General features: G+C 36.3%; 1 protein-coding gene across 3 annotated transcripts; it reads left to right on the forward strand.

Moving 5' to 3' along the window:
• Positions 1-4,595: 4,595 nt before the first annotated feature.
• VPS13A (vacuolar protein sorting 13 homolog A) lies at positions 4,596-117,186 on the forward strand. Of its 3 annotated transcripts, XM_055698571.1 has the most exons (72): positions 4,596-4,780; positions 11,372-11,415; positions 11,932-11,974; positions 12,960-13,055; positions 13,340-13,441; positions 14,115-14,224; positions 14,573-14,632; positions 15,803-15,862; positions 16,092-16,172; positions 17,125-17,182; positions 19,423-19,550; positions 19,767-19,873; positions 20,543-20,714; positions 21,081-21,143; positions 24,553-24,688; positions 25,371-25,465; positions 26,209-26,351; positions 27,695-27,896; positions 27,986-28,100; positions 30,834-30,970; positions 37,418-37,550; positions 38,320-38,437; positions 43,213-43,351; positions 47,338-47,422; positions 49,132-49,304; positions 50,806-50,962; positions 51,342-51,421; positions 51,678-51,737; positions 51,815-51,971; positions 55,768-55,884; positions 55,967-56,070; positions 56,498-56,665; positions 57,301-57,608; positions 58,306-58,453; positions 59,471-59,621; positions 60,463-60,587; positions 61,459-61,628; positions 62,233-62,453; positions 63,634-63,866; positions 65,726-65,818; positions 66,299-66,655; positions 67,524-67,625; positions 68,965-69,123; positions 69,242-69,503; positions 70,404-70,564; positions 71,726-71,829; positions 73,119-73,416; positions 74,591-74,986; positions 75,842-75,946; positions 76,044-76,190; positions 80,198-80,326; positions 81,010-81,143; positions 82,908-83,037; positions 83,390-83,625; positions 85,707-85,860; positions 86,703-86,849; positions 87,409-87,490; positions 88,834-88,903; positions 89,392-89,497; positions 92,611-92,724; positions 94,658-94,803; positions 94,925-95,006; positions 96,030-96,143; positions 96,612-96,687; positions 96,783-96,946; positions 97,295-97,340; positions 97,599-97,722; positions 98,715-98,829; positions 109,510-109,595; positions 110,207-110,330; positions 111,858-111,932; positions 114,288-117,186. In XM_055698571.1, the coding sequence occupies exons 1-72, from the start codon at positions 4,681-4,683 to the stop codon at positions 114,336-114,338; spliced, it is 9,588 nt and encodes a 3,195-aa protein (XP_055554546.1). In that variant the 5' UTR covers positions 4,596-4,680; the 3' UTR covers positions 114,339-117,186. The 3 variants fall into 3 exon arrangements, with proteins under 3 accessions (XP_055554546.1, XP_055554548.1, XP_055554547.1); XM_055698573.1 differs by lacking the exons at positions 109,510-109,595; positions 110,207-110,330; positions 111,858-111,932; positions 114,288-117,186 and adding an exon at positions 101,859-103,396; XM_055698572.1 differs by lacking the exons at positions 109,510-109,595; positions 110,207-110,330; positions 111,858-111,932; positions 114,288-117,186 and adding an exon at positions 100,975-101,559.
• Positions 117,187-120,271: the final 3,085 nt, after the last annotated feature.

Genomic DNA, 120,271 nt, shown 5'->3' on the forward strand with positions numbered 1-120,271 from the left:
ATGTACATGCCCTATGGTGCTTTCTCCTCCTGCATTATCTCTCAATTTCATCCAGTATAATAAAGTACTGCAAAAAGAGAATACAATGCAGCTTGAAAAATCAGGCCTGCTGAGGCTAGCGACTGAACATAATTCAGGTAATGCAAATGTTAGGATGCATGTCATTGTAGTTGAGGACATTTATGATGAGTCATTTAAAGTAATTAAATGTTAATTGTGGTGTAGTCATGTCCCTAGTCCCAGGGAAATTCCAAGAGCAGTGAAGCGCAGTTATTAAAACCAGCAAAATTCTTGATTTTAATGAGGATTTTTTTTCATGGGATGATGAAAAGGAGCTAAAGTTTTGTTATTTAAAATTAAAGTTCTTAATAACTACCATAAAAATTGACACAGTCTCATGCAAAATAGTTGTGTCCTAGGAATTAAATGAGTCTCAGTGGTTTAACTAATGCATCTAGTACAGCTTCTTTGTCACAGTGACATTACAAGACAAGGATTGCAAGTTAGCTGCAATAGGGTAATATGGTCAGAGATAATAATGCTTAAGGAACTTAAGGACTTCTGATGTTACATTTAAAAATAACATTTGAAATAGGAATAATTACATTCATGTATTATTAGTTCAAATATTGTAGTCATAAATCTGATTTAGAAACATACTTTCATGTTGTATGCAACATAACAACATATATCCACCTGTCAAATGTCTGATAGTACAGGAAATGGCTGTAGGTGAAGCAGAAAGCACAAGGTACTTGGATTTCTAAGTATAGGAGATCTGCCAGTGCAAACAAATATTGTTCCTACTCTTGCAGCTGAGATGCCTATCCACCTAAAATCCTCTGCACAGGTATTCTCCTACTTGTATGCGCTTACAGTAAAACAGAGACAAAGCATGGATGTAATATACTTGGGGTTAATTAGCATCCTTGGTGTCACAGATGAAGTCATTAATTTCTCTGGTTTTGCCATACAGCATTTCTTAAATTAAGGCAGGAACTTTCTACTTTGTGTTCTATTTCTATTAACCATTCACATACTGGGCCAGACTTCTCTAGTTACTTAGTCACCAAAAAATACATATTTGATCCTTCTGTTGTGAGCAACTGATAATTCCTGCCAGCAGACATCAGCAAAAGAGAGCATTTCACAACTAGCAAGGTAAAAGCCACAGCTTACACTACTGGGATCTGCTGAATAAAACTTGGAAGATCAGACTCTTGGTGAAAGTGTTCAGAAGCCATAATTTCTTTGATGATGACAGGAAGAATATAATTACTCTGTAGTTTTTTCCTGGCACTGCAAGAACTGGCTCTAAAATTAAGCTAAAATGTTTTATTGATAAGCAGACCTTGGAGATTTTATTGCATACCATGATCAGATGGAAAATTCAGGAGTGATTTTGCCTCTGATTTTCTAACAGTTTATGCAGTTTAGGTGCAGTACGATGGACTTACTAAGATTACTACAGGTTTCAGCAGTTACTACACTGCTGTGTGTATAATTGTAGTACTTTGGGTCTTACACATATTTCACCTTGTCCTGAGGAAAAGATTGTGAAATAGAGAAAACATCATTTCACCATGATTCAGCTGATTCTGAAGGAGACTCAAAACTATGTGGCTCTGAAAGATTTAGAAATAAGGCATGCTGTAATGTGTGATTATACTGAAGTTATGAATGCATTCTAAAATAGTTCATAAATTATGACATCCCCACCAAATGACAGAATTCTGGTTTACGAGACACACTAAACGAGGTTCATAGTCCATCCCATTTTATTCACTGCCCTTTATGCTTCTTTGAGCCACAGCCATTTTGAAAGCACCATCTATGACATGAAAGAAACAAGGATAGGAATTTTCCTATTTATCAACATGAAAATACATGCAATCATGCCAGTATGCCTAAAGTTATATGACTTCATTAGACTAGACCTTGGAAATCAGAAGTTTCTGAGGAGAATAAAAACAAGCAGAAATATCTTTTATGCTTTTTTCTATGAGCAAATTTACTTCCCTGAACTCCAATATGTAACTGAGAAGGCTGCCTGTGACTGTCCTGTAGCAGAGGACAGTCCCTGTATGTAGGACAAGGCCTCAAGGACAAGAGTCCAAGTACTGGTAGCCTGATGAATAGAGACATGTTAGACTTGTAGGGCACAAGCCCTGGGAGCAAAGGAACAAGCTAACAGCAGACCCCTGAGCCGTCACAGTTGAGGAGGCAACCAGACGGACAGAGAAACAAGTAGCCAGATAAGGGAATGGATGGCGCCAATATGTAATTAAGAAAGCCACGTAGAAAGAAACTCGCTAACCTTGGAATAAAAATTATTGCTAGGTCAAGATAAACTAGTAAGTACCTATTGTTCTAACAGTGTGCCTTAAATATTAACCAATCAGTGTTTTTTACGCTTAAGATTTAACCAATCAGTGTGTAATATGTAGAAGGTAGAAACATATATAATTGTAAGAAAATCACTAATAGATGGACACTTGCTTGCATCAAGCTGCGTCCCGTCTCTTCATTCGCCGCACCTGTACCCTGAAGATGACCTGCCACCCTCACAGACCTATGAGATGTTGAGTCACTTCAGTAGAAATCTGAGCAGTGTTCACACAGAGGCCAGCAGTAAGCTGACCCGGAATCTTCCTTTGGTGCAGAGAAGACTGTGGCATCCCAAGCTCAGCTTGAAGATCCGCTATGTGCAGGGAGCCCAGAAACCCAGCTGCTAACACTCAGTCAGATGTTAAAGAGTTTTGTTATGGTATACCTTAAAAAAGGTATCAGGACCCTTGATTATAAACTTGGGAAAAGCACAGAGATCACGAGTGGATTTCAATGGGAACTGCAGGAACACACAGATTACTACTAGTTCAAGTGCCAAAATCGACATCAGGGTGGCTGTGACTGTGTCAAGTACGTAGATTGAGTTCTCAAATTTCATGGAAATCCCAGGGAGAAATTTTGGTTCATGTGACTGGACAGATGCTCTGCAGATACTCCATTGTTTGGTGTACCCTGTTCCTTGCTTCTCAGCTACTGCTCCAGCTGGGCTTGAAGTCACACTGCACCTGCTTGTGCTAGTGAGCTGTGTGATAAGAAGAGGGATGAAGGAAAAAGAAGGACTGAACCCCATGCCTGCAGATGTTATGTAAGTCACAAGCAGAAATCATGTCCTTATCCGTGGTCACCTACACTAAGCCTAGCAGTCCATCAACAGTAAGTAGTTCTCAGGTGGAGAGCTTCAAGCCTAGCTAACTGCTGTAGAAGATTCACCTATATTTTGTGCAGTACAAAGATGGAAGAGGACATTTTTTTTTTTTTTTGTGGCAAAATGAAAGTTGTATCCTTCTAATCAATACCTATGCTACTTAACATAGGACACTTCTGTTCTCCTGACTTATAAATGCCTTCTGCAGAATACTTGAATATGAATAAGAAGCTTTACCTATAGCCTAAGCAGCTGCAGACTTACAAAAGAAAGTTAATTTGGAAAACTGATGGGTAGAAGAGAATCCTGAGAATGCCTGCTGACAAGGCCTGACTTTGGAAGAGTAAGCAGACAGAAGTAAATGTAAATGGATTTAACAGCTAGCTTTTCCACAACTAAATAGGAAAATGCCCTTTCTTGAACACCCTGTCACAGAGGTGCCGCAAGTACTGCTGAGGGGCCAGCTGTGCTCTGCGGTGGGTCTGTTGGGGCTGGCTGGACTGGCCGTGCCCAGCACAGGGCACCCCGTGTCTCCTCTTGCAGGGGCAGCCCCTCTCTGCCCCTGAACTCACCACACAAACCCAACACTGCAAGCTGCAAAAACCTCAGGGGTTTGCCTACCCATGAAGTATTTTAACTTAATTTCAAACCTAATTGCTGCAGTTCCAGTAGCAAGCTGGATGATAATTATATTCTTCCTGCCATCATCAAAGAAATGCATTTCAGCTGTTTGGCAAAGCAAGCACCCTGTGAGCGCAGGAGGCCTCGGCACTGCCAGTCACTCAGGGCAAATGTGACCCAGATCTTTCAGCTTGATTCAGCAGCTCCTCGAGCCAGAAAACATGACAGCATGAACGCCAAGCTCTTTGGAGAAGTATCTTAAGTTCAACTTGGCTTAGTCACTAAGCTAATAATACCAGTTCTGCCACTTTCAAATAGCTGAGAGGTGTAGTAATTTCTACACTCGCCGAGCCTGGTGAAAACACTTATTCAAAACATCGTTATGTCTACTACGCTTAAAACTCCTCGGACAAGATAACCGCTATCTTAAAAACAAACAAAAGTCCTCTGCCCGTCTGAAAACCTCGTGTTCGCCTCGGAATTCGTACGAGACGGCCCCGGCAACAGTGGGAGGCACGCAAAGAGCCCGCGCCCCTCCCGCCCCGCGTGCGCAGCCGCACCAGGCAGCCACACGGCGCCTGCGCGCAGGGACGCGGCCCATGGCGCATGCGCACAGCGCGGCGTTGGGGGCGCCGCGTTTGGACAGCCGGCGGGAGGAGGGCGGGGCGGAGGCGGCGGGGTGGCCGGGGCCCGCCCCCTCGGGCCGCGCCGCGGGGCGGGGCGCCGCAGCGTGCGTGTGGGGGGCGGGGCGGGGCCGCGGCCAGGCAGGGTCGGAAGACGGAGCCGGGGGCGCGGCGGCGCTGTTACAGCCGCTGTCCCCGCTGCCGGGGCGGCGACGGGGCAGGATGGTGTTTGAGTCGCTGGTCGTGGACGTCCTGAACCGTTTTCTCGGTGACTACGTGGTGAACCTGGACAGCTCCCAGCTGAAGCTGGGCATCTGGGGAGGTACGGGGCTGCCGCGCCGCGGGGGGCCGCGCCGCCCGGCCCAGCCGGTCTGCCTGCCCGCCCGCACGCCGCCCTCAGCACCCCGCGGCGCTTCCCGCCCTGCCGGGCCCGGGGCCGCCCTGCGGCCCGCGCGAAGGGGGCGGCCGGGGCGCTGTCCCTCCGGCCCGGGTCGGGCCGCGCCCGCCGCCGCGCTGGGCTGCCTGCCCGCAGCTCTGCCGCCGCTCCGCCTGCTGGGCAGCCCGGCAGCTTAAAAATAGTCGTGAGGGCGGGAGGGCTGGGGAGGCGGCGTCCGCGGGGGGCGTGGAGCAGCCGGCTGCGGCAGCGGGGGCGGCGGGGCGGGAGGCGTCCGCGGGGCCGGGAGGAGCCGCAAAGCGAGGGACAGATAAAACCCGGCCAGAGTGCTTCAGGTGCGCGAATGCCTGGTGGGGCTTTACGTTTTCTTCTGGAGCTGATGATGCTGTCTTGCCCTGGCTGGGGGCGCCCCTCGGCTGGGCGCTTGCGGGTGTCGGGACCCGCGCGGTCCGTTTGCGGAGGGCTGGGCGGGCCGCGCCGGCGCCTGGCCCGAGGCGGGCGGGCTGGAACCCTACCCCGAAATCGGGAGCGGGGTCTCGATAGCGTTGAAGTTGCCGGCAGTGTGCGGAGGAAGTTAGCAGCCTCCCTGCAAACAGCAGTGACATGCCGTTTCTTTTTCGTAGCCTGGAATAACTTGTCATTTTTAAAGTTAAAGGACGAGGAATAGAAACGGTCTTAGGCGTTTGCAAAGGCTGTGACCAACTGTGCTAGGCGGGGTAGGTAATGGTCAGTGTCAGTTCTGAAGTGTGCTGTGTGAACGTGCCCTGTTGAGATCTCTTTAGTAACGTATGCACAAGAAGGTGGTGACGAAGGTCTCTTTCCGGTATGTCTGGGCAAAGCGAGGCAGCAGCAGAAGAGTAAGACACGTGCAATTAACAGATAGGTGTGCAGTGACAACTCCTGGTTCAGTTTTGCGTATGCATTCCGGATTTCTGCAGCATCAGCAAAAGAAAAAAAGAGATGCAGGGTTTTCTGATGTGTGCATTCGTGTGTCTGCAAGTGTGGTGCAGTCTCGAGGTATTCCCTACCTATAATTCCATTCTTGGGTACTCACATTTATGAATCAGATTTTGGAAGCTTCTCCTGGAGTTTTTTGTTTTGCATCTTGGACGTTTTTCTTTCGTGATTCTGTTTTCTGAAATGGCGTCCTTATTTGATTCATCTCTGCAGTAGTTTTCCTTCAGTTAGACAAGGCGTTTGTAGGATCCTTGCAAAGTTCACTCTCTTGTGTGAAGCCCTAACACTGCAACAGCACGTGTAAGTGCTGAAGAGAAAGAGTAGTCCTTGATCTGTAGAAGGCTCAATATAGCATATTTATTACAGATTTTATGTGTGCAGCTTATGTGAAAAGATTGATTTTAGCGTGTCTGTCAGCAGAAGTATGTCAAACTAATTGTTTGTTTTGTGTCCTTAACAAGTTCTTCAGTTATCATAGTTTCTTCTTTCTGTTCAGGGAAGCCAAGGAAAATATTTAAAGTAAAATAGGGAAAATTCTGTAAATGTTTTGGCCAATGTTTATACATTACAGAAAGGTAAAAACTTGTTTTTTCCAGCTCTGTAGATTGCTGAGGGTTACTCTTGGCAGCTTACGCTTCTGTGAGGCAAAACTCTTACCAGGTTAGGTGCACATTAGAGCTCTCACTTTTAAAAAAAAAAACCTGAATTTTTTTTTACTTCTGAATGACTGAGTACTCAAGTGAGTTGGTTTTTTTTTTTGATGCTGTATGGAACAAGTTATGACCTGATCGTTTATAGCTAGCCTATTTAAATTAAGACTGGTAACCTATTAGTAGATTGTGGATATATGTGTAAAAACTTTGTGTAGTTTCAGCTTCTGTAAATTTGGGAGCTTTGTTAATGACTTTTAATGAACATGGCTAACATTCTCATTATGCAAAACCGAAATGAGAATTCAGCATGCCATTGAAGGTCTCCAGATTCAATCTGTAGTAAAGTTTTGATGATTTGGCTCCAAACAACATACATGAACACAGTAGTAACTGCAAAAATGTGTTAAAATGTTGTTGCCCTGCCTGCCGCTTAAGAAAATCCACAGATTGAAGGGTAAAAATGCAGATTGTCTCAACACTAAAGAAAAATGCGATGGCTGAAAAACATACTCATGGCTGAAAGCTGCAAGAACTGAATGACCTGAAATACAAAAGGCAGTGCATAAAGGAGAATGTAGGACAATCTGTACACGTGAGAAAGGTAATTTGAACATGTAAGACTACTATTGAAATGGCCAGGGCTTAGGAAAGAATGTAACTGGGAAGGAAATTTTATTCCTTTAAAACTCTGTAGTGTAAAGCAGAACAGAAAGCTACTGTGTTAGGCAGCCATCAAGGAAAGAGATTGGATGGCTAATGCTAGGAAGAATGGTGTTTTAAATCTCTTCCTGTTCCGGTCTTCACTTTAAAAGATATTTCCAATGAGCTGCGTTAACAAATATGTAAGTACTAGGCTTAGATAAACAGGTAAGAGAAGTATTTAGGTAAGTTAGATGTCTTTGAGTGCTGTAGACCTAACAAAGTTGTATTTCAGTACCTGAAGAAATGCCTGAAGCAATGTGAGGTGTTGACAGTTGTTTCTGAGAAGTGCCACTGAGATTTCCAAACAGTATGAGAGACTGAACAGTTTGACCAGAGTCCATGTGGCAACTATTTTCTTTTGAGTGGGTCTAAATAACTTTTAATTCATTGTCTTGGTCAGACCCTCAGTACAGCCCTTTAAAATACTTAATTCTCTGTTGACTCTGCACATTTACTTGTTAGACAGTCTCAAGCATAACTTATTTAACACAAATTAATTGGCTAGCTGGTGTCTCTTACTGGGGCAGCTACATTTGTAGAGATGATACAGGCAGGTAATTGACAAAAGTTTCTCAGCACACAAGCACTTTTAACTTTTTTTTCCATCTAACCTATTTTATAATAGAAGATGACTACTTTTGCATGCCTTGCCTTGTTTAGGTATAGCAGATGCAGCAGCACCCCCACCCCCCCACCCCCCCCCCTTAACATATTAGTAATTTGAATTGACTGAGGGGTGAAGTTTCTGCTGCCTGTCATGACCTATTTCACAATAGATGTCAATAGAAGAGGTATTTGGCAGCATCGGATCCTCAGAGACTTACAGTTTGCCTCTAGAAAACATGCTTAAACAGGAGTAATTAACAGCACAAACACAAGTGGGAAATGACTGGCAAAAGCAGCAGTTTCTATAAAAGTGATCAAAGGTGGTCACAAGCTGGCAGTGCTGTTGCTAAAAACCATAAATTCTGTTAAAATATGTAAGGAGGAGTATTGGATACTGGTCAGATACCAGCTGAGATATTTTCATTCATCTCAGCTGCCTTCCCGGTGCCCACCTCCCTTCCCTCCATACTTATTTACAGAGATGTGATTAATACACAGGTTAAATCTGCAGGATTTTTATGTGGTTTAATTTTCTTCCCCCTCTTTAGCTTCTGTTGACATCCTTAACACAATTTCATTTAGGCCTCTTTGGTGAAATGACTTACTGAGTGTTTTCTTATTTTCTAGCTCTCTTCTTGCAAGCTTTCTTGGTAGTAGATACTGGTTCATGCATTCAAATTCATGAAGTGATTTTGAGTATCTAAACCTAAAACTATAAACCTTTCTAGAATTTTGACAAATGTTTGATTTTGATGAATCATTTACGATGTCCAGAGATCTATAAAACTAAGAATTTGCTTTGTAATATAGCTGAAATAAAACCTAGACTGTGCTATAAGTATTTATAAATGTTCTGGCTTTTATTGTTGTTTTTTGGCTGTTAGCCTGCAAGTTTCAACGTAGATATTTATACAACTCCAGTTACTTGTATATACTATATATAATCATGGTTGCTTAGTTGGGCAATTCTTAACCCATCAGATGGGGTTTTGTCTGGATGCATTGCTGTTGTCAAAACAAAACATCCAATTGCCTGCAGCAGTGGGGGAAAACAACAACCCCAAAACCCCAACAGAACCAAACAACCAATTTTTGATGTATTTTGAAATTCTTGCAATTAAAAGCCATCGGCAGTGCTCCAAGATGGTACAATTCAGTAGCTGTTATGATCTGTAACAGGCCTTTTGTTCCCTGATTTTTCTGCTTCTGTTTGTAAGGTCTTCCCCCACCCCAGTAGAACAGTCAGGATACAGTGCAATTGCACTTGGAGTGCAAGCGAAGCAGCTGAGTGTGATAGAGACTAAATGTTGGCAATGAAAGAGAATGTTGACATGGTCAGCTACTGCATTTCGAATCTTGAGTGTTAAAATTGGTTGCCAGCTGAGGTGTGGTAACTTTGAACATTCCTGCAAGTAAACAGAACTATTTGCGATCTCTCTCTTGCAGTCTCTCTCAAGTGTAGGAAGAAGAAAGGCTGCATAAATATATAAAACATAAGGGCTTAACATTCACTATGGTCAGACTCTCAGTCAAGGTTTTCGTAAGTAAACTGGTATTTTAGTGAATGTGTTCCAGTAATTTTATGCTAAAATTGAGATAATTGAAGTTTTACTGATTTCTAGCTCTTCTAATGATTTTCACTGAAACCTTTAAACTTACTAATTGTAAAATCATAAGTATAGGAAAAATGTTAAAGAATTTTTTACCCCACTTCCCAATATTTCATGTAGAATTGTCAAAGCCTGCTTGTTTGAAACAGTATCAATCCTGTGTTCATTCTCTGCCACTATGATGTGCTCAGATAAAACGAGCTGTAGGCCTCTATTACAAAATACTGTTTGAAAGTGCTTGAGATAATAATCCTTGCTTACTTCGCAGTACTTTTTCAGAAGCATTACGCTTGCCAAATTATTGCAGTTTAAGTTACTGTGCCTAACCTGAAATGTGGCATGAGCCAAAACCTTGATAAATGAGAGGTAATGTCAATAATGGAAGTAAAGAAACTAAACTCAACTTGAGCTGTTCCATGTGTCATGTAGTCTTAGAGTTTGCCTATGAACGTTTTTACCATTAGTGGTGTCTTGGAGAAGCAAAAGCTTTTTTTTTGTGTGTGTCACATAATGGAGCTTTTTCTAATGAGTGTTAAAATGGTCTGTGCAGGGTCAGCTTTATCAGGGAAAAAAATTAGAGTAGAATCGAACCCAATGATATATAAAAAAATATCACCTGGTTATTACCTACGAAGACTATGTAGACTAGTTGTAGTTACAGACCACTTCTGGGAATGCTTTCTTTGAACCTTTTTTTTTTTTATTTTCCTTTTCTAATGCTCCTGTCAATATGTGTATATTATAAAGCTTAGAATCAGAACGACCAGCTCTCAAAAGGCATCCTTCTGCATGTACTATTTCTCTGGAGAGTCTGGTGGCACATGTCAGATGTGTAGACTTTTACTGGAAACCGATAATAGATCATTATAATGCATAAATTAAATCTTTAAAGACTGTAAGTATTTTGCAAGTACAAGATGGATGGATTAGTTTACCTGATCACTTCTTCCACAGTGGTTCAATAACTTGAGCCAACTGTTTTAATGAATACATTTTTGAGATCAGGGTTCTGTTTCCCAAAATCAGCAGTACTTTGAACAGTAGTCTAATGCCATTAGCACTATCTAGTTGCAAGAATATTTCTTGCAGTTGAAGCTTCTGTCTCCCCATATGTTTGGCCATTTCTAACTTGTGTCCCCAAAAGGAAGACATTACTGGGTCAATCAAATCTTCATTTGCAGTCTCAAGTTGTATTCTTTTCCAGGCCTGTAATCTCCTTCTGGTTTCCTGAATCTCATTTATGTCCCTAATCAGCTATATCAAGTGTCTGTTCTATGTGCATGTATTAACACTACAAGTAATTCAGAGGTAACTGTTGCAGGTGTTCCATCCTTCTAGAATTTGCAGAAGACATTGCTTCAGACGATGTGCATGTTTTTAAGTTATGAGTTTCCTGGCCCCTTCCAGTGTTCCTTTGTGTCTGATGCAAGTGTCTGATGGCAAGTGTGCTGTAAAAATGGATCTTGCAATTCAAATTTTCTGTGTTTACAGGGTACTGAATTTATTGTTTTAAGACATTTTAAAATTAGATTTACTGAAATCTTCCTGTGAACTTCTATAAGCCTATAAATATAACTTGCAAATCTTAAGATCTTTTGAAGGCTAAAAATTCACTCAAAATTTAATGTTGCTGGATTTCCAACAAGCACAGGAAGCAGATGGTTGAGGAAAAAGAAGCAAACTTCTAATTTCAGAGTGGCTCCTTACAAAACGTGACAGTAATTTCCAACACTTTGAGGAATCTTAGGTTCTTTTCCATGGACACGCAAGCTCCATGAGAAAAATCTAAGATATAATTTTGTAGCATGAATGAACAATGTGCTCTTAATCATATTTCATGGATATTTGGGGTGTAGGTTTTGGGTATCTTTCACAGCAGAGAGTTGAAGAACCACAGGTCAGGGACCACTTACTCAGACTTCAGGATGTTTAGTGTGCATCACAATTACTTTGCTCATTGTAGTTTTACTTACTGACTACTTTGCTTTTAGGAGCTGTAGCACTGAAGAATCTTGAAATAAAAGAAAATGCACTGGTAAGTTACTGAAAATAAAAATAAAATGCTAGCAGAAATGATTCTTGAATGATGTTTTGGGTTGTACGTGATTTTTTTGGTTCTTATTTTAAAATACACTATCATTTAAATGAAAATTTGCTGGTTTTTTCTCTGAACTTGTGTGCTAGTCTAATTAATTTGCGATTAAATTTAAAGGTGAATTTGTATGCTGGTCTTATTTAGTGTTTTCTCCTCAAAACCAAAACTCAGCATTACTGAAAGAATATGTTTAGGTCAAAAGCAATACTGAAAGACCTTTGTTTTTTCTATAGCTCATGAAGCTAGAAACTTGCTCTTGGGAATGTATTTAGCCTAGCATGGCTTAACAGTCTAAATCAGTAACCAGATGCTTGCTTATTCCATTATATTGAACGGGTTTTTTTCAGTGGTTGAAAGCTAGATTTGTTGTTAAGGTTATCATTATCTTTTTCCTATATGGGAATATTTCACGAGTTGCTAAAATGAGCTTAAATCTTCTAAAATACTTTCTTTCAGAGTCAGCTGGATGTGCCATTCAAAGTTAAAGCAGGACATATTGGTAAGTTACATTTTATCAGACACCTGTGCAGGAGTTAAACATACTGCTTTTCCTTGCAGGTGGCTCTAGGCATCCTGAGCAAGTAATCTTCCTAGTTTCCTTGATTTGCATACTTTGTACAGTCTGAAGTTTGTCTCCTAAAAAAAACCTGTTTGAAGCTCCTTTTCTTGAGTTCAGATGGTAAAGTTAAAATATACTAGAGCATTGTCTAATCACTTCAATGTGAGTGAGAAGAGAACCTAACACAACAAAGATGAGCACATGAGCAGGACTGGATCTCATCCCCTGTCTTAGCAAGACTCCATGTTATTTTGCCTTCCACTTCCCTTCCTATCCTGCTTCCCTGTTTTTGTTACTATGAAAAGTTTTTTCATTGCAAGTTGATTGTCTTTTAAGTTAGTGGATTCTTAAAGCAAAGTCTAAAGCCATTATGTTTTGCTTAGATCTACCCTGAAAGTATATATATTTTTCCTGTGAATGACTTAATAGTTTATTAAGACTGGCGCTTCTGTGAAGAATGAGATACACTGTAATCTCAGGATCCTCATGTTCACAAGACATACACACTACTTTTAAGACTGTCTTCCATAGAAGAAGAAAAGTGTGTATTTCAAAAATTCTGGTTTTGTGGGTATTTAGCTGACTGATCACATGTGAGCAGCCCATGCTTTTCTTGTTTATGAGGGTGCTGTAGTGGATTTACAAGGAGGGAGAGGTTGATATTAGGAAGAAGGCATATAATTCAAGGGGGTAAGGAGAAGCCCTGTAGACTTAATAGTTCTGCTTGCCTCATGTTCATTTATGTGCTGTGTGAAACAAACAACCCAAAGAACATGTGCCTCAGATGCACTATTTTTTCTGTTCATTGTAACAATTGTTGAGAGATTTTGTGGTTGATGTTGATTGTATTTCTGATGTTTGGGGTTTTTTTCTCCCAGTCAGCTATTTAACTGTATACCTCAACCTTTTTCTTTTGTGTTTGTAGGTCAACTTAACCTACAGATTCCATGGCAAAACCTTTATACTCAACCTGTTGAGGCAGTTCTTGATGGAGTTTATTTGCTTATTGTGCCCACAGCCAGTAAGTTAATGTGGAGAAAAAAGTGAATATAGACTGGTGGTATTTCAGAAGTACCCAGAATGGGTTGATACTGGTTTTGGGAGCTTTATTTTTAGTAAATACTCCTAGCATGTACATAGTTAGATGATTGGAATGGGGTGTCTTTCAGCAGTTTACATTTAGTCACCTAATTTTTTTCTGTTCCATAACTATTAACAAAATGTGAAAATTACTGCTTTTGAAACAGCATCTTCCAAAAATGTGTAAGGTTTTTTGTATCATACCTTTTTATATTGTTTATTTAGGCATAAAATATGATTCTGAAAAAGAAGCCAGGCAGCTCTTGGAAGCAAGACAAAGGGAATTGCAAAGAATAGAGGAAGCAAAGCAGAAAATAGCTGACCAAGGTAGGAGTCAGAAAAGCTAATGAAAGTGATGTTACTTATTTTAATCAAGAAAGATGTTGCAATTGTCACTTTAAGTGTTTTAGATTCCTGTTTTCCTCTTGATACTTAAACCTAATAGTTACAGATTTAGCATCAATATTGCAGAGCAGGCATCCTGAAAATAAGAAGGTTCAAGCACTGACATGATCTGATATAAACAAGGCTTTTGAAATATTGCTTGTTTGGGTCATGCGTTGGGGGATGTTGTTTCCTCTTCTTTCATAAGAAGCAATTTAACTTTGTTTCCAGTAGCAAACAATTTTTATGGTTAGACTTTTTAAAAGATCCTGTTTAATATGTTCTTTGATACATGTTAAGTCTTAACATGTTAAATTCAACTTCTGGTACTTTCAAGAAATATGTATTGGCTACCGTGAGTATCAGTAGGTGCAAGTCATACTTCTGAACATCTTGATCCTTAATGAAGCAGTCAATAAAGTTGAAGTCACCTAGTCTAAGTATAGAAATGTTATAGATTATACTGAAAGGACATGTTTTTATAAGACTAGAGTACAATGTAATAGAAAGTTTAAATATCTATAGTACAATCTTCATTATGTTACTGTTTTCTCAAGTATAGTTTTAAAAATACTTCAATGCAAACAAAATATTAAATTATTTTCCTTTAACTTAGATAAAGTAAAAGAAGAGAAACAAGACACTTTTGTAGAAAAACTAGTCACTCAGGTCATCAAAAATCTTCAGGTGAAAATTTCCAACATCCATATTCGCTATGAAGATGATGTAAGTACTTCTGTATATCTCAGCATAACAGATAGTGCACTGTAACATGAAATTAGGAACCTGTCTGATTTCTTTTCTCCTAGTTGCTTTCCATGTCAAGAGATTACTAGTAAAGTTTTGGAAGTTTCATAGTCTTAAAAAAAAGTAAAATAAAAAAAAATAGTAATGAAAATGGGTAAAAATCTTGTATCAAAGCATGAAGATGTTTATAAGCATATGATTGGGTACAAAGAAGATACAGTTGTCAGATCTTTGCTATATATAAATATAATGTTGGCTCTTTACTTTGGAATCTAAATTTAGAGCGTAAGATAATCATTTTTTGACATTTCCCCCCTACTCTATCAGATCACAAATCGGAATAACCCCTTGTCATTTGGGATTTCTCTTCAGAATCTAAGTTTGCAGGTAATTTTATTTTTCATTTAAAAAGCAAGTTGATGTATATTGATAGGTTAAGTTATCTTTTTGTGTATTACTGTGCTGTCTGGTAACATGCTGTTTAGTGAGTGTACCTGTAAGTATGAGCAATGCACAATGGTAACTACTTGGTTTATCAAATCCAGCATAAATATTGTGGTGGCATGCCATTGAAGATAAAGTGCTACCATTAAAACAGACCTTCGGAGGAAATTTTTGTTCTTCTGCCTGTTGCACTTCATGGTTGACAGATACTAGGCTATGCTGGATTTGGGCTGTTCAGAATCTATGAATATTTTATGGAAACTGCCATGAGCCCTAAGAAAGGAAGTTTGCACTTGACACTGGGGAGGCAGGAGGAGGACAGGGAAGAGGATGACATCTTGTTTAAAACTAGAGCTCACTTCTTTGATCTGCATGCTCCACTTTAAAGTGCTGATAGTATCATCATAGACTGTATACATCTTTTTTTTTCCTGGAAGAATACCTAGTAGTAGCAATATGCAGATTCTGCTAATTTGCTCTGATTCAGTAGTTTTGTAACTGGTAATTTTATAGACATTTTATAGAAAATATGTATAAGTAAATGTTACTTTTTTCAATGAAATAGCTGTCGTATGAATACTTGTTCCTAGCACACTGAACTGAAAGGTTTTTGCTAGCCCATTCCCCTGAACAATTTTGCTTAGTGAACAGAGGCTTTGGTATTTTTACTGATGCGCTCTTGAAATGGTTATTAGCATTGAAAAAGGTATAATAGCATATGCTGTTTCTGTTGGGCTCAAACTAAAATGCTACTTCCAGAATTATGAAAGAATTCTAGTCTTTTGTTTATCTCTTTCCAAAAAGCCTGCCTAGAAATAATACTGGTGTAAAGGAAAACAGTTTGCAATAGTGAAAACAGAATTTTAAAGAATCTTCTGCTTCTTGTGTGCAGCCTGCCAGTCACTGCGCATGCATGTGTTATTGTTGGGGGGAAGTAGCCTTACTGATTTTCTATGTCATGGCTTAATCATATTAAATCAGAAGGTGGCATCCCAGTATTTTCAGTGGGGTCAATTATGATGCTATTCCTCTCTTTTCCTGTTTTGTTTCAATGATGATAAAATGTTGGTGTATTATAGATACTGGAATGATTTTCTTTATTTCTCATTTCAGACCTCAGATAAGAATTGGAATCCATGTTTACATGATGAAACTGCCAAGTTGTTCTACAAGGTACAGTATACACGATATGCTAAAGAAAGAATTGTTAATAAATTAAGCTGAATTAGAGTTCCTGCCACAAAGTGGGGTCAAGAAAACGTGTAACCATATAGGCTTTAAAATAAAAGGATGTGTAGTCCAAAAAGAACATTCTGAATATTATTCACCCAGACTTTGTGAAATCCAAGTTATTAATCTAAAAGCTGTAGATATAAATATATATGTTCTGTTGCATTTTCAGCTTGTACGACTGGATAACCTTTTTGCTTACTGGAATGTGAAATCAGAGATGTTCTACCATCGTGGTTGTGATGAGTCGTTGGTAAGTTGTAGAAGAATGGCTGCAGAAGCATGGCCTTAGAATCTCTGAAGATCTGCACGGTCCAGGCCTGGTATTAGAATAGGCCTGTAATCAGAATTGCACTGAAGTTGCTGTGCTGAAGATAACAAGAAAGGTAGCCTTGAGCTATTCGTGAATCCTGAGACCAAGTAATTATGTCGTGCCAACAGGCCGTGGCTGTAACAAGCTACAGCTGCTGGGAAAGCAGGTGCAGGGCCAAGAAGGATAGGGACCTGTATGGGAATATAGGGAGTAACAAACTACAAGGCTGAAGCACAGCAACACAACTAGCTACATGGATAGAATGCTTACTTTAGTCATGATAATTAGGGGTGTGAGAACCGCGCGCATTTAGAGACTACTAACCAATTATATTTCTGCTTTACGAATATGCATGTGTATCGGTTCTATATAAGTAGTGTTAGAAACTAATAAAGTTGAGCAAGATGCATAACTCGTATTGAGTGTCTTCTTGACTCTGGCGAACCCTTCTTCCAACAGTAAGTAAAGCATGAGATAATGTACCTAGTATTCCAGTTAATAGATTGAAGCGTAGAGCATGCTTCACATTCAGTTCTGCTTCCATTTATGTCACTGTCCTGGAGAAATGTCTTGTTACTAACAGCTTTTTTAGGAAAAAAATAGTAAATGTTAAGATTTGTATGGGATGAAAGTAAAATACTTATTTGATAAACTTTAAAGTCCTTTACCAGTTACAAAATTACACACAATATAAAGTCATCTTACTATTCAGTGATTTTTATTAGCTAAAAATAGAAGCCTTATTCTGTTTAAAACATAGATGAATATTTTTAATTTTATTGTATGTCAGAGGGATTATCTGAAACCTGTACTAAAATGCTAACTTTTTAAATATTAGAATTTTAGAATGAAATTTAAATGTGACTTATGTTTAACTCCATTGTGTATATAGGTTAACTTAAAACACGGAGTTGCCAGCCACAATGTGATTCCAGAAGGTTATGATTTTGGTAAGTGGTATTGTATTTGGATTTGTAATATGCATGTATACTTCTAAATTTTAATGCTTCTCAGAGGCTGCTGCTTTGGCTGTTATTCAAAAATCTTAACGAGTGCAGTTTAGTTCTTCTGTAGCAATAACTTCTCTCTCTTGACAGTGAATACTGTACCATATCTGTAGCCTTAAAAAGACTTTGATTAAAAAAAGTCTTGAGTCATGTATCATTCTAATGGAATGTCATACGTAAATCTTCATTGTTCACATCAATTGATATAGTTCCTTATTTTAAGAAGTTTAGCAATAGTATGTGCATCCTGTAAGTTTTGTGAATCGGACTGATTTGAGTAATAGCTTGATGTTTTTGATGTCAGCTGCCTTGTGTGAAGTGTATCTTTTTTCATTAGAGGTGGAAACAGTAATCACACAATTTGAAAACACCATTTTGATATTTTTTTTTTTTAGCATTGCCATATTGCAGGTTTTATTGCTCTGGGTGGTACTTTAGTTTGAAAGTTATATTGGCTCTACTCAGACATGGCGATGGTTTACTTTTCATTGTACAGAAGATACATGAGTTTTATTTCTCATGTGCATTTACTTGGTTGTTTAGTAAATGTTTATAAGGCAGAATGGCCTTTGAAGTGGCTTGTTTTCTAGGAAGCAAGTCCTCAGCTCACTATAGCCAGGTTTACAAAGGGCATTGTTAATTTTATGGATTTTTCTTGCTGCCTTTGCTTGGAAGAGGAAGCTTTTTGTGTCTCTGACTGCCAGAGGACTATTTGATAATTTTTTCTGCTTTCTTATCTTTTTCAGTTGCTAGCTTTAAACTTACTTTCTTGTAAGAGTCAAACATCGTCAGTTGTCTAAGTCTTTACATAGAAGTTAAAAATACTTGTATGCAAAATTGCAGGATTCTGGATTTATACTCTTAAAAAGCAGTACCTTCAGAGATGCAGTGTTTGAAGAATTAAATCATGCTGATATTCTGTGGTAAATGAAAATTTTGGCTTTTTTAGAGCAACTCTTTTTAGATTGAGACATTGATAGAAAGGTAGTAAGCACAAAGTCTGCTTCTGTCATTTGGTCTAAATGCAAACATAATACTTACACATAGGAAGGACAAAAAATGAAATTTAGGAAACTAAATACAGGGAGAAGATGAATAGAAATGCTGCCACATAAAATGTGTAGATAAAAGTAAAATAAGGTTCAGAAGAAATACAGGGCTTAAAATGAAATGAAGGTAAATTGATGTAAGCATGGTTTCATCTTGCAAAAATACCCGTTTCCCCTTTATATGAACCTTTTGGTGAATTTAGAATATTTGGTATGTAGATAGTCTATCAGTATGGCTGTTGAAATCAAAGGAATTTTATATGATAAAATACAATATACACAAATTCTTATTGTTGGATCAACTGCTGAAACAGAAGGAAAAACATGGCATTGAATGCCTGGTATTGCCAAGTTGTGGAACTATTAAAACATTTCTGCTCTGAATATTTTTCTTGTGATGTGCTTTGCTTTATGTAGGATCCATATTATTTTTTCCATGCTTACTTGGGCTTGGATTTAGAAATGTGGAATGTTTGGTTTTCTCCACTGTTGTGAGTATAATTCATCAAACAGTGTAAAACGTCAGTAACATTAAACAAAAAAATTCTTATGGAATAAGAATTATAGTGAAATAAGCGCTATGTTTGAAACTGACTTGTCCTAGCCAAAAAAAAAAAATAATCCTAAAGCAGATAGATTTAAATTAGATATAAGGAAGAAATCCTTTACTGTGAGGGTGGTGGGGCACTGGCACAGGTTGCCCAGAGAAGTTGGATGCCCCATCCGTGGAAGTGCTCAAGGCCAGGTTGGATGGGGATTTGAACAACCTGGTCTAATGGAAGGTGTCCCTGCTTGTGGCAGGGTGGCTGGAACTAGATGATCTTTAAGGTCCCTTCCAACCCAAACGATTCTGTGATTCTTTAAAACACCTGCCATGTAATACTGCATACAGAAAAATTTGTGAAAAGGTTCCAGAAATATTTGTTCCACAAATGCTGCCAGGATAAAACTGGAAATGGAGTAGAGATTAGATTATATTTTAAGCTATGTTGATGAAGTCTTTGTGTTTTGAATTCTAACATTTTAAAATGAACCATCTGGATAACAAGAGCTGATAAAATAAAATATTATGTATAATTTATGACAGTCTTAAATTATTTAATTGCACTTCTTGTATAATTTCCTGTTTTTTAGTATTCCGCCCAATTTCAGCTAGAGCCAAACTCCTTATGAATCCTCGATCTGATGTGGACTTTTCATCACCGAAAATGGACTTAGATGTAAATTTACAGGATATAACTGTTGAATTCAATAAGCCACAGGTATAAACTTTTTTTATAAAGTTATATGTAATGTGGTAAAAGAGTTAGTTTGCAAGAATAATAAGAAAAGCAGACTGAAATTTTATAATAAACTTACAGGATCAATTAACTTCTTCATTTTGTTTTTCTTTATAAATTTCTTTTTGAAGAGGAGCTTGATTCACATTGTTATTGGACAATAATGCTCGGTTTGATTTATTTTTTTTTTTTTTTTAGTACTTCAGTGTTATGGAGCTTCTTGAGTCTATTGATATGATGACTCGAAATCTGCCATATAGGAAGTACAGACCTGATGTTCCATTGCATAACAATGCAAAGACATGGTAGGCCACCTCAGACTTGGAAAATAATTTGTTAGTTATTAATTTGAAATAATTACTGAAGGATTGTTTCTTACTTAAGGAGGTTAGAACTAACTTTCTTCTGAAACAGTCTTTTTTTATTTTTTTCCCTTAATCTAGGAGTTTTTAATTTTTTAAGCTTAAAACCCCCCATTAGTAGGGACCTCAAACCAGAGGTGAGGACATAATATTTGAAAGCCTGCATTTTGCTGTCTTGAAGACCATTATCAGAAACTTGTCTGATACTATTTTAATATGCTAACTCTGTTTTAGTGAAGGCTACCCCATTATATTAGATACTATTACAGGAACATAGCTATTATAAAAAAATGGGCAAACCTTTTCAATACAGATAGCAGATTTGATTTCTTATGAATGTGTTTTATTATTCACACATATGTATCCATATATTTGTGGGCACTTTCTGTACAAAATTACTTTCTAGTTTTAAGTAGTAGCAACATGTCAACCTTGTATGCAAAAAAATTAAAATCCTTATGTTCCTCTACTGATCAGAAGTGTAATATTAGACAAGGAATCTAATTTTTTCACAACCTGAAGTTGTATTTAGTGGGAGTCTGCATAGCTGTAGTTGTCTTTTCAATATACCAAATGAGATGTAAGCTATACTTAATTTGTCTTTGTTTTTAGGTGGAAGTATGTTATTTATGGCATTCTTGAGGTAAATGTTCAACCTAAGCTCCGAGTGTGGTCATGGGAACATATTCGGTACCATAGGAAACAAGTGAAGAACTATAAAGAGATGTATAAAACAAAGATAACATCAAAAAAACCTAATGAAGAAATCTTAAAGTTGTTGGAGGTTAGCCATTTTCTGTTTGAAGGCTTAAATATTGTTCATTTTGATATTTGCTTAAAAAATGTTTACATGTTCCTAAGTCAGTACTGAGGTTAAAATAATTGATAATGGCCAGACTTGCAACTTCATTAGTATCTTTCTCTGTGAGTATTATTAACAAAGAGACTAGATAATTTTTTTTAATTAGTAACTGCAGTGAAGAACTTACTGGTGTGCTTTTTCTTTTCCACGTTTATTTTAAGTTTTCAGCTTGAGCAAATTAACTTGGGTTGCAATGAAAGAGTTGTTTACTGTGATTCCCTGTAAAACTGAGCTGTGAAATCTAATCAAAAGAAATTGTCAAAAAATAATTTCTCATCTCCTTTCTAGGAATTTGAAAAGGCCTTGGATATTTTTAACATCACTCTAGCAAGGCAACAAGCAGAAGTTGAGGTAAAATTTCATCATTTAAGTGACTTGAACTGTAACATGAGGTTGTGGAGATTTTAGGCAGATGCATTTGAATTATAGTGATTGAATTGTGCATCACACAGTCTTTCTGTTTTCCTGGTATTTCATGTTTGTTCTTATAAGGCATTGTTAGTTTCAGCCTTTAATTAAGCAAATATTAAATAGCTTCATATACTGCTTCTTCAGAATAACTGATCTGGGATAAATTTCTTTCCACTTTGGGTGAGAAAGATCTATTGTGGAAAATATGATCAAAGGATAATGGGGTAATCAAGTTGGAAGCAATTATACCCAAAGCTTCAAGCCTCCTCCCTGCCCCCCAGCAGCCTAGACTATTTTTTCCTTTCTTTCCTGATACCCTGTTATGTAGGTTGAACACCTGTATATGTAGTATGCTGACCTGTTACTATTCACAAGTGTCATTTGGAATACAGCAAAAGCAGAGTAAATATAAGTAGATGATCACAATTAGGCAAGGTAATGTAGCAGTTCCACTTAATTTGTTAACCTTGTTTTTCCTAGGTTAGTGTACTGCTTAGTTTTCAGTGCAGTGTCTGACCATCAGTCCAGGAGACTGAAGTGAAATCTGTATAGATTTTCTGAAATCTGGGGTCTTTCTCCATTAATAATCAATGTGACTAAAAGTAAGCAGAATGAGAAGCTAAGAATCTGAAATACTGTATTGATAATTAACGAACATTAATAATTTTTTATGGCAGTGCTTGAATTTTTTTTTTTTTTTGTGTGGAGTATATTAAGTATGGTACTAATGCAGTCACTGCAGTGACAGATAGGGTGCTTTGAAACCAAAATTCTGAACAGGAATCCATAAATGGGATTTTTCCCTCTAGTTATCTGTATGTGCGCTCACATTTGGATGCTTGTATGATCATTATTCAGACCTCTACATAACCAGAAGACATATTCATGTCCTTCCCTCTCAGTTGTTTGGCTAGGTTGGAGTGCTTTTCATGAGAGTTTTTTTTGTTTTGTTTTGTTTTAGTTCTCATTTAATTTTGGCATGTTTTTGTCTTGTAGCATATAGTTTCTTCTGGGTTTATCTTCTTCCTCCTCCTCCTTTTTGCAAAGTGACAAAGATCCCAGGGAATTTCCTGATTTCCTGTCTAGTCTTACTCTTCTTTTCTCCAGTGTGATCATGCTGCTTACAAAAGTTTATGTCATACTGCATTCCTGACCACTTTCTGGTCCTGAGTTTTAAGATAAATTTCTGTAGTGCTTAGAATTAGGTTGCAAGCAAATGAATTTTAATTTGTTTGGGCTTTAAGCCTTGTATTTGAAGTATTAGAAAAGCATCTTGGAAGATCACCTAGCTAACTCTGAATTTATTTCCAAGTATTGAAAATCAGGTCGCTATGATGCTAAACTGTGTTGTACCTCCATCTATCTGTCACAACTTATCTGTCTTATTGTTATCAGGTCATATCTCTGAAATTGGTCTCAAAGGACTTCTAAGAGGCAAAATCTGCTGCTAGCTTAGTGTCTTGACAGTTACGCTTAAGTCTCCTAGGAATTTAAAGTAGCACCCTTTAGATGTGGGCTGAGTAAAACCAGATAAAGGATCCTACTGTTTGTTAAGGTGTTTTGTTTTTTTAAAAAATACCTTAGAGTTGCATTTCAGGGGCTTGCTTTTCTTTAGATAGACTTTGAAATCAAGCGCCCCAGCACTCAACATTTGTGAAAACAGTACAATCTGATTTTCTGGGAACTTTGTAGCAAGAACTTTATATTCAAAACCTCAGGCCACTTTTTCATCTTTATCACTAGTGCCCTAAGTACCAAATACAAGCCTCAGTGAACCATGCATCAAGTCTCTGTATCAGACAGCTTGAGAAATTTTGTGCTCTCCTTCTAGAGAAGACTTCATAGATGATTAACTGAAACTGGAGTACAGGATGATGCTCTTGATTCTCACTTCTAGTCAAAGCAGTTTACCTTGCTGAGTAATCTTTCCACAGACTATGACTGTATTCAGTATTAAACTATTGTAAATGAAGGACAGGAGAAGCTCAGCAGGATTTCTTCAGGAAATTTCTTTAGTACCCATACTGCATAAATGTTTTCTTCATCCGTGCAGAAGTGCAGATCACCTCCCTTCTGTCTGTAGCCTTTCTTACCTTGGATTCTGGTGCCAGCTGCTGCCTAAGATGTTGAGAATCACAGCTTTAAGCATCACTTTTTTATCTCCATGGCAGTTGTCCTTCAACAACTCCTTGGTGTCCTAGAAACCTCTGATTTCAGAGGTTTAACAGACTTTTTTTCTAAGGCTCTGTCCATTCTTGCCTTGGACCATTTTCTCTCTAACACATACTTGATGACTTGGTGTCCTTTGTAAGAGGACTTTGGAAGCCTTTGTTCAAACTTTTTGAGGCCTTGTGTCGGTTAGCTTACATTTGCATAATTTCTCCTGGGTGAATTCATAGTATCAGTTCAGAAGCCTTTGTTTTTGTCCTGCCTTTCATTGGCCTGTAGGTGGATAGAAAGTTCTGATTTATAGGCAGCTGTTTTCCCCAGTTGTGTTGCAGAGAGGTCTTGGGTTTTTTGAATGCTGAGAAGGAAGCCCAGTCTCACTTACTTTGGGTATCAAATTCACTGCAGCATCTCTAAATTCAGGACTTATCTGCATTTCTATCTTTTTTCAGATCACAGTAGTCACAAAGAGAAATAATTAGCACTCCTCTGTCTCTCAGATCACGTGATGTTTGTTTGCCGTTCCTTATGCCAGACTTTCAGTGGTCAAGTCTGGATGTACCTTGCATTTTCTGTGGTTATGCAGTACTGGAATCATCACTGGCATCAGGCAGGACATCCCCTAGTCATTGAAATAATGAATGTGGGAAAAGGAAGGGCTTTTGTACAGTTCTAGCTTATATGTATTAGATCCAGGAGTAGCTTTCTATATTCCTTAGTGTGAATACTCTATTAAAGAGCAATGATTTTTGTATTATTGCTTTGGACATCTATTTTGAAATGAAAAATACAGGGATCACTTAAAATTTGGCCTGTGCTGGCTATTTAATTGCTTACATGTGTATGTTTAATGATTCTTTAGAAGTGCATTGTTGTAATGCAGAGTACTATGTAATATTATGGATTTTTTTTTTTTTTGTGATAAGAGCTATAGAGAAAATCTGCTATGTAAGAAACATTGATTTAAAATCAGCTACCTTTTACTTGGCCCTTTTGTTCATAAAGGTGGTTGGGATTTGGTCTTACGCACTGTGTACTTGAAAAAATTATTAGAAGAAAAACTAAAAAATACCATATTGCCTTTTCAGTGGTTGACTAGTGTTTTGGGTTTGCATTTTTTCTTAAGAAAATGAAGAAAGATGCATGAAGAAAATGACTTCTTGGAGTATTTTTTAAATTTCAGGCAACTAAGGCTGGATTAAAAATCTACAGACCAGGTGTAAAACAAGATGATGAAAATTCTGGCGGCTGGTTCAGTTGGATATGGAGTTGGTCAGGTGAAAAAAAGGATGAACAAAAACAGGAAGTAAAGGGTTCAAGTATGTTCTTTTATTGGTATTTTTTCTATTATTAAGAATGACTTACTAGAAAAATAGGTCCCTATCAATGGAACTTGGGACTTGTTCAATATTTGGGCTATCAAATTATTGACGTTTACATTTTCTCTTAGGCTTTTTTCCCTGAATAAGTTGTTTGTTGCATGTTACAGAGGTACCTTACAATTCCTTCTGTAGGTCTTTCTGAACTGTCTTTAATTTGTGCCTTCTCCTGCCACAGTTCCTGTGTTTATGTACATAGTGTACTGTGTGTAGGGATTTGAAGAAAGTGCTGGAAAACAATAGCAGTTAATGGAATGTAAACAATTTTACTTCCATTCCCTTTATAATTTGTCTCTTTCATGCAGTGTATTAGAGTTTGATTCACTGAAGTACAGGCACCTAATAAAGGCTGTGGAACATGGAAAGTAACTCAAAAGACTGCTTCTATTGTTAGCAAGCTAGGAAATACAGTACATCAGAATAAAAGTATAACTGCTTTTTAAGGCATGCTTTAGGAGACTCGGGACTTTGCTTTAAACCTCAGGGTTTTTGCTTTTAGGAGTTCAGGACAATGTTGCCAGTATCTACTGTATGTTATAGAGCTACCAAGCACTGGAAAGCATATAACAGGTGTTTACATTTTTGATACCTATATTGAGTTTAACTTCTTTCAATGTGACAGGTCTTGAGGAGCTAATGACACGTGAAGAGAAGGCTAAACTTTATGCAGCAATTGGATATAGTGAAACAGCTGTGGATCCAACCCTTCCAAAATCAGTAAGTTGTAACTGACTACGATAATGAACAATCGGTAGCTTTATCTACTAATAAAAACATAAAGATGATAGGAAATGGTTTTTAAAATTGCTTGAAGCTCTGTCTTTGTACTTGAATACTATTCTGATGCTTTGTAATTAAGTTCCTGCATGCTGGCTTTGTGAAAAACAGCATCCTTAGATGTAGTTTCAGGAGCATGGTTATAAAACGTTGGATATTCTGAAAAAGTTCAGAATGAAATTTTGCTCTCAAGGTACAATAAAATCATGTAAGTAGTGTATTGTTGTTTAAGTTACAAAATGCTTCATATATTCTCATACAAAGTTGTAGCTTTTTTAAGAAAGTTCACAAAGTGATTTACTGGAAGTGATAGATGAGGTAGGGTAGGTAAGGAAAGGGGTGATTGAAGGACTGTAATGGGGAAGAACAGCTTTTCTGAACCCTCAGAAATAGCCTGGTACATCAACTTTACGTGAGATAGGATGCATGGTGCAGTGAACTGTCTTGCAACAATACATCAGAGGGCCTTTATCTCAAAATGTGGTGTGGAGACATCAGACGTACGTTTGTAAGCATTACTCTAACCCTGCCTTTCCATATAACTATTTGGGAATGACTTTTACAGCAGCTATGGGTATAAGCTACTTAGCACTGAAAAAACAATATCAAACTGCTATGTGTGGTTTTCATCTCTTTGTATTAACATATTTTATAATACACTGTTGTTTTTCCTGCATATCTAGTATGAAGCCATGAAGTTCTCTGTGAAGTTGTTAAGCATGTCTATATCAATAAGAGAAAACAAGCAAACTCCTGAGCTGGTAGAATTTGCATTAAGTGGCTTGAGTACAGTATTTACTCAACGACCAGGTGCCCAGGCAATAAGGTGAACTTTCTCTATCAAACTGTTCTTTGCTCCTTAAAATGTTGATGATGTTTAATAGTCCCTTTAAGGCTCTGTCATGATTTTGACTTCTGTTCTTTACTGTCATTTTTTGTGCAGTTTGGAAGCATAATCATTCTGCAGCTGATTGACAAAGTCAATGGATACTGTTTCCATTATAAAATTCCATCTTCAGAATTTTTTGTGCCAATACCTATTTTCTCCTTTTTTGTTGTTTCAGTTTATCATTATGTACAAGCAATCCAGTTTCTAACTCGTTTCTTGCTTTGAGAAGCAACTGTTACTCCCTTTGAAACTTAATCTGACCGAATTGATCTCATAACCACTGGTGTGGTTATTTAGGCATTTAACATGACTGAAGAATTCTAGTTTTCTGTTGAGCTTTTAGATTTGCAGAAGAAAGCTGTAACTGGTGATTTTGGCTTGGTTTTACGCTCTCACAGTACATGAGGAAAAGCAGCAATATGAAATCCTTTGTTTTTGTTTTACATGTAATGGCTTAGAAGTTCTGGGGGAGGGCAGCCTTCCTGTTTCAAACCTTGCCCCCTCTAATTTGAGACATATTAGTAGAATCTATGTATGACATTAAGGTACAATTGACCTTGCTGAGTTCTATGCATAATTTTTTCTTAAGTTATGCTTGCAGCCTGTTTGTTACCCTGTGGATCTGAATGGCCCTAATAATGCTGTCGTACTGAGGAAAAGTGAAGAAAGTGTGTGGTGTTTGTTTGTTTTAATTTAAAAAAAAATAATAGTGAAACACTTCCCTTTGAGTGTTGGGAGATAAAGATCTTCAGATGAAAGCTGTTAAGAGGTGCACAGGGTACTGAAAAAAATAAGTCTACACCTCAGAAATGTTTCCTTGGAGTAATGAGGCTAGAAATCTTGTGCTTCTCCTGTGGTGTATCTTTTATTTCTCTGCGGTGGAACCCTTCCCTCTCTGTTCCTCAGTGTAAGCTGTGCCATCTAATTCCTGAGCTCATACTAGAGAATTCTTATTTGCATGTCTCTTCCCTGTCCTGGCATCTATCCTCATGAAAAGTGTATGAAGTGAACAACTGGGACCCCCTTTCTTATTTACTCAAGGGTGGCTAATAAACACCAATGATAATGAAAAGAAATGCAGTTAACGCATGGATATGTGTGATATATCCCTAGGCTAAGCTATTTATGTTTAAGGTAGTGTGAAGATACGTCGTTGTTGTTGGGTTTTTGTTTGGCTTATGATTCTTTGTATTTTGGCTCATTCCTTATATGTTTACCATCTAATTGTACCTACCCAGGTGGGTATTTCATCTGAATATGCTGTTTACCTTTCTTTACAGATTTGAAACAAAAATTGCCTCACTTGAAGTTACAGGCATGTCCCGAGAAAAGTGTACACCCTGTCTCCTCTCTTCTCGAACTGTCTATTCAGACAACAGTACCTCACTCTTAAGTATAATGTTTGAGACTAATCCTTTGGATGAGAAGGCAGATCAGAGGCTTAGAATAGAATCACAGCCATTGGAAATAGTATATGATGCAGTAAGTGAATACTTGGATAAGGTATAAATCTTGAAATATCTTACTTAATAGTAAATTTTCCATGTATTATTTTTGCTTCGTTTGAACAGATGACAATAAATAGCTTAGTGGATTTCTTCAGGCCTCCAAAAGATGTACATTTAGAGCAATTAACATCAGCAACTCTGATGAAGCTTGAAGAGTTTCGTGAAAAAACATCAACGGGTAAGTGCCGCATTCTCTTCCAGCTGCACACTCAGACAAATTTTTAGATTCCAGGAGTATGAAAATACAATCTTTCCGTATTGAGATGCATGGATCTAACTCATAGCTTTCTAATGCAACACCTAAATAAGCTGAATTCTTCAATCTCATTACAGAGCATTTGTTCTAGGTATTGGATAGTTTTGTCTCTATCTTTTTTAACTTCAGCTTCCTTTGTAAAATATGCTCTGCACCCTGAGGTAGTATTTCCATATTTATTTTCTTGTACTTCATGCAGAGTTAAAAACAGCGTGTTACTTTCATCATTAAATATCTAAATGGCCCCAATTGTTTCATAGTCTTTAAAAACTGATAGTGGTCCTCTAATGAAACCCCTACATCCTTGCTGGAGTTGTTACTTTTCAGGACTCTAGCTGCCTTTTTTTAGGTGCTTTCCACTTTATTCCTTGGTAAATGTTGATTTTGATTTGGAATGACTCGGATCCAGTCATATCAACTGTATTTATCTATCTTCCAGTTACTCAGAATAAAAGCCATTTCTCTATTTTTCATTTTATCTTAGCTTTTTATGTCTAGAGATCTTATATTTTGACACATTAATTAAAATGGTCAATACTTTTAAAACTAGGATTTGTGGAATTAACTTGTTCCAGTAAGGATATCTGAGGGTTTTTAGATCAGAGGCATGTCCAACGCAGTGTCCTGTCTCTGACTGTGGATGGGAGAGGATACTAAGGGGAGATTTCACATAGAAATCCTTTTTGGAAGGAAAAATGAATGATTTTTTTTTTTAACATTTAAATTTGGAACCAATTAATATTGTACACTCAAAAAAATGTGAATACGCAGTAGTAATAAGTGAAAGCAGTTAGAGAAGACTCAAGCATAATAGGTAGTTAATAGATTGCTTTTGGTAAGCTAATATCAGGAATGAAATCAGGCATCAGTTATATTTCTATTCATTAGTTCTTTGACTGAACTGTTAAATTAACGAATAATGTCAGATGAACCAGTAAAAGTTAGGTGGATCAACTTGCATGTCTTTTCTATGAGAAACCTCTCCAGCACTACTAAATGTATGGATACCACAGTTCATTCCTGAGATTAATTGGACAAAAATTTGCTTAGATTTGGTATGCTTGGCTCTCTGCTTACTACCACTGAATACTGTGGTTCTGATCATGATGGATTTTTTTTTCCCCCAGAAATATGAGATTATGCTATGTATCTACTATAATTTAAGCATAGCATTACTTTAGAGGTATATCCAATGATTCTTACCATCACAAGAGTGCTGATTTGGCCATAGTAATCTAAAGGCTTGTTCAACTTGCAAATGAGAAGCTTGGTGAAAATTTCTAAAAAAAAAAAAATAAAAATGCCGTGCATTGCTTGTAAAATCTTGGCTGAGACTTAGAGAATTACCAGGGAAAGATTTGATCTGCAGAATATTGTGTTTGCAGGGGACTATGGCAGTCTCAGAGGTAGAATAAAAAAACCCCAAAACATATCAAAATAATTCATTTAGACTTGAAGTCCTTGGGGAAGAATTCTTAACCTTTTCTTTCAAGCAGCAGAAGGTAGCTGGACAACATTGGGAAACTGTGAACTGCAGAAGGGAAGGAACTTGCTACACCAAAATACTTATGATTTTCAGCACCACTAGAAGACAAGACAAAAGCTTAGTTTCCCAGAGTTTACTTTATGGACTCAGCTGTGTTCCCTTCCCAAATGAAGGGGAAATAAAAGTAGTTTCTTGAATTTTTTACATCACTCAAATACAGTTAGGTATTGGGAACTGAAAAAATGTTAATATGTTTATTAATCCAAGTAATTTTATCTTGCAAATCCTGAAGTGTGATTGCCATCCAGTTCTTCATTGACTAATCTAGCTCTCCTGTGGCAGGACAAGCTTTAGTAAATGTTGGAATGGTTTTAATTGCTTTCTTAGCAACGTTGAGCGTGTTGCAGTGTCATGTTTTCATCTTTGTAACTCACTATCTCTACTTCTGTGATCATCAGCTTGTTGGACCTGGTAAATATTAAATGGATTGTGGTAGTATCCTAAGGGAGTGTTCAGTGCTAACCCAAAGCAAGCTATTCTTTCCTCTTCAGATAAGCAAAAAAACCCCAGAATTTGATCTCAAATGTTCTGACAGTCTGACTTTCCCACCTAATTGCATGATTTCTAAACAGCATTTTTGAAAGACCTTATATTTGCTGATCTTCAGCACCTGAAGATGGAGATGCTTGACAGCAGAATTAGTGTAAACTTCAGTATCTCAGTAGTAACAACACAAGCAGTTTGGCCGGTGCAGTTGAATACTCCCCATAAGAACTTCCAGGACAACTTGATTTCTGAATCTACAGAGCACAATGAGTTAACTCAGCAGTTGCCAAGTTGTGGGACGCATTCCAGTTCTTCTCATTTCATTTCTGCTCAGTATGAAACTTGTTTGGATTTGCATGTGTCATGTTGCTGTCTCTACTTGTCTATTAGCATTTTTTCTGTCATCATTTCATCTACTTGGTGCTTCTTTAAAGACTGCCTGTAATGACTGGTTCAGAAATCTGAAGAGCACCTGTAACTGCAATTAAACTTAGTCATCTAGCATTCACAGCTCATTTAAATAATTTAAAGTTAGACTTGAATTTCTTTTTATACCTTCTTTTAATTCCATAACTTCTGTATGGATTACTTTGTTTATATTTATTAAATGTATTATTTTTCAGGTTTGTTGTACGTTATTGAAACCCAGAAAGTTCTTGACCTCAAAATTAACCTCATGGCTTCATACATCATTGTTCCACAAAAGGGATTCTATGACCATACATCAAATTTACTCCTTCTGGATCTTGGTAGTCTTAAGGTATTCATTTACCTAGTGAAGTAACTTACTGAAAATGATGGTTTAGCTTTTATGTGATTTCCAGTTTCTTAATTTGTATTTTGTGGTATGTGTTAAGTACAAGTTCCCCTTGCAGTTTGTATTAGGTATTTATTTTAAATTGCTTTCCAGTCAAGGCAGAAATTACTAAACTCTTCTTAGTAGATTCTTTCACCCCAAAGATTTGTTAGAAATTACTCCTTGCCTGGTACAAAACCACTGTTGATGCTTTAAACTGTTACATGGAAAATGTCTATACATTTTTTACCTTAAAATACAAAACAGTAAACTCTTTACTTATGTGATTTAATGGTCCTCTGATTTTTAGTGTTACTATTCTTTTTATCAGTTAACCTTTTGGTCATTCAGTTAACTTAAAAATGAGAAAATGACACTGTTTCTACATATTCATTGGCAAACTTATTTTTTTCCAGGACAAATGATCTTACGTGAATACGGACAACTTTTTTTTTTTTTTTTTTTTTTTTACTTACAGTCTGAGTAGGAATAATTCTGCCACTTACTCTCTGTTTAGATTGCCTTATCTACTCTTGTCATAAGAATTTGTTTCAAAGCCTAAAATACTGGTAAACAAGTAAATTGTCTATGTGTCTGCCACAGACTGACTTTCTGAGCATATGGGTTTCAGTAAAAATCATGGAATAGTTTGGGTTGGAAGGCACCTTTATGATCACCTAATGCATTGCCCCTGCAACGAACATGAACGTCTTCAGTTAGATCAGGCAGCTCAGACCCCTGTCTAATCTGTCCTTGAACATTTCCAGGGATGGGGCATCTGCCACCCCTCTAGGCAACCTGCTCCACTGTTTCACCACTCTCATTGTAAAAAATTTTTTGCTTATCTGGTTTACATCAGCCCTCTTTTAGTTTAAAACCGTTACCCCTTGTCTATCACAGCAGACCTTGGTAAGAAGTCTCGCTCCATCTTTCTTAGAAGCTGCCTTTATACATTGAAAGGCTGCAGTAAGGTTTCTTCAGGCTGAACAACCCCAACTCCCTCAGCCTTTTTTTTATAGGAGAGGTGTTCCATTCTTCTGATCATTTTTGTGACCCTCCTCTGGACCTGTTGCAACAGGTCCATGTCTTTCCTGGTGAGGGCTCTAGAGGTGGGCGGGGCCTCATGAGGGCAGGGTAGATCTCTCTTGACCTGCTGGCAGCGCTTCTTTTGATGCAGCCCAGGATACGGTTGGCTTTCTGGGCTGCGAGTGCACATCACCAGCTCATGTCCCTCCAGTACCCCCAAGTCCCGCTCTGCAGGACTGCTCTCATCCCCCAGCCTGTATTGGTCATAGAATCATGTAATCATTTGGGTTGAAGAAGACCTTTAAGAGCATCAAGTCTGACTGTTAACCTAGCCCTGCCAAGTCCACCACTAAACCATGTCACTAAGTGCCACATCTACGTGCCTCTTAAATACTTCCAGGGATGGTGACTCAATCACTTCCCTGGGCAGCCTGTACCAATGCTTGCCAAACCTTTCAGTGAAAAAAATTTTCCTCATACTGATCTAAACCTCTTCTGGCACCACTTAAGGCCATTTCCTCTTGTCCTGTTGCTTTTACTTGAGGGAGTGTGGGGGGAGACCAACATCCACCTGGCTACAACCTCCTTTCAGGCAGCTGTAGAGAGCAATAAGGTTTCCCCTTGTCTCCTTCCCTCCAGGCTAAACCGCCCCAGTTCCCTCAGCCGCTCCCCATCAGATTTGTGCTCCAGACCCTGCACCAGCTCCATTGCCCTTCTCTGGCCACGCTGCAGCACCTCAGCGTCCCTCTTGCAGCGAGGGGCCCAAACCTGAACACAGCGTTCGAGGTGCGGCCTCACCAGTGCCCAGGACAGGGGGACCATCGCTGCCCTGGCCCTGCTGGCCACACTGTGTCTGGTACCAGCCAGGGTGCTGCTGGCCGCCTTGGCCACCTGGGCACACTGCTGGCTCACGCTCAGCCGGCTGTGGACCAGCACCCCCAGGCCCTTTCCCACCAGGCCCTTTCCAGCCGCTCTGCCCCAGCCTGTAGCTCTGTGTGGGGCTGCTGTGACCCAAGGGCAGGACCCAGCACTGAGCCCTGTTGAACTCCATACAGTTGGCTGCGGCCCATCAGTCCAGCCTGCCCAGGTCCCTCTGCAGAGCCTGCCTGCCCGCCAGCAGATCAGCTCTCCCCCCCAGATTGGTGTAATCTGCAAATTTACTGAGGGTACTCAGATTAAACAGGACTGGCCCCAGCATGGCCCCTGGAGAACACCACTTGTGACGAGCCACCATCTGGATGACGCTTGCCACCACTTGCCACCACTCATGGGGCCTGGCCAGCCAGCCAGTTTTTTTACCCCGTGAAGACTATCCCATGAGAGCTCAGTGGGCACTTTTGTTGGCTACCTCGGTATCTTTGGGTGGATGCCATCCAGCACCATAGACTTGGTGTGTCTAAGCGGTGTAGGAAGTTGCTGCCTATTTCCCCTTGGATTATGGGGGCTGCATTCTTCTCTCTGTCCCTGTATTCCAGCTCGGGGCTGGGTACCCCGAGAACAACGAGTCTTACTATTAAAGATTGAGATGAAGAAATCATTAAGTACCTCGGCCTTTCCCTCATTCCTTGTCACTGTTTCCCTTGTATCTAATAAATGATGCAGATATTCCTTGGCCCTCCTTTTGTTTCTAATGTATTTATAGAAACATTTTTTATTGTCTTTTATGGCAGTGACCAGGTAAAGTTCTACTTGGGCTTTGGCCCTTCTAATTTTCTCCCTGCATAATCTGATGACATCTTTGTAGTCCTCCAGAGCTGCTTGTCCCTTCTTCCAAAAGTCATAAACTCTCCATTTTTTTTCCTGAGATCCAGCCAAAGCTCCCTCTTCAGCTGGCCTGGTCTTGTTCCCCAAGGGCTTGTTTTTTGGCACACGGGGACAGCCTGCTCCTGCACCTTTACCTTCTTGAAGAATGTCCAGCCTTCCTGGACCACTTGGACCTTCAGGACTGTGTCCGAGGCTCCTAAGCAGGCCCAAGTCGACGCTCCTGAAGTCAAAGGTAGCAGTTCTGCTGAAGCCCCTTCTTCCCTGAGAAGTGAAAACTTTTTATGATTTCGTGATCACTGTGCCTAAGATGGCCTCCAGCCTCCAGAACACTCCTCTGTTCACGAACAGCAGGTCCAGTGGGGCACCTTCCTTAGTTAACTTCCTGACACAGTTGGTGAGGGAGCCACCTTATACATAGTCCAGGAGCCTCCTAGATTGTTTCCTCTCTGCTGCTGCTGTGTTTTATTTCCAGCAGACATCTGGCAAGCTGAAGTCCCCCATGAGAGGAAGGGCTAGTGACTGTGAGACTTCTGCCAGCTGCTTACAGAGTTTTTTGTCTTCCTCTTCATCCTTGTTGGGTGGTGTATAACAGATCCCCACCATGATACCTGCCTTGTTGGTCTTTGCTCTGATTCTTACCCAGAAACACCCAACCCTGTTGTCACCATCATTAAGCTCTAGACAGTCAAAACGCTGCCTAATGTACTGGGCTACCCACTGCCTCTCCTTCCTTGCCTACCCCTTCTGAAGAGTTTATAGCCATCCATTGCAGCACTTCAGTTGTGCAAGTCATCCTGCCATGTTTCTGTGATGGCAACTATGTTGTAGTTTCCCTGCTGCACAGTGCTTCCAGTGCCTCCTGTTTGTGGCTCATTCTGTGTGCATTGGTGTAGATGCACTTTAGTTGGGCTGTTGATCCTGCTACCTTTTGGGGAGAGAAGTTCTAATTCCTCCAGTTCTGTGTTTGTAAAACATCAATAACCCTTGTCTTTGCAGCTGTGTGGATCTCCATTCCCTGCTTCTCCCGAGATAGTAGGCTGAAGGACCTCACTAGCACATTGTCAAACAATGGCATGCTGCCCTCAGGCTTATCTCTAGTGAGCCTGATTTTAGCCCTTTCCCTATTTAAATCTAGTTTAAGGCTTTTTCAGTGAGCCTGGCTAACTCCTGTGCAAAGATCTTTTACTCCATTTCAGACAGGTGTACCCTGTCTGTTCCCAGCAGGCCTGGTGTTGTGTAAAACAACCTGTGATCAAAAACCCCAAAATTCTCCTGGTATTGATCTGCTGGGTCTTCCCGTTTCTTTCCTTATCATTCCTTGGAACTGGAATAGAGGAGAAGGCTACTTGGGCTCCTGATCCCTTAACCAGTTGTCCCAAGACCCTGAAGACTGTCTTGATTGCTCTTAGACTTCTTGCAACTTCATTGCTGCTTACCTGAAAAGTCAATAATCAGAGGGCTGTTCCAGGGTAGGAAGCTTTCTCTTCATGTATTTAACCCAGGTCCCAGCAAGGCAACAGGCTTCTGTGTGAGTCTCATCTGCGTATTGGGTCTTCTGCCCTAGGAGACTGCCTTCTGACGGGAACAATAACCTGTGCCTTTTTCTTTATGGTAGCAGTTTTGACACAGGGCACAGGCTGACTTAACCTTGGCAACACCTCCATACTAGATAAACAATCATCCTTGTTATTGTTTGGTTATACTTACAGAGCCTCATACCTGTTATGCAAGGGCACTTGAGAAGGTGGAGTAATCACAGAGGAGATGGACCTGCTGTGCTGGGCAGGAACTTGTCACTGTTGCCTCCTATCCCTTAAGTCACTGTGTTCGGCCAGGCAGAGAGAGGATAGGGAATTCTATGTATCATGCATCCTGTTGGACCTGTCTCAGGGAAGGTAGGGTGCAGTTCCAGTAGTCTTACTTCTGTCTTGCACTCCCTGATACTCCTCAAGCTACTCACCTCCTCCCAGAGCTCTGTTGCTCAGCGGAGGGGTTCCTCTGGCTGGGTGCATCTCCCACAGGTGTGCTCGCTGTTGCTATCCTGTACTGGTGGAAGAGCAAGGCACAGCCTGCGGCCTGGCACGTGGGTGGCAACATGTTCCCGCCGGAGTTCTGTCTGAGCAGAAAATGGAGTTAGTGAGAAACATTGTTGTGTAGATCATAAAAATAATTTGGATTTACAACTGGATCTGTTAACTTCAGTGACTAATTATTTTACCAGCTCTTCTGAATACTGGTCATTTGTAGGCACTTTGTAGAGTTCAGTAATCAATCTGTATGTTGGTTGGGTGCTTGAGACAGCCTTCTAGATCTAATGGAGGAAGGGAAATAGAACAGCCCACTCATCTACTCCACCATTAGTAAATTTTATCTCAGAATAAGACATAGAAGAATGTTTCAGAATTGGACTCCAGTAGATATTTCTGAGATTTTTCTTTCTGCGATGGACAAGTAATTTTCATAGTGAATGGAACTCTTGGATTGGTTCCTGTCTAATAGAAATTAGAAAGCAAGATGAAGAAATGTGGCCATACAAAAAGACAGAAGTTAAATGCTCTCAGGATACAATTAATAATTCTGTATTCACTTTGATTGACGTATGCTTAAGTGAAATGTAGGTCATTCGTTGAATGAGTATGTTCAGTACAAAACAAATAGTCTTTTTCCCTCAGTTATGTACTGGATAAGATCAACTCCCAAGGGGGAAAATGGCATATAAAATTAAACTGTATCTCAATGCAGATACATTAGCAGACTTAATTAAGGTTACACAGGCAACATTAATTTAGTAAATTCTGAGTTTTCAATCTGTACGTTATTTTTGTAATGTGATTGTAGTTCAGTAGCACTGGAAAAAGACATGCTGTGTCTTGGATACTAGTATGTAAAGCTGTTTGTTTCATGGTTATCCAAAATATTATCTGAGCCTGACAAGAACCGATATGGATCCAAAATAGTAGATATTTAAGGATGAGGACAGCCATATTTTATTGGAGACGAACAGCACAGAGGGCACATACCCATACTTCTTTGGTATTTCACACTTGTATTCCACAACTGAGACAAAGGGATAGTGACTGATATTAAAGGAAAGACCTTGAACATAGATCACGAACAATCCAAATGCCGTCTTCCCTTTTACTCTGTTTGACTAACACGTAACAGGGTAAGACCACAACTAAATTCAAGAGGATTCAAAAATAAATTCCATGTTTCTGAGATGACTAATGCAGTAATATTCTTACATATATATAAACCCCTTACAGTTATTCTACTGGTTACAAAGAATTTGAGACTTCATACTTGGGGGTGCAAGTCACTTATTAAAGGAAATTCTATACAATATATAGTACAAAATGTCATGGATTTTTAATTCCTTTTTAATTTTGCTTTTTTCATTGAAAAAGAAATGGAGTTTAATACTTTTTTTTCTCTTTTTTTTTTTTTTATACGGGCTACTAATTTTAAGTAATTAATTCTCTGCTGTGATGTTTGTAAGACTGTGCCCTTATGAGGACTTAAAAGTTTACTATTTTGTCACGGTAGGATCACGTATTTGTGGAATTAATGCTTTGGGATTTTTGAAATTGATTTATGCTTTTTTTGTGCCTTTTTTTTAAGATGAAAAGCAAAAGTCGTTCTGATTTATCAGAACTCAAAGTAGGACAAAGCACTATTGAAGATATAATGTCAAGAGCTTACGACAGTTTTGATATCCAGCTCAGCAGTATACAGTTACTGTACAGCAAACATGGTAAGTATTCATGAAAGTAATTCTTCTGTATTGAGTAGGAATATTTTAGTGGTTATACGCCTTTATATTTTTAACAGAGAAGCAGTGGAGAATCTTTGGAACATACTTCAAGAGCATGTTCTAAATTGAGTGCTATGAACGTGTTACAGATTTCTAAAACATATCTTCAGGCCTTAGATTCCAATCTTAGTTTTTGCTATAAACAAAGTTCAGATAGATCCTTTATTTTTGAAGAGGTCTCATTTGATTTGTTGCATAATAAATATAAAGGTGTAATTTATTCACAGTATTTTCCTTCAGTGCCTTTTCCTTGTTTCCCTCCAATTCAGAGCAGAATCCATGAATAATGGTAACTTGATCATTTTTTGAGGGTTAAGATGAGAATCCCTTATTGAAGGGAACTTTCACTGGTAGATTGGGAACTCATAATATTGAAAGAGTCAGAACCAGAGAAGTCTAAAGCATTTGACTATTAACCCTTTGGTTCCAGAGGGGAATCCAGAGCCTAAACTTCTAGTACCATGTATTTTAAGAGTTGGGCCCTTAGTCTGTAGCGTAGATGGGGTAGCTCTTTAGATGTGAACGGTAGAAATTAAGTAGCTCAGATCTTCTATGTTCGCATGTATTGATAGAACTGTAAAAGAGATCACATCACTTGAATTTTTAACAATATATGCTAATTAATATCAGATACTTTAATTCTGTGATATGTGTAATGGGAAGTAATCTCTTTCAGTGTTTAAAACAAAGGTTTTATTTGCTCTTATAGATGAGAACTGGCAAGAGGTTCGGAAGCTGAAATGCTCATCTCAACATATCTTGCAGCCCTTAGACGTGAAAGTGGAATTTAGCAGGGCTATGGTTGTTACAGATGCAAGAATGCCTAAGTATGTGGGTTCTTTCCTATCTTGAAATTTTATGGTAAATGACTTTTTTAGGGGAAGAAAAAAAAATCAGGGATCTAATTATACTTCCGTTATTTTACATTGGCCGTGTGTGTGTCTTGGAAGTAAAATACCTTCACTGAGAAAAATAGAGAATAAACTGCAGTAACTGCCATATGTTGAAGAGGTGTTAAAATGTTATGATGTTCTAAAATAAGTATGTATAATATATTTAAAGATTTTTATTAGATATTATTAGCTGTTTTAATTAGGTCTTTCTAGTAGCTGTTCTCATTTTGCAGTTCAAAAATAGTTTTGAACTATTGCAGTTCTCATTGAAAGTACTGATGAGCAAAAAACATGAACTTACAAAGTCTCTTCTATAAACATCACAAATTTATTCTGAAAAGTAATGTGCTATTATACTCCCTTTCACTTAAGTTATTAATAGTGCCATTTTACCTACTAGAGATGACTTCTCAGGGAAACAGCTGCATTGGTTTGCACTTAGGCTTTATTTAACAAAAAACCTTTTGGTTATGGAAATTATACTCAATCAGAAGCAAATGTATTTTACTATTAATGATGAAATTTTGTTGTTAAAAATCACTGAGTCAAAGTGGCAGATATTACCTTTGCGCTTGATTTGGAAAGGGCATCCTCACTAATGCCTGATAAGGACACTACTACCATAAAGTCCAGTTGGTTCTGAAGTACTTGTAAACTAGTGTATTAATGCATTACAGGGTAATTTGGTTTATTATGTCATTAATAAGAATCATATTTTTATGCTACAACAAGCTAGTGTATATGCTTACTTCATTTTTAATACTGTTGGAAATTTAGATTTCAGCTAGGCACTTCAGAAAATTAATGACATAAAAATAGACCTCGGCTATTGCAGAAAATTGTTTAGTACAATCAGAAAAAATCAAGAGGCAGGTTATGAAGTAAAACAATTATGAAGAACTTAGGATTTACTTAGGAAAAACCTTAATACGCATCAGCAGTGCTGTGTATTAACACAGATCAATGATTGCATGGTATAATGGTGCCACCTTCTGGAAGGCTGGGAGGCTGCAGTCTGAATTTTGATGCTTGGGTTTACAAAACATCTTTCTCTTTTCCTCTGTACTTTTTCTTTGGTGGAGAAAGTGAGATAAGGGAAATACAACTCAAAGGAATCTCTTTTTTTATGTTAGAAGTTCCAAGGAGAGAAAATCAGATTTCATTTCTATGGTCATACAATAAATTGTCTTTTTTTAGGTGGGTTTGTAATCAACATCTGTCCAAGTTATGCTAGTATAACATGGGTTAAGGAGTTTCTGCTCTTAATGAGAACACCTGCTGCAGTATTGTACTACTACCTGTCAAACTGTCTTGGCTACCAGCTGTGCTTCTCCTTTTGGCATTGTATGTGTTTAGACTGATTCTGGGAAGATTTTCCCTAATGGATATTACTTCTGTGTTTCAAATTCTCATACAGTCACTTTGCGGCTTGGAGATCAGCTGCTGCTTCTTTATGAGTACCTGCACTGTCTACAGCTCTTAGGAATGCCATGGACAGCAGTTTAGTACTAGATAAGTTGTATGCCACAGTTAGTTGCTGATCATAACTAATTCTTTAACCTGTAGCAAGAGCAAGTAACCATTTAGAATCTTATCATGTTGATACTGTGACTCAACAGCAGCCGAACTTGTTCATTTTTTACCTCCTTTACTCTCCAAATTCTTCCAGTCTCTATTCTGTTGATGGTATTACGATATGCTAGAGTCATCTGCCAGTCTTGAAATGGCAGGTGCAGCAGCCTTTTATCTGATGGTGCAGATCTGACCTTTTCTTTAAGGGCTTGCTGCTTTTCCTTCTCACTTTGAGTTTTAAGAAGTCTGGAAATCATGAAATTTGGTATAGTATATATCCAGTTAGGATTGTATGACAAATTTTTACATTTGGTTATGTATTTTCCAAATCAAATGTTCTATTTTCTGTTGGTGTCTAGATCTTACTACTCAAACTCATCATTACTGTCAGTATCAGTGTCGCTTCAAATGCCAAATCGCTAATCACTGCATAATTTCTCTTTTTTAAAAAGAATTTTCAGTTAATGAATATTTATGGACAAATATTAAAGCTCATGTGATCTCTAGATGAAATTGTACACAAATGATAAAGATTAAATGATAGCTTTTGTCAGCAAAAATCCTCTAAATTTTAGTAATTACTTGAGTATAGGGTATTATGAATCAGTATTGCTCACCTCAGTTACACATACATGAGTGTATTTTCAGTATACATGTAGCTGCTCCTTTATATTCCCATTTTTATAAGTATACTTGCATATAGAGCCAGCATTATATTTTTCCTGCTCTTTTAATTCATATCTGGAACTGTGCTGTGGAATAGCATAGTTTGATTGAGAAAGGTGAGTGGAAAAACATTTGATCTACAGCAAAAACTAGTACCAAAATTGCTTTCTTTAATGTAGTAGGGTTTTATGAGTTAATTCCTTAGTTCAGAGAGCACCTATTATACTAAGTTATCTAAAAAGCAGCTAATTGTGTGGGTGTCTATTTTTTTTTAATTTATTTTTTGACGTTTGTACATTGAATCCAGTTGAATTCCTTGTGATTTTATTGTTCAAACCCAGTAATGAATTCACCAGGACTTTGTGCTGTCTTTGAGGAAGGCACATTTCTATACTGCTGCCTTGAAGAGAATACAGATTTATCTTTCATTTGTTGAAGAGCACTGTATCAAGGGCCTTTCACTGTTAACCTGTATTTTCATCTGCTCGTTTCCTAACCCTTAAGACAGGCTTTCACTGTGGTTGGATCTGAGTACCTGCCTTTCTTTCATTTCTAAGAATTGGGTGTAGTGCTCCTTACAGTTTTTTTCACTTGACATTTGGAAGCACTAATATGATTCTGTAGTTTTCTAGCCTGTGTAAATTGGTTTTTTTATGTTTGCTTTATCCTGTGGTATGTTTCCCCCACTTCTGAAGGAAGTGGCTGGGAGTCTTCTCATCTGGTTTATGAAGGTGTATGAAGCCAGTAATTAGGATACCAATATTAAGAGAATTCTGCCATATAATTGTGTTCATTTAAGAAAAAAAATATCCAATTTAGAGGAATGTACTTATTTGCAGCTTTTGAGAATGGCATCCTTGACATTTCTTTCTCTTTAATATAACCAGTCTGAACTTCAAAAAAGCTTTTGCGCAGGTTTCCTCATCTATTGAAGTACTTAGCTCCTCCATGACTCAGTCTCTACAGGTTGGGAATAATTTTATTCCACTTCCAGATGTTTTCTGAACCTTTAAAGCTTTTAAGAGTATTTTTGTGAGCCTGTGATTACTTGCAGTTATCTGCCTTGCCTGTGCTAAGCGCTTCCCATGTAACGGCATGGGCTATCTGTTGTACAAACATTCATCAAAAATGTCTTAACAATATACATGAATTTTTTGTAGGGAGGTTTAAGTGCAATGGAAGTGAGAATTGCTGTGTCCTAGATAACTGGAGCACTTAAGCAGAAGATGGACAGGTCCTTTCAGATCCAGAAGCTACACATCTACCCTGACCTTCTCTGTTAAAATAAAAGAACAAGAAAGGAAAAAAAAAGTGTAAATTTATCGCTGACAGAACTGGAATTAAGAAAAGTCAAAAGTAGTTGAGATTTAATTACCTGTGAGAACTTAAGGTTGTGAAGAAGTTCATAAACTGTAGAAAACTAGGTGCTTTAATGTGTACAATTTCATGCTTGACTTGTTCAGGTATGAAGAGCTGTTTTTCCAGTTACTTTTGTAGTTAGTTGAAGGTAATTGAAATTTCAGGGGTTTTGTCCTCATACCTTCTCCATTGTATTATATTCTGTTCCTTTTGATGACTGAGCTGTGAGTTAAGCACAGCAAAACTGGAAGGAAATGGCAGGTCCTGTGCCTTACACCCTATGTGTTTAAGCATCTGCTGTTGCCCACTGTCGGGAGATAGCTGACTTTTTGAACAGACCTCTTAATCTGTTCTAACTAGGTGTTGTAATAAAAGCATAAGCCACTTCTCTCCTTACTTCTGTTCTGCTCAGTTCTGTGAGAAACTGTAATAAGTTTTAGGTCTTTAAAAATCAGTGTCTACATTTGAAGTGATTCTACTTGATACTGGCCATAGCCTATTCAAACAGGCTTAAAATATGTCTTACTGCTTTCATTTTTAAAGACTTCTTTTGTTATGTCCTTTATAGCTATGCTATTTATTTCTCTGTTATATATCTAGACTACTGCTAGAGTCAGCTTAAATATATGTAATTTTTAGAACGTATTGTGTATACTTTGCTTGAAGTTTTGGGCTGTAAACATTCTTATGCAAAAAAACCCAACCAAACCAAACCATCTTTTTGTCTGTAAAATACTTTTAAAGGTTCCGTTATGTGATTTATTACAAGTAATTAAATTAAATGTGCCAAACAAGGGGGAACAATTTCTCATCAGGAGGAAAATATACCTTATGTAGCCAAATTAGAAGTGGTTATTAGTATTATTTGCAGTCCTGATCTGCAAGACATTGTATCAAATGGAAGTATAAATTACAGGAAGTATAAATTACATTAATAACTGGCTGTTCACTAGTTAAGTAACTTCTGCGTGCAACAGACATTAAATACGTATCTCTCAAAACACAATGGTTAGATGAGTAGTTTTCTGACTAGGAAGACTTGTGTGTTTTCAGAAGGAAATTATGTAAAGTTTGAATAAAATAGTTTAAAGATAACTGTGTTTACAAAACAGGTTCAAACTTTCTGGACAGCTGCCTTTACTTTCTATCCAAATATCAGACCAGAAGCTGACAAGTATCTTGGAGCTAATTGATAGCATTCCTAAACCAGAAAGTGCTCCTGCTACCAGTTCTCCTCCAAAACTAACTGAGGTAAGGCCTTTAAAAAATACCAGAAAAACCTCTTTTTGCTTTTAGTGTTGCAGTTTTGAACGGAGCACAAGGAAGTGGAGAACAAGCATGTCCTTAGTACTTCTTGAAAAACTTAACTAATTCTCTAAAGCTATAGAAATTTTGCTCGTTATTTAGTTTATTGTGATCTTTGGCTGAAAATTATGGAATAGTTGTTCAGTGGCTGAATTTAAAATGCTTCCTCCCCTTCCCCCGCCCCAGCCCCGCAACCTTCTGCTAGTCTGGGAATTACTTTGTAGTTCATATTAATTGTGGTTAACAAACTTTTGTTGAGGATTTGTTTAATTGTACCTTCAAATTTACATATATATCAGTGCTGCAGAGTTTGGGTTCAGCTGTTTTTTTTTTAGCAAAGGGAAGGTTGACACTTCGGAATTTTTAGAATTTAAATGGTATGTGGATCTTAGATAGGAGTTTAACTTTCAAAAATGAAACAAAAAATATCCGCTAGCTGTGGCTATGTTGGCTAAACAGCATCTGACTGGAAAAAGTGGAAGCTTCATTTCATCTGACTTAACTGCTCATCACAGCTTCTCTTCAGTCAGTTACACAGCATACCTGAGTGGGCAGCAGTTCTGTCTTGCATGTCTTAAGGTTTATGGGTGTGGAGTGCATTCTCCCCCTACTTGCCCACCCCCTTTCCTTAGTTAAAACTGGTGCAGGTCACTATTTTATGCCATTTTGAGGACTGAGGACTGCCACTTTGTTCTTATTACTACTGAAAAGTGGTCTTTACCTGTTGATATGAGCTGTTCTTAACAAAACTAGGAAATGAACTCTTGAGTTGCAAATGTTAAACACCACTCTAGTCTGCATGATCTGGCTATGTTTTATGTATCTTTAAAGCAGTCCTATCATTTGAACATATGTGAAATCTCAAAGTTAAAGACATAATTGGGCTATCCATTTGTCGTTTGCAAATACTTCTAATTATCTGTTATTTAATCTTTTGTGTACTTGATTCTAAAGGAATAATGGTTCTCTCTGTGTTTTTTTTAAAAAGATTATTTAATTATTATCTTTGCGTATTTGTACAAATTATTCTGCCCTGTTTCTGATGGCTGTTGCTTCAGTTTTGGTGGCATTTTCTGTGGTTTATGTTAGCATAATATTAAATAACAGTAAATGCACACAACTAGACATGCATACCTATTGAAAGTATGTATAGAGTGAAGATAGTTTCCCTTCAACATGTAATTCCTGCTATGTCTTTAGTGGTGACATTAAAATTGTAACTAGTTCTGCCCTGACATGCTCTTTCAGTCTTCCTATACTAACGGTGTCCCTGAGCCAAAAGCCACCCTAGTTTCTGTTTTGTGCAACTAATCACAGACTTCCTTCAAGAATAAGTGATGGGATTTTAGTTTTAAATAAATAAAATGTGTACACATATGATTATCCTGTACTTTATAACATTACTTATATTTGAATTTAATTTTAGACTTCAACTATTTCATTTAAAATATTTCAAGTGCTTTTGTGCTTAGTATTACCTGTATACTACTTGTGATGCTCAAGATGAGGTGAGGGAAGACAGCCAGTGTGAATGTATTTGCATTATATGCAGCATCCGTATTAAAGCCTATGGTTAAACTTGTCTGCTTAAGCTTCCATCTACTATAGAGCTGGACAGACTCAAATTGCTGGTATTAAGTTCAGTTAATTTGAATTAATTTGCTGCTTTGTTGGTGGCAGATACACTCCCATGCTTTTATCCTTGTAGCTGACATTGTTCTGAGCTGTGTTGCCATCACATCACTTCTGAACCTAAAAGGATGTGAATCCCTTTTTCAGAGCTCCCCATGTGAACTTTGTTTTGTGGAGGAATTGTTCTTGAGCTGCAAAAATGGAAGACTGTTCAGAGCAGATCCTTCTAGGTTTTTGCACTCTGTACTTTCTTGTGCTTCTGTAGAAGAAGGCTGGCCACTTCAGTGTGGAAGACTTTGCTTCTTGTGATTTGGTACTGTGAAGTAAATTCTCACAGTTTCTTCTCATTGTAGTCTTAGAATGTGAAAGTGTTATGTATGAGACACTTTCACTGTTAAAAGACTCTTAGAGACTTGTATCTACTAGTCATAGACATGGATATATTCAGTAAGGTTGAATTATGTGGCTGGAGGCAGAAAAGAGACTATTGAAATGTGGAGAGTGAGATAAATCGAGCCTTGGAAGCCATGTTCAGAGGTGCATGTTTCTTTGCTGGAATAATGCTTAGATTTCTGAATGATTGTCTGAGGCTGGGCTTTTAAAGTAGCAATATCGGGGTGGGTAGGGAGAACTACTGTTTGCACAAGTCCAGAGCCAAAGACATTCAAGAAGAAAGACATACAGACAATGCACATCTCTCTCCTTCCTTTAGTACTCTGTGCAAGGCACATGTATACTAAATATGCACATGGAACATGAAAGCGATAGTTCTGTACAAACTCAGACCACTGGGACTACTTTCTAAGGCTTGATGGGAAATCTGGCTTTAGTGAATAAACCATTTGGTTACCTCCACTAGGAGAATTTAATTCTGTCATATGTGATACCACATGGAATGAGGATTCTTTTCCTTTTATCTGCTGTAGTGGCAAAGCAGTGACATTTTATGAATTTTCAGTTACGTCTCTGGGTTGTGCATAACCTCATCTCACAAATGAAGACCCTGCTAGCATCTGGTTTTCAACAGGGCTCAGTGCCGGGTCCTGCCCTTGGGTCACAGCAGCCCCACACAGCGCTACAGGCTGGGGCAGAGTGGCTGGAAAGGGCCTGGTGGGAAAGGGCCTGGGGGTGCTGGTCCACAGCCGGCTGAGCGTGAGCCAGCAGTGTGCCCAGGTGGCCAAGGCGGCCAGCAGCACCCTGGCTGGTACCAGACACAGTGTGGCCAGCAGGGCCAGGGCAGCGATGGTCCCCCTGTCCTGGGCACTGGTGAGGCCGCACCTCGAACGCTGTGTTCAGGTTTGGGCCCCTCGCTGCAAGAGGGACGCTGAGGTGCTGCAGCGTGGCCAGAGCGGGCAGCGAGGCTGGTGCAGGGTCTGGAGCACAAGTCTGACGGGGAGCGGCTGAGGGAACGGGGGCTGTTCAGTCTGGAGAGGAGGAGACTCAAGGGGGGTACCTTACTGCTCTCTACAGGTACCTGAAAGGAGGCTGTAGCCAGGTGGATGTTCATCTCTTCCCCACCCCACCCCTCAAGTAAAAAGCAATAGGACAAGAGAAGATGGCCACAAATTGTGCCAGGGGAGGCTTAGATTGGAAATCAGGAAAAATTTCCATCACTGAAAGGGTGGTGAAGCATTGGTACAGGCTGCCCAGGGAAGTGGTTGAGTCACGTTTCCTGGAAGTATTTAAAAAATCCGTAGATGTGGTGCTTACAGGCATGGTTTAAGCGTTAGGCTTGGTAGCGTTAGAATAACAATTGGACTTGATGCTGTTAAAAGTCTTCTCCAGCTTATGATTCCAACAATGATTCTGTGATTCTGTGAAATTTAGGAAGAATTCTGTGTGCTCTTATGTCTTCTCTGATGTCTTTTTTCCTTTTCCCCACCTGTCACTAGTATCATGTGATTTTTATAAAGAACAGTTCAACTTTTACTCTTCTGTGAAGTTGCCATACTGCAGCCCTATGAGGGACTAGGTTTTGTCTTCCCTGAGTTTTCATATGATGTGCTTTTTCTGGCCATCTTTTCATCTGTGAAGTTGGATGTTTGAATGGCTGCGCAGTGTTTCCTAATGTATTTTCTCTGTAGCTAAATGAATGTGTAGTACCTGCTGTTTCTACCTGATTTAGGCCTCATGTCTCTCCATGCTTTTAATTTTAGTAATGCAAGTGTTGAAATGCAATGATTTGTATTTAAAATAATACCAGTTTCCTTAAGTCGTAAAACTTCGTGGAGCACATGGGCTTGCAATAGCATGCATGACCAGTGAATTCTTGTAAAAAAATTTGTTATCTCCTGTTTCAGGCTGCAGTATCCCCTGTACTGTCAGCACCACATTTATCACAAGGTGTGTTTCCTGTGTTGGATCTTCATTCGTTTGCTGAGTCAGGTAATACGATCTATTTTGAAGTCTGATTTGATAAACAGATCAAGTCAAGTTTCTGAGTTTGTTGAATTTGGTTCCTTTGGAGTAAGTCACCATTTTTGGCTTTGTTTCAAGTTCCTGCAGGTTGAGTAGTGTTATGTTCTGCACAACTTATTACAATTCACTTCGTACAAAATATTTGTGTCTTTTCTCACAGCAGTAGAATTCTGTATGCTTGTTCTTGCCCTTCCCTTTCTGAAGGCAAAGCAGTAAAATGTTTATTTGGTAGGATGTCTTTGCATATGTTTCTACAAACCTCTATTCAGAACATCTGAAGTAGTATGTATGTCATCTTTTGCTTCAGTATGTACTTAGTCCTCTGATGGTTTTGGATATTTTTTCTACTGTAAAGGATTTCTCCTCTGCTTAGCTGGATTTATTTAAATTAACAAAATACTGAAATAATGACTGCTAGAAACTACTGTGTTGTTATAAATAAATATTATTTCAACTTCTGCAGGATCAAAGAGAAGAATGTCTGTGAAGAAGCTAGTCATGTTTAATATTGCCTTGCTGTTCAGACAGCTTAGCTAGATTGTAACATTCCATCTAGTAGTTAACGTTTGAAAAATAATCAACTATATAGGTGTTATTTCAGTGTCAGTCACCTTTGTCATGCCAAAACATTAAACTGGAGAAATAGAGAGCAGTACCTCTTCTCTCGCAAGTTAATGATATATGTGGTTTGTAAACACTAGCAAAATTATTAGTGAACTTAATTTTTACATGTACTCTATCACTTTAAATTCAGTGTGTCTGCACTATGTATAGAAATACATATTTGTGCATTTTCATCTATTTTTTGTATTAGTTCCTTTAAGTGCCCCAAGGTAGAGAGAATGTGTCTTTCAGTTCTCAAACATTAGGGTGAGGTGAGAGTGAACAGTGGCAACAATGAATTTGAGAGAGTACTAACTAGACTTTAGATTGAATCAAGTCTGGTTTTTAATTTATACTATACATACAGCTGTGTAATCATTTTAATGGATTCATGTTATTTCTCTGTTTTCATCCCCCAGGCTCAAAGGTGCTTTTAAGCCTTAGAAAATACCTCTTTATATCACTTCAGTTTTGTCAGAAGAAAGATACGTTACCTTTAACTTCACTGTTTATGGTTTTTAGGTGATGGAAAAGAGCTGTGTAAGATGGTGCAATTAGTTTGTCTTTGTCATGCTTCTGTAGTAATGTCAGGTGGTTTAAAAGCTTGATAGTCCTTAGGTGTCTCTCCTGAAATGGGAGATCCTTAACAGGGAGAGATCCACAGTAGTGTTGCTGATAGTAAGGCAAAGGCATCTGTACGGTCATCAACGTTCAGTCCAGCAGAAGAGTTGGTTATTAAGCTATGAGTTCACACTGAATGCAAGATGAGCCACAGTTTGTACTGTCTTTTTCACAGCCAATAGTGAGAGAATGCTGATGGACTTAGTTGATGAGAAATGATGTATGATGATGTGGTGGCAGGAGCTGTAGGTGTGATAAAAAGTTGTGGAGGTAGGAGCAGAGGTAATTATAGGAACAGACATTGTTGGTTGCTAGTTATCAGCTAGGTAATCTTTCCATACTTGCACATTTAAGTTCTTATAGATTAAGGCTAAAAATTCTAGGTCCTAGTACTGCAAAAAATATTGGCTGTCTAAAATGTGTATGTAATATTGTTGTGAACTAATCCTTAGAATCAGAAGAAGAATTTTATGATGCTCTAAGCAGTCCTGTGGAAGACGTGCCATTTTTTGAAGCCCCATCTGGTTCCCTCAAGCGAGCTAGCAGTACAAGGCGAAAAAAGCTATCTAAACAAGAATCACTGAAAAATATGACAGAATTCCAGCTGAGGTTTGAAGTAGCTGAGGTAAATTTACTTTATTTTTATTTCTCTGAAGCACATCTGAACTGTAACCTTTCCTTTTATTGTGCTCATGAATCCATGTCTGCAGGAGTATTGATCCCTGTTTCTTGCTGGAACTGTTCTGTACAGTTTTTTTCAAGTCACAGTTGTGCTTCTGCATCCTTGTTGTCACTGAAACGCTCTGATTTATCCACTTTATTTCCCAGCTTAATTTATCACTGTATTTCCTTTACATAAGAATCACTCAAAGAACAAGTTATGTAGTTGTTGTGTCTTAAGACATAGCATTTGACAACTTTTTTCCACGTACTGCTGTGGTCACTGGAAAAACTTCATTAATGTTTCCTCTTGTACCCTGTTTTTCTGCTCCAGATTTTCCCAGACTGTTAGCCTTACACCTAAATCTATAACTTGTTCACTATGAGGTTTTGTGTGTTACTCTTGCTGTTTCAGAACAGGGGGGAGGGAAAGAGTGTTTTACTAAATACATGACACTGTTTCTAACTGCATTGGTTGGTCTAGTAAAAGACATGTCCTCTTACTGCTATTATTACCTTTAGCATTAGACCATATTGACTGTGACAAGTGTTATTGCTGCTACTCACTGTATAACTTTACACATAAATGATACAAATTCAGTTAACTTGACAAATTCTGTTTTAGGGTAGGGGTTACAGAATAGCTTCAGCATATTATATCTAGCTTGCAACGGATCTTCTTATATACTGCACCTTATGGAACAAATATGAACAAATAAAGCTGAAACGTACTGGTTTTTGTGTGACAAGACTTTAAAAAATGACTACTAGTCTAAAGATAGATGCTGTATTTTGCATTATTCTCTAATGGAAACTTACCTTGCAGTCTATAAGAAAAAACCCACAATTGTGAATCTAGTAAGAATCACCTTCTCTCTGTTTGTTGGCTTTATAGTTTAAAATTGCTTGCTGGGTATAGTTTTTGATTTTTGATATTTTAAAGACCATTATGTGAAAAGGAAGAGTACATATCTTTGTTTTGCTTTAGTTGTGAAAGACAGATACAGCTCAGCTAGCTATTTAGTGAACATCTTTGTCATACATAGGTGAAAAAGTAGGAAATCATCTTGCTTGGAATATTCAGCTTGGGAATCTGACTTTTACCAGGAGAGTTCAAAGATTCCATTGAAAGCACTAAACCCTTCATGCTGACTGCAAACCTAGTTTTCACTGGGTTGAACCATTACCAAAACCTTTACAGAGTTGTTCTTAAAAATAAATTAGTTCATGTAAGTGTACTTTGGTATTACATATGTACATGTTTGAAGTTTTTGTTAAAATAGCAGCAAACGGTATTCTAGCAATTTTGCTTGGGGAACTGCTGGTTTTTTTTCCAGGGTATTTGCTGTATAAACTATGAATAGACATTAACTGGTAAAATAAGTTTTTATACAGGATTATATATTTACAAAGAAGATAATTCCCTATGTTTATTTTCTGGTGTGTGTTTGTTTGGGTTTTTTTAGGTCTTAATTAAATTATGCCGTCTTACTGGTAATACTGAGACACCTGTGCTGCAGCTTGATATTGTAGGGTTAGGCACTGAACTTAAATTAAGAACATTTGACATGACTGCAAATGCTTTCCTTCGTGAAGTTTGTCTGCTGTGCCCAGAGTACATGGGTAAGTATTTATAGTCTGATCAAAAAATAAATCACAAATAACATTGTGAATTTGTCTTCAGAAAGCCTTTAGGGCTTTCTTTTGTCAACTGAGGAAGATTTGCTTCCTAAATTAAATATTAGACGGTTTTAGGGGACGAAGTAATTCAAGAGTTCGTTGTCTTACTAATGCTTTGGTAAAAAAATGTTCTAGTGCCGATAATTTTTAGTAGAGAAATCTGTTTTAAGTCTGCAGGAGAGGCTTTCTGATTAAATAGTAATGACAGCTAGTAGCCTAGTTTGTAGTCTGTAGATGACTAAAAGAGTTGTAGAAAACTTGTAAATTTATTTTCTTTAAAAAAAGTAATTATTTTATTCTTCTGGATTTTTTTTTTTAAAAGATGATAATGACAAGCCAGTTTACATAATTACTACTTTGGATAATGTAGAAGATGATCTTCTAACTCTGGAGTACATAAAGGTGAGAAGCACGTTGCTTTTGAATTGTAAGCCAGTCATAATCAGTGCAGTATTATTGAGCAATTGTTGAGTATTTCTCCTTGCCTGTTCATTTCTTAACATGTTGAGTGTCATGTGCAAAAGTGTTTCTGCTCCCTAAACAGATTAACTTGCACATCTGAAGTTGTAGTGGTTTTAAAAATACATTCTTTCTAATGAAATTTGCAAGCTTCTCCTGATCTGTTTGTTTGTTTTGCATGCACATTCTGGTGGAATAGGCTGATATTAATGGACCGGAACTGAAAACTGCCTATCAGAATGTTCTACAGAAAATAAAGGTATGATATCTTTTTTAACATCATTTTCTCATTGTGGGAAGAGAGGCAAATTAGATAAACATAATTTGTTCCTTTAGGTGAACTTTTCATCTCTAGATGTTCATTTGCATACTGAAGCTTTGCTGAATGCTATGAACTATCTGAATAATCTTCTACCTAAACAAGAAACTAAAGTTGCAGAAGAACTTGTCCATGAAAAAGTAGAGGAGAAGAAGGATGTTCTTAAGAAATTAAGTAAGTTTTAGATTTTTTTTTTACTCTTTTAATTCTTCTCTCTGGAATCTATTTTCTATTTTTTAAGCCTATCAATGACTTCTGAAATGAGAAATTTTGTTCAGGGTATATTGTAATAAGAATGTTAGCAATCAGAGCAGTATGCAGTAGCAAGGGTAGACTTGCTGGCTGGAAGTGTATAGGGAGGAATAACTGTATAATTAATGAGGTAAGGTAGAGGCTGCAGCTGTTGACATTTCCTGAGGTCAAAATACAAAGCTTGTTTTTTGAAGATCTGTGTTCAGACTCACTTGGTTATGATAATCTGTGCTGAATAGTAGCTTACTGGCAGTGATTGTTGCTGACGGTGTTCTCCCATATAATGAGAAAAGTGGTTTTGCCTTAAGCGTTGATGAGGAAAGGGTTTTTATAAAAAGCAAGGAAATAAATAACATTTGTGTTGGAAAATTCAGCATGAAGATGAAAACTTTCTGTGGTAAGTGTATTAAATGTGTTCCAGACATTTTTGTGCTTTCCAAATAATAGCATAATTACTCTTTTTCTCCAACTCTTTGGTGAAATGGCTTTGTATGTTACCTTTCTTTCCATCATAAAAATATTTCTCCTGGTTTAAGTTTGCAACCTGCAGGTAGTACTTGTTTAGCAATTGTTGATTGTGCAGATATTGGCTGTAGATGTTAGTACAAAATACACCCTATTGCATTTCATAAGTTTTAGGATAGTTTCGGTTACTAGTGATCCACTGATTTGCTAAATGGCTAAATTCTGTTTGGCACCAATTTTGTAGGAATAATATGTTGGAATTGCTGATTTGAGTTTATTAACTGGCACAGGAATTTGCATTTCGCTTGAAGTGTAATTAAATAAGTTCTTGCATGGTGGAAGGTGGCTTGAGCATTTTCAATCTTTCCTTATAAAAAGCTGTTAAGAGCATTCATTAATAACAATTACTGTGTTTTTAGGAACATATAAGTAGAATAAGAATTCCTGCAGTTTGAGAGAAATCTGATGAGCTTCCTCATGTTTACCAAAGGTACCTGGTACTCTGTAGGTATCTGCTTTAGATGTATAAATTTAGAATTCCTAGCTTTCCTTGGTCTGAAGAAGCATTGCCACTGTTGCATACTGAAAGGAGTGCCGGCTAGCCAGTTATCCAGTGTTGGTCTGAGGGAATTACTCTGCTCTAATAAGGCTAATCTCATTTCTCCATGTGCAGTTTTCTGATATATTGGTCAAGACATACCTTTGCTATGTATTCAAGGCACGGAGTATATGCACACACACACCCCACCACCCTTCCCCCTCCCTCCCTCCCGCCTCAGCTATCTTTTTGGTTTCTTTCCCACCCCACCCCTCTGGCATGAATCGAAACTCTGGATTTCTGTACTATTTGAGGACGTCAGTCTCTTGTGGATAACTTGCTTGCCATGTAGTTTTGTCATTCTCTGACAGATTTTGGCAGGTCTGGTTTGTTGAAAATGCTGTGCAAGACCAAACAGATCACTTCTGTTTTTTGATCTTGTGTCTGGGAGCTGCTTTGAAATGAGTGCTTCTATTAAATGCTCAACATTACGCCAGTGATTGTTTGTTTCTTCCATAGAGGACTTCTCTGAGACCTTTGCAGTTATTGCTTGATGTTAATTGTAAAACAATGAGGGTCCAGCTAGTTATTAAAACAAAAACCAGAACACACACAAAGAGTACAGCAGAGGATAATTCTTAAGATGATTCTAGTTCAAGTATTGTAATATTCGCTTTGCATTACTGATTTTGGTACTGAGTTCTGTCATATGACCGACCTAGTCAACCTGCTGTTACACTGATGAGATCTTTCTGAGGCTGCATGCATTCACTGATGTTAGTTCTTAAAAGCATTTCAAGTTAAACTGCAGTACTGGTTTGGTATCTCTAAACCCCATGTATCACATTTGCAACATTGGTGAGATTTTTTTCAGAATGTTAATTTGTGCTGCCTTTACAAACATACTGCTGTTTGGCAAAAAAAGGTTTGTAGGTTCTGTTTTGGGGGAAGAGATGGAGGAAAATGAAGGAAAATATTTGTATTAGGAATGATGAGAGATAGCTGGGATAAGATGTGGGAAGAGCGTTAATATGTCACACAGCCATTGTCTTTCAGCTGATGATTTTTTATTTTTCCATCAGATTAAGAAGTTTTAGTTCCTTAGCTCTTTCTTTGAAGGTGTTTTGTAGGTCTCAGTTGCATAATGGAACTGAGAAGTAAAAGGTGGAATAATTGCTATGTAAAAAAAAAAAGATTCTTCCATTTAACTGTATTTCTTAAGTTATTTTTTTTCTGTGTGAGATTGTTCTCATTCATGATGGTTGTTTGATTTCAGTTACACAGGAACATGTTTGGACACTAGAAGAAGTACTATTTATGTACCTGTGATAGTTTGTGAACTTAATTCTGTTCTGTGGCTTACTGAGAGCTGGAGGTAGAAGATTCAGCACTTCTTTATCTTCGAACCTTTTTGCTGTGCAGGCAAACATTGAAGTGTTTGGTACCATAGAATTTTTGGAGGCAGAGGGTTGCAGTAGTTTGTTATGTGTTAACATGCGACAATTTAGGCTTTACACAGCTGAAAAGCTTTCATAGGTGATTCTTCTCCCTCCTTCTCCCCTACTCCTGTACAACTGTGCAAACTAAACTTTGAATGAGGGTAGTTATTGGTTAATTTACTGTGGCTTCTCTTTTGTTAGCAACATGAAATAAAATCATATGACTGAAGCTGGTGTATTTATGGAACTAGAGCTTGATTGTGCAGGTTGAGAAGCCTTAACATACTCAAACACAATACTTACAGGTAATATCTCACGTGAAAAGCTAGGCTGAGGAAAAAAGTGGGTTGAATGTTTATTACCTTTAATTTTTCTGCTTTGAGCTTTGTTTATAGATTACCTCTAAGAGTTTACCACTTAGGACTCAAAGTCCCCGCATACAATATATGATATTTCCCTTTGTCGTTTGAAGTGGCATTAATGTTACTTCATATTTAACTTTCAGAAAAAAGTAGAGCAAGTTTTTGTTTGAGTCCCTTATCTGTTGTATTTAACATTACCTGCAGATAGTGTTGTGTGGCATCAGTCACGTCTACTCAAAATGAATAGAGATTATTTCTCTTAATGTGGAGTGAAATACTTACATTTTTATTCAGTTATGGAAAAAGAAAATAATGACTAAATATTTAGATGCCTCTGTTCTGGAAGGCACTATATTTGTCCTTTTGTACCTTTTGTAGGTTGTAAGGTTGCCTATACTCATTTTGAAGGATTCCCATTGTCCCTTCTCTTTAGTGTCTAGTTGTATTAATGGCATTTTCATATTTCAAAATTTAGGTTTAGAAAATACAGGTTGTGGAGATTACATATGGCAGATGACTTTTTAGTAAAACCAAGACCATTAATTGCAGATAACTAACCAACAGACCAGACAGAGTTGTGTATTAATGTAGCTATAATATTACCACTACTTGAGGTAAACTGCTTAGTCCTGAATAACGTATCTCTTAATTTTGAATTGTGCTGTGTAGATGTATATTAATGTATTTCTTGCACTTAATGAAATACTGATGTTGATTACCACGGTTAGTGAAGCACATGAGGACTTGTGTGTAGACAATCCTGTGTATACAATTCCTTCGTGTTGTACTTCTATTATGAGTGCAGTGCATTTTGCCAGTGCAGCCTTGATACAAACTAGACTTTGGGGAAGGGGTGCTACAACATTAAATCTTCTCCTTAGAACATAAGGTTTATTGTTTTGTATTTCCCACAGCATCAAAAAAATCCAAATACGAAGATGTTATCGATCTCAATATCTGTGCTGATTTATCTGGTTTACGTATCTTTATCAGAGAGAAAAAACACAGAATAGCTGAAATTCACATTGAAGGTAGGAACAGAACTTTAATCACAAAGGCACAAAACATAATCAGAACAGTCTCTAGATTCTGTATGCCTTTATTATTTTTAAGGTCTGGATAGCCAAGTGATCATGAAGAAAGCAGCAACAGAAGTGACTGCAAAATTGAAGAACATTATTATTGTGGATTCTGATGAGATGGCATTGTATAAAAAGGTATGCATTTGAATTTCTGAATGGAATAGACTAAATCAAACTTACTTTGTGGGCTCTACTTTTTAACTGGGGGTTTTGGTTTTTTTTTAATAATGTTTTATTTATTTTCTGGGACTGTTATTCTCAATAGGCAGACTGATGTCACCTCCACAACCAGTGATTGTTAGTTTGACATCAACTTTGTGCAATTGTGATGACCTGCTGCTCGTTACGCACCTTACTTTGTTGACTTTAATGAACAGAATTATTCAAGCTGAGATTCCATCTGAATACTTCCAGCTGTTTCAAGGATTTGTTTTATCTATTGTTAGAGCTATTTGAAGTGAAAATGTCTTACAAGTGTGAGGTACTACATCTCATTTTGGAATTAATTTTCTGCAGCACAAGTTTTTACAGTAGAGATGTTCTTTTGTTTTTTCTTCCTAAGGCTCTTTACATCACAGGAAAAGAAGTCTTCAACTTCAGAATGATATCATATGTGAATGCTACAGATGGCATTGCGTATACGAATATGGATGTTGTTGACAATCGTATTTACCTAACTGTTGGGTGTATTCAAGTAGTTTTTGTCAATAAGTTTGTTTCTTCTATTTTGGTAAGTTAAATTTTCCAGATACTGTTTCTTAGCATTCAGATAACGTTGTCAGAACTGTGAAAGGGTAAAGCATCCCATGTGGGGTTGTGACCATTTATGTAACAGCTCTTACATATTGTTGTAAAAACTTCACTGGGATACTGGCGGTCCAGCTATTTTCTTTTCTTCTCCATGTGTTTGTTGAGTGGGCGGCTAAGCAACAATATTTGCTATTATTTTTAGCAGTTTTTCTTTAAAAGACTTGTGGGAGCTTGTAGATACAGAAACTGTTACTTGTTTATTATGCTGAAATACAAGTAATAAGCCATGGTAATTAATGGCTTTTTCATAAATTCTGCTAAGTAAATCTATCTTTTTGCTCACCATATGAGTAAATAAAACATAAATCATACAAGCCGCGTTACAAGGTCACAGCTGTTATCTGATTTGCCAAATACTTAGTATGTATGTTTATATATAATGCATACTTTATCATATTTTTTGGAGGAGATTATCCTATTAAAGGACTAAGAAAAAGTGTGTAGCAAAAATAATACCTTGATGACGGTTTACTATTTAAAAAAGTTAGGATTCTTAGTGTTTTTGAAGTAGTGTTATTCTTAATGACATTCCCAACATCGGTATTCTTTTCCTAGGCTTTTATAAATAACTTCCAAGCCGCCAAGGAAGCTCTTACTGAGGCAACTGTTCAAGCGGCAGAGAAAGCAGCAACAGGTGTAAAAGAGCTAGCGGAGCGTAGTTCGCGTTTGGCACTAGATATCAATATTAAAGCACCTGTTGTGATAGTTCCACAGTCAGCAATGTCTGCGAATGTTCTGGTGGCTGATCTTGGGCTAATCACGGTGAAGAACCAATTCTTTATTGCTAAAACAAAAACACGGTATAATCTCCCGCCTGTTGTTGACTCTATGACAGTGAAATTGAGTGAACTAAAGTTATACAGGTAATGTAGTGTCAAGGTTTTTTTTTAATTCATATAATCCTTTTGGGATACTTCAGTTGGAGAGCTTTAAGAAATTGTTATCAAAATAATTAATGGTTGGTCGTTGATGAATACACTGTTACCTTGAAATAAAACAGTGAATTAATAAAAATTTTGTAAAAGCAATTAAAATACATGGTTTAGGGGAAATAGCAATCTATAAGTCTTTAAATAGATGCAAATGTTTGTTTAGAGAACTTTGTGTAAAATAGTAGACTTAAACATTATTCACTACTTTGGGACAGGTTATACCCATTTGTAGAGGGCTATTTTGACAGGGATTTCAAGCTATATGTAGTGGGAAAGGGATCAAGTCAGCAGTAAAGTGTTCGAAAATGGGCTTTGGTGTAGGGTATTGGGAGGGGGAAAGGAAGGTAATTTCAAACACAGTTGAAGAATACTGAAGAAAGAAGAGATTGCTCTCCAGTAAAGAGCAGGTAAGAGGTCCTAACTTACAAGAAGTTAGTATGTTGCATGCTTGGTATGCACCTGATGTGTCTCTGCCTTTTCAAGAAGAAATGTCTAGTTTGTGAAGGCTTTAATTAGAAATACTAGTAGTATGAGGACTGTTTTAAAGTACTGTTCAAAAAGATGAGGGAAGGATAGTAATGTGCAAGTGAAGTATGTCAAGCTAGGAGTATTTTGTTTCTGTTCACAGATCATGCTATGAGAAGGGTTCATTGCAAACTGAAGTACAGTTGCTGCAGCCACTCAATCTGGAAGTAGCTGTTGAACGAAATTTAGCTGCTGCATGGTATAATGAAGTTCCTGATATTGAAATATCTGGCCGACTCAAGCCTATGAATGTAAGCACTCATTTCTGAAAGTAGCTGTTAAAATTTCTGTCCATAAAACTCTGAGTATTTTGGGGATCCAGTGTAAACATAAGGACTTTGATCACTTGTGGCCCTTAAGGAAATTCTGGGACATTGGCTTTGGACTGAGTAGTGGTAAGATCAACAACTGAGCTGAAAATGAGTAGTTGTGTTGCTAAACCCTTACCACCTTTAGTTTCAAAGAAATGCAATAAATTTTGCTTCCTGTCCTCAACTAGTTTGCTATATGTTGCTAGACACTGCCAATACCTTAGGTATGGTTTGATTTCAAGACATATAGGAAGAGAAGATTTTGTTGTTTTGTAGGGAAAAAGGAAGTGAATCCCTTTTTGTTCTTATCTAAGTTCTGTATTTCATCTGTGATACTGCAGGCAGGTTTTGTACTGTATATTACTATTGCTAGTTAGAAATGGGTATGCTGCTACAGCCTTCCTTTACCTGTCAATACGTTTGAAAGAACGATTGGAAGAAGTTGGGAGTTATTGGTCTGTTCATTAGCAGTGCAATCACTTTTTGAATTCGTGCCCGTGACAAGCCTGAGTATGAGTTAATGCACATGCTCATTTAAAAAAAATATAAATCAAGCTTGTCAGTTGGCTGAGGAAGACCAGTTTTCTGAATTTTGAAATACTAAGTATCTTGTGACTAAATGCAGATAATAATTTTGTGCAACTACAAGCCAAACTGTAAGTTCGTAACTTCTAACATGCAGTTTCTAAGTTGTGGCTTGGTAAAGAAAGTTTGTGGATGAAACCAAAACATGCAAACAACTTCTGATTTCTAGAAATTATTGTAAGGGGTTGTGTGGATTTGAGAAAAACACTTTACTTGGTTCTTTAGTCTCTTAAACAGAGATTCAGATAGGATTAATTTGGATTATCTGTTTATTTGTAAACTTAGATTCTAGTTACCAAAAGTTTCATGAACTAAGTTGTTCTGAGTTTAGTAACAATCTTTTTATTTATTTATTTTTATTTATTATTAAAGCTAATTCTCAGTCAGGAAGATGTTACCACAATACTGAGGACATTAAATGAAAACATAGGTGGAAGCTCTGATGCATCAGTGTCTGTACCAGAACCAAAAGATACGACTAGCCATTGTAGTGATATGCATAGTACTTCACAGCAGTCTGCAGGTAATATTACTAATTTTCTAATATTACATGTGGCCTGGCATTTTTAGTTATTACTGTCAACTTCTAGTTTCTGTTGGAATTGCCTTTATGAAAGGATGCCACATTCAGTTGGTTTAAGCAGTATGCCTCTATTTAACATTGTGGTTTGAGCTATACCCAGCAAGAATAATGATACAAATAAAGAGCAACTGGGCCATTGTAGTCAGTTGTGTAGCATGATGTGCTTTACTGTAAGGCAATAATGCAGTAAGCACCTACAAGTCTGTTGGATTTGGTAACATCACCAGTTTAGAAAGTTGCTATGTTACTCTTTCCTTTGTAGGCTTGTTCTGTTGCTGTTCAGTTCAAGATCTATTTGTCTTGTCATAGTGATGGCGTTCCTAGCAGTTCATGTTCAGTAGGCATCATTGTCTGTAAGCTGTTGAGCACACACTAGAAGAAGCAAGTAAGGTGAAGAACAGAATATTTTGTTGAACTCTTCTATGAAATGTGAAAAAACATCAAAAATGTGGCAAGGTTGAAAATAAACTTGTATTCTTGGTAACATTCTTGCACACGGTACCATACAACGTTAAAGGAATTTGTACATTTATGTCTTTAAGATGGTAAAAATTGCATGTAGAATGTATAAGTTAGTATTTTATTTTCTCAAACATTGTGATTTTGCCAAAAGCAAATACAGAGAGAGAAACATATTCGAAGTGTGGATGGATTTACAAGTGAAGGAAAAGGGAAGGTGGTGTTGTTTTGTAGTCGTTAGTGAGGATGTTAGTTTTTGCTTTCGCTTGTTTTTTTCCTTATTTGCAGTCCAGTAATTTTCTTTTTTTCTGGTTTCTGAAAGGTGTAACTGTGGTGACATCAGCTGTGGTAGAATTGCATTCACCTATGAAAATAAAAACAACACTAAAACTGGATTTCAGATTCGACTCTCTGACTTTAGTATTGTATAGTCCGAATTCAAAACAGGTAAATATAATTTGTTTACTCAGAGAAAGAAACAGTTTTAAGGTTGTCTACGAGTTCTGAAAATTCTGAACAGGAATAGCTTAATTTATGAGCAGAGAAAGTGATTTCTGACAAACACTAGAAATAGTAACAGACATGATGGACATGATAAACAGCTATTTTAATTAAATCACATGACAGATATTACAGGAAAGAAATGAACCAGTGGTGGCACATAAGTGGCATCTTCTGTGATCTGACTAAAAACTTGTTGAAAATTTACCTTAGTTCAAAATACAGTTTGGAAAGAAAAAAAATGCAGAGGGATACAAACTATTCTTTAGTTAAACGCAGACCTGTGTGGACACGCACACATATATAAATAAAATTGTGGAGTGAGATAATAAATTTGTATTACAGTATGAATGCATTTTTATTCTTCTTGAGTTAAATTTACAAAACTTGTCAGCAAATTACTGACTGAAAGTTTGGTAATACTTTATTGTAAACTTATAGTCTGTTATTTTAGATTTTGAGCAATTTTCCAGTATCTGGCTAAACACTACATAGTCATAACAGAATTTAATTTCTTATTTGGTGTCTTTGCATATACTATTTATTTTTAGACAGCAAACAAACCAAATTTGTGTATGACACACTTTCTTTTAAATATTGTCTCCTTCACTAATATAAACCTGCTTTAGCAAGCAGGGGTAAACCTTTGTTTTTTTCAGTTTTCTGTCTTGCTGATTTTTGTTGTCTTCTGAATTTCTAGTGGGTTTATTTAATACATTATTATTAGAAATCTCACCTAAAGCTGTGATCACACCCATGTATTATTTCCATTACATGTAAGCAAATGTACAAACGTATTCTCATTTTATTTAAATAGATGACAAATTTGGATCAGAGAGATGAACTTTTGAAGCTTGCAGAGTTCAAGTTAGTTTTGATGTCAGCTGCTGTCAAAATGTTATCAGATGGTTCAATGAATGCATCAGTCAAGCTGGCAAATTGTACATTAGATGATAAAAGACAGTCAATCCAGAAGGCAACACCAAGGTCTGTATTTTGACATAATTTTCTGTTTGTTGGAGTCTGACAAAGAGTTCCAAATGTTTCTATTTTAGTATTCTGTTAAAACTGCAATTGTTTCAGTGTAGATTGTTCTTTACATGTTATTGTAGACTTCTGTGTCTTTCTTGCTGTCTGTTCCACATTTTGAGACACATACAATGTTAGAAACAACCTTTAAACATGAAATGAAACAAACTTTAAATACTAATTTAATATACATGTAGAAACAAATTTCACTTTCAGCTTTAATAAGCCACTTGATAAGTAAAGACTAAGTTGTTTTTTTAATGAAGAGTAACCAATTTCAGTATAGTAAGACTTTTGATACATAAATAAGGAATTGTGATGGTTAGACTTGTTAAAATGTTGAATACCTTCAGTTGCCAGTGTATGAGAGTCCAGTTAGTTTTGAAGTTTTGTAGAATTTATGTTAATGTTTTTATTGGTCATGTTTTAAAACTTTTGGTGTTACTTTAAAAATGCTTTCTTGTTAATGGATTGTAGCTGGAGTGAGAATCTTGAGTGTTTTTTCAGTATCTGTGGCTGGCTTTTTATTGTCTTATTAAATGCCACCTTAATGGTTTTTCAGGATGGTGGAAATGAAGCATGGATTTGAAAAGAAAGTTATGGTAGATATCAGCTATAAGCAGGGGAGAGATGGCACTGTTCTTGATGTGATTGTTCAAGAGATATATCTTTGCGCAAGCATGGAGTTCCTACTTACTGTTGCAGATATATTCCTAAAGGCTAATGCAGAAAGTGCTGCTGCACAGAGAAATTTCAAACAGTCATTACCTTCAAAGGAGCAAGGTACACCCTGGAAATATATAAAAAAATGTATTTAAATAACCATTTAATTTTGGTGTTATAATACTATTAAAAAAATTATCCTTTTATGCTATTTCCTGTGTTTGTGTGTATAGAATGGTGTCTTTTAACCAATGACGTTTCTTTCTTTGGATCATGGAAATCGGTTCATGTCCCTTGGTCTTTACTTCCAAATGAAGCTTTGTCTTACCAGACACAGGAAATACGTAAAAACATATGTCTAAAATAAAATGGGAAAGGACAATTACAGCTGGCAGTCTCTAGGTTTGTTTGGCTCTCTGCAGTCTCAACAAAACTTATAGTGATGATTACTGCTGTCATTTTGATCCTTCCTGAGAATGAGGTAGCATATTATATTATGCTTAAATATGAATTCAGCCTGCCAGATAGTGCTGCCTAGAAATGCTGTCATACCACTTGTCTACTGATGCACATTTTTCCCTACATCAGGAAACAGGCTTTTAGCTTGAGTGTCCGATTTGGCCTTTTTAGTGCAGGATCCCTATACCTGACATCAGAAATCAGTCGATTAGAGCATCAGAGCAGAAAATGGCTGTGTTTCCAGGCCTCAGGTAGTTCACATGAGGTCTGCAGAGCAAGTCCTTTGTGTTTGTTTTCCTGTAAATTTTGCTGAAGATCTTAAATGTGTCTATCTCAGCTAGGCCTGCTGTGATTATTAATTAGATCAAAACCTAAACAAATTAGGGAGTCTTACATAAAAGTGTATTGGTACTGCAAATGGTTACATCAAACACTATTAAATGCTGCATTATTGTCCTACAGAACAATGTGTGTTTTGCTGCACCAGAGAGGAGAAAATGTGTCTGGCATTTTCATAAGACCCTGTCATAGCTGGCTGATGTAGATGCTTAGTGAAGGTGATACATTTGCTAGTGTCAGAGGTAATAGCAGTGATGATACTGTTGTCCTTTTTGTTTTGACAAAGAAGCTTTGTGGAATCTTTTGTGGTATCTAAATGGCCCTGTATTTCCAGTGAAGATCCTAGAAATAAGTCAGTTGCAGGGATCTACAGGTTTTCTGACTCCAGCTGTGCTAGATCTTGCCTCTAAATATTTAAAACTTCTCTTTAAATTACAAGAGATCTAAATGGTGACAATTTAATCTTTGAACTAATTATCTAACTTAATTTTTATTTTTGAAGCACCTGTGCAGCCTGTATCTGCAGTGGAAATGAACATTGTTGTTAAAAATCCAGAGATTGTGTTTGTGGCTGATTTAACAAGAAGTGATGCCCCTGCATTGGTGGTTACAACACAGTGTGAGGTCTTCATTAAAAATAGCCCTGAAAGGTATAGCATGACAGCTGCTGTTAAAGAGATACAAATGAAAGCATGCCCATTTCTTCCAGAAAAAAGGAAAGGGAACATTACTACGGTGAGTCTGCAAACATCCAGTTTGTATTGAAAAGGTGGTCTGTAACTTACGCTATTAGAATGCAAATTATTTCTGAAGCTTTCATCATTAGAATGTATATTATGAACATATGAGTAAAATTTTGTGGCTGCCATTTGTTGATTTCATGCTGTTTTGTCTGTATGCCAAAAGCATCATCTTGATTTGTGGCATTGAGGTTTGCTTTGTATGACAAGCTACTATTGAGAGCTCAGAGAAGTAAACTGTTAATCTCTATGTCCTGTGTAAGTCAAATAGATTTTTATGTGTACACTATTTCAAACACAATGGGGTAAATTTAGAATACTTGCAGTCTGAAACTTTGGATCAAATAGCTACATAAATGCGTGACAAAGGGTCATAGACATAATGGGAAGTATGTATTGTGAAATAGATCACTTATGGTATGCTGTTCATAAATTCCTTCTTGTTAAGGTCCATAGATCCATTATATTGGAACTGGTTGTTTATATTTTGGCAACAGAATCAGACTTGCAAATTACTGGCCAGGTGGGAATGCATTGACTCCTGGAGCTTCTTACAGCTTTTTTACCTCTACAGCAGATTATATTCCTCAGTTAACTCTGCAACAATATTGTTACATCAGTGAAAAAGTTCAGTTTGACAAAATATCCAACTGTTACCTGTGTCCACAGACCACAGATGAATTTTTTCAGCTCTGTGTTAATGCCCGCTTGCTTTATGGAGCTACGTAGGAAAGACTAAATCTGTAAGCAGAAAGGATTGGGACTTCCACTTATCTCCTTATGAGATACTTTCATAGCAGCTCAGTTTACTCCTCTAAAAAGGAGTTGCTTGACTTCTATTTCTGCAGCACGTGAATGTGGCACAGATGTGAAGGAAAAAAACCCAATTTGAGCAGCAGAGGATAAAATAATAGCACGGACAAAAAATTCTGTTAGATCATGTTCACTTGGAAAAGTGTGGTAAAACTGATGCAGAGTTGTCTACACCTTCAGTATCTGATTCCAATATGGGCAGAGATATCGAGAAAGATGGTAAAATTAGTATGTTTTAAAATTACTGTTTTTTGAGGACTTAATATTCTCATAAGAGCAAATTATTCTGTCTGTGCAGTAGAGTCTTAACTACATCTGAGGGTATGTAGTGATAGGACAAGGGGTAATGACTTGAAGGTGAAAGAGGGTAGATTGAGATCAGATATTAGGAAAAATTATTTACCATGAGGGTGGTGAGACAATGCCCCATCCCTGGAAGTGTTCAAGGCCAGGTTGGATGGGGTTTTGAATAATCTGGTCAAGTGGAAGGTGTCCCTGCCCATGGCAGGGGGGTTGTAACTAGGTGATCTTTCTAGTCTTTTCCAACATAAACCATTCTATGATTTTGTCTATAGTGTACTTCAGATTTAGTTTTGGTAGACCTTGGCAAGTGAGAGTATGTATGCAAAGACTGATTGTAAAATAAAGGTGGAACTGAGTGATGGTGATTCAAAAAGTGATATTTTTATTCAGAGAAACCGTAAACTGTTGTTGCTGTGTTGTTTCCTCGAAAGTCACAGGTATGATGATGCAGTGTTATTTTAAAACATCTGTAGACTTTACCTAAAGAATGGAGTTAGAGAAGTGTAATGCCCTTTACTGCAGTTGATATTTGAATCTTTCATGATTGAAAATGGCTGAGGTGATGCTTCTGATACTTTTTTTTCTTTGTTTGAACACATTACAGTGTTCAGATTATTCTTAATTTTGAAGAACTAAATAATGGTAACTTTTTCTTTTGGTACTTTTGATGTGTAGTGTTTGAGAGTACATGATTTTTTGAAGTGTTTTTCTCTAATGTGTTTTTACTCTTTTGTATAGGTTTTACAGCCTTGTGATTTCTTCTTTGAAATGAAACAGTCAGGTACTAATCCACAGACAGCTGATCTAATGATTAAATCTCTAACAATAAAAGTAGGTAGACCTTTATTGTGTTCTCTACTACTTCCTTCTCGGAAAGCTTTGCTTGTGGGATATATTTCTTAAAAAAATTAAAATCAGGAATGACTGAATCGGGGAATTGTTTCTGTTCTTCCTCAGGTCGCCTACCTATTTAGCATGTGAAAACAAAACAAATTAAAATGAACAATTGTGTGTCAATGCTTTTGGTTTTGGAAACTGTGTTTTATATAATGGCCTGATGTACAGAGATACATTTTTCAAGTGTTCAGATGTTGGGCAGTTCAGAAAACTCCCATCTGGAAGAAAGCAGGGGCTGAAAATCTGAATAGGTTGAACTGTAGTTTGTAGACAGGAATGAGTTTTCAAATGTGGAGTCCTGTAGAGAACAGAAAATGGTTGTAGATTAACATATTAATTACAATTTTGTGTCTGAGAGTACCAGTTTCCTCTACTAGCTTCTGATTTCCAATTATTCCAATTTCTTATTTGTAGGTTTCACCAATAATCATAAACACAGTAATTACTATTACATCAGCCCTTTATCAAACTGCAGAAACAACAGAAGAGGAGATTAGTCAAATTCCTCCGGACTTGTGGAATAAGAAGGATATAAAAAACCTAAAAATGTGGTTTCTTGAAGAGTCAAATGAGAATGAAGATACGAATCCAACTGCTGAACTGGTTCCCACAGGAGAGTCACTGAAAATGAGTATAGAATCTGTTTTTTTAACACTTGAAGCTGGGGTTGGGCACCGAACTGTACCAATGCTTTTAGCCAAGTCCTCCTTTCTTGGAGAAGTCAAAAACTGGAGTACTCTAATCAACCTACGGTCTCGTCTTGAGCTAGAGGTGAGGAATCCTACATAAGAAAGAAAAGTTTTCTTAAGATCTTAACTGTTATTATGTATATATACATGTATTATGCATATATATACATAAGTGTGTAAATATTTATACATACATATATAGATACACATATATAAAAACCCATTATGTATATAGACAGTTAAAGAAAAATAATGCATGTGTTTGATGACTAAACTCCTGCAGACAGATGTTGGGGGAGCAGGACAGGAATGAGGTATTTTCATTAAATGAACTTGAATTTAATTAAATAATTATTTAATGAAAATAATTTCATTGAATGAGTTTATCATTAAATGAAATATTATGCGTTAGGTGTGCATGATATACAAGTTCCCATAGACCTGTTGCATTAGTATTAAATTTGGGAGTAGCAACTGGCTAAAACTCTTTGACAATCTTAATTTTAAGATTACAGTAGAATACATTCATGTGTCATTTCTATTAAATACTATGTGGTAGCAGTATTGTACATAAAATATCTGAATGGGCTCATATCTAGAAAATCAGTGACATAAAATACAGTGGTTGTTGTAGGTAGATTCATCCTTACTTAACAGTGCTTTAGGCTTCCAGTGCCTATAGTTTAAGCAAAAATTATATTTTAATTGACACACCTTATACCACTTCTTTGGAAGTGGGTCTTTGTAGTCGAGAATTAGCTGCCTCATTTCTTTAATGCATTTGCTTCATCGTATGGTGGGAGCTGAAAGTGCGATCTGGTAATATATCTTTTATATTATCAAAGTAATTATATACTTGTGATTCAATTTTAAGACTCTTAAAATCTGTAGAGCTTTCATTGATTTTACAGGTGTATTTAATTTCCTAACTGACTTCTGCATTTTGATAGGTACACTATTTTAATGAGATGTTTGGTGTGTGGGAACCTTTGCTTGAACCACTAGAAGTTGACAAGACTGATTTATTTGAACCATGGATTCTTGAAATCAAGGTATATTTTTCCAAAGCTGAGCTCATATTTTCCATTTCAATACCTTAGAAAAAACAAACCTCCACACCTTTCATTGCTGAGACTAACAGTTTTGTGTCTTCTTATTAATTTCTGAGACTTTTTTCCCAATTAGTGAATGAAACCAGCCCTTGCATAAATGAAGACCCAGACTCATAGATCTGTGAAATAATACTGTCTTTCAAGTGGAAAGATTTGATTCCAGTTGCACTACATCATCATAACGGCTTTATACCAGTTTCTGTAAAGATTAGGTCATATGCAAACGATGTATTCCGTGAGTTTCAAATGCTAGAATACCACTCATCTTGTTCCACAGTAGTATCTGTAGCAGAAATGTGTTGGAAAACCTGATAGCTGTTACTGACTAGCACAAAGTACACTGTAGAAATAGTGCTCTTACCACTTCTGTTCTTTCATAAGGGCATAATTTAGATTCTGGTCTCAAGGTACCTAAACATTTATCTAAGGAAGGAAAATACTTTTTTGGTTGGTGTTTTTTTCATCTCTCCTTCTGTCTGAACTGTTTTATTGCATTGTTTTCTGACTTTTTTCCCCCCAAAACTTGTTAAATGTTTTTAGCTTGAAAGGTTGCTCAGAATGGAAAACCCACTATTTTCCTAGAACTCTTATTAGGAAATGATGTTCTACAGTAGTGTCCTCAGAAGGGTAAAGATTACAGACTGAGATATTGCAATTAAGAAGTTGCTATAAAAATATTCCTGAAAATTTTCCTGAAAGATAGAGACCTAATGCAGGAGAAAGGTAGAAGATAGTGAGTCAAACCTCTTATCTTCATGCCCAGATTTGAAATACATAGTTTGGAACTATATAATTCCCAGAAATGTTGAAGGCCAGGAAAGTGTATTTAATGTGGCTTTTATTTATTTTCCTTCAAACAAATGAAAATGTACAAAGTATTTAATTTGAAAATACATAAAGACCAAATCTGGGGTTACTGTTTTTAAAACAGGAAATCAGTTATGTATAGTAGTTTTTACAGTGTTATTACCTGTGTTAAAATGAAAATTTTCACACAGCATTTTCTCTGTGTGTCAGTATTTAGTATGTATGTGTATGTATTTTTTGAATAATCATAAATTTAGCTACTGTTTAGAGGAATTTCATTGACTTCTGAAATGTATCTTCTGCCTCTTGCCTTCTTTATTCTTTCACTTTTCTGCTGTTATTTGAGAATAAAAACATGAACAAAGAAGAAAAACCATGACAGGACATAGAAGGGAGAAAAAAAGTGTTGAGGTGAAATTTGGTTCTGCAGGAGGAGTGGTCAGATAAGAATTCTTTAAAAATATACTTTCAGATGAAGAAGAAGGCTAAAAAAGCCTTGGTTGAATCAGATGCAGAAGAAGAAAACTACAAAGTTCCAGAATACAAAACAGTAATAAATGTTTCCTCGAAAGACCAGCTGAACATTACACTGTCCAAGTGTGGACTACAAATGTTGAGTAATTTGGGCACGGTAAGAGAGTTTAACAACTCTGACACTGCATAATTATGTAAATTAATGTTTGCACGGATTGTCTTGATGAAGACTTACTCAGTATATTGGTGTTTTGTATCTATACTTTGCTTTCTAGGCGTTTGCTGAAGCAGCTAGTCAAACTTCAGACATCTTCAAAAAGGACCGAGCACCATTTGTAATTATAAATTCTTTAGGAGTTCCCATGACTGTCTTGCCTAGTGATTCCTTTAGTGTCTTAAATGTTGAATTTGGAGCAAAATTATTTCATTTAGGAGATGGTGAGAATTTAAATATGGAATTTGTCAGAACAAAAAATGAAAGCGACCAGTTCACAGCAATGACAACTCTGAGCAGCAAGAGGTTTTACATTCAGATCTGTAAGTTCCAAAGTTCATGCATCTTCTGTTTTTATAAATATTGCATGATGTTTAATACTGTGGCTTGTACAGGTCAGTAAGTATTGTGGGGCTACATAACATGAAAGGAGTGTTTCTTTAGATTTTAGATGTGTGGCAGTATTTGAAATCCTGCTTTAGTCTTCACAGCTAAAAGTTACATGTATCATGCTCATTAATTTTTGTAGCATACATTTTCTGCTATGATAAATTATTTAGGTAACTAATCTTTATTTCATAATTTTACTGCCATCAAATAATTTTAATGCAGAATTAAGCCACCCAAAATAGTTTAGGGTTTTTTTTTTAGAATGCTGAGGCATGTATACATGTGTGTTCATAGAATAAGTTACTCTTAAGGAGGATGTTTTTAAGAAAAGATTGTTTAAAACAAAGTAAAATACAATTGAAGCTAAAAGTAAAAATTACCTATTTTTAATGGTGTATGTGTTAGCAATTTAAGTTGACTTATTGTAATAATTGACAGTTCTTCAAAACTGAGTTCAAACTTTCTTGACCCTGTGACTTGCTAGTTGATTTGTTTTTGCAGCATGTATGAGCTATACCCTGTTACTAAGTCATTACATGTTGTAAACATTTCTTTTTACGCACTAATTTTATTTGCAGTGGCAAAACCCACTTAAATATTTGAGTGATGGACTCATTTGCTTTTTTTTTTTCTGTGGTGGAAAAAGAATCTTTGCTCTTTAGTAATGCCACAAGTTTGGCATACTAAGTGGTGATTGTACTTTTTCATGTGCTTTATATTTTTCATTAATAGATTGAATGATCCAGAAAACTCTATTGAATGCACACTTCTGTCTTTGAAATGTATCTCTGTGCTCCTTGTGAGCCTTTAATTTCTCATCTTGTAAATTCTAGGTCCACATAATCATTCCAGTGTGGAAAAGATTCCATTGACAAAAGTGGGTCGATGTATTTACAGTGTGAGACACGAGGAATCAGGTGTTGAAAGGCACATTGTCTGCCAAATTGATACTGTTGAAGGAAGCAAGATGATAACTATACGTTCTCCTATTCAGGTTATTTTATTTCCATACATTGTAATTTCATTACTTTAATTATTTTAACGAATGAAAAGAATCCTGTAGTCTTTAAATAAAACTTTAAGTATGTTTTTTAAAGTCTTACCTGAACAATTCACATAACTTTGCTGTTTGGTATTACAAGGTAGTTTAGAAGAGATTGTCAAGAATAAAAAGCTTTTTCAAAGTGATGGACAGGGACTGGAGTGGGGACGGAAATGGACCAGAATTTAAATCAGGATAATTAATCAGTAATGTTTTCTAATACTAGCTCTAATTTAACTCTAGTTGAACTGTTTGCTTTGTGTGAAGTGATCAAACCTCACTTAATCTTACCTTGGCTCCACAAGGTTATCCTTCAATTGGATTACTTCTTTTTTTCATCCTGTGCCATTGATACATGAATTTCATATTTAATACCAAGTAAGCTGAAGAGTGAGCACTTCAAGCCTGTGACTCTTTTGATTGAATAGTATTTTTAATAGACACGATATAGTTTACAACTACAGGGATGTTCCAGATATCAGTGTTCTATAGTCATAATGTCCCTGTTACTTTTCACTTGCTGGTTTTGCACAAGTGGTTTATGACTTGGTTAATAACCAGATTTACTGTTTTATTCTTCCCTAAGTTAGATTTTAAATTTTTTCCTAGAGCAAATAATGCCACTAAATTAACAATGAAATAAAAAAAATGTTTGCAAAGAACAAGGAAACTGTATGCACCCCAAATCATAATGGGCGTTGGTGGTTTAACCTTAAATAAATATTTGACTTCCTTTGTGTTTTTTGCCATATAGATTTTTGACCCCCACACCCTTGTATCTGTTACATTTTTAGGAGAAAGTTCTTTGGAAAGATGTTGTACAGTTCAGATTTATTTGTCTCTGGTTTTCCAGGGCTCTGTGTTTCTCCTTGAAAATAATTTTACATCTAGTGTATTAATTTCATGATTAAAATATAGCATTGAACTACACAACTGAATTATTTAAGGAGATTTTCTGGTATTAGAGACAGTTATTTTGAAATACCTGACCTTGAATGCTAAATGGGTAAGATGAACAATGAAAGAGTTCTCATTTGTTGCTGTATTATGCTCAAAACACTTTATCTTTCCAGTTTTTTCTAATGTATGTTGCTGTATTTTTATTTCACATAGATAAGGAATCATTTTTCAATCCCATTAAATATTTTTGAGGAAGGAAGATGTTTAGGGACTGCTTCACCAGGAAATGAATTCAACATACCATTGTCATCTTACAGGTACTTCTATTGCCTTGCTTTTTTATCGCGGAATATGTTTATACATTGTTGATTAGTGTATCCATAGAATTGCGCTAAAAAAAATGTTTGCTACCTTATACTGTAATTAATACTGTACTGTCATTGTTGGGTAGGATCTTTTCAGAGCATCTAGTCTGAATTAAACAATACTGTTTAATTCCTGAATTGGAAGTCTTTTTTTGAAATCCATTTTACTGAACAATTTAAATTAGCTGTTAATTTAAGAATCCAAGCCCAGTTGCTTTTGAAATGCAGGGATTGTTATCTGCACAGAACAGACTTTTTTTTTTCTCCTTTGTATAGTGGTGTCTAGTGATGTGTTGCAGCTTTTTATAAAAAAAGTCTTTGTTAGTTTCAAGTTTTTAATTCAGAATCACAGAAATCAAATACACTTAAACTCTATCACAGGTGTAGAAAAAGACTTTTCAGTCTTAGAAAGACTTGGCTTCCAGCATAGCTATGCTTTTAGCACCCTTAAGCTAATACCCACTTAAAACTGCAGTGGGTTTGTATGTACAATTTTGCTGAACTGTCACCAACTCTTAGGCTGCTAAGTTGGCTGTGGTTGTTTTTTATGACTTTGTCTTTCTGGTTTTCCCCCAAACCTTTCCCCATTCTTTTTTCAACATGACAGATGTGTATTTCTTTCATTAAATAAATTACATTTTACTGTAGATAAGGTAAGTTCATTAATATTTCTAACTATCTGTATTTTATTTAATAAGGTTTAGTGACATTCTGATTCATTGCACAGATATATGGATGAGTTCCACTTGGCAGTCAGGAAATGTTTACTAACAAAAATCTTCAGTCAAGGAGCAGCTGGTTGGATTAAAGCAGTTGCCTTCCAAAAGTCATGCCTGTAAATAATCCGTAAACTTGAGGCTTTATCTGATAGGAAAGATAGACACTTTCTGCAGACCTGTCATAGCAGTGAATTGTTTATCGAGAGCTTTTGCTTGGAACAGGAATATAGCAGCACTTGTAAGGGAATTCAGTAGCTTCTTCATAAGAATCTCCAACAGTCCCTTGTTTGCAAGGGACGTATGTAGAGGTATGGAACAAAAAGACCCAGGTGGTTTACAATTCTGTGAACTTCTGGGATCCAGACCATGCTTCCTCTTTTAAGTGAGATAAAGGAAGGCAATGAATAAACTCAAAAATATTCCAAGATCCAAGTAATACTAGGTTGTTAGAATTGCACAGTACTCTTTCATAATTGAAAAATTCAGTCTCACTGAGTGTTTAAAAAACATTTTCATTTACAGATCCATACTGAGTTTGCAACCACTACCCAGTGAAAATGGAGTGGATGGGGAATATGATATGTGTGAGGGAATTACATTTGATGAAATTATGAAAAATGTGGACAGTTTATTACAAAGGAAATGCCAGTCAGTGAGGTCAACTAACCACTCACTTATCATCAATATTGTTCCTGTAAAAGACACATTGACATCTTCATTATGTGCAGAAGATCAATGGAGTTTTCCATGTGTTGTTCATTTGTGGCCTTCTGTTCTTCTCCGCAATCTTCTTCCTTACCAGATAACTTACTCCGTAGAGGTAAATCTTTAATGTTTAAATTTTTTGTGATGTTTCCCACCTATGGTATGAAAGCTGACCACCTGGTTGAAATATGCTTATAAATCGGTATTAAAAGAAAGGGCTTCTGTTAAGATTATTTGTGAAGCAGGTTTGCAGCTCTTGTAAGGGCAAGTCTGTATCTACAGAAATGGACCAGCACCAGATGTGAAAAGAAATGGTATTAATCATTAGTAATAAGCCATACTTTAGATGTACGGTGTTAAGCTTTACTTTGCATATATGTTTTGGGCTCTGTGAGAGAGGCACTTTCTGCTGCTCAAGTGCAGCTTGAGTGTAATTAAACAGTTTAGTTTTTCATGTCAGCTATTGACTGCTTCAAATGAGAAGTATATCAGTCTACAGTAACATTTTATGGGCTGTCAGTGTTACTGACTTCTAGCAGTAGCATGCTTTTAACAAATTCTCAAAGCCTCCTTTTTGCTAGGTTTTGGCATGACAGGCATTGTAGTGCCAGACTTCATATTCTTTTTGGATGAAATTAAATTATTCCGTGCACTTTGACTTTTTATAGGCATTCATTCCAGGGCCAGATGAGAGCTGGTCTCAAGTAAAACACCTAAAATGTGTACAGTGTGGACATTGGTTCCTCAGCACAAAATGTTTCATTCTGTGGATCTGCCGTGGTTGTGTCCCACTACTTATTGATGTAGAGTTAGACTAATAGAAATATAGATGGGAGAGAGTGAAACGTTATTTTTTTTTCAGATAGTCTTAGCATTTAATACTTGGGACACAAACAGAATTTAATCATAACATTTTGTCACAAATGCACAATTACTAGAGCTGAAGACCATGGCCTCTACAAAATGTATGGAGATAGCAGGCTGTCTTCTGTTTGTCTCTTACAAATTCAAATTTAGTGCAAGGAATCTATCATTTAAGCATGATTATGTGTGTGAATTTGGTGACAGATCTTTTTTTGGTGTTAAATATTGATAACCATGCATGGTTCTTTTTTCTGTAAAATGTTGTATTAAGGTAGACATTTAAAAATGTTACTTAGTTAAATAGTATAATAAGCATTTTAAAATTTTATCTAAATAACTTAATTTTCAAAGCTAATTAGAAAATAAATTGTTAGGAATGTTGAGTGTGACTCATAAATGTACACTGTTTGGTTTTTCTTGAAAAGGGAAATGGGAAAAAATATGACACTCTACAAGAAGGATGTTCAGCCCAGATTCATAATGCAGTCTTGGATCAAACAAAACTAGATTTACAGTTACTTAACTATCTTGATCAAAATTGGAAAAGTGAGTACCATATAAAAAGCAATCTACCTGACATCAGCTTCACAACGTTTTGCTGCATCACGGAGTTGGATAAGACTGAACTGGATATCGCTGTCCATGTGACCTACAGAACTGGGCAGATGGTTATAGCAATTCACAGTCCGTACTGGTTGGTAAATAAAACTGGTCGAATGTTGCAATATAAAGCTGATGGTATTCACCGCAAGCATCCTCCGGATTACAAAAAGCCTCTCCTTTTTAGTTTCCAGCCCAAAAACTTCCTCCAAAATAACAAGGTATTGTATCTTGTAAAACCTGGCAACTCTGTACTCCCCTATGTTGTTGTATGACAATGTTTTTACACTTTGAAAGTTATCTATACTATGCTATGCTCTGTAAAGGGCATGAAACCTATCTCTGTCTAAAGGCAAGAGTGTAAGGAAGTGCGTTGTCAGATATATTTGAGATGGGACATTCACATTATCAGAGGTATTGTTTAGAAGGATTCTCATCTTTGAAAGAAAGGAAATTCACTGAGCAGTGTTTCCTGAAGGAAAGAATTGCCTTTATTCCATTTAGACTGTATCAAAAGAGGCCCTTATTCCAAATAGGACATAGAAGCTGTGTAAGAAATGTAAAGCTTTGCTACTTGAAAAAAGAATGCTCCTACTTGAAAAAAGAATGCTCCTACTTGAAAAAAGAATACTTGCAGTGGTGATTTGTAGATTGGGTCTGAGTTGGTAGTAGGCTAAGGTTAAGAGGTAGTTTACCATTTGAGTCTACAATGTGAGTGTTTTTATGTTTAGTTTATTACTAATGTTTATTACTCATGGAAGAATGATATAGGAGAGGTCACCCAACTGTGTTGATCTGCCTTTGAGATTTTAATTGTGATGTGTTATGGAAAGCTTTCTTACCTGGTGTCTTCCTCTGGAGTATCTTAGACTTACAATGATCGTAGCTTATAACTAAGGGTGGTACAAAGTATCTTTGTGAGATGATACTGACAATTGTCTTGACTTTGTAATAGAAACACCAGTATTTCAAGAATGCACTTACATTTATGATTATATATATGCGTACTTTATATATAATTTTAAATGTTGTCAGTGTCTGTAAACCAAGAATTAATTCAAGGTATTTCTTCATAGGTGCAACTTATGGTAACTGACAGTGAACTCTCTGATCAGTTTTCCCTGGACACTGTTGGAAGTCATGGTTCTGTGAAATGCAAGAGTCATAAAAAGGAGTATCAAGTGAGTTAAATTTATCTTTCTAAATCTTACTTTCAGAAGATATGAATGAGTTCAAGAAAGGAACAGTGTATTTCTAACAATATCTATTTATTCACAGGTTGGTGTCACCATAAACAACAGCAGTTTTAATATTACTAGAATTGTAACTTTCACTCCATTTTTTATGATCTCAAATAGAAGCAAATACACTTTGGAAGTAGCTGAAGAAGGCAAGGAAAAGTGGATTCCCCTTGTTTTACAACAGGTAAACTTAAAGGAAGCTATTTTGAATTGTTTCTCTCAGGGAAAGAAACCACTGGTTTGAACACTCACTGATGAAAGATACGAGCCATGCTTAAGTGTTCACTGACAGGGTCTGAACATACTGTGCTTCTTCACTAAAGTATTTGTGTCCTGTTACCTTTTCTCACTGTTGCTTTAGGACATACTGTAAAGCTGCTTTATTATACTTGGAATGTTTTCTGCTATCTGCATTATAAATAGAATAAGAAAGACCTGTTCTATTACTATATTATCTCTCTCTGCAGCGGCACTGAAACTTGTGTTCTGTTTTTGCAGTGGTATCTGATAGAGTGGTTTGGCTGACCTGGTATGGGTCATGCCGCTTTCATACAGAAAGAAAATCCCTCATGTGGATTAGTTCAGATAGTTCCAAACTGTTCTTCTGGGACTAGTCTCACTGCTGTTTTTCAGTCCTTAATGTATAATTTCTAGAGAGGGATCACTGGCCCCCAGGCCGATTGGTGTGGAAGAGGCATTTGGGCTTTTCTATGCTGCAGAGGTCTGTTGCAGACTGGATGTGCAGCTTGGCTGTTTGCATCCCACTTGGCTGTGTGTATCCCACAATTATGTTTTGTATGTGTGTTGAGTTTTGAGGCCATCATGACTTCCTTCAGGACACACAGGAAAAGCAACACATGTCTGGGGTAGTGTTGAAGGTCTATGAAAGCTGAAAGTGATCCATACTGCCTTCTGGGAAGAGTGAAATATCCCTCCTTTCCTTTGAGTCTTGGAAAGAACATATCCAAAACAGAGACGGAGTTCAACAAATAGTGTGGTTGGAGGCCTTCTCACTTCTCTTTAGCATTGTAGGTATTCAGATGGTTACCAAAAATGCTTGCAAACTAAAATACCAAAGTTAAAGAGTATTTTAAAATCAGATTAGTAACCAGCTCTTGTTATATATTTGGCACCTTCAACCATATGCTTCTTAAGTGTGCTTTTTATTTTTAATGATTATGGAAGAGAAATACCATTTAAGTATCTTTTTAAATTTATGAAATTAATACTACTTTGCTTGCTTTATGTTGTCATTGTTCCACTGTAACTTTTAAGTGTACACAATGATGATTAGATCTTTAACTGTGTAAGTCAGTTCAGCTTCCCATAATGTTAGTCATTATTTTCAGAGAAGTTTGCTTTTACTCAAGAATAGGCTGTTTTCCATAAGCCTACACATCTGTTACATTTCCTAATATTCTTATGTTCCTCTGAACCTAACTTTTGTTTGACTGTATGTAGGTTTTTTTTCTTTACATGCATGATTCCTCGTCTAGTTCATTGATAAAGCTCTGAAATGACAAAGGTTCATGTATAATAGGATGATCCACTTAATCTCTAACGTTTTACTCTGAGAAAATACAGTTTGATTTTATTCTTGGTGTTCTGTGGTTTATATTTGATAGAGAGTTTTTATTAGAATAAATTGAGTTATTTTACAAACACTTTTGAATTTTTCTTAAATTTCTTGAAATTCAAAGGTAATAGTTATGACAGTTCAGATACATTGCAACATATATTATCTGTGCGTTTCCTATGCTGGCTGTTTTATTGATATGCTTACAGAATTTTCTAGCATATCCCACAAGTGTCATTGTTTCTTAGGTGTTTCATAATTGTATTTTGATCTTAGTCTTCTTTCAGTTATCAAGTATCAAAGGAGGACTTCGTAGATTTTAGGATCACTCCTAATATCCTTTGAAAGATTAGATATGGCAGTTTATGAAATGGAATAGTAGAGGTCAACAGCGGAATCCATATCCCCTCCTAAATTATTCCAAACTTCACTGCCAAAATTGCTTGCCTTTCCACAGTGTGTCAGTATTTTCCCTTTTGACAAACAGTCTCTATAAAAGTCTGTGTTGTGACGTTTGTTTGCCAAGGTTGTTCATATGTAACCTAGTTGCTCAATCCACTATGTTTCTTATTTCTTCTTAATCTAGGTGGTTTCCAAACACTATTAGTCTATATTTGGGCATCCAGGATAGATTTCCAGGAAAAAGTTCCCATCTGATACTGTACTTGAGATACAGAACTCTGTTATCCAGCACTTCTCACTTTATTCTTTTACTTCAGGTTCATCTTCAAAAAACTGACAAGGTTGTTGAAATGTTATTTTGTAGCTCAGCTTGCTCCCCTCTCCCCCATTCTATTTTTGTCATTAAAGCAGAGTCCTTTCTGCTGCTTTTCTTTTTTATCCACTCTTCTTTTAGTGACAGATAGCCTGTGTTCTCAGGGAAAAAAGCAATCCTTGTGCAGAGCCCATCTTCTCTGGGACATGTTCCCTGTCTGGGAAGCAGCCAATATATCAGAATCTTTAAATATTTTTAGAGAAATGCAATGTTCTTCAAAGGTTCTACTGGTTGTTGGATAGTGATTAGTATGAAATGGCTTGCCAAGGACAGTCCTTCAGATAGGTGTAACGCAGGACAGTTGACCAATGTACATCCTTATAGCTAGAAAGAAAGAAAACATCACTGAAGACGGTACATGAGACCACTGCTAAATATAAATAAAATATTCTGTAATGTAATGGAGGCTGTTGTATAAATATAATGTCTGCTGAAGCACTTAACATATTTGAAAACGCCATCATTTTGTGACACATTCTGTGGCTAAAGACCATTACAAAATATTTTTTTTTCGGTTATCGGTATTGATTGTGTAACTTCTTGTTTAACCAGTCATTTTTACTTGTTTTGGTTTTGACTTTAGAATTCTGTTTACTGTTGACTGGTTCTCCTTGAATTCTCTTTGAACTCTCAATTTTCTTGTTGAGACTTGCAATGTTTTGTGCTAGTTTGCAACACAATTTAGATTTCCTTTGGCTGTTGGATACATGTTGGTGTAGGTAACACCTTCAATCTTGCTGTTTAACTATATTTTTTTCCTTTGTCTTCCTGCTTCCTGTGGTGTGAGAAACAATGGGAAAGGGAACTTAGTGGCATGGTAAGTTGGTGAACTAGTCTTTCACCATTGAAGATTTAATTCTAGGATTCAGATACAATTAAGTATAAACATTTTGTTTCTTAACCTGTGTTAGAGAAGGATGCTCCTGAAGTTCTGAGTGTTGCAGGTGAACAGTTTGAAATGCAGGAAGACTGGTGTATCTAGACAGACTTTGGCTCTTGCTGGTTGAAAGCTGTTGTTATAGCTTGTTCCTGTGCCAGGACTCTTCTAATTAGTTAAACTCTTCATTAGTTACAACGAAAACTTTTGTGTTCACTATCTTGTCTTACTTATTTGTGTGCAAACTATTGAAGAGGGATTGTCTGTGGAATTTTTAAACCCAGAATGGCTATGATTTCAGTGGTGGATGTGAATAGCAAAACATCCTTTCTAATTTAGCTGCCTAAAGCTTCAAAATTTTTTTTATAAGTTTTATACCCACATACATATGTGTATTTATATTTTTTATGTATATGTGTGTATATAAGTATTTCAAAAGAGCAGCTAGCATGCTGATGTCCTGTGTACTCAAAATTACTATGGGGTGTATTTATGGTAATATCCTTTTTTGTCATTGGTGTCATTTTAAGATTAATTTGTAATTCCTACTTAATTTGGCAAGAAGTAGGTTAATGGAAGACTAGTTTTGTCAATTTTTTTTTTTTTTTGTAACAAGCTTGGCCATTTTGCTGTTGCAGGCATGCTTAGCTTTATATTCTAGATTTTGTATACATTATCCATTTCACATCTACTTCATGTGAATATGAAGTCTTACAGTTTTCACATTTAGCTCCTTCACTTCTTGGTTTCTTCGCTGTAGTCTGAATTATGTCTGATTTCCTTTCCATTTACTGTGTTCAGGTAAGTAATTACTTCTAGGTCTTTTAGTAGAGTTTCTAATCCAACTTACTACACATTTGGGTAGAATTTTGGTAAATAGTATGCACTTTAGCCCAAAGCTCACCTACTATCTAGTTCATTTTCTCACTTCAAAATATCTGATTATATAATTTTTTTTCCTAGTGTATTCCCTTTTGGCCTGAAAACGATGCCAACAAGCTGCTTGTTAGAGTTGAAAATTCTGATCTTCCCCCAAAGAAGATAAATTTTGATAAGCAAGAAAACTGTCTGCTCCTACATTTGGACAACAAGGTAAATGGCTGCCTTGGGAAATTAGGTAAAACAACATAAATGAGTTTAATTTCCATTTTTAAATCTTCCTGTCTTCTCATACAATCAAGTATTGCAAAACTTCAGCTGGGGAAAGGTTTATATATATGCAAGTGTATTATTCTCATTTTCATGCGCTCTCTTTCCAGTGTGTACACTGTAGGTGTTCTGATAGAAGTAGGTGTTTTGTTTTAACTGCTTCTCTGTGAAACTGATCTACAGAAGATGAAACACTGTTTTGCTAGTGTTTTCTAGCTGAGGCTGGGAAATATTTACATTAGTTCTCAAGTAACGCTAAGTTACATTGAAAAATAACCTCAGCTTCACTAAACTTACTTGTGTTGTGTGCGGTCTCATCTAGGAGTAGTTTTTGAGTGCTTTTAATAGTAAGATGTTTTGGAGGGCATTAATGCATGCGAAGATGATTCCTCTACTACCAGCCTAAATTTTGACAATACAGAACTCTTTCAGATTTTTGATTACTAATTCCAGTACCTGTTATTTAGTAGTTAAATCAGGGAAATATTTTAAAGACATGTTAAAATGGGTTGGTTGGTTGACTATTTGATGGTTTTAGCTTATGAGAGTAAAAGTCTTCCAAAATATTTAAATTAAATTTGCTTTACTAGAAATTCATACCACTTCATAATTTTTACACCTGACAGCTTGGAGGAATTACAGTTGATGTTAACTTGACCGAACATTCTACAGTGATTACTTTTTCTAATTATCATGATGGCGCAGCTCCATTTCTGTTGATCAACCATACTAAAGAGGAAGTTATTGAATATGGACAAAGGTAAGAAGAGTTCTAGTGTAGATGTCTGCATGGAGACATGCAAACTATTTTGTGTGTTGTAAGTACGCCTGTTTCTTAAGAAGCCTGTTTTTTAAGAAATGGATGTCTTAAATTCGTCAGAGCATGCAAAAATCTGTTGTTTTATAAATTGAAGATAATGAATTCTTAACAGAGGATTGTAATATAGTGCTTTGTGCCTGTTTTTACAAGTAAAGAAGCTGTCTTGTGAGTTAAAGAAGCTTTGGCGTCTCTTTTCATATGAACTTTGTGGCCTTGCCCTCTATATTCCTTTGCATTCCTGGTGGGGGCAAACGATGCGCTTGGCTTTTTTGGAGCTCTGCAGGTGCTAGCTGTGCAGAATAGGTAACAAATGAGTTGTAAATGTAATTAGACTTGAGATTTTTAATATGCTATCTTAGTTAGTTGAGAAGTATCTGAAAGAATTGGTTAAAAAGTTCAAATATAAATTATATGCAGTTGGTGAAAATTTGGTTCTGCATGCAGCTGTAATGGTTCTGTTCTCAAGCTGGATTGTCTTTGTAACACTTTGCTACTGTATGCAGATACTGTGCAGTGCTGAGACATGTAAGCAGTATCTACAGCATTCTTGACCTATTTCTTTTTAAAAGCCTAACAGTCTCTACCATTTTATACCATTTTTTACTTTCAGTCAGTCATAGCAGTGTTGTTTACAGACTTTTAATTGAAAAGTGGAAGAGCTGCTAGTCAAATTAAGCTGCAGCGCTATGTTCCTGTCTGAAGAATACAGTCAATTGTTGCCTTGTTTTTTATCTGTAAATATTATTAATTTTTATCTTTTCAGCTGGCTTTTGGGAAACCCTAGTATAAATTTAATAAGTATATATGTAACTTTTGTAATGAACTATGGAGAACAAAATAGAACGTTTCAGTTGTAAGGGACCTACAGTGATCATCTAGTCCAGCTGCCTGACCAATTCAGGGCTTATCAAAAGCTGAAGCACCTTAAGGGTATTGTCCAAATGAGTCTTAAACACTGACAGGCTCGGGGCACTGACCACCTCACTGCTGTTGTAGTGTTTGTCAACCCCCTTGGTAAAGAAGTGCTTCCTCATGTCCTGTTTAAACATATCCCAGCACAGCTTTGAACGTTTCCCACTTGTACTATCACTGAGTCCCAGTGAGAAGAGATCAGCACCTCCCTTTCTGCTTTTCCTCCTGGGGTAGGCATCTTTCAGAGTAGAAGGCAAGTATACCAGTTTGTATGTGAGGGGAAGTGGAGTTTAAAAATCCGTTTTTCTGAAAATATGTGCTGTACGCACATGCTAAACGCTGCACTTTTTTTTTTCTTTTTTTTTGCCCTTCAGCAAATCATTTAGGGGAAACCTTTCCTAATAATCAGATTTTGAACATGCTTTTCTTATCTTGGAATATTAATGTTAGTCAGCACAAATCCTGACTTTTTGTATCAGCTTGTAAGCTCCACTGTCTGGTTTTTTTTTTTCTCTACTTAACATTTCCTTCTTAATCAGAAGTGGGGAAGAAAATAAGTATTTAAAAATTACTGCATATACTTTTTTCCTATGTATTTTGAAGTATAAATACTGTTTTTATTGTTGTGCTGAGAATGGTTTTATGCATGGTTTTTTATGCACAATGTTGTTTTAAGTTTGCGTTTTCATTATTTGAAAAAATAGTTATTAAAGTGTTCTTGTTGAAATACTAGAATGCAGAAGTCATTGACACAAAATAATAACAATTTAATTTAGTAACATATTGTTATAGCTCCCTCAGTGAAATGGAAGACTGTCTTCAGCCAAATAAGGCAGTACTGTATACTTGGGCTGACCCAGCAGGATCTAGAAAATTGAAATGGAAATGTGGAAATAGAACTGCGGAAATTACCCCAAAAGAGGTATGTTTATTATCTGAATGTCCTTTTAATGCTGTCTAACTTATTATCCTGTTCATCAGTGTGTGTATGACGTTCCATGTGTAATGAGTATGATCAGCAATCTCATATATGAGGTTCAATCACGGAACAGTAACAACACTGTGTTTGATGAAGCTTATGCCAGTAAGCATTGTTTTCAGTTCAGAAGCATCTGTGTAGAGAGAGACTGTTGTAAAACTTCATAATGTAAAATCTCATTTTCCTGTACCTTTAAAAAATATCTTCTATTGCTGTTTGTCTTGCTAAGACTTTTGCGTTTGCTTGTGAAATATGATGATGGAAGGAGTTGTTTAAACTTTCCCTCTCTTCATAGGACAAAATGGAAATACTCAGCCTGGATTGTAGAAAAATGGTCTATTTGGTGTCATTTTTTGAAGGTTTGCAGCGTATTGTCCTGATCACTGAAGACGAGAATGTATTTAAATTGACTTATGAAAGTGTAAAAGCAGAACTAGCAGAACAAGAAATTGTTCTGTCTTTGCAAGATGTTGGAATTTCATTGGTTAATAATTATACAAAGCAAGAGGTGTCCTACATTGGAATTACAAGGTAACTTATTTTGTGTGCAACAGTCTAAAATGTTTAACTTCAGGTGTTTTCACTTGGTTTGGGTGCAATGGAAGAGGAAAAAGATCTTGGTAAATCATTTCTGTTTTACTGTTATGACACATAGTGAAAACATTCTTGTATATTAATGCATATTCTTTCTGTCTTTGGACGTACATGTTTTTGCAGCAAGTATGTGTAACTCTGTGTGGTAAACTTCCCTGTCCATGTAGTTTGGGGAGCAATAATAACTGTAAGGAGTAAGATCTGTGGGGTAGTTAATGTCAGTGGATTTTTCTGTCTCCGCTAAAACAAATTACTGAATTCTATGTTGAAAATTTTGATGGAGTAGCGGCTTGTAGTTGTTTTTAGTTTGGATTGAGAAATTGTGGTGGCTTCAAGGCTCTTAATACTTTAGGTTTTCTACTGTAGTGTTTCAGAGGGAAGCAGAAAAATACCTGTGTAATGCTTAAGAGATGTGTGCTATTACATATTCAAACAGGTTTTTTAGAATGCTCAAGGGACAGTTGTATATCATCACCATAATCCACACATTTTATGTATTCCTAGCCATGAGGTTACTTGTGGTAAGTAAAAAAGTGAGGGTTTTTTCTTTTGATTAATCATTTGCACTGCACTGTAAGACAAACAGGGAAAAACTTCACATACATTTATACTTCACATGTTCATATCTGTCATTCACAAAGAAAATACCAATCCTTGCCCTGGCCTGAGAAACTGAACTCTTGATAACTACCTAGACAGTGGAAACACCACATTAAATCCAGATAATTAACTGCCACTTTTAAAGTAGTATTGAGATTTCACTGAATCGGTGGTTTTTGGACGCAGTCATCCATAGTCAGTATAGTATTGTTTTCTTGTTAAACCCCGAGTGGATGTCAAAATCCTGAAAGTTCTTTCCGAGGAGAAGAGATTATTCCTTGAGTATGGTGAAGAAAACCCTATTACTTAAAAAGTTCCCATTTGTGAATGTCTTGTTAAAATGGAGAAGGCAGTTTGTATCTAACTTGATTCAGAAACAAGTTTCACCATGCCAGTCCTGGGATCACAGCACATTGAGAAGCGAGAGAAAAAAATCAAGAAGAAAAAAGACTGGGGGGAGGGAAAACTCCCAGCAGTTTCAAGGTAGTACTCTATTTTGTAGCTGGTTTGCCCTTTAGCTCACCAGGGTTTTTTGGTGGTTCTGCCATTTATGTCTCTGAACACAGACACAGATGTAGCTAAAAGAAATTGGATTATGGGACTGTGTCTGGAAAGCTGTGTATTTGTGGACTATAGAGTGACTTGTGGAAAGAAGAAGCACATTCCATTTGTCTGATAAGTGGTTTGTGCCCTATTGTGTGCCTTCAGTTTTACTGTAAGGTTTTTTACAGAAGCAGTGGAATGAAGTGGAATTAAGCAGAAGAGAATCCAATGCCTTTTAAGGATGATTAATTATTTTGTTGTTTTATTAATAACAAAAGTAAGAGACAAAAGAAAAGAACTCATTTTGGAAAACCATTAAAAAAACCCAACAACAACAAAACAAAATAAACCAAAACCCCCACCATAAAGTCTGTAGAGGAAGTGTGTAAATTGAAATCATCATCTATTGATTTAGACAGGAAGAGTGAAGGCACTAGCTATCAAAAATAAGAGACAGTTCAAGAGGCATTTATTTCATCTTGACGTGAAGTTCTCAATTCCTCGTAAATTCAGCTGTGCTAAAATAGATGTAGGAGTATATGCAGAAAACTACATGGAGATTGTAGAGTAATGGATGACAGTACTATTGAAATGAGCTTCCTGATTAAGTATCCTTACCTACCCATCTTTATCAAGGTGGGGAGCTATACAAACTTGCTCATAAATTTTCTTTTTTGCCTTATGTTGGAGAGACTGGCTTCCACTTAGTACCAAGGAGTCAGTGGGTATTTTGGGTAACTTGTTTATTGCAGTAGTGCTTTATGATGTGGTTTCTCATTCCAGGGTTATGACATATTAAAAGCCATACTATGGTAGATAAAACTTGTTTTGAAATAGCTAATCCTTCTCCTTGATACTTTGTTTTGTCTTCAAAGTTCTGATGTGGTTTGGGAGACAAAACCCAAGAAGAAGTCAAGATGGAGACCAATGAGTGTTAAGCAGACTGATAAATTAGAACAAGAATTCAAAGACTACAGCGAGCTAACTCCTTCAGAAAATAAGATTGTTGAGTTGGAATCAAATGTTTTGGTAATAATGATAATTCTCTAGTTCTGTTATGTGTATACACAGGAAAAATAAAAGATAATATATCAATTTTGCTATCTTTTGAAGAAACTTCTAGTGAAAATAGAGATGATTAATTTACCTAATCCATTTGAAAACACTTCTCTAGAAAAATACCTGCAAAAAAATCCATAGATGTTTGAAAACTTACTTTAGACTTTTTGTTATTAGCCTGTAATTTTGAAATTGCAGTGTAACATTTTTGCAGGTCATGGGACTAAATATGCATAAAGCTACAGTGAAGAAGCTTAGCGTTTGGTTCATTTGTTATACTGGGGAGGTAGGCATGGTGTTAGTTTTTTGGGTTGGTTTGTTTGTTTTAGCACAAAATCTTATGTTTTTCTAGTGCCTTATTGTGGGATAATTCAACTGTCATTTAATGAGACACAGATGAAAAATTATTCCGGAAGTTCATCTGCAATGTAGAAGAACATTATGCGCAAAATGCTGCTGTCCTTATCTGTAGATAACTTTTAGATACTCATTAGAATTGTGTTGTAAGTAAATGAACACGGTATAGGTAAACAAGCCAGTTTTACTCAGTTGTAGACAGTGATATTATACTACTGTGACTTTCCTTTAGAAAGCCATGCTAGTAATCCCTTGAGTAACAGAGTAATTTGTATGTATGCTTCTATTGAAATTTATGACAAAATCTGATAGTTTTATGTTGAAAGCTGCAAAACTTTTACTGCTAAGCTATCTTTACAGTGTTAACGAGCAGTGTAAATTTTAAAGTATACTATAAAAAGCAGTCTTTTGAAACATTTAGCATACATACCAGATTTTCTTTAATAATACAACAGGTATGTTTAACTCCTAATGGAATGAACATGAAAATTCAACAACCAAATGAGATTCCTATCAGAAGGAATTATTTGCCAGCTTTAAAAGTAGAATACAGTTCATCTGCACATCAGAAGTCTTTCAGAATTCAGATTTACAGGATACAGGTGAGGCTTGTCTAAAAAGGTAAGTTATTTATTGGAAAAAGTAAATTAGACAGTTGGTTTTATTTTTAAATTGTTTGGATTGGTCATGTTTTGAATTTAATTGTACTCATTGGCTTTTACAAGAGTACTTCTCAGTCTTTGGAAATACTACTTAAATGCTTCTAGAAACGAAAATCCAGACAGCTATATGACTGTTCAGGAAAAGCATTTACCATTCATCTTCCATGCTTTTTCTTGTGGTTTTCTTCACAACCGACAGAAAAATAGGTGCCATTTGTTGTCTTGTATATGTTTAAGTCTTTAAAAAACAATCCTTTGCAAAAATTCTGTGGACAGTTTATTGCCACCAACTTAGAGAAGCTTTTCTGGACTACTTGGATTGAATTATTTTATTTTTAAAATAGAGATGTTTTGAACCACAGTAGCACCTTTTTTCTGCTTTTGAACTGGTGGAATGGTAAAGGTAATGTTCGTAATTCTTGTGTTTGTCCTGAATTTAAAATATTTCACAATTTAAAAGCTAACGTGCTGCACCTTGTCCTGTCCTTACCCCTATTAGATACAAAACCAGATTCCTGGAGCCATATTTCCCTTTGTGTTCTATCCTATTAAACCTCCAAAGTCCATCACCTTGGATTCAGGTTTGTTGTTCTAGTTTAACATAATCCTTACTTCTAAAATGACAAGGTGACTTGTTTATACTGAAGTTAACCGCATCTTTTCCAGATGAAGTCTGTATACGCTTACTGACTACAAATACTAATATTAGATACAGGGAAGCAGTTTTGTCTACAAAGAAGATATACAGAAAACCATTTGAGCAGTTAACAGTTAAAAAAAAACCCCAACATTTCTTTTAGCCGTCAATATCAGACCTTTTAAGCACATCTTTTTGACATGCTAATTCAGTCTTGTGGAGAGCATAAGGTGAAAGTTACATATGGATCAACTTAAAATGGGCTTTTGGCAGTTGAATTCGGACTACAACTAAAACTTAATGCTGACTAATACAGAAGAGTTGCCAGCTGAAAATAAGAGAAGATCAAATTGTTGCTTATATTGATGGTAGTGAATCTGTTGCACCATTTCTGTATTAATTGCATTTGGAGTTCTGGGGCAGTGAGTATTTACTTTTCATCTTCAGTCATCTAGTTTTTCCCTACTGCCCCAAATTAATTGTTTATCTTAGTCATGTTGTTGATTTTTTTTTTTCCTCTTTGCTTTCGTGCAATACATGACCTAGTGATCTATCGGAAATAACCTTAACTAATAAGAAAATAAAAAGCGTGCTGGTCTAAACTCAGAATTGCTATGTGGGGCAGCATTTATAAGATCTGTAGATAAATTATATTTGCCTGTTCTTTGTGTAGCCTGCTGACTTCTCCATTGCTTGGAGCATTACTGAATGTCAGTACACTGTGTGATGAGCTGCAGTCTTCCATTAACTTGTTCACTTGTCACTTGGAAGTCACTTGAAGACCAGAGTGATCTCAGGAGACATTCTTGATTGAGACAAAGAATACTGCCTGTAATTTTGTACAGAAGCTAAAATATGTCAGGTGTTTGTTCTAAATATGACCAATTTCAAGCTACAGTGCATAGATCTGCAGAATTCTTTTTTTTTGTTTACATTTTTTTATCAGCTGTGAGAGAATCTTATTCCATGGCTAGGGAAATCATATAAATCTGAGATTATATAAATATTAATTTTCTTTTAAATGAAAACTGTATGTTTTCATAGATAAATGAAATGGAATTTTGATGTTCCATTTCATCCTTGTTTTCCTATTCCTTTCTGTTCCTGCTCTTTTCCCTGAAATAGTTGTTCTCCGTACACTATGTAATTGTCATATCCACTATGTAATCCTGCTTTACAGGGTTGAAAGAATCTTGAATTTATATGACATTTTTGTATTAATAATATAAAGGTATGTATATCATATAAAAATCTGTACTGATCTTTTTTTATTTTACAACTTCATAGCACCAAAACCATTTACTGATGTCAGTATTGTCATGAGAACTGCAGGACATTCACAAATATCTCATATTAAGTAAGTATTTAGGCATGTTCCCTCTCTTTTGCTATTGGTTATATTTAGTCAAGCTTTAAAATTAAAATTATTATGGGGCAAACATAATGAATGCAACACAGTTTTACACCAGTTCTGAAGGATCAGAGCACTTAGAGATAAGAGCTCAGCCCCCTTTATTATCCACATAATTGCAGAATAAAGCAAGGATTTTTAAGTGTCTTCCTAATGCAGAATTTTAGTCTTTTTTAACTTAGAAAAAGCTCTGTTTAGCAGTGCTGTATACAGTGTTAAATGCTGTAACTTGTTCAAAATAGTTCTGGTTACAGGCAGTATGCAAAACCTTCTTTTCATCAGTAATGGGAAGTCCCTTAAAAAAAAAACCACAAAAAAACAGGTATTGACTTAAAGTACCTTTTTTTAGTTAAGTGGTCTAAATACCCTAGATTAAATTCTACATGTTAGAAATGTTTGTAAAACACTTCAGTAATTGTTTTTTTCATATGTAGGTATTTTAAGGTCCTGATTCAAGAGATGGATCTCAGAGTAGATCTTGGCTTCCTATATGCACTGGTTGAATTCTTTACACAGACTGATGTGCCAAGTGACCAGGAGGTAGAAACCTTTTGTTGTTCAACTTAAGTTTGTAATTATTCAACTTGTATTTAAAAAAAGAAAAAACATCTTGGTTTTATGTGTCCTTAGCACTGGTTAGTAGGAGTATCTGGGATTAACAAAAGTTACCATTGCCCCAGGTAAACAGTGAACTCTTGCCTTTGTCCTCATCTTGCATGCTATGCAAAGAAATCTTCAAAACTTTCTGTGAAGAATGAAACTAATGTTGTCCTGGATTCTTTGTTCTTTCTAATGCCTGGGGGATCAGTTAATCAAGAATCCAGGATGGGAGGAAAGTAAAAATAAGTCTTTTCCTTAATGTGTCTCACTTAAAAAAAAACAAACAACACAAACAACCCCCAAAAACCCAAACCCCAAACACCCACACCCACCCCAAAAAAACAACAACCACCAAATAACCTTGGAAAATCTTGGCCAGGAAATTACTGACACTTGCTTTCCTATGAGAGCAAGAGAATGTAAAAAGGAATGGAGAGAGGTTGATTCGAAAGTGTTTTCAGTTATTTCCTGCAAAATTAAAAAGTTGGAAGATGATGTAGTTACATGTTGAAACTTAAGTGGAGAGGAGAGGGCAGTGGGAGGGAACAGAATTACTGTGCAGGGAGACTGAGAAGTGTTTGTACACAAGAACAGTAGAAATAAAATAAAATACAATAATTTGAAGTGAAGTGCAAGGTACTGTGTTTGGGGAAAAAATAATGAAAACTTCAGTTATAACTATAAAGCAACAGAGGAGCCAGTTTCTTAGATTTGCCAAAGAAAACAACAAGAGGTGATAAGCTGTACAGTTACAGTGCAATTCTGATGAATGTTGGGCATGCTGTTCTTAAGAGTATTGAAATTTGAATGTCAATACACAACAAACTGATAATAAATTATTAGCAGAAAGTGTATCTTTTGTGTATATGTCAAAAATGCTGCTATGAAAAATGAACCAGAAATACTTGCATAAAAGATTTGCCTGAATGAGTAGAGCAAAAAGGTCCTTTTTATGGGGCATTAAAAGGTATTGTCTTACTGTGGCAAGTGAAAAAGTATGCTGGAAAGGAAACTTGGCTTTTGTTTCATTTTATCTGCACATCAGAGATTAAAAAAAAGTATTACCACTCAGGGATTATGCTAAAATAAATAGAAAAGATTAAAAAGTTGTTCCAGTGTAAATATAAATTGAGAATCAGAAGGAAGTATGGGAAAACAAAGAGAAGTAATTTATGGACTAACATTTCAAGCAAGATAAGAATCTTGTTAGAATTTTGTAAGTTTATGGCAGAATATATTTACGTAAGACTGTTACGGGTTGCACTTTCATAGATATTTTAATCTAAGTAAATTTGCTACTCTTGCATGGTATAGTTCATTAAATATACCCTCAGTTTCCTACTTTTGTTTAGAATTTTAAAAAGAAGATTCTGATTTTGGTGGGTTTGTAGCTTGTTTTCTAGCCTGTGATTAAATTAAAACTAAATATACTCCCCAGTTACGTGGTTACCTTGAGTTTGCAGTTGTGAGGCTTGAAGATCTAGCTGTTTCTTCCTGGTCCCGTCTGTCTTTCCTGTTGTAACTTGAAGCCTGTGGGTTCTTTGCGAGCTCTAGTGGCACCACAGTTTTGGAAAGACTCACAAAACACACTAATTGCTTATTGACTTAAGACCTTTTATCTCTTGGTGATGATGTAAAATTTTAACTTAAAGAATGGGATCCTCTCTGGTGAGAGGCTGCTTCCTCTAAATGAAGACCTAAGCATGTATTTCTGTATAATCTTTTCTTATTGTATTATAATATATAATTATATATTATATTCTTAATATATAACATACAATATTTTATGTATGATATCATATATAAATTATATTTAATATATTTTATACGATACTATAATGTATTCTTACTATATTATGAGCTTAATTAAACATATTTTTAAATGTTAATATTAATAATGAGCAATCTAATTGTGACTTATGAAATACAAGGACATTTGAAGGGTTCCTTAAACAAAGCAGACATTTAATGAAGATTAATAATGTTACTGTAGAATTGTTTCAGAAACGTTGCTGCATTCTCATATGCGAGAATATGTAGTCTGGGAACTGGTGGTTCCCAGCAGTGTGCTAGGGCATACAGTCTGTTGATGCCAGGTGTACCTGTGAATTCTGTATTATTGTGGTAGTTTGAAGAATTACATTAATTTTCATGCCTGATTGTGTAATGGAAAAAAATACATTGTTGTATTTTTTTTTTTTCCCCTCCCAGTGGAAAGATGAATGATTTGAGATTAGCATTGAGAGCTGAATTGCTAAATCCAGAGGGTAGAGGAGGCCCTATTCTGTATTTCCAATTTTTGGGGAATTATACTTAATATTTAGTGCCTTGATTGTTTTGCTTGTTTAAGTAGCAAGGTGCTACCTGTGTTTACTGTTCTGAAAGGGCTTCTCACATTATTTTCAGTTACAACTTCATTTTCTTTGACTGTTAAGTCTTGTTTGAGTATAACTTCAGAGTAGTTATTACTGAAAAATCTTAAAATGTTACTTGTACTTGACCAGTTCTTCAAAAACTGTTGTAAAGGATCTCTTGTCTTTTGAAAAAGAGCTAGATGGAGATCTTCTCAGAGTATGTAGAAGTCTAGTTTCTGTGTAACAGAAAATAGTCTTTATTCTAGTTATTTGTATTTAAAAACCTATGTGTTATATTATATTTGAGAAGGGTGTACATATAAATATATATATATATTTAACCTTTGTTTGACCCAGGTAAAAGTTGTCCAAACTTTACTTGAAATTATTTGATATTTGAACTTGCATAAAAAGAGGGGGTGGTAGTGGTTTATTTTTTTAAAACTATCAAATAGGTGTATGTTTCATTGTCATCTTATACGTGTTTTTCTCCTCTTCATACAACAAAAGGCAGCAAATAAACTCTAGTTTAAAGTCCTCTAAAACGTCAACTCTAAGTAAAAAAAAAAAAAAAAAAAAAAAGATCAGGAGGGTAAAAGTCTATATGTTAGTCAATATGTTGCATCTCAGTGACTAATGCATGGTCATTTTATGTAGTCCAGATTTTAAAGTAATATTTTTTTGAAAATGCATTCACAGCTAGAACTTTTCAAAAAGGATGTTGAATCTCTTCAAGAAGAACTGATGAGTGTGTCTACAACAGATACATCACAGATCAGCTTGTATGAATACTTTCATATCTCTCCAATTAAGGTATACCTCTTTGACCATACAGCCTGTGTTTGCTCCAACTGAATAATTTTTGTCTCCTGCAAGACAGTAGGCACTAGAAATGAAGAAACATAGAGGTGATCAAAAATAAAATAAAAATGTGCTGGAAAAGGACTTTAATTGTTACCACTTACTATATGGCGTTACATTTAATATTTATTAAATGTTTATGTAAGCTCATTATTTCATTCCTATCCATGATTTTCTTCATATACTTTAATGCTTCTTCTTGCTATTATTTAAGAGATCCTAGCCAAATGCTATTGTTTGTGTGCAGAAAGTGTGTTGTGGATTGGGAAATGAGGTGATTTCTAAAAAATGGATACAACCAGCATTACTGTGCAATGACATTTTCTCCTTCATTGTTATTTACTCATTGAAAAAGTGGTTTTGTTTTTTGACTCCAGTAAAGTCTACTTTTGACTGTTTCGCCGTTCCCATAAACATTCAGGTACAGCTGCTAAGTAGTATGTGCATACTTACATGGAGACATCTGTCTGTTTGCCCAAATCAAACTCTAAAGCACTTTTAGCTTACTGGGCTTCATTTTTTGATTACTGTGTGGCTGATGTTAAAGCTGTGATGGTACTTCTTAGGTTCTGTAACAGTTATGTAAGAGAATCTCACCTCCATCCCATGGGAAATAGATTGAAGGTCTGAGTTTCACCTCTTAACGGTATTGGGTAAGATGTTAGAAACAGCCTGCTATTAGAACAGGTAATTCCAGGAAATACTTGGTTGGCTTTATGTAAACAGCTTAGTCTAACTTAGTCCAAATAATACTTAGTTGCTTTTCCGTGTATCTTCACTTACATGTTCATGGGTATGTCTCCTGTTACAAAAAACGACTCAGAACTTGACAAAATTAAAACGCCATTTGTGTGTTAACAAAGTGAACACTTCGTTAAAAAGTAAATAAAAGCTTATTTTTGAATGTATTCTGTCATATTTGATCCGAAAAATTACATGGAGGAGATGGGATGGAATAAATCAGCTTCAGGTTGTAATAAAAGATTAATCTTTAATGCATATAAAGTCTCACATTATTTTCAGTTACAACTTCATTTTCTTTGACTGTTAAGTCTTTTTTGAGTATAACTTTAGTTATTACTGAAAAATCTTAAAAAGTTACTTGTACTTGACCAATTCTTCAAAAACTGTTGTAAAGGATCTCTTGTCTTTTGAAAAAGAGCTAGTAAATTAAGTGACAGTGATTCTGTAAGATGAGGTATGTATTTTGAAATGAGCAATAGTTAAACTCTGTTATACCGTAAATTAATGAATGGCATATGGTGTTGCCTTCAGAGAATCAGAAACAGGTGTAACTTCTTTTACTTTGATTTTTGACAGCTGCTGAGTACTTGTGCACTGTAGAGCCAATTGAGCAATTTTCCTGAATGCTTTTCTGTTTTGAGACTGTCACCTTAATTTCTGTGAAAGAAATACTTAAGTTAATACTGGTCTGCACAGGTGGGGTTTTTCTTGTGTACATATTTCAGTGTTTATTTAGCACCTGTAAAACTTGTGTTAATAATAATTTGGTTTTAGGCTTTTTTTCCTCATTCTTACTTGGACACTGTGCTATGTTACTGTTTTCAATCTCCTTTGATGTTTGGCTATTACTTACCTAAGTTCTAGCTAAAAGATTCTGAAGACCTTATCTGAAAACATGAGTAAGCGATTTAAAGTTCTTGTTTTCTTAAAGGTAGTTGAGGTTGTTTAGTTTGATTGTAAATGTTTGGGGTTTTTTATTGCCCATGGTGTATTTCTGTTCTCTGTTAAGTCAATCTGATTTCAGTCAAGGTTAAAAACGTCTTATCTCAATTTTTAAATCATCTAAAAGATGATAAACATAGAAATATAATACTTCCAATAACCAACTATGTTATTTCCCAATCTCAATTTTATCCTTTAGTTACACTTAAGCTTTTCACTCAGTACGGGTGGAGAAGATAGTAACAAAGAAGAAAGAAAAAATGAATTGATACCACTTCAGTCCTTGAATCTCCTGTTGAAGAGTATAGGAGCCACCCTCACAGATGTTCAAGATGTTGTCTTTAAGTAGGTTAAATACATGATTGCAAAGATTACTTTCAGAGTATTATGTATGCTAGATTTTATCTTGCTCTGCATAATAAGGACTTACTTTTTCTCTCCCCCCCTTTTTTTTTTTTTTTTTTAGGTTGGCATTCTTTGAACTCAGCTATCACTTCTGCACTACACAACAGCTCCAATCATCAGTTGTAAGGCATTATTCAAAACAGGTTAGAATAAGTACATTTAAGTATTTCAGTAAATATGTTTTTAAAGCACTACTATGCAGTTTGGTTCTCTGAAAATATAATTACTTTCAGCCTTGTGTGTTTGTACAAAGGTTAAATACATACAAAATAATCACTCATTAGTTGGATTGCCTTTATTCTGGGGGCAAGTACCTTTCTCAAATTATGGCTAGAAAAAGTGGCATGGATAACAAAACAGCTTGCTGGAATAGATAGTGGAAGCAAACACAGTGCAGCCCCGATAGAGCAGAATTGGCACCAAAATATTAATGCTTATTCTTGGACATTAGTAGTGTATGAATTACGATCCCTTTTTGGCCTTTGTGTACTGTTCAGGTCCTATCATGCAGTGGAGAGAATCCAGCAGATAACACTTTTGCATAAAATAATTTGTCCTGTTCTATTCATCCATCATTAATAATAAGGGATTCTGTGGACATTTTGATTTAGTCCTCTGTCAGTCATTAAAGGAGAAAAAACCTATGCAGGGTTTCCAGTGAGGAACGAGTTACTGTTCTCTGGCCCTTCCTTTTCCCAGGAGGAAGGTTCGAAATGTCCTAGGTGATTCTCAACCTTTTTTCTAAAATCAGATTACACTTCATCTAGATGTAGTTACAGTGTTTTGCAGTGACAGTTAACAACACTTTGTCGCCATATGCAAACATACCAAATTTTGTGCTGTAGTATGAGAAATCTAGGTAATGTGCTTGCTTTGTAAAATCTCAAGAACATTAATGTCAGTTACTTGTGAAATGCTTGTAAGAAGTAACATTTATTTGGCTGACTTAATATGATTTACTTACTGTAAATCCTTTTTAATAAAACTACCTCTGCTTTTCCAAATAATTTTGAGGGGTTTATGTTAAACTCATATTAGTTTCTTTTTCTTTTTTTTTTTTTTTTTTTTTTTTTTTTTTTTTTTTTTAAACTGGGTATACTACAGTCTTTGCCTTTGTTTTAGGGTAATTTCTGAAATATGTTTGCTAATAACTATTCTTATTTTAGGCTATTAAACAGATGTATGTTCTTATTCTTGGCCTTGATGTCTTGGGTAATCCATTTGGATTCATAAGAGGCTTGTCTGAAGGAGTAGAAGCATTTTTCTATGAACCTTACCAGGTAAAAATCTCTGCTACCTTCTTATGAAATGTAGTACAAGTAGAAAGATACGAATTATATTGAAAATGTGGATATACTAATACCTTTTTTAGTTTTAAATTTTGATTTGGAAGTGAAATGAAAGTGCCAGGAAAAAGTTACTGCAAAGCTCAGTGAGATAAAAAAAAGAGAGTAGTCAATTTAACTTAATTCACGAAAGGCTGTTCCTTACGGTTCTTGTTTTATAATAAATCAGATTTTTTTCCCATTTGCCTTAAAATAAGCAGACTTCAGGGAATTAATTAGTATTCTAAAATAGTCTTTCTCCCACAGGTGCTTTCATGGGCACTTTCACACTTTTATCACTCAGCCTCATGCTTTTGTTCTCTTTGTTATATATAAATTCCAATAAAACCGTTATGATTTTAAAATATTTAATGCATGCTATTTGAAGCTTAATATATATGCATCTTTTTTTTTTTTTTTTAGGGAGCCATCCAGGGTCCTGAAGAATTTATAGAAGGAATGGCACTTGGACTCAAAGCACTAGTAGGGGGAGCTGTTGGTGAGTTCCAGCATTATCATGGTAGTATACTTATAGTAAGCAATACAGGTGAGTATTTGTAAATTGTATTGGCGTTGTATTTTATTTTCCAATAGGTGGGTTAGCTGGTGCTGCATCAAGAATCACTGGTGCTATGGCAAAAGGAGTTGCTGCAATAACTATGGATGAGGATTACCAGCAGAAAAGGAGAGAAGCCATGAATAAACAACCCACGGGTCTGAGAGAGGGTATCACTCGTGGTGGAAAAGGATTAGTTTCTGTAAGGAGAAAAAAAAATAATAAAAATATTAATGAATTTTATGCAGGCAGGAGTAACAAAGGTAGAGGCTGCCATAGTCACCAGAGAGTTGCTACTCTTAATTTTAATTCTGATTTTGAAAACATATTCCCACAATTGAGTAGTGGTTTTAAATGAAAATATACGAGAGTAAAAGAGACAATACGAACTGTGAACAAGGTGCCTCTAACTCTGTTTCCTTGTTGTGAATTTTAGAATTTTCCAACGTATGTACTTTGAGGTTATTCACCAATGAACTAGCAAGAAAAATGTGAAAGATGAAAAATGTAATCTGAAAGCATGTTTGTAATCTCTCATTTCTTTTGCTAGGGTTTTGTGAGTGGCATAACAGGAATAATTACAAAACCAATAAGAGGTGAGTTTCTGATGCATTAACTGTTCGTATGATGGTAAATTCTTGATACTTCATTAAACATAAATCTGAGTTATAAAAATTTTCGTCGATGTTTTATATTCCTACTGACTTTCAGTTTAAATGTTTACATTAACTTTGTGTGGAGGAGACTATATAGTTGCATATCAAATAAGAGTTGTAATTAAATGGTAATTAAGTTTGTTACAGTTGTAAGAAACTCAGTGTTTTATATTGATTTGCTGCATTTAATCCTTTTAGGAGCTCAGAAAGAAGGAGCAGCTGGTTTTTTCAAAGGTGTTGGAAAAGGCTTAGTGGGAGCAGTTGCTAGGCCTACTGGAGGAATCATAGACATGGCAAGCAGCACATTTCAGGGTATTAAAAAGTAAGTAAAATATGAAGAGTGATGTATGGCAGGAAAGAGATAATAGTAGCAGTAGTACGTTGTGTTTTTGTATCACTTCTGCATCATTTATGGTTCTATCAACTTTCTCATTAACACAGATGAGCTGGGAAAAAATCTTACATATATTGGTAATTATGTTATAAGTAGGTGGCTTTTAATAAAATACACAGTTGATAACACTTAAAAACCACAACATCAAATCTCAGATGTTTCTAGCATTACCAAAGAAACTATTTTAAAAGCCTCAGCGATCAAGTCTTCTTCAATTGCTGATTTTTTTTCCTTTTACCCCAAATATACAGGAAAAAAGGACTTAGCAGCTGCATCAAAAGTTACTTTTTATATTATTATGACTGTATGAGATGAGTTCCAAGACTACCAGGTCATGCCAGGATCTGTTCTGATTGTTCAGACTGAGAACTGTTTTGTTCTCAGTCTGCGTATTAATTTCTGTGATAGTCTCATTTTAATAAATGTGGTGTTATAGATTATCTCATTCTGTAATGTGTGCTGAAGTAGGAGAAAATGTATTGAGCTTTGTCTGAATGCATCTTTTTAATGGCTCTGTTCTTCTTAGCAAGCTGGACCAGTTTTGCTACTATAAGATTGCTAGTCTCTCGTTTGCCACTTCTCATTTCTTTAGCAGATGAATGCAAGAAAAATGTTAGAGCAGAAGTTCGGTATGGCGCAGATGTCTTTAATTTTGAACTTTTGAAGTACAGTACCTAGACACCAATGAAGTAATGCAGGCTTGTGCTGCCCTGTGCCATCTCTCTAAAATAGATTTTGGAGTGAAATCTATTACTGTTTCATAGAATGTCAACTCAATGTCTATTCATACGCGGAAGTACAACAGTTGCTGTACTAGTACTTGAATTTAACTTGTATGTGAAATAACTTGGACCCTTTGCTAAATATTATAGCTGGTGGAAGTATTGACATGTGCCTTACATTTGCTGCTTTATTGTCAGAGTTGCAGATTCATCAGAAGATGTGGTAAGCTTGCGCCCACCTCGCTTCTTTGGTGAAGATGGAGTTATTAGACCTTACAGATTAAGAGATGGAACCGGAAGTCAAATGTTGCAGGTGAAGAAAATGAAAGATAATTTGATATAAATTCTAACTCATCATACGTTGACATAACTACTTTAAAGAATTGCCCAGTTCTTAAATTCCCTACTGCCCTTTACCTAATAACTCAGTAGTCAAGAAGTTTCATTTAATTTCTTAGGCTTATGACCACTTTGGTGATTTAGGTTTTGTAATACAAAGGAATACATTATAATCTCTACCAGTATATCTGTAGAGGTTTGTGCAAGATACAGAGTATTTTGAAAGAAGAAAAAAGTTTATATGTGTAATTGAAAAGGTTTGTATTTTATTTTTGATAAACAGTGATGGTAATCACAAATACTTTATTCAGTACTGTTATTAATACACATTTTAAACAGTGACTCTTTAATCTCAACTTCATTTAAACAGCATTTTAAACACAACTAACATAGCTGTATGTATGTCATACTACAGCCATTGAAAGAACGTAAACAGTTTGAGTACTGTTTGCACGAAGAACATGCTGAGCATCAGTGATTCTTTAATAATTCAGGTGCTGTTTAAGCAAATTTCACTCAGATATCAAAGAGGAAATAATTTCAACTTTTGTGCAGCTTACAAAGTTTCTGGTTTTGTTTTTTTATCTCTGTTAGAGGTAAAGCTGCATTTTAGAAATACTCAAACATAAGAAATAAAGTAATAGTGATTGCATGAATGTAAACAGAATTTTTAAAATACACATTGAAGGATTCATAGTGTGCCAGGGAAATGTTGGAGAAGTCATACAGAAATAACCTTTTTGGAGAAGTAGATAAGGATGAAGTAGCCTTTAGAGATTATTTTTGAACTATTTTGAGAATTGCCACAGCTGTTTGCTTCATGTCAGGTTCCAGTCTGGTTGTTTCTGTTTCTTCTGCATTTCAGTAGTGTCTTTTGTGTTGTGGTAGAAGAGGTTTGTCCTATTTGGGGCATTCCAGCTATGTTTACCGTATCATTCACTGGTGATCTAGTTCAGCAGACTGTGAAAGTTCTTTAATAAATCACGTGCCTCTGCCTTTCTTCTAACGAGGCAGCTTTAACCTATGCTCTCCAATTTAAAGCTAGTGTTACAAAGCGTGTTACCTGAACTAGACCATAGTTAGAAGCCACTACTGATAAACAGCATAAATGTATTTCTAATCTTAAACCTCTTTTGGGTGAAAAAATTTATTCCAAAACATCCCCTTTTCTGTTTTAAAGTGTACCACTAAAACAAATGTGAGCAAACGGAACAGAATCAGCTCTTACATGCAGACTTCTCTAATGATTTTGCCTTGCTTTTGCTTCTTAAATTGATACGTGTTTGCCTTTTGGTTTTTTGTTTCTGAGAAACCTTTAAAAAATTCAGCAGTGACACCTAGTTCTAGTTCTCCCCTGTGTGGTTGAGTACAGTACCACCACCTTCCATTATCCAACTTGCAAAAGCATAAAGATTGCCTTGTGTAATGCTTGTCATATTTTGTGATGACAACCATTATTTGAAAGTACCTAAAATTTGGAAAATTGTATGTTTCATGTTAGTCTTCACTACTGATGATTCTAAGGCAGAACTACTCTTGAAGAAATGTTTTGAAAGCTCCAAACAGGGTCATAAATTTCCCTGTAGATAGTCAAATCAGAAGATACTGAATTGCATAATATTTTTTTCCAGACATTTTCTGATGCAGCATGTTTGATGTCTTAGTACACTTGAGGGTAAAATAAAATTAATGTTTCTGTTTCTAGAGATATTTCTATGTTTTGCATGAGACACTGTGTATTACTTTTTCTCAGTATGAAGCAGATTGATAGCATAATATTTTCTTAGGGGGGTAAAAAAGACCGTTCTCCCCTTTTTCTATAATTTCTATGCATACAGGTCTGGTGACTAGCCCCAGTGCAGTCACTGTGTTGAAGCATTTGCAGTGGATCACTGGATTAGATTTGAATAAAACTTCTAGTGATTTAGAGGTTGTACATGCTGATGAAAGGAAATAGGATATAGGTGATCTTGTGTGCTTATATTGTGTCCTAAACTAGGATGTCACTTCAGCATTTCTTTGTTTTCTGGGGTTTTATTTTAAATTAATAAATTTGCCAGACAAACTAACCCTTCTAAACTAATGCTTCTGCTTTCTTCTTCCTTTACCATGCTTTCAGAAAAGACAGGCCTACAGGGAATGGACTAAGACTCACAATAGTAGTGATGATGATGACAGTTAGGATAATATGGACTGTAACAGATATACATGGCCTTTGTCACATTCTTTTGACCTTTAAATATTAAATGTTGCTGCTATAATTCTCACTGAGAAATTGAGATTGTCTGATATTAATTAAATTCTTATTTTTCAAGCCGTGCAAAAAAAAATATAAGTGGGGAAATAAAACTGTGTCATCATAAGTGCTAGGCAAAGGAGCAAAGAATATAATAAAAATAGTCTTAAAGATAAAACTTGACATTAGGTGAAAATAGTAATGAATAATATGACAAAATAGTAATACCATGCCTTGGAGTTTATTTCTAGATATGTTTCTATCAAGTGTATTTAACGTTTTTCCATTTTTGTAAGTGTTTGACAGGTTTTATTTATAATTTGCTAGACAGAATGCTTTTAAATGTGTTTAGTAAAACTTTACTGAGTTGTACAGTCATTATTGGTGTTAAAATGCTGTTTATTTGTTTCATATTTCAAAAGTTTCTTGTTTGCTTTTCTTTTTAACAATAAACACATCTAAAGTATATCTAAAATGGATTCATCTGTTCTGTTGCAACATTGTTTCTCGTGTTTCCTGGAACTAGATTATGTAAAAACACTAAATGATCTATAAAAGTATTTATAAGGTAAAGTACACATTTTAAAAGGAACATTTAACATAAACTTTTACTTTTTCATTTATCATTTATTTTACCGTAATTTTTTAAATACTTACTTTGTATATCATTTGGAATCCTTAGATGTGTGAAATAACGGTTTATTTAAGTATTTTTGATTGTGAACGTAAATTATTCGGTTCTTAAATCAGTATTTTTGTTTTCATAGCAAGAAAAAAAAAGTAAAAATCCACCCCAGAACTAAACCCTAAGTAAAATCATGGACAGCTGAAGAAAATACCAGGACTTTTAGAAGGCTCTGTGTAGTAAAACCTGTGTACCATGCAAAAGTATTTAGTTTATTTACCTAGAAATGGGGAAGAAAAACCCACAACACTGAACCACTATAATTCTGTACTGTAAATTCTACAATATAGTTTTACAAGTTACTTCTTTCTTTAAAAATTGTTATAATCTGTATTCAGTGGAATGCTTGCATAGGTTTCGCGTTCTTTTTTGTGGTTTGTTGCTAACTTTAGATTTTTGTGTTGCATTTTAAAGACATCTTGTAATAGACATTTATGTATCAAAAAGTACTGTAGTAAGAATTAATTCTTTTGCCAGCCACTCAAGAATTAGAATTGCTTTAAAGCAGTAAAAGCTTCTGAAATAGTTGCATATTTACCAAAGGTGATGTCATGTCTTTCATGGTCTTTTGTCTTCCAGTTACAAAAACTCTGAGGGAAGAACTATTAAAATCCATAAGAGTGCTTATTGTGGCTCTATGCCTTCAAAAGCTGCTGTACAGTCTGATCTCATGGGCAATGATGAGCCAAGGAATATATGTCTATAGTATCCCATATAAAAGCGAGGACAAACTCAGCTTGAGAGTTTCTTTTAGGTGAAGCTACTGATGCTTAAGATTGCAACAGCTCATGTATTGCCACATACTTTGTAATACTGTCATCTGAAAAGGATGTCTTGCAGAAGTAGATGAAAGACTGTATTACAGTTTATTACTGCCTGAAACATTGTGGGAAGGGTTTTGAGTATTTCAGGTACAAATAGATCTTGAGTATTTCATTGAAGAATGTAGAATTTCTAAAAAAAAAAAAAAAGACATTTCATGCCTAAAAGTTGAAGAAATTGTTAGGTATGACTTTGTGAAAAGGTTTCAGCTGCATTTTGTTAAGTTTACTGGGTTTTGGGAACTTTGAATATGTTACTGACATCTTTTGCCTTTTTGGCTTTTTAGTACAGTTTCTTATTCCTACAAAACTTTGTTTTTCTTCTGTAATGACCTGCCCTACAAGACAATGTATGTCAATTTCATAACAAAACATGATTTTTCCTCATTCTAAAACAGATTTAGCAAGAAATGTAATAATTTTGTAATCATTTGTAATGTAAGCATTTTATAATAAAAATGTAATACAGTATTTCTATCAAATTTATCTAATTTTTAAACTATTTTAATTTATAGTTCTGTAAGTCATTACAGAATATGGAAGTAAAATTTAGCATGAATGGTAGTACTTCTTGTTCAGGTATCACTAATTCAGGTTCCACTACAACATAACTAAAAATACTTCTTTCTTTACTCAATAGGTTGAAATATTGTAGAATGCTAATTTAAAAAAAGTTAAAAACTTTGGCAGTATAGTTGGAAAATATGACTTGTATACCTTATTTTGTTTCTTCCGTGGAGTATAGCCCTATTTTTTAAGTTTCTATGTTAATAAAAAATGTAGTAGTTTTGAACAAGTATTCTATTTGTTTTTGTCTTGAGTCTAGCTTCCTCTGAATGTACATTGGGAAAAGAAATTGTAGGATCACAAAAAGTTGAATCTCTTGGGATATTAGGATTTAATTTCTCTTCAAGTCATAAAACAAAAACTTGTGAAAAGTGTAATAGCTAAGTAGCTGAACGAGATGCTCTTTAAGGCACCAAAAATGCAAAAAAAACCCCCCAAAACAACACCACACCAAAAAACCCTCTCAAAACCCAACCAAACCAAAAACCAATTTAGAGATTATTTTATTTAGGGTTGTAAAGTAACGCATCAAAAAAACACAGACCATCATGTCAAATAACTGGGGGTTTTTTTGTTGGTTTTTTTTTTTGTCCCATCCTCTGCACCCTGACCCCCATCATGTAATGTATCGGTTTTTCCTCTGCTTTTTTGTTGGTGAATTAAATTTGAAGTCCAGTACTGTTGCTGAAAAATCCAGGAGTAAGTGCCATCCTTTCAGCTGAGGATGTCAAGTTTTCTGATGTGAGCTGTAGAACAAATTGATGATTCAGCTGTTCTTGAGTGTTTAGTTTTATGTATGATGGTAATTTTGAATTTACATGTTTCCTCCTTGCTGTGCTGAAGAATTGGCTGTGCTCTTTGTCTTTGGCGTTAACTGGTACATCCCATTTGATCAGGGTTCTTTGGTCTTTTTGTTTTCTCAGGAAGCTCTGTAGACTTCAGTCAGTGCAGAGGGACAATATAGACAGTTTCTGGGATCATTTCATAGACTGTTTATACCTTTGTTGTTGGTCATTTACAGAAGCTATAGACTTGCCAGGAATCACTGGTCTTTGCCCTGCCAGTGAATAAAGCTGAAAGATAGGTTAGTGTCATACTTATGTTTGTAAGTCATTATACTTGCACCATGAAATCTCAGAGAAGTTTTCTGTGTTACAGCTCAGTGCCTACCCAAAACCAAAATAAATTCAAAACCTTTTTTCTATTTCTAATTTGCCTTTAAAGTGTAGAAGTTTGTGAGGGCCCTTCTACAGCCTTGTGTAAGGTTGCTGCCCAGCTATGCTTTGGTGGGTGTAAGCTTGTAGAGAAGACTGTCCTTCAAAGCTCTGCTCAATACAGTGTCTTACTGTCTTGGAGGTGTTTAGCCTTCATGATCTTTTTTTGGTCATGAAGTAAGATTCAGATCAGGTGGTAGAATGTCAGAATAGGTTGAAAAAGCCGTTGTTCCTTTGTATTCAAACTTCAGTCTGCCAGGAAGAACACCTGAGGAATGGGAAAAGTGTGTCATACTCTTCCTTTTTCTCCTTCCTTCACCCTGTCCTTGGGCTTGGGTTCAAATCAAAACATAAACATCCATATCATGAACTACTCTAAAACTGAGGTTTCCCTTCATAAAATTATAGGGAGAAATTATTTCCAAAGTTCAAAGTAGCTTCACTTTTATTCTACATCGTCCTGACTTGTACCAGCCATCCATTCATACATGCTATTGAGTTTGCTGCTCCCTTATTTGAGTCACAGCTGTCACTCTTCATCTTCCTTTGGAAAACCTGTTGTGTCTAGGTTAAAGGAAAGAGCAGGATCCTTACCACTTAAATGTGCAACATTTGGGTATTATTACATAGCTATTGCCCATCCCCAAATAGAAGACATGTATATATCACAGGAAGCTGGTTGAGACTTAACACCAGTTGTTTCAGAAGAACATGGAAACTTGTGAGATTCGGTTGCATTTTAGATTTTTTGTGACTGAAGCATAAATGCTTATATATGGTGGAAAAGCAAGTAAAAACTACCAGCGTCCTAGGCAAAGCATACACCAGCTTGTTGTTTTCTGACAGAGAATGCAGAAAAGAAAATTGGAATATTTTTCCATTTCCCTGCTGGTACCTTAATCACTTCAGATGCTACAAATGAAAGAACTTTGGTTGTATTGGCAGGCAACACAAAGAACTTCCAGATGTGGACACCATAATGAAAGTGTAGATCAATATGGCTTCTCCATTCAGCCCATCAAATACATTCTCTTGGTATTCAGATCAAAAATTTACCAAGATAATTTTGCCAGTCAGCATAGGCAAATTATATTTGTGTTGTGAAGTAGAAACTTTGTTCTGAAAGAAAGCAGATGTCCTCAGTTTTACTCTGTTGCATCCTGAGGCCTTAGATTGAAATCTTAACCTTGACCTCAAATTTCTGTTGACTTTAACAAAACCATGTTGATTTCAGAGCTGATGTTCAGCACGGCTGAATGGAATCTTAAATTCAGGCATTTGCACATCATGGACAAAAGCTTTATTTTTGTAGAATGGCATTGCACATTAGGATAGCTGGAATGAGGGAGCAGGCAATAAAGGATTGATGTTAGTTCTTATTAATAAAGGATGAGGAGAGAATTCTACATGGCAGCAAAAGAAATGTTTTACAGTAACTTTTTTAACACTCTTCCCATTTTTTTCCCCACACACATTCAAGCTAGATCTAAGTGGCTTGGGTACTGGTTAGAATTATTAAATCTTTGTGAGGGGAAGATTGGATATGTAGTTACACCAGGTTAACCTCCTGGAAGTAGTGGTTCTGCAGCTGTTGAAGAAGTCACCGTATGAGCTGAAAGATACATTCATATTGGAGTTTCTAGCAACAGCAATAGATTGCCTTCTGAAGTCATACATTTGGGCAGTAATTGGTTCATAGGGAAATACGTTGGCAGTCTAAAATCCCATTGAACACTAAGTTAAAATGTGGGTATAACAAATCTCCTACTCTTCTTTCTTGTTCAGATTAAGTAGTAACAGCCTTTACAGTGTTTCTTTTACATGCTGTTTCAGTTGGGTTGAAGAGCATCAAACATTCAGACTTTTTGTATCATATGTACTAGTAATATTTCTTAGAACTATAATCAGAAGGATCATAGGTTTTTAATTTTGTCTCCACTGCTTACACTCTGCTCTGCTTCATTTCTAACTTTGTCAAAGGCCTCTGTGCTTGCTTCTCAATAAACTAGGAGCATGTAGTGTAACCGGAATCTTTCCAAATGCAGAGATGGCACTTTTAAGACACTGAGCATATCTGCATATCCATCTCTGCACAAATGATCACATCTGCCGTTAGATTATTGCAGTGACATCTAGGAATTTGTACTACAGGTAAGAATGATTAGCAAAGGAGGGGATTTGTGCTTGGAATACTTCACTCCAGCAGCTGTAAAACATGTCTTTTTTTCAATAGATGCATGCCATTCCATCTCTAGTCAATGAACTATAGCATATACTAAAGCAATCAGGTTATTAAACCTTTTTTAATTTGAAATACAGAAGTTGTGTTTTAAGAAAACAAATGCTAATTTTTACAGTGGTGGAACTAATATTGAAACAATGATTGATCAATATTAACTTTCATAGTTTTACATCACCAGACAGTGGTCCAAGTTGCTATCTTTCTCCAAACAATTAATATTTAAATACTTAACAATTCTACAAACATATTTATGCATCTATATTGAGGGATCAATTATATATCCTTTAATGTTTGAATTCTTTAAGACATTTTAGTAGCAGAGGGCAGTAGTGATCTTGCTTTAAGAACTATTAGCAGTAAATTGATGTATACCTCTGTTACATATTTCCTAATGAATAGGTGCAAGCCTAATGCTAAAAGGGATGAAGGTTGTAGATGAAGGGTAGAAAAACCTAAAGGCAGAAAATGTAGAAGTTGTTACTGCTCAGCATTGGCAGAGATACAAATGTTATTTTTGCAAATGGACTGTGTAGCGTTTTCCTGTGCTTTATTTCTCAATTAACATCTGTTCTCTACAAAACTATAGAATGCAGATAACTTGAGTTCATGATCTTTGACTCCTAGCTAACAATGAAGAGTAGTTAGCTCAGCACATACCACGTGCTAACAATATTTGTGGGTTGCACAAATCACTTGTGAATCTCAGTAGAACAAAATACTTTTTGTGCTATTTGGTGGACATTGAAATATTTTTTGTTTAGGATTGCAACCTGTGTGATAATGAAGTATACTTTAGTTCCATAAGAATTTTTGTAATTCTCTATTATCAGTAAAGTGAGTAAGTTACAGTGGGGTGATGTGACTTGTTGAAAATTAACTAGCAAGCTAATGAAGAGACAGAAAGAGATAACCCTGCTCTCTTAAATCCCATTTAATGGGGGTTAATGTTTGGATTGAGAGCCTCACCTCAGTGCTGTGCAAAGTGTAAGAAAGTTAACTTCTTCGATGAAGAAGAAAGACTAAGACATCCTCTCCTAATGAGGTTATATTGCTAAATGCATCTCCCTTATAACTGCTTCTAATAGAAGAGAGATATTGGTCATACTTTGTTATATATGTGTTTGGACAGTAAGAGAAATTGCTGTCATTGTCACAGAATCTTGCAGATGGAATGCAATGACGTGTATTTGTTACCTCTACCGAACCACCCTTGCTCTTTCCACACATTATTTCTGTAAGTTCCTGTCAGCCTTTTCCTTTTCACTGTCTTTCTTGCTAGGCCACCAACACTGAAAGTCCATCAGGATGTAGAACGAGACCAGTAACCTGGTACCTGGGTCAGTTATATCCGTGCTGTCTGTCCATACAGCCACCTCTGTCTTCTAAGCATCCAGTGTGTTGTGTGCTAGAACGCTGTGGAGGCTACCTCGAGAGAGGATTTTTTTGGTTCTTTGGTTATGAAGTAGGAGTTTGGACCTAAATACAAGAGGCAGGAAGAGAGCAAAATCAGAGGCATTGCAATCCCTAGACAAAGCTTGAATAAGGAGTTTCCAAAACCAAAACAATCTAATCTCTGTTTTCCAAACCCTTAATTCCTCATTTCTTAAGCCATTCTTGCAGTATTCATCCTGCCTGTGACTCTAGGTCTTGCAGAACTAAATTCAAGCAGTGACTTACGTAAGTAGGCGTATGATCAATAGTTGTGATTGTGCGGGCCAGCAGAACTGGGAAGAGAGAAATAATGTGAATTTCCTGAGAGCTTTTCCAGAAAGCTGCCTTTTGGGAACTTGTTACTCAAATGTTCTTGCATTCTAGTCACTAAAGAATCAGCAGCTTTGAGGGAAGGCATAATTTAAAAAAATTGTTTGGGCAAGTGGAGTTATCCATGTGGCCAAATTTGAAGTTGTAGGGTAAGCCTAAATAAATGTCTGTATTATTTTACAGTGGTGATGAATACTCATTTAATGGTTTTTCGATTTTAACTGCACTGAGAACTAATCTACAGTGATTTTAAACATTGGCATACATATCTGAAGCAGTATGTTTGTAGTTAAGGGTTTATTGAATCATACTGGTTTATACTAACCTATCTTTGCTTCCAGTTTGTAACACATGGGAAGTATATGCAAGCAGTCATGTTGCTATTCTCGACTAAGATGCAGCAGTCCTAATTTGATCACTAATTTAATCACCCGTTGCTCAGAAAGTCAGGAATCCAGTGGTTGCCAAGTCATGTCTTTAAAAGCCTCTGTTTTTAAAAATTACTCATCTGCTCTCATCAATATTTAAAATTTATTGGCCATAAAAGAATATTCTGTTAAAAATATTCACAGCAATTGTAGGTAAAGATTAAGTAAGTTTGAGGGACACAAAAGAATATGAAGAAATGCTAAACATTACTTCAAGTGCTGCATTTTTAAGTCTGTCTACATGGTGGTGGGTTTTTGTATACAGTTAAGTACAGATTTATTCCCAGAGTTAATTACTGTAATGTATTGGACATCACTTGACATAAATTAGGAAATGAATCCTTATTTCTTTTATTGTCTCAGAACTGCATTAGTTGGCAGAAGTTTGGTGTGTACTAAAAATATGTAGAAAATAGTCCTGAGAAATGTTCTGAGAGATTATATTGTTCCTTGCCAGTTCTGGTTAGCATTGATTTCTGTTTGCATAGCTGCATTAACAGCGACTGAATAATGCTATGTAATTATGAATGTTAGCTGTCACAGACTTGCTAGACATATTCTGGCCTTATGAAAGTAGCCTTTTATTTGTGTGCTATGTGCTTTGTTATAACATACTTTTGCAGGATAAGTTTTAAGCACAGAATTAGTACATGAATTTATACTAGCGTATTCAAAACTATAAAACTTCAATCTCTTTTAGAAAATTGAAAATGGAAGATTTGCAAAACTCAGATATATTGCACATGCTATGGTCAACAGTACAGATCTGTTAATGGTAACAAAAAGGTAAACAGTTTTGACTCAATAATAACTACTTAAAACTACCATCAAAATGTACATGCCTTGATAACTGATCAGTAACTGCACTGTCCTTGTCTATGTAGATAAAATAGTGGGGAAGGCATGCTTACTGTGCTGTTAATAATCTTGTTCAACAGCAGGATTGTTCAGCACAAGAGTGTTTAGTGTCATAGTAATTTATCTAAGGAGAGAAAGGGAATGCTGTTTTTATGATTTCTTTAATGAGAAGGTTTTCTTATAAATCTGGTTAGGCTGAATGTTAATCAATGGAACTGTGGGATTCACTTAAATTAGCATATTGAAGGAAAAAAGGGTAATATAGGAACAAAGTAAGTAGAGTATCAGACATACTAAAAAAGTTTCTACGACTTGTAAAAATACAGCTAGAAGTAGTGTTATGGTTTTGCTATGAAACAGTATTTTAAATAAGTTAGAGGAAGGTTCAAATTCACTTTTGAAAAGTATGCTGTATGGTTATGGATCATTAGATGAGTACTATTTTGTAACCATGACTTCATTAGAGCTTGGATAACTTTGTAACTTATTAGTATTTTACATTAATTTTTAAACTATAAATTTTATTTTCTGGTGCCTAGTGGTGTGTTGTTTGTGACAAAAGGGACATTTGGACAGCTGACATGTGAATGGCAATACACTTACGATGAATTTACCAAAGAACCATTCATTGTCGATGGCAGAAGATTACGCATTGAAGCCAAGGTATGTTAACCTACGTTTCATTTTCTTTTTGTGTTACTGTTTGTAAGATTGAACTTTGAATTCCTGAGCTCTCCTTTGAATTCTTGATCTCTCTTCTAGTGAAGATGCACTCAGAGAAGGGAGTTGGTATGGCAAACTCCTCAGATAACTAGCTTCTGACTGTTCTAAGGAGAATGGGAACATGATGTTTGAAGATGAAATGATTCCTTGAGCCCTGGGCATTTTCTGTTGGTGTGCACTAGTTTGTGGTGTATTCGTAGACTGGAAAATGGTGGTACAACAAAACTCTCAAAGATTGCAGAGTATTTCTATTCTGCACAATGGAAATATGCCAATATGTGGACTTCTACCTTGCTGCAATCCCAAAGATTCAGATATATCAGAGCAATGATTTGCATGTGCTGTGCTTCAAGGATTTTTTTTTATTTACTTGTAATCAAATCCTTCAAAAATATAATAGTGTATTAATATCTTCATGAAAAATATAATTACATATGCTTATTCCTTCCAATGCAAGTTGTAGAATGTTGCTCTCAGTTGCATTTTTTTCCTTTAAAAAAAAAATTGCCAAACTTTCTTTCCCTAGTAAACTGGCAAAGGATATAAGGAGCAAGATGACCACTGATGACTAAGTGTATTTACAGAGGCAAAGTTCCTTAAAAAAAAAAATATCTTAAATTCTTGTTGAGATGGTAATTGGATTTAATTTAAATCAATAAATTTACCTGCCAGTGGCTTGATTTTTCTGTTTTTAATAAGCTTTATGTGTGTAATTACACATATTGGTTGTCAGGACAGTCTTGACAGTGTACAAAGTCATTCCGTTTTTCACTCAGATTATTTGTTTCTATTGCAGAGAGCATGAAAGGCAGAGCCCTATTGGTTTGGAATCCTCCAAACTGGATTTCTGACTGCAAGTGAACTTTTACAGGATGAAATAATTCTTAGAGTTTCTGCCATTTCAGGCAATGCTGAATAACATATCCATCTTTATCCCCACACAGCAGTCATTTCAGAGTCCATTCACATGTCTGCAGTATGCTCTTTACTGAAATCTATGGTTGAAAACTGTATTTTGCAAATCACTGCTTATGTTCTGTTTCTGAAGTCTCAGTTGCTTTTTTCACTACTTAAGACCACAACTTGCAACTCAGTATGGGTGGAATGTCCACCCAGGTAATAACTTTAAGAAGAATGAAAAATTACAATCTTGGGGAGTACTGGATTTTGTTACCCTACATACTCCATTATCTGCCTTCCATTCCTACACACTTCTATAGTCCAGTCTCCAGGGTCTCTATGGTAAAAAGGGAAGTCTGTTACTGCTGGAGTTCCAGCACACTCCGCTGTGCTTTCATGCAGAAAATGAAGTTTCTCAGGGGTGTGTGCATGCGATGTGAACATACTCAGATTAGCGTAACGGGTATACGTGGCTGGCTGAACCATATAGCTGCCTTAATGGTAAATAATTTCTTAGTCATAAAGTTTGAAGATACTAACTTCAGTTTTGAATTGCTATTCCTTTAGGAACGAGTTAAGTCTGTGTTCCACGCCAAAGAATTTGGAAAAATTATTAATTTTAAAAGTCCAGAGGATGCCAAGGTAACATGAAAATACTATTACAATTATACTGTGTTAAATTTGGCTTAAAGTGAAACGGGTATATCCTTAACCCAAAACTACTATGTATATTTAAAATTCAGTGTTTCCACATAGTCATTACACAGATGGAAATGACAATGGTGCATTCAGTACTGAATTTCAAAAATACTCAATTCCAATACCAAGCTTTTCCTTACATGAATCTTTGGAATTCTAACTGTCAAAAGGGTGATTTAACAGTACTGCTAACAAAAACTAAATGATCAAGAATGTGAATTAAAATAGCATGTTTTAATAGAACAAACAGTATTTGTAAACTACACCTAGTTTTATTCCAGGGGGATGGGAGGGGATGTCATTCCTCTGTTCCTCAAAATACAGTTTTGATTGAAGAATGCAGAAAAGCCCTTATAGAAACACAAAGGGTATATATGACACTATTACTACTATTATACACATACTTTGGATGATCTCTTCATTTTCTCATCACTAGTTTTGACTACAACAGAGGGTAGGAGTGGTTCTGGTCTGCTGCCAGAACTGAGGTAGCTGGATTGTGCGTTTTTTTCATTGTAAATTGAAAACAAAAAAATTTGCCTTGTTTTTATTAGTGTAGCTGATTATTTTCACAACAATAAACTAGTCTTGTATATTTTCACACCAGTGGGGTATGTTACGCTGGGATCATGCTTTGAAACAGTGTGCAGATGTTATATCCTCTCATTAGTTTAAGTTGCTTTTGCATCTTCTCATCAGTTTAAGTTGCTTTTGCCTTTATGAGGGTGGTTCCTATCCACAGCTGAATGATAACATTTTACTCTAACCTCAAAGAGTATTACAAATACTGTCAAGGTATTTGAGGACCCCATGCTGAATTTGACTTTGCTGTAGTCTTTGGAGATACTGAGCTCTTTTTTTTTTTTTTTTTTTTTTTTTCTTTCTTTCTTTTCTTTTTGGCTGGGGTGGGGCAGGGGCAGCATTGAGGTCCAGTAGTCTGTGTGGAAGGGAATCACATCTATGCCCCAGCTAAATTGGGAACAATTCCAAAAACCAAATTAGTGCATTGTATTATGTGTGCCGTAAGTCTTAAGCGAGGAAAAGAAAGCCGAAAAGTTGTGTGCGCTTTTCACAAAAATGTTGGTTTGCATATTTTCCTAGAAAGTCTGTGGACCTCACAAAACCAACAGGAATGCAAATACAAGGGGAAAGTTCACTATCAGACAGGTTTGGTAAGGAATGTGGTTTTATATTTGAGAAGGAAGACTTCTCTAGGAGGTTCATTCATAGGAAGGTTCATGCAAAAATTGCCATCAGGGCCTTAGGGTCTATCCTACAGAAAGTAAGTCCCTGAGAGTCGCATCCGGGCTGTTCAGCGTATATCTCACTTTTGCAAATGTGACACTTGTGCTTGTATATATAGGAGATGACACTGAGGGACGTGTTTTAGGAACAGTAAAAATGAAACTTGCACCCTTTATAGTAAAAAGGATATGAGGTCATTTCAGTGATGCTGCTTCATGAACATTGTGTCAGTCCAGTGGCCGCTATGGAGTTGGCTGTCTGTGAGAAGTGCCATATTCTGATGTGAATAGTAGTTTCTTGAACAGCCAGTTCTTCTTCCATACCTTCAGCATCCTGATAAGCAGAAGCTCCCTTTACTTAAGGCACTAAGCTAGTGATGGGGAGGAGTGGGTCCTAAAGATCTGTAACATAGATCCTGATCCAGTAACAATTAGATTTGTAATAATCCACTTATCTTCCTTGAAAACATTATGCAGCTTTCTCATGGCAATCCCTTTGTGTAACTCATCTCCTACCCTGGATTTCAATGTCACTGCACCCCTCTCCCTTTTTTTAGACTCTTGGGAAACTAATTTCCCTTTCCTGTTCAGTAAACATGTGAATTTGAAATTCCTGAAAAGAAACAGAATATAGTTAAAGAAAGCTTCTTTCTAAATAACTGTATTATCACATTGCTGCAACCTGTTCTTGTCCTGTCTTTTGTTATACTTGCTTCTCTGTTGTCATCTGTGATTTGTCTAGAGTGGGTGAAATGATGTAATTTGTTTTTTAAAATGTTATTCATTGAAATACAGACCAGAAAACTGAAATGTAAACCTGGCCTGTTTAACTAGTTGTGTTATTCAATGTCAGATGTTGGTACTTAAATGCCTCCATTTTCATGTGAGAAAACCAGGGGTTTGTAATCTACAGTAGACTTTTGGGCACTGTATTAAAACTGAGTAAGGAAGACAGCAGATACTGAGGTGTCTGGCCAACCCAATCTAATTTTCAGCTGCTTTGTATGGTTTTTACCAAGGAAACACTTTTGTTTTTTCCTTTTCCTTCACACAGTGGATCCTTTCTAAACTGGAAGAAGTGAGAGAGAATCAGCCAAAATTGTAATGAGAGGAGGAGCACCAAGATATGAAGAACAATGAACAGCTGCCTTTCAATTCCTCTTTAACAAGCAGAGCTAATTGAGTATCTGCAACAAACGTAAACACAGGAAAGAAGGAAGATTTATGAAATCATTCATTATAGTCACAACAGTCTATGGCTATATTACAGAAATAGATGACATTAAATTAGAAAAAATATTTAGTGATCAAAAAAATTTGCCAAGTTCTGGCTTGTTGTGTTTGGGTTTTTTTAATATAAGAGTGCCAGATTTCATTTTTTATAAATGAAGTGTAAAATTAATTTGTTCTGCCATTACATTTGATACTGAAATTGAACTCTGGAATAATTCTTTCGATGCTATTCAGTGCAAATTTTTCAGTTTTGATTTGATTCTGAAAAGCAATACTTAGTATCTTAGTTTTCATATGACTTGAGGCTGTGTTGAAATTCAAGTTTATCAAAGGAAATGTTAATTTAGTAATCACTAGTCTTACAACTCAAATTCTTTAGTAGTAGGCTACTGACCAGAGATGTCTAATTTAGAAGATCACAGGAGTGGCTGCTGAGTTAACAATATTACTTTTTATAAATGAACGGACCAGGTGATGACAAATTTACAATATCACTTTTAGTGTAAACTTTTTTATATTCTACTCAAGGAAACATTGCAGCACCTCTATCAATATTCACAGAAAATACGAGTTTACAAAAACCTATAATGGGGAGAATTAATATATCTCTGCACTAAAAATATTCATTAAAGCCTATTATTTTAAATAAGTTATTAGTAGTCTTGCAACTCAAGAAGGAGTCTATGGGGTTATAAGTGTACTGTTGCATACCAAAAATCAATGCCTTGGATTACATAGTATTGTGTGCTAAGCAAGTGACCAATAAAGTAAGATTTACATTAAATAATAAATATAATATTTCACAGTTGCTTTTATCAACTTTTCTTACCCAGTGAAACTTTTTTGTTTCACACCCAGACAACAGAACTTTAATAGGGAGAGCTTGAATGTGTGTGATTCTGCTTATTTCATAGATGTGGTAGTCATAGTGTTGTTGAGTGGCAGTTGACACAAACAGTAAGGAAACAGTACAGTGTTACATGAAGGTTTCCATAAATTCCCATATCAAAGTCTTCAGAATATCTGGTACGTATAGTAAGTACCTGCTGCCAAAATATTGTTTCCAAACGATGGTTTGGAATATTTATAGCTACAGGTTATAATTCTGACATTCTGGTGATGCTTGAGATATTAAAATTGTCACATTATTGTAAAATCTAAATTACTTGCATGCTAACCTACAATTGCAGTTCTTTAATTTACTGTAAGTCTTGCCTTTGGTGTTAAGTAACAATTTAGCGGGTTACAAAATACATGTAATCTTGTAATTTTTCCCGTGAATTCTAAACTGAATCAACAGATTATAAGACAATTCCAAACTATGACAATGACTATGTTACTTTACTTGTTTGTACACCAAGCACATACCAAGAGTATTAACTCAGGTTATAATCATGCCAAACTAATACAATACCTTGCCTTTGATAAGTAGTGTTATTAGGTGCACTGAGAACCACTGTGTATCTGTAATTTGTTTTTCATCTACGCTTTTCATCTTAGGCATGATAGTTTAGTGAATAGCTTCATCATGATCTTGATTCTTGATTATGGTGTTGTCTCCTTTTCTCTCTATCCCCAGTATTTACTGAGTATCTGCAGCAACTTTCACTTCTAGTACCTCTTGCAAGTACTTTGTACATTCCCATTTGTGTAGCTTTTCCATTTACCCTCTTCTAAATATTTTCTCTTCAGAGAGCCTCTATTTCAGTTATCTCCAGTTCTTAACTTTCTTACATTTATTTTGCCACCAAACTCCTGATTCTCAAATCTCAGCTGGCTCTTCAATAATATTTGAGCAATTTAACCATTAATGTCAAGTGCAGAATTTATTTTAAAAGTACATATCTGTGGTTAAGTTCATGTTTTGGAAAACTTAATTCCCCCAAAATTGCATTTTTCCTATAGAGTATAAAATATTTTGATCTTTTGTGCTAACTAAAAGCCTTAACACAAGAACTAAACCACTGGAAGTGTTAAAAAGTCAACATGGGACCTTTCCCCCACCTCCCTCATCTCCGCTTGCAGTGACAACATGATTTTCTGTAGTTCTCTTTTTCTAATCATTAAATTGTGTCTTTTTCCTTCTTTTTTTTTTTTTTCCTTTCCTTACACATCCTTCATAGACTCATGAATGAATTTTGCCTTTTCTTGGCAAACACCAGTTCTCTCTGCTTTAACTATATATTAGCCTGAGGAGAAAGTTGTTCAGACCTATGCCGTTGTGTAGTTTTCTGGATTATTGCAAGCTGTTTGAGATATCCACTGCTATGCCTCATTCCTTATTGCAATGTGCATATTTTTTCAGGAATGCAGAATAGATACATTAATTTATTAAGAATACATATGCAATTAGACAAGGGGATCTCAATAAAAATAAAAATGTAGGCATTTAGGTCTGCCCACTGTGGTGTTTGAAAGTATACCATGGCCTTTACTGAAGTACTGAAGAACAACTCTTCTAGATGACTGTTACCTAAGCTTATTACCTTTGAAAAATGTCATTTGAGTGCTTAGTAGTAGTTTAATGGTTAGAATTACGTCTAAGAAATCAGTGACAAACCAAACATGGAATCAAAGATGCCAGACACATTACTAAAACGTTTGTAAGTCTTAACTGTTTGCACCTCTTTTTGTTCAGCTGCATGGAATGGCTGTTTTTGTTTCCGAACTCTTCCCCCTTCCTTACCTCTTCGCCTTGAATAAAATGAAACTGAATGTTACTGGACTGAAATCTGATTATTACTTGTTTTATTTATATACTGCTTTAATTAACAGGTAATACCATTAACCAGAATTTCATAGGTAGAAATTGAGAAATAAATCAAATCCTGACTCTGAGAACACACGGTCAAGCTTATGTTGCAGCCATCTCAGTGAAAGCAGAATACCGACTTTAGTCTTTACCTTTGGTTTATTATATGGGCAAGTTAATAACTGGATTAACATGTGTAAGCTCCCTTTAAAGTATTTTTTTTTTCTGTTGCCACATTGAAAAAGCATAGATGATGTTTCCAGATAAGAGGTTCTTACAAAATCCATTTTTTTCCAAAAAAAAAAAGTCCGTACACATGCCATTAGCTATTTATTATCTTTCACGCTTCACAAAATACACTCGCGTATCAAACCACTGAAGTCTTTTGTTCCTTTGGAGTGAGTTTTAGCCATCTATCTGCAAATAAGAAATACTACACACTAGTCAACAACAGGTTAATATTACTGTGTAATGGTAGTTTAAACACTTACAGCATAGTCTTGAATTTGAACTACAGACCCTGAGTTTCCTGATTATTCTGCTGATATAAAACAGTTTTAATAAATACATCACATGCCTTAAGTCTTGTGGCCTGTTTGTAAATAGCTCTGTATCTTCCATATGATACTTAAATACATGTTTATATATTTGATTTGTGTATTTTTTCTGATACTCTTATTAGCTTCAAGAATGAGAATATTCCACAAAACTATTCAGAAGATTTCCCCCCACCCCCATTCTTGCACCTTTCACATTTGAATTCCAGAAGAGAACCACTGAAAGGCTGCGTTGCTTGGAATCATGGGGGTGTTGTGCAAGGCAAGGGTGCGCGCTGTTTCTTTAGCTAATCATACCGTTCGGTTCACTCTCCATCTGCAGTGACTGATCTTTACTGAAGACAAGCAAAAACCATGAACAGGCGATACCAATGAAACATTTACCTCCCAGGAACTTAGGAACTTTAGCCACCTATATACTTAAGAGTTAATTAGCAAGGGCTTTTTATTTCCTTGTGTTGATCAATTTATTTGTAAAATCTGCCAAGGAGGGGTCTCAGGTTCTATGCTTGAATGTGTTACTAAAACCAGACCAGGCAAGAAGCTGCCTGTCTTGCTATTGTGTGCAGATTATCATGGAAATTATCTCAATATTGTGGAAGGTTGAGGGGAGCAGGAGGTTCTGATTTTTTTAGAAGAATTGAGACTGTGTATTTCAAAAGAACAAGGTTGTTAAGTGTGGGAACTGTTGGTGAAAAATACTGCTAGTATGATTGTGTATTTGTAAATTGTCTCAGGTACAATGCAAAGTGTTTCAGACTAGATTTGTTTTTCACGTGTATCGGAATACTTGTTTCATTATGCAGATTGGAATTTTACTGAGCATTTCACATTTTCATACAGAGAAACACTGGTGTTTATCGTTTTCTCTTGAAATACAAATTGTCAGCTTGGTTATGCAAATCTTGAATGCTTTAGGCTTTTCTGTCTAAAACTGAACAAATAGGCACCTTTTTTCGTGCCTGTAAGACTGTTACTCAGTCTAGATTTGGTTGTTATTATTCATACGGGTGGATTAATTAGCAGTTTTCTGGCCAGTATATGCAATTACATATATGCATCACCTAGGAGCCTGAGCTTTGTTGTTTAATCTAAAAAATGCAACCATAATCTTGGTCACAATTTTTGCTTTTGTGGCTGCCAAGTGGATCTAAGGGTCTAAAGTTCCACTCACAGCAGATACAGGATTTCTATGAAAAGGCTCTAATTGTTTTCAGGGCAAATCTGGAACAAGAATTACAAGAATATTCTTGTAATATTTACTTCAAGGGAGGAGTAAACTGGCCAAGTCTTTTCCTACAAGGAGTAAAAGAATGTCCACATTAGTTTTTATTAACTTACCATCTCTGTATCACTACATCTAAGGCTGAAACGAATGTGTCTGCTGGAGCAGGCATGATGAGGTAGGACACTAAAAGGAAGAAAAGCTGAATTCTCTTTTTGCTCAATGTCTCCCAGTTTTTGTCTTTGTGGGTTTTAATTCCTTGTTGCATCAAGCAGATCAAGAGCAATGTGCAGACCTGTCTTGATAACTGCCCTTGTGAATGTTTTTACATGTTGGTTTTGAAGTGTGAGAAAAGCACTACTGTACTGGTGGTCCTATGAAATGGTGACTGTGTTATAATCTGCAAGGCTTGTACTCCAGCAAAGCCAGGCTCCCAAATTCATGGTGTCAATGTGCTTTTCATAGACAGCAAATTGACTCAATATATGAAACATCTAAGAAGTTCCTAGGGGTTCAGAACTGGATGAAGCAGTTCACACGCTTGGGCACTTCATATGCTTTTCTCCATCAAATCTGCTGCCCTAGAAGAAGTATTTTTGTTGTCTTTTCATGTGACTGGAAGTTCTTAAGTAATGTAAAACTCTCATATCTACAGATTTTATGACAAGAAATGCTTTTGAATTATTTTTTGAGCAACAGTGTTTAGGACAGCAGGTTTGAGGACTTGTCATGACGTCAGTACTTCTGAGGGGGCTGTAGATGATGTGTCGGGGACATGGATGACACACATTATTCCATGCTTTCTGTCACTGTCCCTTGGCGGCTGTTTGTTCAGCAAGTGGCACTGTGCCCTGGACCTCATCCCAGGGTGTGCTGCACTGTTCCCTCCATGGTCATTACTGCTATTCACTAGATACAAGTATAGGTCAGTATCCTTCTCTCACAGAAAGAAGTTCAAGCAGTTCAGAACAGGTTTCTGCTGCTTGTCCCAACACAAAAGAAAGAACAAATGAATCAGATGTTACAGGCTGTTTCTGCCTTAGCAACCAGAACTGGTTCTGGGCGTACTTTACCTTTTCTGTGCTGCTGGACAAAAGGGAATGGTGCTGTTTAGTATGTGAAACAGTAATCGATTTTTATGGGCAGCGAAAGGTCGGGGTGTGCTTTTCACAGGACTGAACTGCAAGAGCTCTCAACCTGGCTGGATACACAGCAGCACTACACGAGCTGAAAATCAATGTAACTTATTTTGAGCTGCACAGAAATTGCTG

The sequence above is a fragment of the Falco cherrug genome, chromosome Z, assembly GCF_023634085.1.
Source record: "Falco cherrug isolate bFalChe1 chromosome Z, bFalChe1.pri, whole genome shotgun sequence".
Classification (NCBI taxonomy): Eukaryota; Metazoa; Chordata; class Aves; order Falconiformes; family Falconidae; genus Falco; species Falco cherrug.

Bases quoted from the DNA above. Each gene is read 5' to 3' on its own strand.
- VPS13A (XM_055698571.1), top strand. From the start codon at position 4,681: ATGGTGTTTGAGTCGCTGGTCGTGGACGTCCTGAACCGTTTTCTCGGT. The intron at 62,454-63,633 runs GTACACCCTGGA...TTATTTTTGAAG, and splicing joins ATTACCTTCAAAGGAGCAAG to CACCTGTGCAGCCTGTATCT. The intron at 83,626-85,706 runs GTAACTTATTTT...TTGTCTTCAAAG, and splicing joins TCCTACATTGGAATTACAAG to TTCTGATGTGGTTTGGGAGA.